The sequence below is a fragment of the Oncorhynchus mykiss genome, chromosome 26, assembly GCF_013265735.2.
Source record: "Oncorhynchus mykiss isolate Arlee chromosome 26, USDA_OmykA_1.1, whole genome shotgun sequence".
Lineage (NCBI taxonomy): Eukaryota > Metazoa > Chordata > Actinopteri > Salmoniformes > Salmonidae > Oncorhynchus > Oncorhynchus mykiss.
The window spans coordinates 17,906,124-18,050,302 of NC_048590.1; the positions used below are offsets into that span (position 1 = coordinate 17,906,124).

At 42.5% G+C, this 144,179-nt stretch overlaps 3 protein-coding genes across 4 annotated transcripts; 1 reads left to right on the top strand and 2 right to left on the bottom strand.

Annotated features, from left to right (window-relative positions):
• Window positions 1-560: 560 nt before the first annotated feature.
• Window positions 561-1,998, bottom strand: LOC110506335 (FAS-associated death domain protein). Its single transcript, XM_021585887.2, has 2 exons — window positions 1,611-1,998; window positions 561-1,267 (listed from the first exon to the last, which is right to left on the bottom strand). The coding sequence occupies exons 1-2, from the start codon at window positions 1,981-1,983 to the stop codon at window positions 978-980; spliced, it is 663 nt and encodes a 220-aa protein (XP_021441562.2). The 5' UTR covers window positions 1,984-1,998; the 3' UTR covers window positions 561-977.
• An 863-nt stretch (window positions 1,999-2,861) lies between these two features.
• On the bottom strand, window positions 2,862-61,629 carry LOC110506336 (anoctamin-1). Of its 2 annotated transcripts, XM_036963702.1 has the most exons (26): window positions 61,267-61,629; window positions 57,494-57,666; window positions 38,185-38,523; window positions 34,162-34,260; window positions 33,495-33,646; window positions 31,012-31,066; window positions 30,549-30,600; window positions 30,324-30,379; window positions 30,189-30,230; window positions 26,577-26,641; window positions 26,260-26,394; window positions 25,289-25,449; window positions 23,342-23,424; window positions 23,199-23,207; window positions 21,674-21,745; window positions 20,698-20,772; window positions 16,742-16,943; window positions 16,353-16,464; window positions 16,103-16,160; window positions 15,604-15,704; window positions 15,280-15,422; window positions 12,450-12,602; window positions 11,866-11,918; window positions 11,540-11,724; window positions 5,756-5,861; window positions 2,862-5,594 (listed from the first exon to the last, which is right to left on the bottom strand). In XM_036963702.1, exons 2-26 carry the CDS (start codon window positions 57,599-57,601, stop codon window positions 5,382-5,384), a joined length of 2,829 nt encoding a protein of 942 aa, XP_036819597.1. In that variant the 5' UTR covers window positions 57,602-57,666; window positions 61,267-61,629; the 3' UTR covers window positions 2,862-5,381. The 2 variants fall into 2 exon arrangements, with proteins under 2 accessions (XP_036819597.1, XP_036819596.1); XM_036963701.1 differs by lacking the exons at window positions 23,199-23,207; window positions 61,267-61,629 and adding an exon at window positions 59,630-59,901.
• A 45,798-nt stretch (window positions 61,630-107,427) lies between these two features.
• LOC110506337 (apoptosis regulator BAX) lies at window positions 107,428-113,080 on the top strand. The gene is made up of 6 exons (XM_021585890.2): window positions 107,428-107,803; window positions 108,521-108,569; window positions 108,662-108,823; window positions 110,581-110,713; window positions 111,267-111,371; window positions 112,449-113,080. Exons 1-6 carry the CDS (start codon window positions 107,737-107,739, stop codon window positions 112,545-112,547), a joined length of 615 nt encoding a protein of 204 aa, XP_021441565.1. The 5' UTR covers window positions 107,428-107,736; the 3' UTR covers window positions 112,548-113,080.
• Window positions 113,081-144,179: the final 31,099 nt, after the last annotated feature.

Consider the following 144,179-nt stretch of genomic DNA (forward strand, 5'->3'; position numbering starts at 1 on the left):
GTGGGTGATTGAAAGGTGAACTGTTTTGCCGGTCGTCGTGGTAATACTATGAACGTTTAGATGCCAATCACCATAAAAGTTCAAAGATGAAAAAGCCTGGAAGGAGGAGAGATGACTAGAAACGATTCGGTTGGCCGTTTTATGTGTGGATTAATTGTCGGAGTAGAGGACCTTGTGCATTTCAGGTAAAATAACAACTCAATGTTTATATCCCAGGACAAATTTGCTAGCAACAGCAAGTTAGCTAAATAGGACAAATTAGCTAGCAAGTGCAAGCTACCTAGCTAAATTGCCATACATGTTTAATGCTTTTCGACCTGTCCCCAAATTAATGTCATTGGTTCAGAGTTTGTTTTGATATTTTAACCTGCGCGTCGTGATCGCGTTTGGTGTAGGGGGACAAAATAAATTTATGCACGATAGCGCACGCATGCAGCCGGTTTGGGTTCCGTGTAAATGCTTGGGACAAGTATTACAGCAACTATGGAACATGTTCACAGTAACCCCAAACATAAACATTTGTGGGTTTTGTTGAATTTGGAATTGCATGACTACAAACATAAACAAATCCATTTGAGTTTACTTCAACATTAAATAATTAGAAAAGTATTTTTACCAGCTTGAGGGAGTTTACTAATCTTTTACCAGTTTACTAATCTCAACAGTGGATACATCAATATCACATTTAAATGCACATTATCTATACAATTTTATAATATCCATAGTCCAATCAAGTTTCTCCCAAATTCCCTTACAATATGTAGTAGGAATGTATGTACCCAGAGTGCACTGGGCTACTTTCCATAAAATTATACTGGTCCATGAGTATACTGGTATACCAATATTGCCAACAAATTGTGGTGAATTTACTGAATCGTATAAAAGCACCAAACTCATTGTGAAAGCAATCAATAAATAATCCATTGAGTAAACAACATAAGAGGCCTAAGAAAAGATGAAGATTGTTTGTCACACTTTCACTGTCCACCATTGGCATTAAGTTTTTCAAGTTCTGTCTGTGTCAGATCAGCAGTGCAGTTCTGATCACAGGAGTGAAGGGCCTTTATCAAAGTGTCTGTTTTGGCCTCAGCTTTCTGCTTTTTCCGCCACTCCTTCAAAAGCTCCATCACTTGCTCTTCCAGGTTGTTTGGGTGCTTCTGCGCGATATGGTCCAGTTTGGCCTCTGGCAGACCAAGTTTACGACCATATGTTCGCCACTTCTTTCCAATGTTGTTAGTGATAATTTCTGTTGCGATGTCAAGTTTTGCTGGGAAAAGAGAAGATGCCATGGAATGTAAATAAGTCCACTACAAAAGTCATATTTCCAACACAATATACAGTACATTATCTAAGGCATACAGTTGCATTTTATATTCGCCCTCAGAGGAAATACAATACACTGGCAAACATTTACTGTATGGGAGAGCATGTCAGAAAGATAGTGACAATGTAACTTAGCCTAATATCTTTCATAGCAGTTGTGACAGGGTTCCCCAGATAACATGTAGCCATGATCTCTGATACATTCTTACATACATTCATGGCCCACGCTATGGTATTTCAACATTTTCCCATTAATATTTGGGAGTGGGGCAAACCACGTAATTTACCTTGCTCCTCATCGTTGGGAAGATAATTCGGTGTTCCAGCATATTGGCTTTCACAGTTGGTAAGTTTGTCCGCAAGATCTAGGCGACCAATGTCTGTCAAAAGCGAAACTAGAAATACTGTGTTGTCAGGTCCAAGTTTATTTCTTTCCATTAGGACCATGAAAAGTTGTAAGCCACTGGTCATCTTCTCGAGACGATTTTTTCCTATTTCTGTAATACACAGGAACTTCATTTTCTCCAATTGATCACCAACAAGTTCACCTGAAATGTTCAGCAAAACGCTGTTAAACGTACTCATCTTGACTGTAGTGAACCAAGTAAATATCTCACGCGACAGGTCTTCTTCTTCTTTGGGATTGGGTTGGCGGGTCATCCAACTTTCAAGGTGCATACACTGCCACCTACTGTACTGTGGTGGGAGGCCAGGCACTGCCGAGCTACATTCAATTATCTTAATTAGTCCTGTTCCTCTAAGAAAGTTAAATAGATCAATAGACACCACTTCCCTCCTCCTCTTGTCTCCCCCCACTACACCACCCAAACCCCAACCCTGTCCTGCCTCTCTAACCCTTTCACACAATCTATTCCTATCTAAGTCATACAATTCGCAACATAATCAACACTAAACACTCATAACACATACCTGTTTCATGTCTCCCTATCAGCCACAACGTGGCATTCAAACCTCTATGCCCAAACCATATTCTACTCCACACAACTTCCTCTCTCCTACATCCCATACTCCCCACCTCTTCCTTTACTGACTGATGCGTGCAATAAAATTGCCTCACCTTACTACTGGCATTCGACTTGCCCGTCTTCACACTAGTCAACACTGAAGCCGAATCAGAGCAGATCACCACCTCGTGGTTTCACCTCCTCTACCCATCTCAAACCTACAATCATGGCCATCATCTCTGCCCCATACACTGACACAATCAGTTAACCGCTTTCATACTCCAACATTAAAATCTGGGATATACACCACAGCCCCCACCCTTCCACTGACTGGATCCTTTGAACCATCTCTATATATCCTTAAAAACAAATAAAGTTGATTATCTCTACATCTCTCCACGCACCTTCTCACATCCTTAACCCATCCTCTCCTAGCCTCAGTCATGTCCACGTACACCCTCTGCTTACCCCCTCCTTGCCCCCCCCCCCAAAAAAAAAACATTGTATTGCATTGCTAACAGTAGACATCAATTCTATAACGAACACATGATACAAATACACATACACTTCTCATAACTTGTATTATTTTATTGTAATTAAAATATCCTAAAACTTTTACTTTAGGCTGACAGACCTCTAGTGGAAATATAAGCCTGAAATCTGAAATAAATATAGTACTATCCTAATCAAATATAGTTGTAATGTTGCTGTACAATTCAGGCAAATATTTAAACACCAAGTTTTTCTCTACTGCTCTAGTATACCAAGATGAATATCAAGGATTGAAATATCTAAGTATCAGTTGGGAATAAGATGCCACTAGCTCAAAAGCAAGGTATTGTGGCTGCCATTCAGCATTGGCCTATAAGTCATACAATGAACATACAATATTAGTAGTTGAAAAAAAACAACAAGAACATGTCCTTGAATCAGAAATTAAAATATGAGGTGATGCAATATTCTGCAATGTCCTAACAAATACATTTGAGACTACGTTAATGGCCATCAGAGTTCTTTCTATAAGCAAAAGGAAAGACATCTCATATAACCAGTATCAAAGTACAAACACCTGGGTATGCATCCAGGAGTAATGTAATATTACAAACATATTATATTGCAAGAGGTCAATGTTGATACATTTCAATACCGTAGACACACAAAATAGAAGTTGAAGACAGTTAAATATCGTACATATCATTGAAAATATAAAATATATAATAATTGTTAATAATGTAATACATTCCAACAGTCTGGGGGCCAGGTTCCATGCCATTCCATTGATGTGAAGTATCTACATTTTTTCCCTGTTTGATCAGAAGAGCCTAAATCAAAGGTCTGTCACATTCCTAAACACAGACATAGAATTACAGATCCTTCTGTATGAGAAACAGTGGTCACAAACAAGCAAAACATGACATTGTACCACAAAGGATAGATTTTTTTTGTTTTTCTTCTCGTTTGTTTTTGTGCTTCATTTGTAAATATGTACTTGGTTTGATCATGAGGTTTTTAAAATGTTTTTAATAATGTTGTTTTTCTTGTGTTAAGACAAGATGGATGAACGTTTCTCCTCTTTTACAAACCCTATACACTGAGCGTACAAAACATTAGGAACACCTTCTCTTTCCACAACATAGACTGACCAGGTGAATCCGGGTGAAAGACATGATCCCTTATCGATGTCACCTGTTAAATCCACTTCAATCCGTGCAGATAAATGGGAGTAGACATGCTACAGAATCATTTTTAAGAATTGAGACAATTGAGACGTGGATAGTTTGTGTGTGCCATTCAGAGGGTGAACTGGCAAAACAATAGATTGAAGTGCCTTTGAACGGGGATGGTAGTAAGTGTCAGGCGCACAGGTTTGAGTGTGTCAAGAACTGCAACGCTGCTGTTTTCTTTAACGCTCAACAGTTTCCCGTGCGTATCAAGAATGGTTCAGCACCCAAAGGACATCCAGCCAATTTGACACAACTGTGGGAAGCATTGGAGTCAACATGAGCCAGTAACCCTGTGGAATGCTTTCGACACCTTGTTGAGTCCATACCCTGATGAATTGAGGCTGTTCTGAGGGCAAAAGGGGGCGCAAGTCAATAATGTTTTGTAGACTGTGTATATTGATAGGATTCAATATTGACAATGTATTGGATATGCATTAAAAAGTATTGTTTACTCACAAATTATATACAAAATGAGCTGACAAAATACCTTCTTCCTCCCCTTGAAATAGTTGTTGACATAATCATCGATGCTTGGCTGCTGTTTGACAAATAAAAGTGATCTCGCTCTTTTGTCCATAATAATATCATTGCGTAGGCTATTTGCGCAGTCTAGTCAACAGCGGGCAGATACGTTGGCTAGAGCGCACTTACCAGAATGGGCACACTCGCTATATAACGTTAAAAAAAATTGGGTGAGAAAACATCAGTCAATTTGAAAATGTGATGGAAACCTTTAACTTGTAGGCTATTTTGTGTTCGGTATGTGGGAATTGAACTGCAAAATATATGTTTATGTGCACTAAGTCATCATGCACATACTTTCATCTGCAACATGTACATTTGATGGAAACATCTCTGGTGGGAAATGTTGTTTTTATGCGGATTGTAGAATATTTGCATGAAAATCTGTCAATGGAAACCTAGCCCACGATAGGTATGAATTAGTATAATAACAAACAGGACATAAAACACATGACATAAGGGAAAATTGGCATGGTAAACAAGCAGAATGGCAAGCTCCTTTACCTGATCTCAGTGTCTTAAAAAGGCAAAAGTTTCAAAATAAAAACATTAGCTAGCAAAATTGCATATTCAAAAAAGATCGACATGTTTTCCTGCATTGTATCATTTTTGTGCAAAAGAGAAAAACAGCCCTCTGAGCCTTCTGCCTGATACCTGGTTCACCAAAGGTTGGGCAATGGCTTGCTATTAAGTCAGAAAGGGTGCACGTGCAGAAGCCTGCCAATAGCCGCCTCCCTCTTTTCTTGAGTAGGCCACTGTGTATGTGGAGTGTCCAAGTCCAGACAGGGGGGCTGAAGGTTTTTGAACAGACCAGATGAACGGGCAGATGGAGCCACCCACCAGGGCACTAGCAGTTAGAAGGTGTATGTGAGGCAGGGCGAGAGCGGGGCTGAAGAGGACTTTGGTTGGCGTGGCTGTCTCGGAGGAGCTTCTTGCCCTCTTCCTCCTTCATGAAGAGCTCCACCATCAGGACCTTCTCCTTGTGGATCTGCAGACTGATGTCCTTGGGGATGTCTGGGATCAGCCAGTCAACAAAGTCACTCATCAGCATTACCACATTCTAGAAGGAGAAAAGACGGTACGGATTGAGGCATTTCTTTCACAATTCCTTCAATAATATAACCAAAAACAGTTATTCAAAAGGATATGACAAAATGCTTTCAGCATAAAAAGATTGAACCCTCAATGACTCATATGTTTGTTTTTGTGTAGGCATCTGACCTGAAAAACGACGACAAAGGCCAGCCGGCAAGCCAGTATAGCCCAGAACTCTTTGGAGAGGTCATAGGGTGTGTTGGACCATGGTGTCTCTCTGTAGTCCTTGTATCTGGAGAGGGGATTGAATTGGCAAAATGATTTACTATAAATGACAACGCATCCAACCAGTATGATAGACTTCACACACATTCTCATGACGTAACACCTATTTGAAACAAGGCACAGTAAACATGTCCTCCCCTACGAATGATGCAGCGCCCCCACTTGGGAAAATTAGTGGCAACAATTCAAACGGGAGAGGTTATCCGGACACGCCTGGTGCCCAAATTGTTGACGAGAGTCGACTGGAGACGAATGGATTCGGTTCAGTCAGTCGTCCTGATGAGCCCTTCCCAGCTAGCTAGTTGATGCTGGCTAGCTGGCAACAACAGCAGCACAGCTCTAGTTAAAACTTGTAAAAGAAAGTGATGTTTTTTTCGATGGGCGAGGGAGAAAAAACTTGCAGTATTGGTTACCATCTGGATGTCATCGTGACATGCCAATAAGCTAACGCAATGACAAATCGGTGTGAATGACAAGAGCAACAGTGTTATATCGAGGTGTTTCCCAATTACCAATGTTGCTTCCCACCGGTCAGCACCGGTCAGCTGTATCACATGTCGCTGGCGGTAGGTACGTTAGCTACTTTTCATGTATTTTTTATGTTTAGCTCAAATAATATAATTTAAGAATATGCATTAAGGTGTTATGTCATAAACATGGCCAAAAAATTTAGACATTAATAAATGCTTATTTTTTACAATGGTTGGGTAGCGTCAAAACAGCGCACTCTGCGCACTCACTTCAAAACAGCGCACTCTGTCAGTCATGTAGTGTATATATGCACTGAACAAAAATGTAAACGCAACATGCAACAATTTCAAAGATTTTACTGAGTTACAGTTCATATAAGGAAATCAGTGAATTGAAATAAATTCATTAGGCCCTAATCTATGGATTCCACAACTGGGAATACAGATATGCATTTGTTGGTCAAAGATACCTTTAAAAAAAAGTATGGGCGTGGATCATAAAACCAGTCAGTATCTGGTGTGCATCATGCAGCGCGACATATCTTCTTCGCATAGAGTTGATCAGTGGCCTTGTGGCCTGTGAAATGTTGTCCCACTCCTCTTCAATGGCTGTGTGAAGTTGCTGGATATTGACGGAACCTGGAACACGCTGTCATAAACGTAGGTCCAGAGCATCCCAAATATGCTCAATGGGTGACATGTCTGGTGAATATGCAGGCCATGAAAGAACTGGGACATTTCCAGCTTCCAGGCATTGTGTACAGATCCTTGTGACATCGTGCTGTATATTATCATGCTGAAACATGAGGTGATGGCAGCGGATGAATGGCACGACAATGGGCCTCAGGATCTTGTCATGGTATCTCTGTGCATTCAAATTGCCATCGATTAAAAGGCAATTGTGTTCCTTGTCCGTAGATTATGCCTGCCCATACCATAACCCCACCGCCACCATGGAGCACTCTGTTCACAATGTTGACATCAGCAAACCGCTCGCCCACACGACGCCATACACGCTGTCTGCCATCTGCCAGGTACTGTTGAAACTGGGATTCATAATTTGTCCACTGAAGTAGGTTACGACGCCAAATTGCAGTCAAGTCAAGACCTTGGCGAGGACTACGAGTACGCAAATGAGCTTCCCTGAGACGGTTTCTGACAGTTTGTGCTGAATTTTTTGGGTTGTGTGAACCCCCAGTTTCATCAGCTGTCCAGGTGGCTGGTCTCAGATAATCCTGCAGGTGAAGAAGCTGGATGTGGAGGTCCTGGGCTGGCATGGTTACACATGGTCTGCGGTTGTGAGGCCGGTGGGGCGTACTGCCAAATTCTCTAAAATGACAGCTTATGGTAGAGAAATGAACATTCAAATCTCTGGCAACAGCTCTGGTAGACATTCCTGCAATCAGCATGCCAATTGCACCCTTCCTCAAAACTTGTGACATCTGTGACATTGTGTTTTGTGACAACACTGCACATTTTAGAGTGACCTTTTATTGTCCCCAGCACAAGGTGCACCTGTTTAAGGATCATGGTGTTTAATCAGATTCTTGATATGCCACACCTGTCAGGTGGATGGATTATCTTGGCAGAGGAGGAATGCTCACTAACATGGATGTAAACACATTTTTGCACAAAATTTGAGAGAAATAAGCATTTTGTGCATATGGAAAATGTCTACGATTTTCTATTTCAGCTCATGAAACATGGGGCCAAAACATTACATGTTGCGTTTATATTTTTGTTCAGAGTATATAAATCATTGTGCACAGTGTTTCCTTCTCTCCCGCTTGCCGACTGCAAAGCACTGCTGAGGGAAGTAGCTCGATAGTGTGGCCAATATCATCACGCCAGTGTGACAGCTAAAACCCATTTATTGGAGTGATTTTCACCCAAAATGTACAACTACAGCATTAACATCTATATTTGGGAAGGGAAAAACAAACAATTACTCTGATTAAAACAGAATGATTCTGGACACTCTCCCAAGTCCCCACAATGCAGACAAGTTTTAAATTAGCACTGAATTTTCTAGCCACAAGCATAAACTAGCTAGCTGGGGAAGGATCATTAGGATGACTGACTGAACTGACTGAACCCAATCTGTTCGTCCCTGCTCAACTCTCACTGCGTGAAATACGTTATCAGCGCCCAATTCAACCTAGATTAACTGAAAGTAACAAAACATGTGGCCGTTATAGTGCCACCGTGTGGTTGATATGAATGTTCTTGAGTCTTGAGAAGGGTTGCAAAGGGACAATATATTACTGGAAACTTGTGAAGTTTACCAGTATACAACTAGAATGTTGATTTCATTCAAGGATTATATGTAATCTATCACAAAACAGACTATTACAGGTGTCTGCAATTATCTTTGGCCCTCTGTGTGGCCTTATCACATGTGAAATATATGAAATAATGATGATTTTTTATTTTTTTTATTTTATAGAACGACAAAGCTGTAAAACATTATCCTAAACCATCAACTTAGTGAATACCATTGGTGTTTAATATGAGTGTTTCAGTATGATCCCTTTTGTTATATACTTGTATATATTTTTCACTGAAGCTGGAGACTCATATCTCCCTCACTAGCTTTAAGTACTAGCTGTCAGAGCAGCTCACAGATCACTGCACCAGTACATAGCCCATCTGTAAACAGCCCATCCAACTACCTCATTTCCATACTGTATTTATTTATTTATCTTGCTCCTTTGCACCCCAGTACTTCTACTTGCACATTAATCTTCTGCACATCTACCATTCCAGTGTTTAATTGCTATATTGTAATTTACTTCGCCACCATGGCCTATTTATCGTACCTCATTTGCACATGCTGTATATAGACTTTTTGTTTTATTTTGTTCTACTGTATTATTGACTGTATGTTTTGTTAATTCCATGCGTAACTCTGTGTTGTTGTATGTGTCGAACTGCTGTGCTTTATCTTGGCCAGGTCGCAGTTGTAAATGAGAACTAGTTCCCAACTAGCCTACCTGGTTAAATAAAGTTGAAATAAATAAATAAAAATTACTATGTCAATATGTACACTATATATAGAAAAGTATGTGGACACGGCTTCAAATTAGTGGATTCTGCTTTTTCAGCCACACCGGTTGCTGACAGGTGTATAAAATCAAGCACACAGCCATCTAATCTTCATAGACAAGCATTGGCAGTAGAATGGCCTTACTGAAGAGCTCAGTGACTTTCAACATGGCACCGTCATAAGATGCCACCTTTCGAAAAAGTCAGTTCGTCAAATGTATGCCCTGCTAGAGCTGCACCGGTCAAATGTCAGTGGCGCTATTGTGAAGTGAAAACGTCTAGGAGCAACAACGCAAAGTGGTAGGCCTCACAAACTCACAGAATAGGACCGCCGAGTGCTGAAAATCATCTGTCCTCAGTTGCAACACTCATTACCGAGTTCCAAACTGCCTCTGGAAGCAATGTCAGCACAAGAACTGTTCATCAGAGCTTCTAGGTTTCCATGGCCGAGCAGCCGCATACAAGCCTAAGATCCCTATGTGCAATGCCAAGCGTCGGCTGAAAGTGTGTAAAGCTCGCTGTCATTGTACTCTGGAGCAGTGGAAACGCGTTCTCTGGAGTGATGAATCACGCTTCACTGTCTGGTAGTCTGACGGACGAATCTGGGTTTGGCAGATGCCAGGAGAACGCTACCTGCCCGAATGCATAGTGCCTGTAAACTGTAAAGTTTGGGGGAGGTGGTATAATGGTCTGGGGCTGTTTTCCATGGTTAGGGATAGGCCCCTTAGTTCCAGGGAAGGGAATCTTAACACACTAGAGCATACAATTAATTTCTATACGATTCTGTGCTTCCAACTTTGTGGCAACAGTTTGGGGAAGGTCCTTTCATGTTTCAGCATGACAATTCCCCCGTACACAAAGTGCGGTCCATACAGAAATGGTTTGTTGAGATCGGTGTGGAAGAACTTGACTGGCCTGCACAGAGCCCTGACCTCAACCCCATCGAACATCTTTGGGAAGAATTGGAACGGCGACTGCGAGTCAGGCCTAATCGCCCAACACCAGTGCCCGACCTCACTAATGTTCTTGTGGCTGAATGGAAGCAAGTCCCCGTAGCAATGTTCCAACATCTATTGGAAAACCTTCCTGGAAGAGCGTAGGCTGTTATAGCAGCACAGGGGGGACCAACTCCATATTAATGCCCATGATCTTGGAATGAGATGTTCAACATCATCAAACTGGTGGCAGTTGTGAAAAAAGTCAGTAGTTGGAAGAGTTGTAGAGTTCTGAAAATAATGCCAGTGTTGATTAGATCCTTTTTTATTAATTAGGCTATTTTTCTCTTGAACCATATGGACTATCTAATATAAACTCATGGACAATATGGACACAGATACACTACCGGTCAACAGTTTTAGAACACCTACTCATTCAAGGGTTTTCCTTTATTTGGACTATTTTCTACATTGTACAATAATAGTGAAGACATCAAAACTATGAAATAACACACGTGGAATCATGTAGCAACCAAAAAAGTGTTAAACAAATCAAAATATATTTTATATTTGAGATTCTTCAAATAGCCACCCTTTGCCTTGATGACATCTTCGCACACTCTTTTGATTTTGATTTGTTTAACCATTTTTTGGTTACTACATGTTATTTCATAGTTTTGATGTCGTCACTATTATTCTTCAAAATTACCGTGGTAAATTACCGTTAGCTTTAGTCAATAGCGGCCATATTGTTTTAATTACTAGTCTGGAACATATTACGTTGAGCCCTTTCGTGCAAGTTTTGTGCAGATCAATCATTCGGTGCTAGAGGAATAGCGTTTTTTGTGTTTTTCACAACATTCAAAATGGTGGAAAATCCATCATGGTGGACCTTATGGATCGCTCAGGCAAATATTTTACTTGCGAGGAGAGGGACCTACAGTATGTGGTGAATTTCATGACATTATGCCAAACAGAGTGAGGAGCGTGACCTTTCAAAGTTGTCATTTTCAATCGCTTGTTATAGCACTACCATCTGGCCAATCACTGTCATTTTGTAAATGTCGGACCTCTATGGCAAGACATCATTCACCCAAGTTTCGTCAAAATCGGTCCAGTGATGTCTGAGATATAGCGTGTGACGTACGCACGTACACACACGTACGGACAGAGACAGATTCATAGTCCCCTTCCTGATTTCATCGAAGGGGACCATAATGTTTTGAATGTCTTACCTGCATATCTGCACTTCATACCCCAGGTGCATTGGCTGCAGAGGGGCAGTGCCAGGCTGGAAGTCACTGACGTTGAAGTAGGACAGAGTGTGGTTGACAAAGCCGTGCATGGAGCCATCAGGGCTGTACATGTACTGGTAGACTAGTCGAGGGATGAAGTCGGACGTGAAGGAAATCACAAACGCCTGGAGAGAGCAGACAGAGGAGAGGGGAGAGGTGTGATGACCAAAAGGATCTTCAAACGTCAACATTGTGTAATCTTGACGACAGACCTGGAAATAATGAGCACTTTAAATGTTTTTATTCATGTGAAGGTATGTACTTACATTGACAATGACTGCTACTTTGCTGAGCCCTCTCAGAAGATTATACCAGATGCCTGAGAGAAGAAATAAGATATGGAGATTTGCCCGAAACACCAATAACTGGGTAGACAAGGGGGCTTTATATGTACCTACTTTACTTAGACATGGTAGATGCAATGGTTAATTAATTGGTTGAAAAAATGTATTATGGTCACATCATAAATGTGCACCACCAGAAAAACATTGGCAAAAATAAATGTGTATCCCATTGATAGTCACTGAATGGATATAATGATAAGGTGTTTTAAGGATCATTAGATTTTACTAGATTATTGTATTATAAAAATGTATCGCATTCAAACCAAATAGCTGACTCAATGATGTAATCACACAAACATGACCAAAACATTTGTGAGGGACCTGTGTTTTCAGATGGGAAATTCCTGCTACCTATTTCAATTTGGTATCTATCATGTAGGGCCAATTCTGGGAATCTCCAATGAAGTCAAATTCAATTTGAAAAGTGGAAGAAATTAGGTTAAAATGTCCCCTTTATTATAACATCAATAGACCAGTGCTGTTAAAGTCTGGAGATGGAAACCTACCAATGTCTTTTGCTCTGGCTGCGATGGGCCTCCTGACCTCTGTCACAAACTTCTTAGCATCAAGACGGATCTCGATGATGTTGTTGAGCAGAGCAAAGAGTGGTGCCAAGGGAAAGGAGGCCACAAACAGGGTCACCATGCCAAACTGGATGACTGCGAGTTAAAAAACAAAACAGATATATTCAACTGGACATTATGACCACAAGGAAATCAACACAAAGCATGCTGGGTAGATTAAATCTCAAATTAGATAACTGGATCACAAGTATAGAGGGAAGTGGAAAGAGGAGCACAAGCCGTTAATAATCTACTTCTAATACCGTACTACGCAATATATGCGTTTCCATTTTTTTTCCAGTTGAAATGCACAGTACACACTACAAGGAGAACACATGAGAGATGAACATGTCTAAGCAAAAAGTAATGAGATGGTGGAATGAGGGCATGCCATGTTTCTGCACTTGCTTTCGGATGGCCACAGTCAGAAACTTTACTGAAATGTACTAGGTAAAACTTCCAGAGATCCAATCAAAAAAACGTTTTATTTTTTTAAATGTGCCCACTTCACACTCTGAATGGGTTCAAACACTCTGGCCTTTTGTGCCTGCATCCATATATTAATCCTAGCTGGTTTTCAGTTGAGTACCCTTGAAAAAGCCACTTAAACAGGCATGCCTAAAAACCTAAAGATGGACTGAATCTTTGAGTCGGTGTACATAGGACTGCTATGCCACAACAATATGACTGTGCTTCTATAGCTGCTACCCAGAGATTTCTAGTTGATAAAGTTGTACAGTATAACTAGTAGAAATAACAACTAGACATGAACGAACGAACGAACCCTGGAATCATCACCATAACCCTTCTTTATGGCTTCTGTGTCACACCCTGACCATAGTTTGCTTTGTATGTTCTATGTTTTGTTTGGTCAGGGTGTGATCTGAGTGGGCATTCTATGTTGGATGTCTTGTGTGTCTGTTTCTGTGTTTGGGCCTGATATGGTTCTCAATCAGAGGCAGGTGTTAGTCATTGTCTCTGATTGGGAACCATATTTAGGTAGCCTGTTTTGTGTTGGGTTTTGTGGGTGATTGTTCCTGTCTTTGTGGTTGTTACACTGCCCCAGGGCAGTGATTGGGGACACTGCCCTGTGTAGGGTGCCGTCTCTCGGATGGGACGTTAAACGGGTGTCCAGACTCTCTGAGGTCATTAAAGATCCCATGGCACTTATCGTAAGAGTAGGGGTGTTAACCCCGGTGTCCTGGCTAAATTCCCAATCTGACCCTCAAACCATCACGGTCACCTAATAATCCCCAGTTTACAATTGGCTCATTCATCCCCCTCCTCTCCCCTGTAACTATTCCCCAGGTCGTTGCTGCAAATGAGAACGTGTTCTCAGTCAACTTACCTGGTAAAATAACGGATAAATACAAAAAAAAAAAAAAAAAAAAAAACACCAGATAGGGCTGTTTTTTACGGTTCTTGTTTTTGTATATTGTTCTATTTTCATCTTTATTAAAGATGTATCAAAATATTCACGCTGCGTTTTGGTCCGCCTCTCCTTCAACAGAAGAAAGCCGTGACATTCTGTGTATCAGGGTATGGTCATGGAACTGCATTATCAACACTTTAGTTCACAATACTGTGAATGAATTCCATACAGTAATTATTCATGGTTTATCCATTGCACGGATCGTGAGAGGGAGCAGTAATATTTTTTATGACGGATATGGTGTGGGGAAAGGGAAAGGGTATACCTAGTCAGTTTTTACAACTGAAACGTCTTCCGCATTGCCTTAATCAACCGGGGAACAGTGGGTTAACTGCCTTGCTCAGGGGCAGAACGACAGATTTTTTTACCTTGTCAGCTCAGAGATTCGATCCAGCAACCTTTTGGTTACTGGCCCAACGCTCCTGGTATACAGTAAGTAATGTAGTAGTATCAGTATGTTATGGCACAGATGTACAGACGTTTGAGGTTTCCCCCCATTCTTCGTCTTACACAGTGTGTCTTTTCAATGTACATGCTGTAGGGATTGTCCAGTTATTCAGTCTGATGCTGCAACGAAAGAAGCCGCTGATAAAGACATCTAAGGACTAAAGTCAAAATCAGGTCAACTAAATCCACTTGTGCTGATTACGTGGGCATTATAGACAGAATGGTTCTCTGCTTCTCCACTGAGGATTATCTCATGCAGAGAATATGCATTTTCAGAGAGGGTTCCACATCGGAGGTTTTACAACTAATCAGGATCTAATACCGTGAGCGGCATGAAGTAAAATGTCTTATTGTTAAATCAAATGTCACGCTTTACGGCGTAAAGAGAAGTGGTTACTGAGGATAACATTTTCTGGCTTGCTAATTCCAGTAATCAGTGACATTTATAAAAGTTGCCAGTTTCATACAAACATGGTTGTATCGACCCTGCCTAACCCCCCCCCCCCCCCCCCCCCCCCCACACACACACAAAGACCTGACCTCAATAGCAAGAGCTTAAAAAGATAAAAAATTATTGATAACTAATGTACACGCTACATTAGTTGACTAATTATGTATGTCGTGCACAGTACATTAGAAGTAATTCATTGGCAGTAATTAGTTGACCGTAAAAGGGAAAAGCCAATCAGACATGCTTATCACAGCCCTAGAATGAAATAGTATATCTATGATCTCTATGATCCTTTGCGCCAAATCTCTACTCACAGCACACTGCAGTAGTTAATTTTCCTCCTGTCTCATGTGATAAGGAGAATTGGAATAGGGTGGCCTGAGGGCGGCTGATCCTCAGTAAGCTGTCAGGAGCTTTACTGGACAGACTGACATATGACTCACTCATCTCCATGTACTCTGGGCTGAGGCCCACGAAGGGACCCAAGAAGTGGTCCTTCTCATGACGCTGTAGGGTCATGTTATAGTCCTCCTGCTGCTGAGAGTCCATGTCAGACTTCCGGCGCCTGATCAGCTTCTTGATTTTACTGTAGCAAGCAGAGAAAAGAAATGGTAGCAATATGAGTCTAGCCCTGAGCATATTTATTTTAGTGCTTGTGTGCTTGCGTGTGTGTGTGAGTGGGTGTGGTGTGTGTGTGTGTGAGTGGGTGTGTGATTATGTCCTAGTTTCATCCAGACAGTATGGTACCTGCTCTGTACTGTACTTACGGGATGCCGATTTCAAACAGGTTGTTCTGGATGAGCTGTTTGCCCAGCATGGTGATACAGAGCTGAATACACAGCTCCATCAAGCAACCTGCGTGGGCACACTGGTGTACAGACGAGACAGCAGTCAGCCCAGTCAGAGACACAGATAACAGAGGTAATCTCCATCTAACAGACTGGAAGGGCTAGCCTGTAATTGTTACACTTCTGCTTTCTCTGATAGGTTGGTTAGCTTTGATGTTATCTACCATGCCAATTGTCTTTAGGATAGGGCTCAAGGGCACCAGGCCTGGAACCTACACAATTGCCCTGGGATACCTATAGAGGATCTTGCCCCTGTTACTTTGTAAATAAGGGAGGGTTATAACCATTACAGCATATGGTAATATTTCCATTGATTATCCAGCATTGAATCATGAAGCATTTGGACTTATTTTGGTCAACATTTAAAGGCATTCTGGTCAATGTTTAAAGATAAACAAAGATGAATCCAGTTGATTACCTCCTCCATCCTGTATGACCCGATAACATACACATAGTCCCCAGGACGCCCAACCATTCTGTGGACGTACAGGTTGAAAAAAGGTAACATTCATTGGCCACTATCCTTAAGAGGTGTAAATCACAATAAAAAAACAAATGATTAAACATAATCAGGTTTTATGGTGAAAGTGTATCAATGGCGGATATCTGCTAAGATGTTTGAGTTGTGAAGAAGCTTATTAGCCAAATAGAATAGAAGAGAGTTCAACCTGCCCCTGAAGAAGGCCAGGTAGACGATGGGGGAGAAGGCATTGGCAAACTTCAGAACAAAGGTCTTGATTATCAGCCTCTCCTCAAAACTCTTGTCAGTCTTTGGCACCTCTGAGAATACAAAACAAAATTAGTTTATATCACCTGATTGATACAAAACTGAAGAGGATTCAGTGATCAAGGGGGTTATAATCCAGAACCGTAGCTTTTGTAGCCGACACTGAAAAGTAGTAGAGAAAGGTAGTTATAAATGTATTAAAACTGGGTAAATACAGTCAATACGGATAGCACTCCCGGATAGACTGCAGGGCCTAATACACAGGGTGAGCTTTGCTAACATGGTACAGTTGTGTGATCACAGCATTTTGGTCATAGTTGAGGGACTAACCAAGAAGAGTGAGCCAGCGAGCTAAGGCACCGTAGACCTCATCCATGATGATGATAATCACCAGGTTGATGACAGCAGCAGTGCCCTTGACAGTTGCCCGGATGTTGGTGCGAGCCGTGGGATTGGAGCTCATGTGTAAGGCCGCCTTGATGGAGATTCTGTACAGGATGACCCCGAACACTACGGCAAAGGTCACACCAACCTGCAGAGGAGACAAGAGAACACAAACTTCGAGTTCATGAGCTGTTTAAGACCAGCACCACACCCTGATAAGGAATATATATTTTATCTTAATCTTGTTACAAATCAACTTTTACCAGTTGAATGTAAACACAAATAAAATACATTTTTGTATTACAATGTTTCTGAAATATTGTGTTAAAATATGCAAATTATATATCTAATTAAATATGCACATATTTGCATACCATTCAAATTCATTTTTCTGGACACTGGATGATGTCAGCCTCAATAATTTTGTTTCATTTTGTCAAGACACTCCAGGACTGGACTTGTCCAGAGCAGATTGTGGATCGTATTTTTTTTCAGCTTTCAATCTGTAAAATACTAAAGGATTATCACTGAATTATCACAGTGAATTATTGTAATGTTTGTTAATTAGTGAATTAATCCCATAAGGCATGGGTTGCCAACTGGAGATTTGACACGAAAATACATTTAATTCATTACAGTGCCTTCAGAAAATATTCAGATCCTTTGACTTTTCTACGTTACAGCCTTATTCTAAAATGGATTAAATAAATAAAAATCCCCAGCAATCTGCACACAATACCTCACAATGACAAAGTGAAAACAGGTTGAGAGATTTTGAAAATGTGTAAAAATAAAAGTATTCAGACCCTTTGCTATGAGACTAGAAATTGAGCTCCGCTGCATCCTGTTTCCATTGATCATCCTTGAGATGTTTCTACAACTTAATTGGATTCCACCTGATGAACATTCTTATTAATTGGACATGATTTGGAAAGGTCCCACAGTTGACAGTGCATGTCTGAGCAAAAACCAAGCCACAAGGTCGAAGGAATTGTCTGTAGAGCTCCGAGACAGGATTGTGTCGAGGCACAGATCTGGGAAAGGGTACCAAAACATTTCTGAAGCATTGAAGGTCCCAAGAACACATTGGCCTCCATCATTCTTAAATGGAAGAAGTTTGGAACCACCAAGACTCTTCCTAGGGCTGGCAGCCCGTACAAGCCGAGTAATCGGGGGAAAAGGGCCTTGGTCAGGGAGGTGACCAAGAACCAGATGGTCACTCTGACAGAGCTCTAGAGTTCCTCTGTGGAGATGGGACAACCTTCCAGAAAGACAACCATTTCTGCAGCACTCCACTAATTAGGCCTATTTGGTAGAGCGGCCAGACCTCATTAAAATGCACGACTGCCCGCTTGGAGTTTGCCAAACGGCACCTAAAGGATCTCAGACCATGAGAAACAAGATTATTTGGTCTGATGAAGCCAAGATTCAACTCATTGGCCTGAATGCCAAGCGTCACGTCTGGAGGAAACCCGACACTATCCCTATGGTGAAGCATGGTGGTGGCAGCATCATGCTGTGGGGATGTTTTTCTGCTGCAGGGACTGGGAAACTAGTCAGGATCAAGGCAAAGATGAACAGAGCAAAGTACAGAGATATCCTTGATGAAAACCTGCTTCAGAGAGTTCAGGACCTCAGACTGAGGCGAATGTTCACCTTCCAACAGGACAACGACCCTAAGCACTCAGCCAAGATTAACGCAGGAGTGGCATTAGGATAAGTCTCTGAATGTCCTTGAGTGGCCCAGCCAGAGCCCGGACTTGAACCCAATCCAACATCTCTGGAAAGACCTAAAAATATCTGTGCAGCAACGCTCCCCATCCAACCTGACAGAGCTTGAGAGGATCTGCAAAGAAAAATGAGAGAAACACCCCAAATACAGGTGTTCCAAGCTTGTAGCTTCATACCCAATGGACTCGAGGCTGTAATCGCTGCCTATGGTGCTTCAACAAAGTACCGAGTAAAGGGTCTGAATACTTATGTAAATGTGATATCAGTTTTTTATTTTTAAAAAATTAACACATATTTCTGCCCCAGAATCTCCCATAAATGTTTAATCGGGTTGAGATCTGGTGACTGAGACGGCCATGGCATACATCGTTTTCATGATCAACAAACCATTGTGACCACTCGTGCCCTATGGATGAGGGAATTGTCATACTATGGGGGCATAGCTATGGTAGCCAAAATAATACATGACCCTAAGCATGATGGGATTGCTGTCACGTCCTAACCTTAGTTCCTTTTTTATGTCTCTATTTTCTTGGGGGGAGCACATGGGGAGATTGGCAAAGTCAGGTAGGAGACCTGAGCCAACTCCCTGTGCTTACCGAGGCGAGAGGCACCGTGTTATGCGGTGAGGCGCACGGTGTCCCCAGTGCGCACGCATAGCTCGGTGCGTCTCCTCGGCCCGGGTCATATGGCACTAGCCATACGCACGGTGTCCCCGGTTCGCCAGCACAGTGCGGTCTGTTCCAACCCGCCGCACTTGCCGGGCTACAGGGGGTATCCAGCCAGGACAGGTTGTGCAGGCTCGTTGCTCGACCTCCAGTGCGCCTCCACGGCCCAGTCCATTCGGTGCCTCCTCCACGCGCCAGGCCTCCTGTAGGTCTACCCAGCCTGGTGGGCCCTGTCGCAGCGCCACGCACCAGGCTGTCTCTCCGTCTTCTCCCTCCAGGTTGTCCCTCCTGTCTGTCAGGAGCTGCCGGAGCCGCCCGTCAGTCAGGAGCAGCCGGAGCCGCCCGTCAGTCAGGAGCTGCCGGAGCCTCACGTCAGTCAGGAGCTGCCGGAGCCGCCCGTCAATAAGTAGCTGCCAGAGCCGCCCGTCAGTCAGGAGCTGCCGGAGCCGTCCGTCAGTCCGGAGCTGCCGGAGCCACCCGTCAGTCAGGAGCTGCCGGAGCCTCCCGTCTGTCAGGAGCTGCCAAAGCCGCCTGTCAGTCAGGAGCTGCCAGAGCCGCCCGTCTGTCCGGACCTGCCAGAACTGCACGTCTGTCCGGACCTGCCAGAACCGCACGTCTGTCCGGAGCTGCCAGAGGCGCCCTTCACTCCCGCTTGTCCGGAGCTGCCAGAACCGCCCGTCTGTCCGGAGCTGCCAGAGCCGCCCGTCTGTCCGGAGCTGCCAGAGCCGCTCGTCTGTCCGGAGCGGCCAGAGCCGCCGTCTGTCCGGAGCTGCCAGAGCCGCCCGTCACTCCGGAGCCGCCAGAGTCTCCCTCCTATTCGGGGCCCGCGGTAAGGGTCCCCAGTCCGAGGTCGGCGGCGAGGGTCGCCACTCCAGAGGTGCCACATAAGTGGGCCAAGACTAAGGTGGAGTGGGGTCTACGTTTTATGTCTCTATTTTTGGTTTGGTCAGGGCGTGAGTTGGGGTGGGCATTCTATAGTTTTGTTCTATGTTTTGTATTTCTGTGTTTCGCCTGGTATGGTTCCCAATCAGAGGCAGCTGTCTATCATTGTCTCTGAGAACCATACTTAGGTAGCCTGTTCCCACCTGTGTTTGTGGGTAGTTATTTTCTGTTTCTTTGTTTTCACCATACAGGACTGTTTCGGTTTTCCTTTATTCTCTTGTTCGTTTGTATTCAGTGTTCAGTTTATTAAAGGTATCATGAACACGTACCACGCTGCGCTTTGGTCTACTCCTTCTTCCACCAACGAAAATCGTTACAACTGCTTAATTAACTCAGAAATCACATCTGTGAGGAAGCATCTGCTTTCAATATATTTTGTATCCCTCATTTACTCAAGTGTCTCCACTATTCTGGCAGTTACACGTAGGCCTATTTTTTTTTGTGTGTGTGTGTGTGTGTCTGCAGAAGATCTGCATTGCTTTCAATTGCTAGACTAGTGACGTCCCTGTATCTAATACCAGAGACTAACAAGCCATGTGGGCCCTGGGCACATCAACTTACCATAATAAGCATAGTGAAAAGTCCTGTCATATATGCTGGTGCACGGTCTGTACATGTCAGTTTCACTTTTTTTTCCTGAAACAGAGTAATTAATACATAATCAAGTGAGAAATAAGAGCAAACATAAAGGAGCAAACAAGCAGTAGTATCTATCTGACTCTCGCCCCGAGCGGACTGACGCCGCTCCAATCAAGCACACATAATGGGAGCTCCCGGACACGAAACTGTGCAGTCAAATCACATCTTAATGTGTATTAAAAAAAAGAGGGTCAGCGACATCAGACCCTGTTTCCAGAGGAGCAAGGGAAAGTAATGACCCCTTCGAGGTCTGATGAGAAAGGAGCTGACATGCCTGAGCTGCAGTTTTGCTGCTAAACAGAGAAAGCCAGACATAAACAACCACCCTGGCATGTGTTGATATCCAACATGTGCTAACTGTTGTTATGCAGCAGTACATAGAGACAGCAAAGGCTGTTCATCTTACGATAGACTGCAGAGCATCCAAGACTAATAAAAGAGTTGATAGCTATATCTGAGGGAGGGGGTATGGGTTGTGGACAACTCCAGGATACACTATATTTTACAGCCTAGGAGAAGTTGAGACGTGCTTGTGGAGTATGTTGATAACTTTACAATGGTGGAGTTCACGCAAGAACAAAAAGTGGAGGCGACAAATGCCATGTGTGTTTGCGAAAGGGAAATGTCGCCCAGAGGATAGAGAGAGGTGGAGAAGCACTCTGTGTGCTTCTACTAAGATGGTTCCAGTCCCCACCTCTGACACTATAAATCAAGCGCACCAGCGCAACAGACACTTGATGCAGCAAAATAATAGACAGAGAAAACACTGAACACATGCATAATCTTCAATTGTTGATTTATTCTATGCACGGACGCATACATAGAATAAATAAATAATTGAATAATATTGATAGTGTGTTGTTTAACAGCCCACCAAGAGGCATAGGAAAAGGCTTACCTTGGGAGACATATCCTGTTTCTTCAGGGTCTTCTGCATGACTTGGATCTCATACTCAGCCCTATGGTGGCCCTAGGGGGGACAGATACCCATGAATCAACATCCAGCGGTATCACCTTAGCGGTATCAACACATTTTTCCTCAAGATGGAGGAACTAACATCATCCAGGTCAAATGGCGTTTTTACCAGTTGTCAAGTGCATAGCAACACCCACACAGAAAACTCTTGTCATCTGCTAAGTGTTTCAGCTCAGTGCGGTGGGGAACACCACCAACATTTCTAGCATACAGGAGGAAATGCGTAACAGAACAATGTTAGGAGTACCGTATCTGTTAGAGGGGATGCAGGTTTTACAAAATGGGTTTGGCATTCATGCATTTGGAAACGTTTACTTTACCCTCATTCTGATAAGGACACCTATTAGAATACATCTACAGGTTATATTAATTATCTTGCCTGTCTACTTAACAACCTTACCCCCATCTACCAGTAAACCTAAACAGTCATTGCAGTCATTTCATATTAAACAGAAGCAAGTCCATATCTGTGTGAGCAGACAGAAACAGAGAAGGTAAAGCAAGTGTCTTTGTGAGCAGACAGAAACAGAGAAGGTAAAGCAAGTGTCTTTTTTTTTTTTAAACCATCACTGACATGCAAAGAGCCAAGGGAGAACCACAGCAGTCAGCCATGAAGCACAGTTTACCAGATACCCTGGTGGTAAGGCAGGGGAAAGGGAAACAATTGCTACCATCAGGAGGTGCTGCCTAGTGCCTAAATGTTAAAAAAAGATGAGGACAGGGGATGTTAAGAAGCACCTTTGTGTGTGTGTGTGTGTGTGTGTGTGTGTGTGTGTGTGTGTGTGTGTGTGTGTGTGTGTGTGTGTGTGTGTGTGTGTGTGTGTGTGTGAGTGAGTGAGTGAGTGAGTGAGTGAGTGAGTGAGTGAGTGAGTGAGTGAGTGAGTGAGTGAGTGAGTGAGTGAGTGAGTGAGTGAGTGAGTGAGTGAGTGAGTGAGAGAGAGAGAGTTAATGAGGTGTGGGGGTAAAAAACATGGTACATTAAATTCTGCCTCAAGACCTAGTCAATGTTGCGGTATTGTCTTGATCTTTTCTCCTATTTCTTGAGTTTTATTCGTTATTTTATCTATGTTATTACTTTCATCACTACACTGTTGGGAAAGAGCTCACAACTAAGCGTTTCACTGTACTGTTTTACACCTGTTGTATCCTGTGCACGTGGCGAGTAAACTTTGAAACTTGGTGGCCAGATCGCCATTAGGCTACTCCCACCCCTCACCCCTCAAAGTGGCAAATAAGGGACTGTTTGATAGGGGGTCATATAAACAATGCCTTATTCTTTTTTTACAGGTAACATACCATGAATTCTTTCTGAAATAGATAAGAGTGTTAGAGTGAAGGAGAGTGATATAAACCTTGTTGGGGGAAGTTGGTTAGTATTGAGTAACAGCATCTGCAGAGAAAGCTGCTAGAAAATGAAGTTCATAAATAAATAAAATCCATTTCAAACCTTGTGCATCTGCTTCAGGAACCACCATAATATAAAACATAAAAAACATGATTAAGAGGAGAAATCATTTTTCAATGTTTATTGTATCAGATGTTCTTGTCCAAATTGGCCAAACAGGTTCCAAAACAAGGGCATAGGCTCACCTCTTCCTCTTCAAAGCCAGTCAAATCCCAGATGTAATTTAGTCTCATTTGCCTTCTCTTCCAGTGCTCCATGAACATGGCAGCTGGGAAACAAAACACAACTCATCCTTAAAATCAGTCCCTCCAGGATTTTGCAATCAAAATTTGTTTAGCAAAATCAACAATAGCCATCTTATTATGCGTAGTCTCGTGAAACCAGACACAAGGCAACAGTGTCCAGGGTCTGGTTTCAGTGATGGACTCTTTTGGCATAGAGGAACTACATCTCTGCGTACATCACTACTCTATCCGGGGTGGGTCCTATTCAGATGGAAAACTCTCCCAACAAATCACGAGGCAGACAAGTCAGAACGTCGCGATTCGAAACAAAAGTTTGAAGGCAAAACCTTTGCAGTGGTTTTTAGTAAAGGTAATTGATGCAAACTAGCCACTTGTGAAATGCAATCACTAAAAATAACCTCTGATCTCCATCTTGCTGGCTACTATTTTGTGTTTTATTAAAGTGTGACGACTGACGTCGGAAAGGTTGATCCCCTCCCAGGCAAACCGGCGGGCCAGGGACCCTCATCATACCTTAGCAAAAAATGTAATAATATGGCAACATATTAAAATGAATAGATTTGGTAGATAGTTTTTTATTATTTTGACCTCCCAACATAATTGGAAGAGAAAGTGTAAACTAGCATAGCCCATTAGCTAGAAAGGTAACTCAAAACTCCTAAGAGCAGCTGTTTAAACAAAGGTTAGCCATGTGTTGGCAAAAATACATATCCACTACCAGGAGCCAGTGGCACTAGCCACACTGTAGCCTATTCGAGGGGGGGGGGGGGGGGGGGGGGGGATTAAAGTCTGTCAAATACACCAGTGAGTGTAATTTGCTCCAATGAGTTTAATTTGCTCACAATTAGCAGTTTAGCAATAAAGTTGAAATCATTAGAAAGAAGAGATTCTCCTTGTTTCTCCTGTACTTATGTAATTCAAAATTCCTTTATTCTGTTGTTGCTAGCGATACACTGGGATTAAAATGCAGACCCCCTGCAGTACCTCCACGGACCCCTGGTTGAATACCCCTGCTACGGTATATGCCAAAATAGTCCAACATTGAAACCAGACCCTAGGTCTAGTCACTGCCTAAGGTTTGGTTTTTCGAGACAATTATGCAAGAGCTTTCAAATTTGACCAATTACTGCAATATTACCACATAAAACAGTCAAATTATTTCAGTTTTATTGCATTAGAACTGACAGATCACTGCATAACAAAGAAGACTCGCAATGTCAACCAATCACGGCACATTTACCACATAATATGGTTCAAACAAGCCGCACGTCAAACTTTTTCCTTCATCAGCCTATTTGTGACAAATTGGACAAAATCATTGCATATTGCAATGAACAATATTATAATTGCCGCAGTATAATCAGGCATTTTTGCCCACAAGTTTTTTTAATTATTTTTTTAATCACCACGAAATCCTGGAGGGACTGCTTAATGACTACAATACGAGAAAGACAGAGCAAAGTGAATGGACCAGGGTTTAAACGTCAAAATATAGTCCAAAAGATCAACATCTCTGAAACTCAAACAGGTTATGATCTCATCTCCTCTTAATATAGGAACCTACAATCCGAACCTTTACCACAATTTTAACTCAAAAGATCGTCTTCTAATGGCAACTGACACTGGTCTCCCGTGGCCCTGCACAGCCTGGTCTCATAGACTAGACGTAACATAGTAAATGTAAATCCAGGACACTCAAAGTAGTATTATATGTTTTGTTTGGTATGGTTACATAAGACAGAGGGTTATTTAAGTAAAAAATAATAGTAGGTTGGCTCTGAGACCAGGTTGCCCTGCAGGACTCTGCCTGGTCCTGTGGTCTGTAGCAGATGGCATTGTTTTATTGGCAGAAGATGAGAGAGAGAGAACATGGGAGGGATGGCTCACCCCAGAGGGCCATGAAGATGGAGAAGAAGACAGTGGCCGGGTTGTCAAAGAGATGGCTGGCCCTGGCCGTGCCGCATGCGGTCTTCAGCTTCCAGTAGCTGCAAGCGCGGTCACACAGTGGGCACATGGTGATGTTGTTTCTCGGATCACAAATCTCCATGCTGCGCGTGGGAGAAGAATATTTGTGGAAAACCTCAGTAAAAGAGATCTAACCATAATGACCAGCATAAACTCAGTTACCAGTTTTAGAGGCTATAGAGTCCAACAGCAACAAGGAATGAACGAATGTAGCAGTGCACAAAAAAGACTAATCCTTGCATACTGCCAGTTCTCGCAAAGGTTGTTATTTATCAAATTTTTAATTTGACGGGAAAGTGTGTGCGTATCTCCACGCAAATCTCAGACCATGCGTATGCACAACTTCTAGTGGTTAATCAACAGTATTGCAAGCAAATATTGTCATTTGGGGAAATGGAGGTGGTTGATGAACAGTAATTATAATAATGGTAGGCTAATAACAACACGGGTCTAATGATAAAATGGATGTATTTGCCGTTGGTAAGAAAATCACATAGCAGCATTTATTTACTGCTACACAACAAATATTAGGCTACCATTCCATCGCTCATTTAATAGACAGGTAGCCTATGACAGTATGGGTAGGCTACAGTATTGCTGTGCAATAGGAGCACGACATAATGGCCTATTTAATCTCAGAGCCTTATAACAAGGCAAGAGAGAAACACAATCATGTATTGATAAACAAAATATTGAAAAACAACCCGTGTTTTGCATAGAAGTGCTGGCTGTAGGCAGCATTTACTTGAAATACCATCAACGCACAGACTAGCGATAAACCCTCACTAGTGCTTCCATGCCATTAGAAATCTAAACATGTTGGTGTAGTTGTACGTGTAAGTGACGTTGTTCGTAGTTGTGGGTTTAATTATGGTTGTGGGAGGTCAGTGTACCTGGGAATGTCATTGTCCACAGTGGCACAGCCGTACAGGAACACTATGGCCCCCACTATGGCAGCAGGGATCAGCATCTGGGTGTAAACCCCCAGCCAGGCAAAGTACAGGCCAATCTTCTCCCCAAAGTACTTCCTGCAGGAGAGAAAGGGAAGCAGCACGGAGTACATACATCAGGAATCAATTCAGATATGGTGATTAACTAACATTAACTCAAGCACATGATATAATGCTTTGTCTGTTTCATTGCTACAATACAGTGCAGTATGTGCTCTCTGCATTGTCATGTCCTAGAATTTAGAGCAGGATTCTCTCACCTGATTAACCCAATTGGTTGGTACTTGTAGAAGACACTGTAGCTTGCCCATTCATCATACAAGATCTGACAAGACAATAACGGGTAAAACAACATCTTTAATTAAACAAAATACTTAGAGGCAAATCCATGATGGAGAACAAAATTTAATTACTATTTAATCTAGCTTCTTATCTTACTTCCGAGACTCATTATAAAACAGAGGACAAGTCGTTTTGGGCTCATAGATGATTGAAATTCATCAAGCAGATTATGCATTTAAAAAATGCTGATAGGAAACGGTCAGTCCCATCACAAAGCCCTTATGAAATATTGCATGGCCGTTACTAGTCACAGCTGCGCAGTGATCTCAATGCTATAATGGCAGCCTGAGTTTTGCCAAAGGCAAAGTACATTGTGTCTGTGTGATTGAGTACATCTGTACACAGAATGTCACGACTCCCGCCGAAGTTGGTGCCGCCACCGATCCCTCTTTCCTTTCGGTTAGTTTTGTCTCATGAGTTACACCTGTTCCTATTTTGTGTGTTCTTGATTCGCTTCCCTATTTAGCGTGTGGAACCCGCAACCTTTGTTGTGCGGGATTATTTTGGTGTTCACGTTTGTGTCGTTGGTGTTGTTTGTGCTCCGGACCGTGTTACCCTGTGTTTTGGGTTGGTCAGTATTTTGTGTCCTGTGTGTTTGGGCATTTACTTTTGGTGCCGGAATAAAGTGCATCTTTCCCCTGGAACTCTCTGCTCTCTGCGCCTGATTCCAATCTACACACCTAATCAGCCGTGACACAGAATCAGTGCCATTAAGGTCCAGGGGCCTTAAAACCCCTTAAGTTTATTTTCCCATGATCTTTTCCCTTAAAGTTTCCTTAACTTTAGTCAGTTGCAGAACACATTTTAAAACCTCTTAAGGATCCGCCCCTTTAAAAAAAAAATGACATACCCAAATCTAGGACCTGAAGCAAGGATATGCATATTCTTGATACCATTTTAAAGTAAACACTTTGAAGTTTGTTGAAATGTTAAATTACTATAGGAGATTATAACACATTTGATCTGGTAGAAGATAATACAAAGAAAAAAACATGACTTTTTTGGTATTTTTTTTGTACCATCATCTTTGAAATGCAAGAGAAAGGTCATAATGTATTATGCCAGTCCAGGGTCCAGATTTTCCCACTAGATGGCAGCAGTGTATGTGCAAAGTTTTTTTTACTGATCCAATGAACCATTGCATTTCAATTCAAAATTGTGTATCAAGACTGCCCCAAATGTGCCTAATTGGTTTATTAATACATTTTCAAGTTCATAACTGTGCATTCTCCTCAAGCAATAGCATGGTATTCTTCTATTGTAATGGCTACTGTAGATTGGACAACACAGTAAGATTAACAAGAATTTAAGATTTCTGCCAATATCAGATATGTCTATGTCCTGGGAAATGTTCTTGTTACTTATAACCTCCTGCTAATCACATTAGCCATAATCAGCTCAACAATCCCACTGGGGACCAACTGATTAACATGTTAAACTCTGACACCCTCTGGTGGCATTTTCTAAATTATGCATAATAATGTATACTATTCTCATTAAGTAAAAATGGAAGAACTGTGGGATTCTGATAAAGGTGTCAGAAATAATGTTACTGGGCCTCCCGAGTGGTACAGCGATATAAGACAGTCCTAGAGGCACTGTAGTGCTAGAGGCGTCACTACAGACCCGGGTTCCATCCCGGGATGTGTCACAACCGACCGTGATTGGAAGTCCCATCAGGCAGCGCACAATTGGCCCAGCATCATCAGGGTTGGGGGAGGGTTTGGCCGGAGGGGCTTTCCTTGGCTCATCACGCTCTAGCGACTCCTTGTGGTGGGCCGGGAGCTTGCAGGCTGACCCTTGTCGCCAGTTGAACTGTGTTTCCTCCAACACATTGGTGCGGGTGTTAAGAAGCATGGTTTGGCGGGAGAACGCATGACTCGACCTTCATCTCCCGAGTCCGTTGGGGAGTTGCAGCAATGAGACAAAATCGAAATTGGGGAGAAAAAGTGGGTAATAAACAAACAAAACAAAAAAATAATAATGTGACTACTACAGAGCCTGAGATACTAGCTAGCTAACAGGACTACTAGCTTGCTTGCTCACAAGACTAGCCAAGTTAGCTACGTTGTTGCTTGCATGCGATTGGCTATGGTCTTTGGGGTGGCACTCAGTCTGGGAGACAGTGCTGCCTGTCAGGCATCATTCTGGGCTTGAATGCCCCACGATTTCAGAAGCCCTTAGCTCAAGGTAAGGAATATTTAGCTTGCTAACATTCTAACTTAAAAACTGATAATGAGCTCCAAACACAAATGAAAGCAAGATGTTAGCCTGAAATGTACCATCCCATAGTGTAGCAATCAATAAAAACGCATGCGCTGATCCACTGTGGACTCTGCCGCCTCAGCCACACTGACAATCTATCATCTTTACGTCCACTCCTATTTATAGAGTTTATCTCGTGATCTTGACAAAACAACTTTTATGTCATGATCATAAGATAAATAAGTTGTGATCTCGATAACGAGAGAATAATTTTTATTCATATGTCCTCTCTGGACTTTTGTACTTAAGGGAACCACTTAAGATGTTTTATGAAACCGGGCCCAGGATCAGCATGTAGGGACAGGGTGCTGTGGTCTGCGTCGTCTGACAGGTCAAGATCATCCTTGAGCATCGAATGTTATTTAGATGACTCTTATATTGCTACTCAGAAGTCGCTAGCCTGCATCTACATGAAATTATATAAGTACATTTCACTGTTGGTCTCATGTTGTACTCCTCTGCCTGTCAGACATGTGGTTTCACTAATAAAGTGCCATCGCTCTCAGGCAGGGAAATGGGCACACATGGGTCATGCCATCAGAGTCTCACCATTTTTTATTTTTACTGAACAGTGAACTGTAGTCCCAATGGCACAGCACCAAACAGAGCTTCAGTAGGTTACCATCCTCCACCCCAATGGCCCTGTCTGTTCCCAAACAGAGCTCCCACTTTGCAAGACAAATTAGTGATGCCTGTGACTCATCATAGACCAGCGTAACACAGGACTGGAAAAACAACAAACCATGGAACAACTCATAACAACATCACCTCTAAAATGTGATCATGCCATCATCTCAAGGACAAAAGTCATTTCTGTGAGAGAGCACTCAATTTGCTCTGTGCACGGACTACAGAAGATGGGTGGGAAAAAACATTCCACTGCCATACGGCAACTTGGAAATTCTTTAGATTTTCTTTTCTCTGGGCTTAAATCGCTTAGATTCGACCAGACTGGTTGTCGTACAATGCTTGAGGATGGTGAAAAGGGATTAAGCCTGTTGCCGTGGTGACACTTTCAATACAGTGTAATTATTCTCTAAGCCAAATGGGTCTTTTCCTATCCATTGTTGCTGAGGGCTTGCGTTTAGACAGTATTTGAATTCTGTGCTTGAACCTTTTCAATATGCTCTGTCGCTATCGACGAGACTTTCCTGTCCTCACAATAAAATGGTTTATGATAATCGCTAACAGTGACACAAAATAATGGATCAGTTGGTGATTTCATTGATTGCATATTGACATGACCGATGATTCGCTCGTCTCACCTTCCTGTCGTTGGCCTCCGGCCCCATGCCGTCAACATCCCCCTGCAAGACACGTAATGACACAATGAGTGTTGTCTGGTCACAGAGCGCTTGGCTTTGCATGGGTATTGATAATATGCGCAGTAATATACCCACATCGTGAAGAGGGTACGCAGCACTGTAAACACCATTGCCAAGGAGACTGGTGATTCCTGTAAACGTCATTTTCAAGAGATTTCAAATGTTACTATCAAACAGAAGGCACACAATAGCAGTAATATTCTACTACAGCATACCAGTGGTGTCTAGAAAGATACGACAGGTGTAATTTACAACCCTAAAGGAAACAAATTCATTGTAATATCCACAAGAGAGGCTTACCCATGGTGTATTTGGCTTTAGTGCATCTTGTACGTTTCAACACTTCATAAACCTAAATGGGTAAATAAACATAAATGTTTAAAAAAAAATAATAATACTTCCGCAATGTATTAAGACGATCTCAGGTAATAATCACATCCAAATAGGGCAGACATCCTGTCCTGTGCAATGAATTTGTTCAGAAATGGACCTCAGCTCCTGGCCATTAATGAACCACTCATAATGCATCGATGGGCAAGTTGTTTTCAAACGTCATGGCTATCTCCAAAGTCATTTTAGCTCAGTATTGATGTTTCTGTTGAGCGGTAAAGTTCTACACCATCTCCACTGGGAGCAACATCCGCTGATTGAGAAAGAATCCAATGGAAAGTAAATCACATGAACAAAACAAAATGCGTTTACTTGTGGTGTGAGGGGCTTTTTATTGACTTGCCCATCATTCAAGCAGATCTATAGTACTTACTATTGAGGCCCTGGTTTTGCTGTCGAAGAAAGACTCTCTGTCTGAGAGATCAAACCTGTTAATACAGAAGACAGAGGAGCTTTCTGTCAGTGGTTGATTTAAAGAGCCATGTACTCAACCAGGAGAAGCTATGTTCGTGTTCCGTGCAGACATGTCATATCAGATTTGTAGGTACGTGGACAGCAATGTTTTTTTTCTTTTCTGGCCAAGATGTCCCACACACGTGCTGTCATTAGTTAGACCAGACATACAATACAAGGTGGTTACAAGGAGAATATGGTTGCAACATGTATTGGTAGCTAGGGTTAGTCAGCAGCCTGGCCTACACAGTGTTCATTGAGAGTCAGGAGCTCAAAATAGCCTGTAACCTCTATGCCCACTCTCTTGAATAAAATCCAGCTTGTTTACTAGCTTCGCTCGAAACACATTCAAACATTGTTCTTTTTACAATACATAATATTCTAACATCCAAACGCGGATGAATTATTCCTTGAACATCAGATAGGTCTCTGTTTAAAAATAATATTGAATCGCAGAGTGGATCTCTTCCAAACAACATCTTTGTTCAGATTTTGTATCCGTTGATTTTGTGCCTGTTGATTTTGTGCCTGTTGATTTTGGGCCTGTTGATTGCACCTCTACATTAAAACCGTCATGGCACAGTGGGGCCATTAACCATGTCAAAAATGACAAAGAGCTCGAGACTGGTGAAGACTGCGGGGGTAGAAGAACCCTTTAAATTACATTTATTTCAGCTCAGCCATATCACATGATGGGGAAACACACCTACTGAGATGAATAATTACAGGTAGCAGCCTGTATCATTCATACATAATCACATATTCTGCACATAAAAGCATCCAGCTCACTAATTACAATCTTTAACACTAAAACTGCTGGGCCTTGTGGGACCCCCCTTCAAGCAAATGAGCAGTCATTTTGACTGCGACATTCTTACAGTGTAATTCATATTTCATATATGCTATTGCAAAAAGTATCCGTTGGTTGTGTTTATGAAGGTCTAAGGTAACAGAATACTCATTATTTCATTTCAAATAGCAATTGCATTTTCATTAGTTTATGTTACTGTAAAACACAAAAATGCAGGTGTTTAGTGGAGTGCCTTTGTTACAGCTATGAAACAGAAAGCATACAGTACGTCCATTGAACACGCTAACAGCTTCCTTTTATAATGACCCCCCCCCCCCCACACACACACACACACACACAAAAAGTAATACCCCAACCACCAAGGTGCGCAGTCAGCAAGACGCACAGTCTAATGATGAAAACATCAGTAGCCTAAACATCATTATAAGTGTGCTTGATAAATACTGAAAATCAGCACATATGCAATAATGGCATTATAAGAAGTGTCGATATGACAGTAGTGAAAAATAGTCAATTATTTATTCGCTGGATACCATGGCGAATTTGTTTGTATCTTTGTCATCAAAATGGAGGTAACGCATGATCTCTCTGAAGCAATCCCGTGACAAGTTTTCTCGAAATAAAAGTATCCCATTCAAGTCTGACCAAAAGCTCTCCATACACACGCTCTTTCCACCGAATACTCTACGGACATACCGGATTAAAATGAACACTTCCAGGTCATCAACAGACAGATCCCAGGAAGTGTCCTTACTCTGTAATGACATTTGGTGTTGATAATCTCCATGGAGCAGTGTCATTGGCAAGTTCTATCCAAATGGTGCCATCCCTTCTGCTCTCCTCTCTCACTGTACCATTTGGTTGTGGCGGGGGAACCTACGCAGTTCCCACCATTCTGGCTTTCTTTTTGCACTTAAGCCTAGAAGGTGTAGGTTATTCAGGCTGAGGCTCAGAATCCGAAGAATAATCATCATGATTCATTTCTTCCCCGCCATCTGAGTCATTTTCATTCGGATCTTGTAGCATCGCTAAGACAACATGTGCATCCATTCATCTTGGTCTTCTTGCCATTGTAAATTACGCACGCGCTCACTATGTACACTATGTACTCCCCCAATGATTTATTTTTTAAATGGCATGTATATATATATGTATATAACTCCAGTTCTGTTTGTCATATTGAGATTCTAACAACGGCAGTGTGTTATATAGACCTATTTAGGAAAAAGTCAAGGACAGAGGCGGGCAAAACGGAAAAAATGGCAGAGTAATAATTGTTTTAAAACTTATGAGCAGTCAAAATGACTGCTTTAGCGGTTCTAGTGTTAATAACGCCACAACCTGTGCTGTAATGATTTAAATAGCTATACTGTGGCATTGTACCCATGTCTTGCATTGAAAATAAATGTCTTTCCGATTGCAATAAACATTTCAAGCCACTTTGAATTTCTCACATGCATAGTACTGGAAGTATACCCATTAACCTTTGAGCTCTGCATCGTTGATCACTTGTCAGAATGTATTTAATGTTCAATGATGAGACTAAACCCCTGAAGCAATGCCACAGGTCTCAGTGCTATTACTATACTCACAGGTGCTGCTTTTCCCTGGAGAAAGGGTGGGAGAGATGCTTCACATTTTGGGCTCTATTCGGCTCCACTTTAGGATGAAGTGGCGCAGTCGCTTTGCGGATGAACAGATTGATCCTCTCCACCACATCACTTCCCTGTTTGACCTCGTACACCTGAAGGGAAAGGGGAAACAGGAAGAAAACATGTTGAGAAATGAGTGCATGAAAGGCTATCAGTTTCATTTTACTTAACAACTTTACTTGAACAACTTAGTCATTTAACAGAACACTCTTATCCAGAGCGACTTACGATTAGTGCCTTCATCTTATGATAGCTAGGTGAGACAACAGCCCATCACAATCGTATCAAGGACATGTTCCCTCAACAACGTGTTTATCAGCAACGTCAGTGTTAGTAGAAAAAGACCAGGGGGGGGGGGGGGAGAGAAGGGTGGGGAGGGTGGCGTCGGGGCGCTGTGAGAGTTATTTAAGGTACTCTTTAAAAAGAGAGAGGGTTTTAGACCTTTCAGAAGCCGTGCAGGGACTTCGCTGTCCTGATTTTAGGGGAAAGCGTGTTCTCACATTGGGGTGCTAAGAGAGGGAAGAACTTTGACTGGCCAGAGCGGGAGCTGCCTTCCCATAGAAACTGACCAGTGATCTACAGTGATCCATCTAAAGGCAGGCCATACCTTTTTGGTGGGCATCTTGAGCTTCATGAATTCTGCCTCCCGACAGAGCACATTCCAGGGAGCATGGATCTTCAGGAAGCCAATTCCTGGGATTTTGTTCTGGAAAACAGAGCATGTGATGTTGAATAAAATAATAATAATAAGGCAAAAGGTTTTCATGGATATTTTAATGTGCGATGAAATAAGTTTCCCCTGTTTTATTTGCATGATATATGTGTCCCTAGAATGAAGCTAATGTCACATCTCTAAGGACTAATCAGTCTCTCCAAGGTAAAGCACAGCAATGCTACTGCAGCATTGCAACTGAAAAAAAGTCGCAATGCTACAATAGCAAGGATTGTTGTTGGTTTGAGTCAGCCAACGGCTGTATCCACTTGAATAGAAAGCAATGTCTCATAGTCTAATATATACAGGATAAAAGTTCTCTCTCCACAATCTCCTCTATCAAAAACAACAGTGGTTATGTAAGTCCCTCTCATATGCTCCTGACCTACATCCTCACACCTCCCAGCCCACTTCAGGGTCCTGGCCCTGTCTGTTGAGAACACTGTGGCAGACTACACTTTTCACAGCAATATCAAGCAGAACAGATCCTGCCAATTCTATTTTGGGGCTTTGGTTCGATTATCCACAAACAACCCTCATTCATGGACAAAGTAAATTAATAAAATAAAACAGGGAGGGTTTTTCTGACTTACTCATCAACAAAGCATACAGATGTTGTCAATAAGTATCAAATCCTTTTGAATTTGCCTTATTAATATCACTCAAAACAAAACTTCAACCCATGTGAGCAACAATCACTAAATGGTAAGAGACCTCTTCATGCATGCAATAGGAACCCAACTCCCACAGAACCACATGCCTCCTACCATTTTTCTGCAAAATGTCACGTAACAGACATTACAAAACACATATCAACGATAAAAGATAGAACAGTAAACACATGTCAAATCTTTACTTAAGTGGTTTCAGTAGTGGTTTGCAAATGGAGTGGTTAGGAACTAGGCCTTACCATTACTCTTTCATACAGGGCAGTTTCCCATAGTTTTTAAATCCCAAATATGTTTTATGATGTATACTGTAGATATTTAAATCTGAATGGGAGACACAATGGCTGCGGTCCAAACACTTAAAAGACACACCCTCGTACACTTACCATCGCCTTGTGCCCTTTGGGGAATCCCCGTCGTCATCTTGGAGGGCCGTCCAAATGATTAGCCAAGCAAGGGAGGTTTGCAACGTAAGCCCCTCAGCCCTCGTTTTTAGTCGGCTTTGCGAGTGTACAATTATGTTCACTCCGGGGCCTGAAACTCCACATATGTCATGCCCTGATTTGTTTCGCTCATCTTCCCCATTATCCCCTTTGTATTTATACCTGTGTTCTCTGTTTGTCTGTTGCCAGTTCGTTTTGTTCATAGAACCTACCAGCGTTTTGTTTTCCCTGCTCCTACCTGTTTTCCTGCTCCTGTTGTCTAGTTTCCCGGTTCTGACCGTTCTGCCAGCCCTGACCCTGAGCCTGCCTGTCGTCCTGTACTTTTGCCCCACTACTCTGGATTAGCGACCTCTGCCTGACCTGACCCTGAGCCCGCCTGCTGTCCTGTACCTTACACCCTCTCTGGATTATTGACTTTTGGAAGATCCAGCTAGGCAGGCTAACGTTAGTTAGCTAATTAATTTACTAGCCATCATACAGTAGGCATATATTAATAATGAATTATTGAATATACAGTTGAAGTCAGAAGTTTATATACACTTAGGTTGGAGTCATTACACTTAGGTTGGAGTCACACTTAGGTTGGAGTCATTGGAGTCAAAACTCATTTTTCAACCACTCCACAAATTTCTTGTTAAATTAACAAACTATAGTTTTGGCAAGTCGGTCATTTTTCCAACAATTGTTTACAGACAGATTATTTCACTTATAATTCACTGTATCACAATTCCAGTGGGTCAGAAGTTTACATACACTAAGTTGACTGTGCCTTTAAACAGCTTGTAAAATTCCCGAAAATTATGTCATGGCTTTAGAAGCTTCTGATAAGCTAATTGACATCATTCGAGTCAATTGGAAGTGTACCTGTGGATGTACTTCAAGGCCTACTTTCAAACTCAGTGCCTCTTTGCTTGACATCATGGAAAAATCAAAAGAAATCAGCCAAGACCTAAACATTTTTTTTGTAGACCACAAGTCTGGTTCATCCTTGGGAGCAATTTCCAAACGCCAAGAAGGTACCACGTTCATCTGTACAAACAATAGTACGCAAGTATAAACACCATGGGACCACGCAGCCGTCATACCGCTCAGGAAGGAGACGCGTTCTGTCTCCTAGAGATGAACGTACTTTGGTGTGAAAAGTGCAAATCAATCCCAGAACAAAAGCAAAGGACCTTGTGAAGATGCTGGAGGAAACAGGTACAAAATAATTTATATCCACAGTAAAACGAGTCCTATATCGACATAACCTGAAAGGCCACTCAGCAAGGAAGAAGCCACTGCTCCAAAACCGACATAAAAAAGACAGACTACAGTTTGCAACTGCACATTGGGACAAAGATCATACTTTTTTGGAGAAATGTCCTCTGGTCTGATGAAACAAAAATAGAACTTTTTGGCCATAATGACCAAACTATGTTTGGAGGAAAAAGATGAAGCTTGCAAGCTGAAGAACACCATCCCAACCGTGAAGCACGGGGGTGGCAGCATCATGTTGTGGGGGTGCTTTGCTGCAGGAGGGACTGGTGCACTTCACAAAATAGATGGCATCATGAGGGAGGAAAATTAGGTGGATGTAACCTTCTGACCCACTGGGAATATGATGAAGGAAATGAAAGCTGAAATAAATCATTATCTCTACTATTATTTCACATTCTTAAAAATAAAGTGGTGATACTAACTGACCTAAAACAGGGAATTTTTACTTGTATTAAATATAGGATTTGTGAAAAACTGAGTTTAAATGTATTTGGCTAAGGTGTATGTGTATGTAAACTTCCGACTTCAATTGTAAGTAGACATGCACTCACAATTGACTGTAGCGCATATAAAGTACCCACAAGCTACCGGTGGCTGAAAACACAATCATCACAGGATGAGCAAGTGATGAATTTCTAGCCAAAGGTGGTCCATTTAAAAATCATTCCTTCCTCTCTCGCCCCTTGCCCTGCAAGTGTATACTCATCAGACGTCATGATACATCATCAGAAGTGTCCACTTAATTTAAGGACTGAGGGGATAGGGTGTGTCTTTTAAGTGTTTGGTCCGCAGCCAATGTATCTTGGGTCTTGATCAATGTAACGATGTATGATGAATGAGTAATGATTAATGGGTCTATAGCCACTCCCTAGTGTATATAATAACCTATGACATTAGGCCTCTTTAAGCTTGTAAGGCTGAAAAGAATTACTCCCATTGTAGGGAAAATCTATTGCACATGCTGTCCTTTCTTATCAGATATATCTTTGATGAAAGCTGTTCATTTGATTAAGATCAATAATGTGACGAATGCAGGTCAATTGTAGATTTGAAAAATCATATCTGATCACAGTAAACCCTCAACGCAAGAGGAAGTTCAATGTGCTTTGTTCCGGTATGAAGAAGATACGTGATACAATCGCTACATGAACAATAGATGGACAAATGTCAACCAGTCAAAATGAGGAGGAATGGAGAATTAAGTTGCGTGCAATGGAACAACATGACATCAAAGACTATATCTGAACACTGATTGCCAAGATGTGAAAGAATGCAGCTACAAGCAAGCATCTAGTCGAAATGCACAACCACACCAGGGATTGAATATTACACCAGAATATTACGTAATATATTATTGACGAATATTATTGAATATTACGCCATTACACCAGGGATTGAGTCTACGACAAAATAGGTTGATCAACATTTTTTGTATCAGTTAGGTTAGGCAGTCTAATTGCTAGGTTATTCCAAAAAGACTTTGAGATGTTCTACTGTTGAGGTTTTCAAACATGTGGGGAAAACACAGTCCAAGGCCACTAACTCACCCCCTCATCCTTCTCTAGCTCCAGGCCCATCTCTCGAAGGTTATCCTCAAACTCAGTCTGGCGGAAGCGCTTGTCATCCTCATGGTAGTCAAGGCGATGCTTGTGGGCAGCAACCTCAGGGTCTTCTTTGGGTGGTGGCGTGTCCCGACCTCTCATCATGCTCAGACTGCGGCGCAGGCTCCTGAGGATGCGGTAATCCCCGAAGTGGGATGTCTTGCGACGAAAACTCTGGGGTTTCTGGATATGATATGTGAGAACATAGTCCACCCGCCGCTGGCCATCCTGGAATGTAGGCCCCTGTTTTGGGCCTGCCTCATCTGACTTGAGGGAGTTCAAGGGCTGAGAAGAGAGAGAAAGGGGATTATAGTTTTAATGGAGACATGTTGGCAGATCATGAGGAGAAGGCATGTGTCATTCTAGCCTGTGAGAGTTTGTTGTGTGTACATCTGTTTATCTTTTAAAATTGCAAAAGCTTAAGCCTTGTGGATAGTCAAATCCCCTCCACCGTGATAAATCAGTGCACTCAACCATATCTCTGCTACTGCCTTCTCCAAGGAGTGGGAATTGAATCATTTTGTACAGATTAAATGCTGCCCCTCAAAAGATGACAAAAGAATCGTTGCACCCTGCAACACATTACGTTAGACTTTCTCATAATACTGTCCTAATCCTCATGAAGACATACTGTACCTGAAGACCAGTGACCAAATCAATTATACGCTACTTGACAGTACGACTCATAGAGGAACATATGGTTACAAAGTGACTCTGGTGTTTGTCTTCACCTGTGACTTAAAAACATTTCTGCTTCATTGTCCTTGAATACATTATTTGTTAGTGTGAAATGTTAGTGTGAAATTAGATTTGGCAGCAAATTGAAGTAAGGTTTTAAATTAAATGGAATGTTTAATATCTATATATATAGTGCCAGTCAAAAGTTTGGACACGGCTACTCATTCAAGGGTTTTTCTTTATTTTTACTCTTTTATATAATAATAGTGAAGACATTAAAACTATGAAATAACATATATGGAATCATGTAGTAACCAAAAAAGTATTAACCAAATCAAAATATATTTTATGTTTTAGATTCTTCAAAGTAGCCACCCTTTGCCTTGATGACAGCTTTGTACACTCTTAGCATTCTCTCAACCAGATTAAACTGAGACGCTTTTCCAACAATCTTGAAGCAGTTCCCACATATGCTGACCACTTGTTGGTTACTTTTCCTTCACTCTGCGGTCCAACTCATCCCAAACCATCTCAATTGGGTTGAGGTCCGGTGATTGTGGAGGCCAGGTCATCTGTTGCAGCACTCCATCACTCTCCTTATTGGTAAAATAGCTCTTACACAGCCTGGAAGTATGTTGGGTCACTGTCCTGTTGAAAAACAAATGATAGCCCCACTAAGCGCAAACCAGATGGGATGGCGTATCACTGCAGAATGCTGTGATAGCCATGCTAGGTAAGTGTGCCTTGAATTCTAAATAAATCACAGACAGTGTCACCAGCAAAGCACCCCCACACTATCACACCTCCTCCTCCATGCTTCATGGTGGGAACCACACATGCAGAGATCATCCGTTCATCTACTCTGCGTCTCACAAAGACACGGCGGTTGGAACCAAAAATCTCAAATTTGGACTCATCAGACCAAAGGACAGATTTCCACCGGTCTAATGTCGATTGCTTGTGTTTCTTGGCCAAAGCAAGTATCTTCTTCTTATTGGTGTCCTTTAGTAGTGGTTTCTTTGCAGCAGTCTGAGCATGAAGGTCTGATTCACGCAGTCTCCTCTGAACAGTGATGCGTCTGTTACTTGAACTCTGGTAACTCTAATCAGCGTATCCTCTGCAGCAGAGGTAACTCTGGGTCTTCCTTTCCTGTGGCAGTCCTCATGAAAGCCAGTTTCATCATAGCGCTTGATGTTTTTTGTGGCTGCACTTGAAGAAACTTTCTGGATTTTCCAGATTGACTGACCTTCATGTCTTAAAGTAATGATGGACTGTCGTTTCTCTTTGCTTATTTGAGCTGTTCTTGCCATAATATGGACTTGGTCTTTTACCAGATAGGGATATCTTCTGTATACCAACCCTACCTTGTCGCAACACAACTGATTGGCTCGCATTAAGAAGGAAAGAAATCCCACATATGAACTTTTAAGAAGGCACACCTATTAATTTAAATGCATTTCAGTTGACTAATTTATGAAGCTGGTTGAGATAATGCCAAGAGTGTGCAAAGCTGTCATCAAGGCAAAGGGTGTGTAATGACTGTACTGTGAGGATCCAGATGGGTCGGATTAACTTTTCAGTGGATGACTTCGGCCAGACCCTCTCTCACCCACAGAGGGGGAGGAGGGAGCTGGTGGGGGGTTGACAGTTCACACCCTATTGTAAAATCAGGGATTAGAACTTTCAGCTATCTCCCTCTCCAAAATCACACAGGAATGTGCCTTTGTTTTCACAGACATTTCCCGCCGAAACTCTAACACGTTCTAAAGCAAATACTGTAACAATATTTCTAACATAGAACGTGGGGAATGATCAGAGGCGATCTAAAGAATACTAATGTAATTTTGGTTGTTATTTTGAGATGTCATTAAAAAAAATGATAAAGGAAATACTGTAACTTGAAAAGTATACACACTACATGTACGAAGTCTCCATCCTCCCCGTTGTGTATGAAATATGAAAAATTATGAAAGTGTTCTTGTTGACCTGTTCATACTGGAGTTCTAAATCTCTAATATCTCTTTTATGCATGTGATGTCAGAATGCGCTCACTGTTCCAAAATGTGTTGGTTACAGGACAGTTAATCCGCGCTGCCCTCAAACCAAGGCACGCTGCCTGTTTTTATTTATAGTTTCAACTTGGCAATTTCAAATGATTTTCGAACACGTCTTTATTTTTTAACAACCGTTTGAATTGAAGTGTGTTCCACCTCCTTATTAATTCACATAAAAGTAGGCCATTTCACCTTTGCGGACAATAACTTTTTGGGCATTACTGACCCGGAAGCACCAATTGTTTCTGCAAATCAAGTCTACAGAAATTTGCTCGTCTCCAGTCAAAACAGCACCTGCACACACGTGTTCACATTTTCCATCTGGTGCCCGCATCACATTCATTGTTGTTTTCATTACTACATGATAATTCATTTGGAAATGTGTGCGTTCATATCAAAGTAAGTGCCTTATTACGTTATAATAGTTTCTGTATATCGTGTTCTGTCCTTTCTACTGTAGCTCACTATATGTATGGAGTGTAATATATTTGTATGTAATCCTTATAACCGCAGGCACGCGAGGTAACGTTGATAATTTCACATAACCTCTATGGTGTTATATTCAATCGTGCTTATGTAGCTAGCTACATTCTTCTATTAGCTCTCTAAAACATTGCTAATTGCGTCAGAGAAGTATTAGCTTGTGTTGTATTTTCAAGCTACCCAGGCCTTATGACCATGGTTTGTTTTCATTCAACCCTATTTAGCATAGCTCTGTTCTGCCCTGCCCTGCCCTTGTGGAGCAGATTCCTACTGTTATAACTCCTATTTGTGATTTTGTCAATGCGCTATATATATATTTTTTTTATAGCAGTGTTATTATGTTGCTTCTTTGTAATATTGTTTTATTGCTATAATCTGATATTGTATTCTAATTAGTAATGATCCCTGTTTACTCTGTACTTTCAGAAACCACACACACAAACAGTATTTGTCACTATCATCACTGGAAGTGGACATCTTTCGAGCGGAAGATTGAGGACAGCTTTGACGTGTGGACCATGTCCTGGACAAATCCTGTCTTCACGTCGCACACGACAAAGAACTTGACCCCAAACCTGTGCCTTTTGGAGGGAATATATTGATGGAACGCCAGCCTACCCTTCCATAACATCAGGGACTCATCAATGCATAGGTCCTTCTATTGCACAAAGACCCAACCAAATGCTGATGTCAGGCTGATAAGAACATTTACTATTTTGTGTAACGGGTCATTTAGGTTGGCATTAGCATTGTTGACAAAATGCAGGCATCGCAGCAGAACTAGGAAGCGGTTGGCAAAGACGGGAGTTACAAACATAGGATCTGTGCTCCAGTATTCTCTTAGGAAGTTCTTCTTTACTATTCCCATGAGAAGGACTGTCACCAGGAAGGTATACATTTCACTAATTGTGGTTGTCAACCATTTAGTGAGTTTTCCCCTCACTCCTGGCTCTCTCTTCTCCTGTAGCTCCAAGGCATAGCGATTGGTCTCCTCTACTATGTCTCCCAACAGCTTCTCTGTCAGAAACAGCTTGAAGCACTGCCTCAGGGGGAATGGAAAAGGGCTTTGCACTCCAGACTGGGACTCATCAAAGCAAACAGCAGGGCCAGGAGGGGTGAAATGGCTGGAGGCCTTCCAGCTACCACAGAACTCCTGTACTTCATCCACTGTCAGTCTGCCTCCATCACCACCAGCATCTTCAAAGGGACCTGGGACTTCGTCAGTGAACAAGGGGTCCTCAGATTCAGGGTTCTCAATGGCTACAAGGTTGGGGGCAGCTCCTCATTGTCACTGTCAGAATCTGATTCCTGACATTCATACCCAGACTCATTGTCAGAATTGATAAAAAAAATCTCTGGAATTTCCCCATTTGTAAGTTGTCTCCTTTTGAAAGACATTACTAATGCTACAGCTTAGCTCACTAGCTACATACATAAACAACAACACTGAATGTCTCAGAGTGGGAGTGAGAGGTTACGTGATTGACTGCCGGCACGCGCCACTTGTATCAATACATCACCATCACAAAATGTTTTTGTGACCTTCAGGCGCAGGCCATGTAAAGGTTCTCTCCAGTATAACCCTGATATATGGCCGCCAGCAGAGATTGACATCGGTCCTGTACAACAGTGCACAGCAGAAGCACAAGCAACATTGTTTTTCTCCAAGAGACCCACCTCCGGTCCAGCGACCATGATAAACTAAAGACAGGATGGGTAGACCATATATTTCACTCCAACTTTGATGCTAAGGCCAGAGGGACAGCCATCCTTATCAGAAAAGGCACCCCGTTTGTCTCCTCCAAAGTCATTTCGGATACTAACGGCAGATATATTATAGTGATGGGGAAATTATTTAGCACACAGGTTATTCTGGCTAACCTCTGTGGTCCTAATTGGGATGACGCTATATTTTTCTCTGACCTCATTGCAACACTTCCTGACCTTACCTCTCATCACTTGATACTGCGCAGAGATTTCAATTGTGTATTGCATCCAAGTCTAGACAGATCCAGACTGAAGCCCAACAATGTAATTTCAAAATCAGGCGCAGTAATCAACTAATTTCTAGAATCTTATAATTTGTCTGATCCATGTAGGAGGAGCAATCCCTAAACATGACTCCTTTTTTTCTCCAGTCCGCCACTCATACTCTAGGATTGACTTTTTCCTGCTGGACAATATAATTTTTCCTTTTGTAACTAATAGTCAATTTCACAGCATCATCATCTCAGACTATAGCTAGATATCCGCTTTCTGGACAGTACTGTGTCACAACGCACGTGGCAACTTGACCCACTGCTACTATCCTGTAGTGTTTTAAAAAAAATACACATCAACTCATATTGATGTGTTTTTACAGATCAACTGCACCCCTGACGTGTCTCCCTCTACTGTGTGGGAGTCATTAAAAGAATATCTAAGGGGCCAAATGATTTCATACAACAAACAGCGCACTAGATTTGGACAACAGATATGCCTCTTCTCTGACTCCTGAACTCTACAAAGAGAGACTGCTACACCAATCAGAATTTGACAATCTCTCCACTAAACAAACATGAGCAGCTTCTGTTTAAGTCGAGGCAGACATTTTATGAACACGGAGAGAAAGCGGACAAGTTGTTATCTCATCAGCTTCGACAATCCGCTACCAGCAGCACCATACCTGAAATGTGTGTCGCAGCTGATTCAACTTCTACCCATCCCAAAGAAATCAACAATCAATTTAAGCAATTCTACTCGGCTCTTTACTCGTACTCTTCCTGACACATTTCGTATGCCTGCATTTCTAGACAATCTGGACATCCCCTGTCTCAATTCAGATGAACAAACCAACATGGATGCCTCCATAAGTGATAATGAAGCTACTCTGGCAATCCTGTCCATGCAGAGCGGTAAAGCTCCTGGGCCTGACGGTTTCCTATTGAGTTTTCTAAAGCATTCTCTTCTAAATTATCCCCTATCCTCAGCTCAATGTACATTGAAATCCTTTCTAGTCTGAAACTGCCACAGACACCTACCCAGGCGAGTATTTCGGTTTTGCTTAAAAAAGACAAGAATCCCCCTAGACTGTGGCTCATACCGCCCTATAAGCCTTTTGTGTTGCAATTTTACAATTCTCACTAAGGCCCTCTCACGCCGTTTAGAGACAGTGATGCCTAATATAATAATTAACTCTGACAGGTAGGCAATCTTTCTATAATATGAGCCGGCTATGTAATGTTCTTTATTCTGCCCACTCAACTCAACAGCCAGAGGTTGTCATCTCTCTTGATGCTGAAAAGGTTTTCGACCGGGTTGAGTGGGAATATCCATTTACGGTACTAGAGAGACTTGGGTTTGGCCCCTTATTCCTTTCCTGGATTAAGATGTTGATCTTGTCCCCAGTGGCTTCCGTTCGCACCAAGGGGGGGGGGGGGGGGTAGGCAGTGTTGTTGTTTATCCCCTTTCCTAATTGATATGGCTATTGAGCCTCTTGCTGTTGCCCTGTGGGTGGAGGAGAGGATTAAGGAAATACTAAATGGGCGACATAACTCTTCGTTTATACATTTCTAGCCCTGTGGAGTCTATATCCTATCTCTTGGACATGCTACAAGGTTTTGGGACATTCTCTGGTTAAAAGTTAAACCTAACAAAAAAGTGTGCTCCTCCCCATTAATCAGTTAGCAGAAGGAACTGGGTATGCCAACTTCCCACTTAAGGTGGAGCATCAGGTCTTTACGTATTTGGGGATAAATGTCATATGCTCATTTAAGGCTCTGGTTAAACATAACTTCAAAACACTCCTGGAGCGCACCAAGCAGGATTTCATGAGGTGGTCCCATTTCATCAGCAGGTCGCATTAATTCTGCTAAGATGACTATACTACCTAGATGTTTGATCCCCATTTTTCTCCCAAAGTCGATGTTCAAACAACTGGACAGCTACATTTCCAACTTAATTTGGAATAAGTCAAATACACGAATGAGAAAGGTATATCTAGAGAGACCTAAGGCCGCAGGCCTTCCACATTTTTTACACTAATACTAGTCATGCAAATATATATAAATGTGTTTATTGGGTTTCTACATTTTATAACAAGAATGGTTCAACTTGGGCCCTCATGGAGCTACAGTCAAGTCTTCCAACTTATCCTGTCTCGCTCCTGTGCTCCCCACTGTCCATGAACCTTGGCACCCATGTTTTGAATCCCATTGTCAAGAACACCCTTAAAATCTGGTCCCAATTCCGAAATCACTTTAGCCTTAAATAAGCAAGCAACTACTTGCAACTCCATTAACATCTAATCATATCTTCCCAGTTTCACAGACTGACACGGCATTCCAGTTCTGGCGTAGGAACGGTCTGGTGTTTTTTGTGGCTCTGAGGTTTGGCCATAATGTTCCCAATACCCACTTTTTTAGATATCTGCATACTCGCAGCTTTGCTAAAAAAAAACATTTCCCTTCATTTCCACTCGAGCCCACTAAGTGTCCAGTCGAGATGCGCTTAGATCTTAACCCGTATCTGAAGGGCACAGAACATTAATCCGCCTTCCTTGGCAAATACAAAATCTGCATGGGAGCAAGACATGGGTGCCGAGCTCCTGATGATATAAGGCAACAACGTATTGAGCATATCCACACCTCATCATTTTGCATAAGGCATGGGCTCATTCAGTTTAAAGTTTTGCACCGTCTCCATTACTCAAATGACAGATTGGCAAAAATATATCCAAATGTGGACGCCAAATGTTTAAGACGCCACCAGAGTCCAGCAACTGTGGGACACATGTTTTGGTCATGCCAATCTTTGAGTGGCTTCTGGGGCCCCATTTTGAGGCATTCTCACATACAGTGGGGCAAAAAAAGTATTTAGTCATACACCAATTGTGCAAGTTCTCCCACTTAAAAAGATGAGAGAGGCCTGTAATTTTCATCATAGGTACACTTCAACTATGACAGACAAAATGAGAAGAAAAAAAATCCAGAACATCACATTGTAGGATTTTTTATGAATTTATTTGCAAATTATGGTGGAAAATAAGTATTTGGTCAATAACAAAAGTTTATCTCAATACTTTGTTATATACCCTTTGTTGGCAATGACAGAGGTCAAACATTTTCTGTAAGTCTTCACAAGGTTTTCACACACTGTTGCTGGTATTTTGGCCCAATTCTCCATGCAGATCTCCTCTAGAGCAGTGATGTTTTGGGGCTGTTGCTGGGCAACACAGACTTTCAACTCCCTCCAAAGATTTTCTATTTGGTTGAGATCTGGAGACTGGCTAGGCCACTCCAGGACCTTGAAATGCTTCTTACGAAGCCACTCCTTTGTTGCCCGGGCGGTGTGTTTGGGATCATTGTCATGCTGAAAGAGCCAGCCACGTTTCATCTTCAATGCCCTTGCTGATGGAAGGAGGTTTTCACTCAAAATCTCAAGATACATGGCCCCATTCATTATTCCCTTTACATGGATCAGTCGTCTTGGTCCCTTTGCAGAAAAAGACCCCCAAAGCATGATGTTTCCACCCCCATGCTTCACAGTAGGTATGGTGTTCTTTGGATGCAACTCAGCATTCTTTGTCATCCAAACACGACGAGTTGAGTTTACCAAAAACGTATATTTTGGTTTCATCTGACCATATGACATTCTCCCAATCTTCTTCTGGATCATCCAAATGCTCTCTAGCAAACTTCAGACGGGCCTGGACATGTACTGGCTTAAGCAGGGGGACACGTCTGGCACTGCAGGATTTGAGTCCCTTGCGGCGTAGTGTGTTACTGATGGTAGGCTTTGTTACTTTGGTCCCAGCTCTCTGCAGGTCATTCACTAGGTCCCCCCGTGTGGTTCTGGGATTTTTGCTCACCGTTCTTGTGATCATTTTGACACCACGGGGTGAGATCTTGCATGGAGCCCCAGATCGAGGGAGATTATCAGTGGTCTTGTATGTCTTCCATTTCCTAATAATTGCTCCCACAGTTGATTTCTTCAAACCAAGCTGCTTACTTATTGCAGATTCAGTCTTCCCAGCCTGGTGCAGGTCTACAATTTTGTTTCTGGTGTCAGCTCGGTGGTCTTGGCCATAGTGGATTTTGGAGTGTGACTGTTTGAGGTTGTGGACAGGTGTCTTTTATACTGATAACAAGTTCAAACAGGTGCCATTAATACAGGTAACGAGTGGAGGACAGAGGAGCCTCCTAAAGAAGAAGTTACAGGTCTGTGAGAGCCAGAAATATTGCTTGTTTGTAGGTGACCAAATACTTATTTTCCACCATATATTTGCAAATAAATTCATTAAAAATCTTACAATGTGATTTTCTGGATTTATTTTTCTCATTTTGTCTTTCATAGTTGAAGTGTACCTATGATGAAAATTACAGGCCTCTCTCATCTTTTTAAGTGGGAGAACTTGCACAATTGGTGGCTGACTAAATACTTTTTTGCCCCACTGTATGTGTAATACAACTGTTAGCCCCAAGCCATTCACTGACATTTTTGCGGTACTTCCCCTAGACCAGAATGCTACCATGCATCAGGAAATGCGATAGCATTTGCCTCGCTGCTAGCTCACCGCCTTGTTCCCTTTCACTGGAGGTCTGCAAAGCAGTGGGTTAAAGAGGTGATGTCATATCCTCCTCTGGAGAAGGTTAGGTACACTGTGCTTGGGTCCCGACAAAAGTTTGACTTAACCTGGTCCTCATTAATACAATACGTGGAGAGCCTGTCTTTTACTTAGTGTAACTTGCATATTTTGGTAAGCAGCCATGCCTGTTCTAGTGGCCGTTTGTGCTGATAATTTTTATTCCACTTTTTCCATTGTTTTTGTTTCTATTACTGTTTTTCTGTGTGTTTCTGTCATATTTCATTTACTTTAATAGTATATCCTATTGATGCCTTGGTTGGTGGGTGGGTGGATTGGCGGGAGGGTGGATTGGAGGGAGGGTGGAAGGGTGGATTTGAGGGATGGATGGATGGTTGGGAGAAGGAGGGGTTGGGATTGTACTGTTTTTGTTCTCATATTTGAAAATCTATAAATAAAGTTTTAAAAAATAACAATAATGTTGCGACGCAGAAGTTCAACCACATCGCAATAGCCAATTCCACTCAAACTCAGATAAGTCAATCTGTTTTAACCATGAAGACAAATGACACATCATGTCATTGCGAACAGTCACTCCACTTTGTGGAGAATATGACCACAAAACGCAACTCTGAAAGTCACTACGTGGGAACAGTCCTAGAGGACTGCTTAACATGTGATGCGTTAATTGATTCGAGCTCAACAATATCGCTCATCTCTCAAATGTTGTTTAATGATCTCAAAAGGGCTGTGAACCTAGCTAAACGTTGGTTAAAAAACGGAACGATGTGACACTGAACTTCAAGGTTTTACTCAGACTACCTCGCCTCTCACAATATGACTCATGCTGAAACTAAACTTCCAAGACGTATCGCTTTTTCACCCTGTGTATGTTACCAGCCTCGAAACTGAACCCCTGGTACTCGGAGCAGACTTGATGGATCGTTTGATCCCACTAATGGATTGGAAAACCAACCAGGTATGGTCACAGATAACCGTGCCATCTCCACTGACCACACTGTCTTCTCCTAACGCTGGCTGCAACACAGTCATCCACAAGGAGTATCTGTCTACAGGACCCCTTGGGAAAAATACATTGACACCTCTTGATGTAGAATCTGACTCAAGCCGATATTACGATATCTTGTCACATTCAGCCAGCAAACCTGATAGACTATTATTTTCATGATTTCGAGGCAGCAGTCTCTGTGAGTGAGCAACTTCCCTCCTCCTTTTGAGTCATGCGATACTGTAGCTAAGATTAACTTCTCTTGTCCTTCAGGAAACAAAGCATCAACGTTCAGAGTGGACTCTGCTTCCGATGATGCCTTTTCCGCTTTGAGAGGGACTGAAACCCCTTTCTATAAAACTAACGGCGTCAGTCCCGCCACTGACACGGTGATTGAAACTGGTGATATCGCCAAAAGATATCCTTGTCTAAGTTCGAGGGTACTGGAACAGTTGCCACACGCGGACACTGTGGTGAAAGGCAGGCCACGACATCCACTGAGCATTTTGAACAACAATCTACTAACAACGCGGCTGCTGACAACTTGTACAAAGGGCCCAACCCTTTTTTTTGTGCCTCGATGTCACGTCTACTCCTGCTTCTCCTCTCCGGCATGCGACGTCCCTGGAATACTAACCACCTGTCCTGGGTTTCATCATTACGCACACCTGGCATCCTTCATTACGCGCACCGCGCATCATCATGACTTACACCTGGACTCCATTACCTTCCTCATTACCTCCCCTTTGTATGTCCCTCCCTTATGTTCATTCCTCAGTGGGCCTCGTAGGTTGGTGTGGAGCCGACAAGGCCTTTCATCTCCTCAAGAGACGTTTCACCTCCGCCCCATTGCTCAAACACCCAGATCCCACGTTTTCCTTTGTGGTTGAGGTGGACGCATCAGAGGTGGGCGTGGCGGCAGTTTTGTCTCAACGACAGGGTAACCCATTCAAATTGTATCTGTGTGCATTCTTTTCTAAGAAACTGTCCCCCGCAGAGAGAAATCACAACGTCGGCGATTGTGAGCTTCTGGTGGTGAAGATGACATTAGAGGAGTGGAGACACTGGCTGGAGGGTACCAAGGAACCTTTCGTCATACTCACCGACCAACGGAACTTGGAGTACATACGGACAGCGAGGAGACTGAATCCACGACAAGCCATGTGGGAACTTTTCTTCACCAAGCTGACCTATCGCCGAGGTTCCAAGAACATCAAGGCTGATGCCCTGTCCTGTATCTACGATTCGGGAGAGGGTCCTGTCCAGAGTGCACCTATAATCTCATCCTCCCGAGTCGTAGGTCCAGATGCCTGGGACGTAGATGTGGAAATCTGCCAGGCTTCAGAGAGGGAGCCCGCACCACTGAACTGTCCTCCTGAGGGGGGGGGGGGGGGGGGGGGGGGGTACTGTCACATCTACTCCTGCTCCTCCCCTCTGGTGCGCAACGTCGCCGGAATACTAACCACTGGTCCTGGGATTCATCAATAAGCACACCTGGCATCCTTCATTACGCGCACCTGCAGATCATCATGAATCACACCTGGAATCCATTACCTTCCTCATTACCTCCACTTTATATGTCCCTCCCTTATGTTCATTCCTCAGTCGGTATTGTTTCCTGTTTTCATGCTATCTCGCCACTAATACGCTGTCTTGTTTCATGTTTGTTGTTTTATTAAACGTTTCCTCTGCACCTGCTTCTCGACTCACAGTGTCATCGTTACACTCGGACACCAACAGCAAACGCTGGTGGGGGGGTCCCGAGATACAAAGGGGAGGAATACTGGCCCAGACCCATGATAAGCCTCGTCGAGGCCAGTGGGGGAGTTGATGCTACGTACAACACTGTACAAGGCAGCCTGATCAGAAAACAAATCAAGTTGTAAACTTCCCCACGAGAACAGAGAGGAGTAGAACAAACCCCTCAACGGGGATAACCTTGGAATACATCTGAAATATCACTGAGGTGTCCATACGGGTCGTAAAAGAAGTCCAGTGGTCTTTCCACCTCCAAAAACAAATGGTAACAATAATAATTCCTTGCCATGTGTAGTCTCAACTACAATGCAACTAGGATTTGCTCTAATCATGTGTTTCGGTAGGATAACATTTCTGGATAAATTGGTAGGGTAGCTGATCCCCCAGCAACAGTCATTCCAGCCACTACAATGGTGTAAGATACATTGACTTGTAGTCAAACCATTACAGGCCCCTTAGCATATGGCTTGAGGTCGGCACCGATTCTTACTGAACAGGTTGCAGCCTAACAGGATACTTGGTTCTTTCCCTTGGCATGTGCGCTTGTGCAAGCATAAATGCATATGCACAACGGAACATTTAATGAGGATTTATACTAGGATCAATTAAGGGTCTGAGTAAAATACTAGTCTTGGTAAAGTTGAAAATAGACCCTAAAGCCCCTTTGATTCTACAGCTACAATAATCACCAGTTTCTCCCCAGAGGTCCATAGGTCATCCCTGTAGACCACATATGTCAGAGTCAAGGCCCGCGGGCCACATCCGGCCCGCAAGAAGGTTTTTTACGGCCCCTGGGATGATCTTGATTTATTATTAGAACCGGCCCGCAGCAAGCCGGCAGCCCGCAGATCTTTTACACGCACCAATACTACATTTCCCACAATGCAAAGGTGACGCACCGAGCAGTAGGCTGCTTCATTTCAATATTTATTGGCACAGCAGTCGTCAGCATCACAGTAAAATTAACTTTCAGATACCCATCAAAAATGGCAAAACGGAAGGTGGATACTGAGAACCGGGGGTTTCAAACAAGGTGGGAGTCGGAGTATATGTTCACGAAGGTAGCTGGAAAACCTGTGTGTCTTCTGTGTGGAGAAAGTGTGGCGGTACTGAAAGAGTATAATCTGAGACGACATTATGAAACGAAACACGCGGACAAAAACAAGAATATGGACATGGAACAAAGGCTACAAAAGGCAGAGGAATTAAAACGAGGCCTCAAATCTCGACAGGCTCTGTTCAAAAAAGCCAAATCACAAGGCCAGGCTGCTGTCAAGGCCAGTTTTATTTTGGCAGAAGAGATCGCTAAATCAGCCCGGCCATTTACGGAGGGGGATTTCATCAAAAACTGCATGATTAAAGTTTGTGACGAAGTTTGCCCAGAAAAAAGGCAACTCTTTTTAAATGTGAGTCTGAGCAGAAACACCATTGCCGAGAGAGTAGACCAGTTGTCCATCAATCTAAAAGAGCAGCTTGTGAAAAAGGGAAAAGATTTTATTGCATATTCCTTGGCTGTGGATGAGAGCACCGACATTTCTGACATTGCCCAGTTGTCAATTTTCATCCGCGGAGTGGACTCCAACCTAAGCGTGACAGAGGAGTTTTTGGCTTTACGTCCTATGCATGGCACAGCTACGGGGCATGATTTGTATGAAGAGGTGTCAAGATGTGTAAATGAGATGGAGCTGCCTTGGGAAAAACTCGTGGGTTTGACAACCGACGGAGCACCTGCGATGTGTGGACACAGGAGCGGACTGGTGGCGAAGATACGGGAAAAGATGCAAGAGGAAAACGCGACAGGTGAGCTGACAGCTTATCATTGTATCATACACCAGGAAGCGTTGTGCGGTAAAGCCTTGAAAATGGAGCATGTAATGAGCATCATCACGCGCACAGTTAACTTTATCAGAGCCAAAGGTTTGAATCACCGCCAGTTCAAGGCATTTCTGACGGAGTTAGAAACGGAGCATGGTGATTTGCCTTATCACACAGAGGTGCGATGGCTAAGCCAGTGAAAGGTGCTTCAAAGATGTTTCGAGCTTCGTGAGGAGATTTGTCTGTTCTTGGACAGCAAAGGGAAAGACACAACACAACTCCGAGACGAAATGTTTCTGTGTGAAATGGCTTTTCTGTGTGACATTACGAGTCATCTGAATGCAATAAACTTGCAGCTGCAGGGTCGGGATCGTGTCATCTCTGATATGTACAGTACAGTGAAGGCATTTAAAACCAAACTGACTCTGTGGGAGACGCAGATGCGGAAAGAAAATTTGAGCCACTTTCCCAGCTGCCAGACCATGAAAGAGAAGCTCTCTACCAGTGCGTTCCCGAGCACACAGTTGGCTGATAAAATAGGTATGCTTGCCGCTGACTTTCGACGCCGATTTGCTGACTTTGAAGCACAAAAAAGCAGGTTGGAACTGCTCGGTAACCCATTTGCTGTTGACGTGGAAAGCTCACCACCAAACCTCCAAATGGAGTTGATTGACCTCCAATGCAATGATGCACTGAGGGCAAAATATGCGGCAGTGGGTGCTGCGGAGTTCGCCCGTTTCCTCCCCGGCACAATGCCCCAGCTGCGCATCCAGGCTGCTCAAACGTTGTCTATGTTTGGCAGCACATACCTGTGTGAACAACTGTTTTCTTTGATGAACCTGAACAAAACATCACACAGAAGTCGACTTACTGCTGAACACCTCCACTCAATTCTGAGGATTTCTTCAGCTCAGAGCCTTACCCCGAACATTGATGAACTTGTGGAAAAGATGGGACACCACCAAGTATCACCCTCAACCTCAAACAAGTGAACATTACTGTGCAATCACATATTTAGAGTTTTTACTCAGTTCAAGTTTAAAAGTTAAAATTTAATATTTGTTTTCACTGCATGTTACTTCTCCTTAAACAAAGTGTTGTTTTTGATTAATAGATTTTTGCACTTTATTTTTTTGTATTTCAATCCAATTATATTTTAAAAATATTTCAGTTGAGTGGATGATAGAAAATTGCTATTATTGTTTTTTCTTTGAAGTAAATTTAGCCCACTTTTGCTAAAATAGAAAATATAGTCTACTGATGGTGCCTTGAATACCGGTTTCTTTCATTTAATGTTCATGTTATGGGGATATTTATATAAAGGAAATTTGTCTTTTGTGTCTGTTGAAAATTAAAGATTACTGACAGAGCCATAAGAAAATATTGCTTTATTTATCTGATCATATTGTAATATATTTGTTAGGTTTTCAGTAGGTTCAATTAGGTTCACTAGACTATATGCGTCATTTAAAAATTTTTCAATGAACATTCGAACAGTCCGGCCCTCGTCTTGTAGCTGATTTTTTTATTTGGCCCTCCGTCCATTTGACTTTGACACCCCTGCTGTAGACTGTCCGAAGCTAGTGCCTTACAGCTGTAGACTTATCATGTAGTTATCAACTTAGGATAGTGCCCTAAGCAACACACCACTAAGTAGGTTCGCCCTAGATATGACATTAGACAAAATGCCATGATAGAGTAATTTAGCCTAGACCGTGGACGTACATAGAATCGAGTCCAATTAGACGATTAAGGCGTGGTAACTAGATTTTGTATAGCTTTTGTTTGTGTTTTTATTCATTTTTATTTCATTTAAAAATTGATTAAAATGTATATTACACTTATTTTGTTACTACATGATTCCATATGTATTATTTCATAGTTTTGATGTCTTCACTATTATTCTACAATGTAGAAAATAGTAAAAATAAAGAAAAACTCTTGAATGAGTAGGTGTGTCCAAACTTTTGACTGGTACTGTACAACATAAACAAAAAGGAACATCAAAACAAAACTATATCTAAAAATGCAAACAAACCAAACAAACAGGGCAGATTCGAGTTCCCCTAGGTCACCCCTGTCAAAACGTGCCCTCGACCCCTCCCACCTTGAGCCACTGGCCCGGCGAGGCCCCCGTCCCTGGACCAAGGGATAATAAATTCTAAATGTTGAAGGTAATATTGTCCCCCTTTACAAAATCAAAAAGATGTACGTTTTACAGATGAGGATTGTGTAAATGACGCATGTATTGTATTTCATCTTTCAAAAATGGACTGCACTTGTCCACTTTGAACTCATGACCTTGTCAAATAAAATTTACTGCATCTGATAACAGCTGAAATCTGAAAAGCTAAATGTGTGCCATATAGCGTGTTATAAACAAACACCACAACTTTCACTCTGAAATACTCTGCGGGGAAGGGTTCATGAATACAATGCTATACAGTCATGTTTACACATTTATATATTAAGTTAAAATATTTCCCCCTTGTGCTATATAGATGTGTTACTGCAAAATAGCTGTCAGGTATAGTGACACACATTGATATATAATAGGGATATAGGTATTTTTAACTTAAAATAACTCATTCAAAATGGATTGCATGCATTAACACAAGCTAAACGCGTGTAGATATTGTTTTATGGTCTCTAGTTTTAATGGCCTCACCTGTATGTTCTCTCTACTGGTACGGCACACCCAAACACAATATTTGCTCTGCAATTATTTGCTTGAAATTCATTGCTTTTGTTGAGAACAAACAGTAGCTTTCTTATGGAAAACAAACCTATTTGATAATCAAGAGACAAAAGAGCTCTAGTTGTTGGAAAACATCTCAATACAAGCATCCCACTGGACGACAAGCCTCAGCCCCCTCAGAACAGGAAGTCACAGCAAAGGTCACTCCTCACAGGGGAAAATAAGGTTGTGGTTACGGCATGTTGCAGATACAGGAATGGAGAGAACCAGAACCCTTCCTTCAACCACCCACCTCCTAACTCCTGTGCTGTGAGAAAAACCAGCATGCATATCAATAGTGTTATTACTCAGCCACAGGCCCTCTAATCTAGGGAGGCATGCATATCTTCTTACACATTTGCATATAAACCTTTACAGCTGTATAGCTACTAGATCTAAGCCATCTGACTGTCATGCCGATTCACTAACAGCAGAGTCCTGTGGGAGAGGTTTGGACATAACATCCGTAGGGTCACTATAGGATAGCTGAATAACAATACTGCATCATTTTTATATCCTAATGAATACATAAACTAATTCTGGAAATAGGTCCTCACAACAACAAAACATCCATCAGTGTCTGTTTTAGCAGTCACTTGATACATAGCAATACATCCGCATTCTGCACTGATTTAATTGACTCTGTGTTTCAAACAATGTACTTGACCTTTCTTGCCTGCTTTAGGTGCGTATATCAGCTTGCTTAATAATTCCAGTGTGTCTGTGATTAGATAGAACAAGACCGCAATTACTGTCCAAATGACCCTCTGACCCAGTAGAAGGTACACAAGTTTGACCCAATACAGTTTCCATAGTGATGGGGCAGTAGTCCTCATCAAGAGAGGAACACCAACTCTGACTTTTTAACCTTCTACACTGCTAACACAGGGCAGTACATGAGGGCGACATCCTATGATAATTTGTTATTTGCACCATTTATTTTTTTTCTAAATGGGAAGGCAGGTAGCGTGTTGGACTTGTAACCGAAAGGTTGCAAGATCGAATCCCCGAGCTGACAAGGTAAAAATCTGTTGTTCTGCCCCTGAACAAGGCAGTTAACCCACTGTTCCTAGGCCGGTCATTGAAAATAAGAATTTGTTCTTAACTGACTTGCCCAGTTAAATAAATCAATTATGAAAGCCAATTGAACAGTGCTGAAGAGATTTAAACCACAGTATCTCTACTTGCACATTCATCTTCTGCACATCTACCATTACAGTGTTTAATTGCTATATTGTAATAACTTTGCCTTAACTCCTGAACAACCCTTATCTTACCTCATTTGCACTCACTGTATATAGACTTTTTGTTCAATTTTTTTTCTACTGTATTATTGACTGTATGTTTTGTTTATTCCTGTGTTGTTGTATGTGTCGAATTGCTATCTTGGCCAGGTCGCAGTTGTTCTCAACTAGGCTACCTGGTTAAATAAAGGTGAAATAAATAAAAATAAAAATGTATTTTTTTTTAAAATTATTTTGAACAGTTTTAGGTTATTAACATACAGTAATTATACACAGAAGTGAATCTTAGTGTGGTAAATATGATGATTGAAGATCAAAACAAAGATTCCACCCATGATTAGATGGGTGGAATCTTTGTTTTGATCTTCATATTTACCACACTAAGATTAACTTCTGTGTATGCCCATCAGCTATTTACACACTTTGAACTACTTTATTAAATGCTTTGATCTTGAGAGAAAAAAAGTCAAATGATTTTGTGTTATACCCCACAAGACATGCTATCAGAGGTCTCTTCACAATTCCCAAGTCAAGAACAGACTATGAGAGGTGCACATCAGGTAGCTGATGCAAACAGTAGAATCAGATTAAAAAAAACATCAAAATACACCTTATTGAACAGCGGAGACTGTGAAGAGACACACACACACAGGTACAGACACACGCATACGCACACACACTAGCACACGCATTCTATACACATAAAACAAACGATAAAACAAGACATCATATAACATTATTACACCACTACATATCTACAATACAAACTGTATAATACCACCATACAACAATATTACAATTCAAGTGCCTTCATGTGTTTGGACCCCAGGAAGAGCGGCTGCTGCCTTGGCAAAAGCTAATGGGGATCCCTAATAAATACAAATACAAATTCTCAATGTAGAGAAGACCACTTACGATGGAGTCATACTTGTTATATTTGCTATCGCCACCATCCTTAGTGTTCCCAAAGTCAGCGGCCTTCTCCTCGCAGGATACAGGGATATAATAGTCATTCCTCCTCATGGCGCCTTGCTCTTCCAACTCAGGGAGAAGACTACCAGAGAGGTCGTGTACGAGGAAAGTTTGACCTGTGAGGGAGGAAAAAGATATCATTAGTATGGAACAATATACTGTAAGAATTTGTTACTCTGATATGTGCTTCCAGGTCAAATGGTGCTAAGAGTGTACTGTCCAGCTCAATGGCATGAGAAGCATAATAAGCATCCTACCATTGTACGGTATATTGTCTGATGAGGTTCTTGACAGCCACATAAAATAACCAACATGCTTTGGGTGTTCATTGCTAGGGTAAACTAACAACGTGGATGAGGAACTACCCATATAGTTGCCTATAATCACTGAGAATCTGACCATAGTTTATTTGCACTCAACATCTACGTGCATGTTGTGTGAATGTTGAGCAAAAACGTTTTCTTTTTCTTCCAAAGAGCTAATGTAAAGGCATTGGTTGTGTAAGCACGTCCATGAATCTCTCATGGCCTAAAGGCTAATGTTGCCTCGGTTTACCGATTGGTATTTTGTTCATTTGTCACCCCACATGCCTGTATGACAATATTTCTATAAATATTTGAATATCTGAGCGTACCTAGACAACGTACACATCTGGTCTTTGATCACGAAACATTACAAATCCTTTTACGTTGAGAAAACCTTTTAGAGGGAATACAAAGGAGCTCCACCAAGTATCTGCCTTTTCTTGGGCAATGACTCACAAGGATTTCCCTACCCGTGGCAATGCCAGGGACAGCTTCTGACAGTCAAAGACACATATATGCTGTAAGTCAAGTCCTTGTAATAACCTTCACAGATAAGGGCACTTGAGTGCTCTTCAGGAGAAAAAAGGAGTGTGTGCTGAAATTAGCAGGAGCCTGATATGGACCATAATAGGTTGAAGGATTACATTATATAATTACACTGACAGCTCCATTCAATCAAAACTAGTGACCTGATGTTGTCTTGCACTGCAAAATTGTATGTTGGAATTTACAATTCATTGATATTCAGTATTCAGTATTCAATTCAGCATAAAGATGCTGTATTGATCAAAATGGCCAAATAGTAAAGTCCTTTTTTCTGATTTAGATGCTTGATTTGTTATATCAACATGAAACAAACCTATGTGAACTTATTGAGAGCTGAAGGAATATGATGTGACGGAGTAGCTAAAGCAAAATTAAATTACACCAATTCGATTTCCCAACTATGATCCAGTCTTCATACTTATCAGAAAGAACTTCTTTCTTTGCTAATTCCATTCCTCATCCCATTCAACATGTAGAATAATTCAACAGTAGTCGTAGATAGATGCTGTATATAACAAGAGCTATCAAAAACATATTTATTAACATATTTGTTTTTATGAATTCAAGTTAGAATGGTTTGGATGACAGTATAAGGCATGCTTAAATGGAGTCGTGCTTCCAGAAATAAATCTGTCTGTGCGCCTTTCCCTATCAGCTACTGTAGCCGAGGGTGTGAACACAGTGAACACTTGCCTCGGGAATACTGCTCAGCACTGACAGCCAGGTAAACAAACCTCTCAAAGCTACATTACAGTAGGCTATAACCTTACAGTGAATGGTCATTATGACAAATGTGTAATAAATCGTTACCTACCCCCTAAAAAAAAATGCCTAAAATCTAAACATGCAAAAGTGATGTGTTAAAAAATACATCGAGTGGGCTTTCATTTAATTAAATATTAGGCTACAGCCTGCCTTCCTACATTTGACATTTACTTTAGTAATTTAGCAGAGACTTATCAAGAGCGACTTACAGGATCAATTAGGTTTAAATGTCTTGCTCAAAGGCACATGGACAGATTCTTCACCTAGTCGGCTTGGGGATTCTAACCAGCGACCTTACTGGGCAACGCTCCTAACCGCTAACCTGCCGCATATCCATCCATCAAATGTTGCTCTATACCTTATGCAACCATATCCTACCTGTGGTGCGCTTCTTCTTGTATTGGAGCTTGTACATTTAGAAAATAATTTCAAATGAACCATTCATCAAACAGCATTAACTTACCAGTTACTTTATCATGACTGTTTATGGCTTGCATCGGATCATCATCATCATCACCATGTCTCTCCATTTGAACAGACTATTTACACCAGTGATCTCAACAGATTTTCCTCTCTCTACCTCCACGCTCTGAAAACCATATAGTCGATGCCTTCACTGCGCCCGTGGGCTCAATGCTGTGGTGAGGCATGGAAACGATGGGTTTCCCACAGAACGTGCCCCTGCCTCCCCACGAAGGCTAGCCTACTACAGTCTCTCTCTCTCTCTCTCTCTCTCTATCTCTCTCTCTCTCTCCCTCTCTCTCTCTCTATCTGAACAAGAATTCGAATCCATACGCGTTATGAACTACATCATGTCCATTATGTGCCCTCCCACAACACGTCGTGCAAAATAGCTGTAATATATTTCAGTGCAGTGCATCAATAGGATGGTCAATATGGTTGTGAGAGCACCCGCAAGAGACAGCTGGTGCCGCCCACGCCACGATCTGATGTCTCCTCCAACATGGGTAGGTGTGAGGCTATCCGTCAAACACAGGGGATGTTTCATGCTTGAAATACATGAATTACGATACACTAATTTGACTGAGCAAAGCGGCAACATCTTACAGCGCATATGGTTATATGATTTCTAATAATGTAATGATTTGACCTGCACCTTATTTGGCCTGTACTGTCATGCACTCAGGTTTTCATACTCGTATAAAAAACTTGATTGCTGATTTTGTGAACCCCCAAATTCAGAAAATAGACTTAATCAATGGTTATATTTTCAATGAAATAACCCATTATAGAGGAATTCAAATGAGGGCATTTCATTTACCTCGAGCCTGGCGACCACGTCAATACCTGGACACAACAGTCCGTGCGCAACGCAATGCTTGTGTGTCCAATGAATTTAGGCTACTCTGTCTTCAAATAGGAAACCAGAGCGACAGTCACAGATGAAGCGTTCACGAAAAATGTCAGAAGTAGCCTAGAACGTGTACAGCATGTCAAATGTAGATGCCCAATCGCCCACTATATCTAACTTTTATGCGGGACATTCTCGATACCCGCGGAATTTGAATTTTACGCAGCCTGAGTTGAAACGACTTCGGTCTTCTGTATGATGCTTAAATGTGTCAGGCGCATCATCATGGTACAAATGTAAATCTCCATAACAAAATATTTTAAACGTGTTTTAATATGTAGCAATAGTTCGTCGTGATCAAAAACACACTTAATAGCCTATATCCGTGTACGATGTTAGGCCTATATTTACATGTGGATAATCAGCAATAGTTCGTCGTGATCAAAAACACACTTGATAGCCTATATCCGTGTACGATGTTAGGCCTATATTTACATGTGGATAATCAGTTTTAAAAACATTCTGGAAAGTATACTATTTACAATTATGCTACCAGGATGCCACAGGGAAAAACTGGTATTTTATCGGGAAACCCCCACCCCGACAAGAAGGCGTATCTGGGCTTTGAACCAACTTGGTCAAACCAAACAACATTTACTGAAATTATTGAAAGACAGCAATTAGGCCTACCTTAGTTAAGTACAATAAAGCAATGATGTCAAGACACACAAGTACACAAAACTGCACTTCCCCAAATTATTCCAGTATCACATTTGTCGGCGACTCACCTGTGTCAAAGATGATCTGTTAAAATGACAAGATACCCGTCTGACCGCTCTAATAATGGAAATACATGTCCTCAATTATTAGGGGCAAGCGCGATCAGGTGGGACCATTCTAGGCAACGAGAGGGCAGATAGTTGTGCCTGTTGTTCACACGCGTAGTCTAAGTAGTTTTTCTCAAAGTTGCCAGAATGCCACTTGCATTCACTTATGTCAATACATTTGTAAAAGCCTAAACATTACGAAACTTCTATTTGATGAAATATGACTGACCTAATTCGACACTCTCTTATAGACCTCCATGCAAAAAAAGGCTCATCTCACGCGGACAGATTTTGAGCGGAGTAAATACTCTCCCTTCGCCTCTTCCTCTCTGCCTGTGTCTACCTTTTCGCAACCTCCCTGCGACTCCCTCCTCGAGAATCAGGAAATGTAAAATTGTCGTCGTCACCTTAGTGCCACAACAAATAATAACCTACAGAGTTTGGCATTGAATCAGAATAATGATACGTCAATATCAGGTAGGCCTAGGATGACAATAGGAAACGCAATACAACACATTAGGAATGTTTTCAAATGTAATCTCTGCACACACATACCAGCCTGTGCGTGTAGGGACTCTTATGAAGCAGGGAATGAGAACCAAAAGGATGGCATTCCCAGCTGTTCTCAGATCAGAGCCAGAGTACCTGAGACTTCTAACTAAAGTGAATGCACATGCATAAAAAAGTATTATATTGTGCATAATTCACATCTAGATTCAACCACCTGTTCTCTAAAAAGTAGCCTGTGTCTGCATACAGTCTTGTTTAAGATGTTGAAGATACTGATGGGAAATGGAATGGCAATACGGATGGAATTCGTTTTAAAAAAAGTCCTATTCAGCAGATGGCCTTATTTTATGCAAATAATCTATGGACAATGAGGCCATCTGCATAGATTTTCCTACCAAATGCTTCTGCAACAGTGACTTTACATATGTAAAATGTTTCCTGTAGTGATCTGGAGAAATGCTGGTGCATGAACTACAGGCCTATCTCAATTGATAACCACTAGCATTAAACACAGTAATTACTATATACAAGTGGAATATAGAATACCAGGCATATCATTCTGGGCGGTAACAAAAATGATTTCCCCTTAAAATGTATCCAAGCATTGGTATCCTTGTATTGTTCATTTGATGAGTTGTCTGTAGTCTTTTCATGATGTCAGTCCTTTGGTAGAGGCTGTGGTCTTCTCAAACCACAATCCCAATGAATGTATCCATTCATTAACTTTATGTAGTAATCAACTGAGTAACAATCAATGTGTGTTTTGCCTTCAGCTCACAGTTTGGTATGCTGGAAATGGACTGGGAGACTAGTCAGGATCGAGGGAAAGATGACCGGAGCAAAGAACAGAGAGATCCTTTATGAAAACCTGCTCCAGAATGCTCAGGACCTAAGACTGGGGCAAAGGTTTACCTTCCAAAAGGACAATGACCTTAAGCACACTGCCAAGACAACGTAGGATGGGCTTCGGGACAAGTCTCTGAATGTCCTTGAGTGGTCCAACAAGAGCCCGGACTTGAACCAGATCAAATATTTCTGAAGAGACCTGAAAATACCTGTGCAGCAACGCTCCCCATCCAACATGACCGAGCTTGAGAGGATCTTCAGAGAAGAAAGGGACAAACTCCCCAAATACAGTGGCTTGTTAAAGTATTCAGTCCCTTTGGCATTTTTCCTATTTTGTTACCTTACAAGAGGGAATTCAAATAGATTTTTGGGGGGGGTTGTATCATTTGATTTACACAACATGCCTACCACTTTGAAGATGCATGATATTTTTTTATTGTGAAACAAACAAGAAATAACACAAAAAAACGAAAACTTGAGTGTGCATAACTATTCACCCTCCCAAAGTGAATTTTTTTGTAGATCCACCTTTTGCAGCCATTATAGTTGCAAGTCTCTTGGGGTATGTCTCTATAAACTTGGAAGATCTAGCCACTGGGATTTTTGCCCATTCTTCAAGGTAAAACTGCTCCAGCTCCTTCAAGTTGGATGGGTTCTGCTGGTGTACAGCAATCTTTAAGTCATACCATAGATTCTCAATTGGATTGAGGTCTGGGCTTTGACTAGGCCATTCCAAGACATTTAAATGTTTCCCCTTAAACCACTCAATGGTTGCTTTAACAGTATGCTTAGGGTCATTGTCCTGCTGGAAGGTGAACCTCTGTCCCAGTCTCAAATCTCTGGAAGACTGACACAAGTTTCCCTCAAGAATTTCCCTTTATTTAGCGCCATCCACCATTCCTTCAAATCTGACCAGTTTCCCAGTCCCTGCCGATGGAAAAACATCCCCACAGCATGATGCTGCCAACACCATGCTTCACTGTGGGGATGGTGTTTTTTGGGGTGATGAGAGGTGTTGGGTGTGCGCCAGATATTGAGTTTTCCTTGATGGCCAAAAGGCTATATTTTAGTCTCATCTGATCAGAGTACCTTCTTTCATATGTTTAGGGAGTCTCCCACATGCCTTTTGGTGAACACCAAACGTGTTTGCTTATTTTTTTCTTTAAGCAATGTTTTTTTTCTGGACACTCTTCCGTAAAGCCCAGCTCTGTGGAGTGTACGGCTTAAAGTGGTCCTATGGACAGATACTCCAATCTCTGCTGTGGAGCTTTGCAGCTCCTTCAGGGCTATATTTTGTCTCTTTGTTGCCTCTCTGATTAATGCCCTCCTTGCCTGGTCCGTGAGTTTTTGTAGGCGGCCCTCTCTTGGCAGGTTTGTTGTGGTGCTATATTCTTTCATTTTTTAAATAATGGATTTAATGGTGCTCCGCAGGATGTTCAAAGTTTCTGATATTTCTTTATAACCCAACCATGATCTGTACTTCTCCACAACTTTGTCCCTGAACTGTTTGGAGAGTTCCTTGGTCTTCATGGTACCGCTTTCTTGGTGGTGCCCCTTGCTTAGTGGTGGTGCCGACTCTGGGACTCTTTCCAAACAGGTGTATGTATATTGAGATCATGTGAGTCTTAGATTGCACACAGGTGGACCTTATTTAACTAATTATGTGACGTCTGAAGGTATTTGATTGCACCAGATCGTATTTAGGGGCTTCATAGAAAAGGTGATAAATACATTGGTGTCACGTTTGTTGAAATGAGTGGACCAAGGCGCAGCGTGCGTAGAGTTCCACATTATCTTTAATAGTGAAACTTACAACAAAACAACAAAGAATAACAAACGTGCAGTCACGGAGCGCAACAAAGCACCAACCAAAACAATATCCCACAACGCAGATGGGAACAATGGAGAACTTAAATATGATCCCCCAAAAAGAGATAACGATAATCAGCTGCCTCTAATTGGGAACCATACCAAGCAGACCAACATAGAAATATAAAAAACTAGGACACCTCCCTAGTCACGCCCTGACCTACAATACCATAGAGAACCAAGGGCTCTCTATGATCAGGGCGTGACAGTACCCCCCCCACCCCCCACCCCCCCAAAGGTGCGGACTCCGGCCGCAAAACCTGAAACCAAATGGGGAGGGCAGGGGGGGTGACTAGTGTTGGTGGCATCTCTGGTGCAGGTCGTAGCCACCGCCCAGACCCCGGATCCAGCCATGGTGCCGGGCTGAACACCGTGCCTGGACTGGGCATCGGCACAGAGGGCCCTGGCCATGGAGCTGGGTTGGATGCCGTACCTGGACTGGGAACCGGTGCAGTATAAGGCTCCTGCCCTGGGGCGGGACTGGACACCATGCCTGGACTGGGCATCGGCACAGAGAAAGGCCCCGGCCCCGGAGTTGGACCGGCCACCACGCCTGGACTGGGCACCGGCGCAGAGGAAGGCTCCCGCCCTGGAGCTGGACTGGACACCGTACCAGGACTGGGCATCGGCGCAGAGGAAGGCTCCGGCCTTGGAGCTGGACTGGACACCGTGCCTGGACTGGGCACCAGCGCAGAGGAATGCTCCGGCCTAGGAGCGGAACTGGGGAGGCGCACTGGAGGCCGGGTGCGGGGAGCTGGCACTGGACGTACCGGGTTGGGGAGACGCGCTGAAGGCCTGGTGCGTGGAGCCGGCACAGGTGGCACCGGACTGGTGACACGCACTTCCGGGAGAGTGCGGGGAGCTGGCACAGGACGTACCAGACTGGGGAGGCTCACTGGAGGCCTGATGCGTGGAGCCGGCACAGGTGGCACCGGACTGGTGACACGCACTTCAGGGAGAGTGCGGGGAGCTGGCACAGGACGTACCGGACTGGGGAGGCGCACTGGAGGCCTGATGCGTGGAGCCGGCACAGGTGGCACCGGACTGGTGACACGCACTTCAGGGAGAGTGCGGGGAGCTGGCACAGGACGTTCCGTGCTGGGGAGGCGCACTGGAGGCGTGATGCGTGGGGCCGGCACAGGTGGCACCGGACTGGTGACACGCACTTCAGGGAGAGTACAGGAAGCTGGCACAGGAGGCACCGGACTGGTGACACGCACTTCAGGGAGAGTGCGGGGAGCTGGCACAGGACGTACCGGACTGGGGAGGCGCACTGGAGGCCTGATGCGTGGAGCCGGCACAGGTGGCACCGGACTGGTGACACGCACTTCAGGGAGAGTGCGGGGAGCTGGCACAGGACGTTCCGTGCTGGGGAGGCGCACTGGAGGCGTGATGCGTGGAGCCGGCACAGGTGGCACCGGACTGGTGACACGCACTTCAGGGAGAGTACAGGGAGCTGGCACAGGAGGCACCGGACTGGTGACACGCACTTCAGGGAGAGTGCGGGGAGCTGGCACAGGACTCACCAGACTGCTGACAGGATCTTCAGGTCGGATGCCGTGCAGAACACACCTACATAACAATTTCTCTCATTTCTTTCTCTCCTAACTTATCAATTTCCTCCTAGACGGTCTCTGGCTCTTCAGGGTGAGTAAGGGGAGCTGGCACAGATGGCACCGGACTGATGAACCGCTCTTCCGCTGCTCCGCCGACCACCCCTTGTTTCCCCCCCTAAATAAATATTGGGATTTCTGTGGCCGCGGTCCCTGGGGTAGTCGCTGTCCTTCCACCCTCCTTGGTGTCTCCTTCCAAGGAACGGTCTCACAACCTCCCATGATCTCCTCCGAGGTCTAAAACTCCTTTATCTCCGTCACACGCTGCTTGGTCCAGTGTTGGTGGGATATTCTGTCACGTTGTTGAAATGAGTGGACCAAGGCGCAGCGTACGTAGAGTTCCACATTTTCCTCTCGGGTGGCGCAGTGGTTAAGGGCGCTGTACTGCAGCGCCAGCTGTGCCATCAGAGTCCCTGGGTTCGCGTCCAGGCTCTGTCGTAACCGGCCGCGACCGGGAGGTCCGTGGGGCGACGCACAATTGGCCTAGCGTCGTCCGGGTTAGGGAGGGATTGGTCGGTAGGGATCTCCTTGTCTCATCGCACACCAGCGACTCCTGTGGCGGGCCGGGCGCAGTGCGCGCTAGCCAAGGTTGCCAGGTGCACGGTGTAGCCTCCGACACATTAGTGCGGCTGACTTCCGGGTTGGATGCACGCTGTGTTAAGAAGCAGTAAGGCTGGTTGGGTTGTGTATCCGAGGACGCATGACATTCAGCATTCGTCTCTCCCGAGCCCGTACGGGAGTTGTAGCAATGAGACAAGATAGTAGCTACTACAACAATTGGATACCACGAAATTGGGGAGAAAAAGGGGTAAAATTCAAAAAATATATATAATAATAAATAAAAAATATATATATAAAAAAAAAAGAAAAAAAAAAAGAGTTCCACATTATCTTTAATAGTGAAACCTACAACAAAGAATAACAAACGTGCAGTCACGGAGCGCAACAAAGCACCAACCAAAACATTATCCCACAACCCAGGTGGGAACAATGGAGAACTTAAATATGATCCCCAATTAGAGACACCAACATAGAAATAGAAAAAGTAGAACACCCCCCTAGTCACGTCCTGACCTACAATACCATAGAGAACCAAGGGCTCTCTATGATCAGGGCGTGACAATTGGCACGCACCACTTTTCCGTTTGTTATTTTTTAGCATTTTTTGAAACAAGTAATTTTTTCATTTCACTTCACAATTTGGAATATTTTGTGTATGTCCATGACATGAAATCCAAATAAAAATCTATTTAAATGACAAGTTGTAACGCAACAAAATAGGAAAAACGCCAAGGGGGATTAATACTTTTACAAGGCACTGTACAGGTGTGCCAAGCTTGTAGCGTCACACCCAAGAACTTCCAAGTCTGACATCGCATGAGAAAGGTGAGTCAACAAATCAAATCACACGTTATTGGTCACACATGGTTAGCAGATGTTTATGCGAGTGTAGCAAAATGCTTATGCTTCTAGTTCTGACATTGCAGCAATATCTAACAAGTAATCTAACAATTCTGCCTCAACTCCATAATACACACAAATCTAAGTAAAGGGATGGAATAAGACTATGTACACTACAGCTTAAAAGTTTTAGAACACCTATTCATTCAAGGGGTTTTGTTTATTTTTACTATTTTCTACATTATAGAATAATAGTGAAGACATCAAAATGATGAAATAACACACATGGAATCATGTAGTAACCCATTTTTTTAACAAATGAAAATACACTGCTCAAAACAATAAAGGAAACACTAAAATAACACATCCTAGATCTGAATGAATGAAATATTCTTATTAAATACTTTTTTCTTTACATAGTTGAATGTGCTGACAACAAAATCACACAAAAATGATCAATCAAATGTATCAACCCATGGAGGTCTGGATTTGGAGTCACACTCAAAATTAAAGTGGAAAACCACACTACAGGCTGATCCAACGTTGATGTAATGTCCTTAAAACAAGTCAAAATGAGGCTCAGTAGTGTGTGTGGCCTCCACGTGCCTGTATGACCCCCCTACAACGCCTGGGCATGCTCCTGATGAGGTGGCGGATGGTCTCCTGAGGGATCTCCTCCCAGACCTGGACTAAAGCAACTGCCATAGCATTCCATAGCATAAATACCTTCCTCTTGCAGGAACTGCTGACACACTCCAGCCACATAAGGTCTAGCTTTGTCTTGCATTAGGAGGAACCCAGGGCCATCCGCACCAGCATATGGTCTCACAAGGGGTCTGAGGATCTCATCTCGGTACCTAATGGCAGTCAGGCTACCTCTGGCGAGCACATGGAGGGCTGTGCGGCCCCCCAAAGAAATGCCACCCCACACCATGACTGACCCACCGCCAAACTGGTCATGCTGGAGGATGTTGCAGGCAGCAGAACGTTCTCCACGGCGTCTCCAGACTCTGTTGCGTCTGTCACGTGCTCAGTGTGAACCTGCTTTCATCTGTGAAGAGCACAGGGCGCCAGTGGCGAATTTGCCAATCTTGCTGTTCTCTGGCAAATGCCAAACGTCCTGCACGGTGTTGGGCTGTAAGCACAACCTCCACCTGTGGACGTCGGGCCCTCATACCACCCTCATGAAGACTGTTTCTGACCGTTTGAGCAGACACATGCACATTTGTGGCCTGCTGGAGGTCTGGCAGTGCTCCTCCTTGCACAAAGGCGGAGGTAGCGGTCCTGCTGCTGGGTTGTTTCCCTCCTACGGCCTCCTCCACGTCTCCTGATGTACTGGCCTGTCTCCTGATAGCTCCTCCATGCTCTGGACACTACGCTGACAGACACAGCAAACCTTCTTGCCACAGCTCGCATTGATGTGCCATCATGGATGAGCTGCACTACCTGAGTCACTTGTGTGGGTTGTAGACTCCGTCTCATGCTACCACTAGAGTGAAAGCACCGCCGGCATTCAAAAGTGACCAAAACATCAGCCAGGAAGCATAGGAACTGAGAAGTGGTCTGTGGTCACCACTTGCAGAACCACTCATTTATTGGGGGTGTCTTGCTAATTGCCTATAATTTCCACCTGTTGTCTATTCCATTTGCACAACAGCATGTGAAATTTATTGTCAATCAGTGTTGCTTCCTAAGTGAACAGTTTGATTTCACAGAAGTGTGATTGACTTGAAGTTGTGTTGTTTAAGTGTTCCCTTTATTTTTTTGAGCAGTGTATATTTTATATTTGAGATTCTTCAAATAGCCACCCTTAGCATTGATGACAGCTTTGCACACTCTTGGCATTCTCTCAACCGGCTTCATGAGGTATTTTCCTGGAATACATTTAAATTAACAGGTGTGCCTTGTTAAAAATGTATTTGTGGAATGTATTTCTTTCTTAATGTCACACCCTGATGAGTTTCACCTGTCCTCATTATTGTCTCCACCCCCTCCAGATGTTGCTTGTTTTCCCCAGTCTATTTATCCCTGCTTTTCCTGTCTCTTTGTGCTAGTTCGTCTTGTATGTTTCCAAGTCAACCAGCGGTTTTTCCCGTTCTCCTGCTTTTTGCATTCTCATTTTTCTAGTCCTGCCGGCTTTGACCCTTGCCTGTTTCTGGACTTTGTACCCGCCGGCCTGACCATTCTGCCTGCCTTGACCTCAAGCCTGTCTGCCTCTCTGTACCTCCTGGACTCTTATCTAGTTTTGACCTTTTTGCCTGTCCATGACCATTCTCTTGCCTACCCCTTTGGATTAATAAACATTGTAAGACTCCAACCATCTGCCTCCTGTGTCTGCATTTGGGTCTCACCTTGTGCTTTGATATGCAAACATCTCTTTCAAATACTAATTGTAGTCTCTCACCCTTTTAGGCAGAGTCACGGGAAGCTCCAGTCACACAGTCTGTCAGAACCCCACTCCTTATAAGGCGCCACGCTTCCATCCTCTACTTTTATGATTTGTTTTCTTCCTTACTGCAAAGGTAAGATCTCTATCTCTCTTCAGCATGACTTGAACCACTTCTGTCCTGCTTAACTATTCACAGGTGACCTGTTTAGCCACGGAGCCAGGACTAGCTCCACAGCTAAGGTCGGCCAGCAAACGATTAAAGCTCAATCTTTTTGCTAGTTATTTCTACCTACACTTGGTAGCATTACTTCTCTCCTCGATTAGCTTACCAGCGCCCGCACTGGCTAGACTAACTGGTTTTGCCTCTCCGTACTACAGTTGTGGGAGATTTTCAGCTTATAGAGTTTCCCCTTAAACCACTCAAGGGTTGCTTTAACAGTATGCTTAGGGTCATTGTCCTGCTGGAAGGTGAACCTCTGTCCCAGTCTCAAATCTCTGGAAGACTGACACAGGTCTCCCTCAAGAATTTCCCTTTATTTAGCGCCATCCATCATTCCTTCAAATCTGACCAGTTTCCCAGTCCCTGCCGATGAAAAACATCCCCACAGCATGATGCTGACACCACCATGCTTCACTGTGGGGATGGTGTTTTTTGGGGTGATGAGAGGTGTTGGGTTAGCGCCAGACATTGTGTTTTCCTTGATGGCCAAATTGCTATATTTTAGTCTCATCTGATCAGAGTACCTTCTTTCATATGTTTAGGGAGTCTCCCACATGCCTTTTGGTGAACACCAAATGTGTTTTCTTATTTTTTTCTTTAAGCAATGTTTTTTTCTGGACACTCTTCCGTAAAGCCCAGCTCTGTGGAGTGTATGGCTTAAAGTGGTCCTATGGACAGATACTCCAATCTCCGCTGTGGAGCTTTGCAGCTCCTTCAGGGCTATATTTTGTCTTTTTGTTGCCTCTCTGATTAATGCCCTCCTTGTCTGGTCCGTGAGTTTTTGTAGGCGGCCCTCTCTTGGCAGGTTTGTTGTGGTGCTATATTCTTTCATTTTTTAAATAATGGATTTAATGGTGCCCTGCAGGATGTTCAAAATTTCTGATATTTCTTTATAATCCAACCCTGATCTGTACTTCTCCACAACTTTGTCCCTGAACTGTTTGGAGAGTTCCTTGGTCTTCATGGTACCGCTTTCTTGGTGGTGCCCCTTGCTTAGTGGTGGTGCCGACTCTGGGACTCTTTCCAAACAGGTGTATGTATATTGAGATCATGTGAGTCTTAGATTGCACACAGGTGGACCTTATTTAACTAATAATGTGACGTCTGAAGGTATTTGATTGCACCAGATCTTATTTAGGGGCTTCATAGCAAAGGTGATAAATACAGTGCCTTGCGAAAGTATTCGGCCCCCTTGAACTTTGCAACCTTTTGCCACATTTCAGGCTTCAAACAAAGATATAAAACTGTATTTTTTTGTGAAGAATCAACAACAAGTGGGACACAATCATGAAGTGGAACGACATTTATTGGATATTTCAAACTTTTTTAACAAATCAAAAACTGAAATTGGGCGTGCAAAATTATTCAGCCCCTTTACTTTCAGTGCAGCAAACTCTCTCCAGAAGTTCAGTGAGGATCTCTGAATGATCCAATGTTGACCTAAATGACTAATGATGATAAATACAATCCACCTGTGTGTAATCAAGTCTCCGTATAAATGCACCTGCACTGTGATAGTCTCAGAGGTCCGTTAAAAGCGCAGAGAGCATAATGAAGAACAAGGAACACACCAGGCAGGTCCGAGATACTGTTGTGAAGAAGTTTAAAGCCGGATTTGGATACAAAAAGATTTCCCAAGCTTTAAACATCCCAAGGAGCACTGTGCAAACGATAATATTGAAATGGAAGGAGTGTCAGACCACTGCAAATCTACCAAGACCTGGCCGTCCCTCTAAACTTTCAGCTCATACAAGGATAAGACTGATCAGAGATGCAGCCAAGAGGCCCATGATCACTCTGGATGAACTGCAGAGATCTACAGCTGAGGTGGGAGACTCTGTCCATAGGACAACAATCAGTCGTATATTGCACAAATCTGGCCTTTATGGAAGAGTGGCAAGAAGAAAGCCATTTCTTAAAGATGTCCATAAAAAGTGTTGTTTAAAGTTTGCCACAAGCCACCTGGGAGACACACCAAACATGTGGAAGAAGGTGCTCTGGTCAGATGAAACCAAAATTGAACTTTTTGGCAACAATGCAAAACGTTATGTTTGGCGTAAAAGCAACACAGCTGAACACACCATCCCCACTGTCAAACATGGTGGTGGCAGCATCATGGTTTGGGCCTGCTTTTCTTCAGCAGGGACAGGGAAGATGGTTAAAATTGATGGGAAGATGGATGGAGCAAAATACAGGACCATTCTGGAAGAAAACCTGATGGAGTCTGCAAAAGACCTGAGACTGGGACGGAGATTTATCTTCCAACAAGACAATGATCCAAAACATAAAGCAAAATCTACAATGGAATGGTTCAAAAATAAACATATCCAGGTGTTAGAATGGCCAAGTCAAAGTCCAGACCTGAATCCAATCGAGAATCTGTGGAAAGAACTGAAAACTGCTGTTCACAAATGCTCTCCATCCAACCTCACTGAGCTCGAGCTGTTTTGCAAGGAGGAATGGGAAAAAATGTCAGTCTCTCGATGTGCAAAACTGATAGAGACATACCCCAAGCGACTTACAGCTGTAATCGCAGCAAAAGGTGGCGCTACAAAGTATTAACTTAAGGGGGCTGAATAATTTTGCACGCCCAATTTTTCAGTTTTTGATTTGTTAAAAAAGTTTGAAATATCCAATAAATGTCGTTCCACTTCATGATTGTGTCCCACTTGTTGTTGATTCTTCACAAAAAAATACAGTTTTATATCTTTATGTTTGAAGCCTGAAATGTGGCAAAAGGTCGCAAAGTTCAAGGGGGCCGAATAATTTCGCAAGGCACTGTACATTGGTGTCACGTTTGTTGAAATGAGTGGACCAAGGCGCAGCGTGCGTAGAGTTCCACATTATCTTTAATAGTGAAACTTACGGGGCCTCCCGGGTGGCGCAGTGGTTAAGGGCGCTGTACTGCAGCGCCAGCTCTGCCATCAGAGTCCCTGGGTTCACGCTCAGGCTCTGTCGTAACCTGCGACCGGGAGGTCCGTGGGGCGACGCACAATTGGCCTAGCGTCGTCCGGTTAGGGAGGGCTTGGTCGGTAGGGGTGTCCTTGTCTCATCGCGCACCAGCGACTCCTGTGGCGGGCCGGGCGCAGTGCGCGCTAACCAAGGTGGCCAGGTACACGGTGTTTCCTCCGACGCATTGGTGCGGCTGGCTTCCGGGTTGGATGCGCGCTGTGTTAAGAAGCAGTGCGGCTTGGTTGGGTTGTGTATCAGAGGACGCATGACTTTCAACCTTCGTCTCTCCCGAGCCCGTACGGGAGTTGTAGCGATGAGACAAGATAGCAGCTACTACAACAATTGGATACCACGAAATTGGGGAGAAAAAGGGGGTAAAATTTAAAAAATAAAAAATAGTGAAACTTACAACAAAACAACAAAGAATAACAAACGTGCAGTCACGGAGCGCAACAAAGCACCAACCAAAACAATATCCCACAACGCAGGTGGAAACAATGGAGAACTTGGACTGGGCATCGGCACAGAGGGCCCCGGCCATGGAGCTGGGTTGGACGCCGTGCCTGGACTGGGCACCTTTGCAGAGGAAGGCTCCTGCCCTGGGGCGGGACTGGACACCATGCCTGGACTGGGCATCGGCACAGAGGAAGGCTCCAGCCACGGATATGGGTTGGACGCCGTGCCCGGGCTGGGCGCCGAAGAAGGCTCCGGCCATGGAGCTGGGTTGGACGCCATGCCTGGACTGGGCACCGGCGCAGAGGATGGCTCCGGCCATGGAGCTGGGCCGGCCGCAGTGCCTGGACTGGGGACCGGCGCAGAGGAAGGCTCCTGCCATGGAGCGGGACTGGACGCCGTGCCTGGACTGGGCACCGGTGCAGAGGAAGGCCCCGGCCCTGGAGTTGGACCGGCCACCACGCCTGGACTGGGCACCGGCGCAGAGGAAGGCTCCTGCCCTGGAGCGGAACTGGGGAGGCGCTCTGGAGGCCGGGTGCGGGTAGCTGGCACCGGATGTACCGGGTTGCGGAGACGCACTGAAGGCCTGGTGCGGGGAGCCGGCACAGGTGTCACCGGACGGGTGACACGCACTTCAGGGAGAGTGCGGGGAGCTGGCACAGGACGTACCGGACGGAGGAGGCACACTGGAGGCCTGATGCTTGGAGCTGGCACAGGTGGCAACGGACTGGTGACACGCACTTCAGGGAGAGTGCGGGGAGCTGGCACAGGACTCACCAGACTGCTGACAGGATCTTCAGGTCGGATGTCGTGCAGAACACACCTACATAACATTTCTCTCATTTCTCTCTCTCCTAACTTATCCATCGCCTCCCAGACGGTCTCTGGCTCTTCAGGGTGAGTAAGGGGAGCTGGCACAGATGGCACCGGACTGATGAACCGCTCTTCCGCTGCTCCGCCTACCACCCCTCGTTTCCCCCCCCATAAAAAAAGATTGGGATTTCTGTGGCCGCGGTCCCTGGCGTCGTCGCTGTCCTTCCACCCTCCTTGGTGTCTCCTTCCAAGGAACGGTCTCACAACCTCCCATGATCTCGTCCGAGGTCCAAAACTCCTTTATCTCCGTCACACGCTGCTTGGTCCAGTGTTGGTGGGATATTCTGTCACGTTTGTTGAAATGAGTGGACCAAGGCGCAGCGTGCGTAGAGTTCCACATTATCTTTAATAGTGAAACCTACAACAAAGAATAACAAACGTGCAGTCACGGAGCGCAACAAAGCACCAACCAAAACATTATCCCACAACCCAGGTGGGAACATTGGAGAACTTAAATATGATCCCCAATTAGAGACACCAACATAGAAATAGAAAAACTAGAACACCCCCCTAGTCACGTCCTGACCTACAATACCATAGAGAACCAAGGGCTCTCTATGATCAGGGCGTGACAATTGGCACGCACCAATTTTCCGTTTGTTATTTTTTAGCATTTTTTGAAACAAGTTATTTTTTCATTTCACTTCACCAATTTGGAATATTTTGTGTATGTCCATTACATGAAATCCAAATAAAAATGTATTTAAATGACAAGTTGTAACGCAACAAAATAGGAAAAACGCCAAGGGGGATTAATACTTTTACAAGGCACTGTACAGGTGTGCCAAGCTTGTAGCGTCACACCCAAGAACATCCAAGTCTGACAATGAATGACAAAGGTGAGTCAACAAATCAAATCACACGTTATTGGTCACACATGGTTAGCAGATGTTTATGCGAGTGTAGCAAAATGCTTATGCTTCTAGTTCTGACATTGCAGCAATATATAACAAGTAATCTAACAATTCCGCCTCAACTCCATAATACACACAAATCTAAGTAAAGGGATGGAATAAGACTATGTACACTACAGCTTAAAAGTTTTAGAACACCTATTCATTCAAGGGGTTTTGTTTATTTTTACTATTTTCTACATTATAGAATAATAGTGAAGACATCAAAATTCTGAAATAACACACATGTAATCATGTAGTAACCCATTTTATTAACAAATTAAAATACACTGCTCAAAACAATAAAGGGAACACTAAAATAACACATCCTAGATCTGAATGAATGAAATATTCTTATTAAATACTTTTTTCTTTACATAGTTGAATGTGCTGACAACAAAATCACACACAAATTATCAATCAAATGTATCAACCCAACCCAAGTTCTCCCACTTAAAAAGATGAGAGAGGCCTGTAATTTTCGTCATAGGTACACTTCAACTATGACAGACAAAATGAGAAATAAAAAGAGAAAATCACATTGTAGGATTTTTTATGAATTTATTTGCAAATTATGGTGGAAAATAAGTATTTGGTCAATAACAAAAGTATATCTCAATACTTTGTTATATACCCTTTGTTGGCAATGACAGAGGTCAAACGTTTTCTGTAAGTCTTCACAAGGTTTTCACACACGAGTGCCATTTTAAGAAAATAAAAATCAATGTATTTACATTCACATATCAAACTGTTTACAGTAAACAGACCTAAAACAACTATCTAGGTTTGTTGCATGAAGAAATGAATAAATATTGGTTGATCATGAAGCATGTAACTGCTGAGGTAGAATATTGAAAGTGTGTTTATCTTCAGATATTTGTTTTTAACTTTACATCTCACAGGATATAGATGCCTTGATCTGAAGAGGCACTCTCTCCTGTAAAACGAATTAATCACAGTGGGTTCCTTCCTCCTGTAAAACTATTTGGCCTCAGGGAATTGTACGTTACTATAATAAAGAATTGAAGACAAAAACATTTCATGAACTGATTAAACTTTATTAAAACTTGTAATGTAATTGTATTAATAAGTACAGTGTACCAACTGAGGGAATAAACTCTACGGCACCCGAGGGCTGGTGGTGCCCATCCCTACTCTAAACAAACCACATTTTCTCTGCCACTCCTTGTGTCCCAACACCTCCTTGTGCGACATTTTTTTGGACACACCCTTTATTGAACAATGAAAAAAAAAGTGAGGACTGGAAGAGTTGTTTCTGTTTCCATTGAGTGCAGAACATCTTTCCTGGGGCTGTGTGTGGTTGGGGGGGGGGGGGGGGGGGGGGTAGCTATCAGACTGTAATGGGCTAATACAATGCTTAAATTAGCCATTACAAGATAGGTACTGTTTGGGGTAGCACAGAGAATTTTCAACCAACCTTAACTTGTCGATACTTTCTTTGTTTTTGTAATTAAAGATACAATGTTCTGTGCACTCTCACTAGATAGAAGTGTGTGGTTCAGTGCCAGATTTTCTACATAAAATACACAAGGATAGTATCAGCAACTCTCAATCAGATGAGACACACCTGGTCTCATTCAATTATAGATGTTACTTATATTGAGAATGATTTCCATATCTTTCATTGCTCGTGGTGTAACGATGTGCTGTTTTTTTTTTATTTTTTAAACACACCGCAAAGAAAAAGCTGCCACCATTGTGGGCGCCGTGTAGACAATGGTGGTAAACATCGCATTCAAATGTAATTTCATTCATAAATGCGGCCACTTAAGTTGTGCGGATATCTTTCAAGTTCATATTTAGATTTAGAGGAACTGACGTGAATTGGAGCATGACCAGGCTTCGTCTGCACTCAGGTGGAACAGCGGATATGTCATGCATTTGTCAACAACCGTTGTGCCAATTAATGCGTATCACAACGGTCGAGAGGTGCGTACACACTGTTACCTACATCCGTTGTTAAACTTGAGTGGTGACTAAGCCCAAGAGGTTTTGTAACTTCACATGATTAAGCCTATGTCAATACAGATCGGAATGTTTGATATCCTTTTTTACTGTACACTGTTGATGGTAGTTGATGCCAAAGCTAATCATTGAATGTCCTACTACAAGGACTCGATCAGCTTGACAAACTTCTGTGTCATATGAACACTGCTGCACACACACACACACACACACATACCAGGGATTGCCAGGGCGGGTACAGTGACTGAATGCAACAAAAAAGAAAACAGCACAGCGACATGATCTCACAGCACACCCTCCGCCTCTCAATCACACACTCGCTCACTCACTCACTTAATCACATAGTTTAGCTTTATAATTATCCTCATTTAAGATAAATCGGGCCTCTATTTCAGGAGAGGAAAGACATGTATGACCTTCTGGCTCTCCTCTCTGCTCGGGCCCCAGCATAGCAGGCCCAGCTCTAACAGTGGCCTTCTCTACAGGCTCTCCTGCTCCGCTCCCCTTTGGCACCAGCTCCTGCCCCAACAAAAGAGGATTCCTCTGAGAGTTCCTGTTGATATCACATAATCGCACACTTGATTTAGGTTAGTGTATGATAAAGACTTTGTCATTAAAGCAAAATTGATAAGATCTTCCAAGCACACCTCTGCCAGCCACACCACCACTGCCCTTGACAGCCTTTCCGCTGGATCCATCAAGAGATGAGGTTGCCTCTTCATCTTTGACCACGGCTGATGGACAGAGCCCATTAGAGCTGCCAGTGATGTCCTACTGGCCAGGCACCACAGAGAGGAAGAGATCCTGAAGTGGGTAGATCTGCTTTGCTCTTATCACCAGCCCAGAGAAGCTCCAAGAGACACACAGCTGTGACATTATGTTACTGTAGAGAGTAAAATGGTCAGTGTCCCAGTCACGTTCCCTTCCACCTGCACTTACACAGCGGAAAGCCTCACCAATTCAAGGATGCCATTTTAGGATTTTGCTGCCACTGCCTTCTTTCAATGGAAGCTGGAGGCCTTGAAGCAGAGGGAGGTAGTGAGGAAGGAGCGAACTGAGGAAAGAGAAAATCCTTAGAGCAACAGGTTCTGCCACCAGTCGCTGAATCAAGGCCCCAACAGCCATCACACACACACACCGGCTTTCCTTGAGTGGCAGGAAAATATCTACTGCCTAGCCAAAGTGTTTTCCCTTTACCTGGCACAGGGCATTGGCGGGAACGCCAACAGACTGCCTTTGAGACTGAAAAGTAGAGATGGATGGTGGGTAATGGGGAGTGACTCTACACACACACACACTTGAAATAAATTGGAGCTTAAGATATATTTCCATTGATGGAAGTGGTTTGGACTCTTGTTTGATTTGTATTTATTTCACAGGTACTGTTCATTCTTTTACATTACTGTACATACATTGCTGTATATGAAGGTAAAAAAAAATAAAAAAAAATAAAAATATCACTATAAATTATCAGTGCTGTAAAGTACTTAAGTAAAAATACTTTAAAATACTACTTAAGTCGACTTTACTATTCATATTTTTGACACATTTTACTTTACTATATTCCTAAAGAAAATATTGTACTTTTACTGAAGTAGTATTTTACTGGGTGACCTTCACTTCTACTCAAATAATTTTCTATTAAAGTAACTTTACTTTTATTCAAGTATGATTTCATTAAATTAAACATCTGTAACGGCTCTCTTCTGTGGACGAAGGAGAGGACCAAAACACAGCATGGTTAGTGTTCATCATGTTTAATAAAGACGATAAATGTGAACGCTACAAAATACAAAACAACAAATGTGAAAAAAACAAAACAGTTCTGTCTGGTGCAGACACACGAAGACAGAAGACAACCACCCACAAAACCCAACACAAAACAGGCTACCTAAATATGGTTCCCAATCAGAGACAATGACTAACACCTGCCACTGATTGAGAACCATATCAGGCCAAACATAGAAACGGGAAAACTGGACACACAACATAGAATGCCCACTCAGCTCACGTCCTGACCAACACTAAAACAAAGAAAACACAAAAGAACTATGGTCAGAACGTGTAACGGTTTTCTTGGTGAGAAGGAGAGTCGGACCAAAATGCAGCGTGTAGATTGCGATCCATGTTTTAATAAACAAACGTAAAACACGAATCAATACAAACACTACAAAATAAAGAACGTAACGAAAACCTAAACAGCCCTATCTGGTGAAAACACATAGACAGGAACAATCACCCACAAACACACAGTGAAACCCAGGCTACCTAAATATGGTTCCCAATCAGAGACAATGACGAACACCTGCCTCTGATTGAGAACCATATCAGGCCGAACATAGAACTGGACAAACTAGACATGTAACATAGAATGCCCACTCAGATCACACCCTGACCAACCAAAACATAGAAATATACAAAGTAAACTATGGTCAGGATGTGACAGAACGTGACAACATCAACATAAAGCAATCTTCTCGTTTTTTGAATATTGTCTTTATATGCATTACAATGGTAGATGTAACGTCCTCCAAATGCAAGACGTCCTCCAGCGATGTCTAAACTTTTACCTTTGAGCGATATCCCAACTATAAATACAGTAAAGTACACAGGTTACAAAATACATGTTTAACAAAGTAGTGTTTTTTGGACACGTTTTAGTCATTCAGGGTGTTGGTCTGATGGGAGTCTGTGATGTCATCTTGCTTGAGGAACAATAAAGGAAACCTAGAAAACAAAGGAAAGCCCCCACTTTTGCTGTGTCATAACTTACCTGGACCAGCTATTGAGATGTGCCTCTAAGTAAATCAGGTATTACATGAGGTGAAAAGCTGACGAGTGCCACTTTAAGAAAATAAAAATCAATGTATTTACATTCACATATCAAACTGTTTACAGTAAACAAACCTAAAACAACTATCTAGGTTTGTTGCATGAAGAAATGAATAAATATTGGTTAATCATGAAGCATGTAACTGCTGAGGTAGAATATTGAAAGTGTGTTTATCTTCAGATATTTGTTTTTAACTTTACATCTCACAGGATATAGATGCCTTGATCTGAAGAGGCACTCTCTCCTGTAAAACTAGTTAATCACAGTCAGTCCCAACCTCTCCTGTAAAACTAGTTATTCACAGTGGGTTCCCTCCTCCTGTAAAACTATTTGGCCTCAGGGAATTGTACGTTACTATAATAAAGAATTGAACTGATTAAACTTTATTAAAACTTGTAATGTAATTGTATTAATAAGTACAGTACCAACTTCTGAGGTACTTTTATTATTTTAATAAACAGAGTAAACTTTTATCATATGATTCATGTTTTGAGGACAGTGTAACAACTATTGTAAATAACCATGTGTCCCTGGGTGGGATCGAACCATATCTCAAAACAAGGCAGAAAAGGTAAAGTAAGGCAACCAAACTCGTGCTATGGCTATGCACTAATACCCGGCACCCGAGGGCTGGTGGTGCCCATCCCTACTCTAAACAAACCACATTTTCTCTGCCACTCCTTGTGTCCCAACACCTCCTTGTGTGACATTTTTATTGAACAATGAAAAAAAAAAATGTGGGGACTGGAAGAGTTGTTTCTGTTTCCATTGAGTGCAGAACATCTTTCCTGGGGCAATGTGTGGTTGGGGGGGGAGGGTAGCTATCAGAATGTAATGGGCTAATACAATGCTCAATTAGCCATTACAGGATAGGTACTGTTTGGGGTAGCACATTGTCCGTGTCCAGTTGCAGTTGTTTTGTTATTAAAATAAATACATGTTTTGCTGCATGAAGTAATACAACGTCTTGTCCATTTCAACTCTTCTCTCATTGATCGACTCAGCCCACTGGGCACAGACATCAGTTCAACGTCTAGAGAACAAATGAGTTAATTCCACACTTTTGCTACAGTGCCTTGCAAAGGTATTCACCTCCTTTGACGTTTTCATATTTTGAATGCATTACAACCTGTAATTTACATGTATTTCTATTTGGATGTCATGTAATGGACATACAAAATAGTCAAAATTTGTGAAGTGAATTTTGAGTGTTTGAGTGTTTCAAAACATTTAAAAACTGAAAAGTGGTGCATGCACATGTATTCACCCCCTTTGCTATGAAGCCCCTAAATAATACCTGGTGCAATCAATTAACCTTCAGAAGTCACATAATTAGCTAAATAAAGTCCACCTTGTGTGCAATCTAAGTGTCACATGGTCTCAGTGTATACACACACACACCTGTTCTGAAAGATTCCCAGAGTCTGCAACACCACTAAGCAAGGGGCACCACCAAGCAAGGGGCACATGAAGACCAAGGAGCTCTCCAAACAGGTCAGGGACAAAGTTGTGGAAAAGTACAGATCAGGGTTGGGTTATAATAAAATATACAAAACTTTGAACATCCCATGGAGCACCATTAAATCCATTATTTTAAAAATTGAAAGAATATGGCACCACAACAAACCTGCGAAGAGAGGGCCGCCCACCAAAATTCACAGACCAGGCAAGAAGGGCATCAATCAGAGAGTGTCGAAGACACCGAAGATAACCCTGAAGGAGCTGCAAAGCTCCACAGCGGAGATTGGAGTATCTGTCCATAGGACCACTTTAAGCTGTACACTCCGCAGAGCTGGGCTTTATGGAAGAGTGTCCAGAAAAAAGCCATTGCTTAAAGAATAAGCAAAAAACAAGCAAACACGTTTGGTGTTTGCCAAATGGCATGTGGGAGACTCCCCAAACAAATGGAAGGTACTCTGGTCAGATGAGACTAAAATGTAGCTTTTTGGCCATCAAGTAATCGTTATGTCTGGAGACTTGGACGGAGATTCACCTTCCAGCAGGACAATGACTCTAAACATACTGCTAAAGCAACACTCGAGTCGATAAAGGGGAAACATTTAAATATCTTGGAATGGCTTAGTCAAAACGGGAGGGGGGGTGAATAGTTATGCACGCTCAAGTTCTGTTTTTGTGTTATTTCCTGTTTGTTTCTCCAAATATATTTTGCATCCTCAAAGTGTTAGGCATGTTGTGTAAATAAAACGACACAAACCCCCAAAAAATCTATTTTAAATTCCAGGTGGCAAGGCAACAAAATATGTAAAAATGCCAAGGGGGTGAAAACTTTCGCAAGTATGTCATGACTTACCTGGACCACCTGTTGTGATGTGCCTCTAAGTACATCATGTATTACATGAGGTGAAAAGCAGACGAGTGGCATTAAGAAAATAAAAAGTATTTAAGAAAATATTTACATTCACATCAAACTGTTAACACTAAACAGACCTAAAACAACTCTAGGTTTGTTGCATGAAGAAATTAAATAGGTGTTGATCATGAAGCATTTAACTTCCGAGGTAGAATATTGAAAGTGTGTTCATCTTCAGATTTTTTTTTTTTACTTTCAGATGTTTATTTTTTACTTTACAACTCACAGGATATAGATGCCTTGCTCTGAGGAGGCTATCAGTAAGACCCAGATGCAGAGCGTGTCGAAGTAACAACGTTTATTACAACAGAGGCAAAGGTACAGGACGGCAGCCAGCAGAGTGGTCAGGCAGGCGAGTTCAGGGTAAGGGTCAAGGGTCAAAAACCAGGAGGGCGAGAAAAACAGTCTGGGAAAAAACAGGAGCTGACAGTACAAACGCTGGTAAGGTTGACGAACAGAACACAGGTATAAGTACACTCACTCATCAGTTGGTCCCCGCTTCTCCTGTAAAACTAGTTATTCAGTAGGTTCCCTTCTCTAAAACGATTTGGTCTCAGAGACGTTTACGTTCTTATAATAAAGAAGAGAAGACAAAAACCTTTCATAAACTGATTTAAAGTTTAAACCTGTAATAAGTGTTTTAAAACAGTAAACATTTATCATATGATTAATTTTGAGTACTGTGTAACAAGTACTATGTGCTGTGTAACAAGTATTGGCCGGCCCCCAAGGGCTGGTGTTGCCTATTCCTACTCTGAACAAACCAACATTTCTCTGCCACTCATATTGTCTTTGTCATATTTCCCTACACTTGTGAAAAGTTTTGGGACACAATGTGAGGACTGGAAGATGTGTTTCTGTTTCCATTGAGTGCAGAATATCTTACTTGGGCTGTGTGTGTAGTTGTGGGGGAGGGTAGCTAGCAGACTAACAGGCTAATGCAATGCTCAATTAGCCTTTGCAGGATAGAGACTGTTGTACACTGAGAGTCAGGAAGCAAGTTCAGGGAGTGAATACATTTAATAAATACGCGAACATGAACAGCGCACCGATATTAAACAGAAACAATGAAGCCTGGGGAAGGATCCAAAGGGAGTGACATAAATAGGGCAGGTAATCGAGGTGATGGAGTCCAGGTGAGCGTCAATAAGCGCTAGTGCGCATGACGAAGGTGGCAGGTGTGCGTAATAATTAGCAGTCTGATGACCTAGAGGCCAGAGAGGGAGTATACGTGATGTGCGGCTTCAGCTGCAGGACCCCGACAACAGGGAAGATCCCAGAGATCAGGAGCGGACCCGCCACCTCTTCCAGAGCGTGGGAACCTGTCGAGCTGGCTGGGGTGCGGGAGCCGGCGACCTAGAGCGCAGAACAGGGGGCCGACCAAAGGGACGTCTGGCGAGACAACTGTGGCATGGGAGTCTGCCAAGCCCACGAGTCTTGAACATGGGTCCTCCTAATTCTCCATGGGAAGCAATTTGGAGTGTCCTCCTCACACCAAACACTCTCGTCTAAACTAACCATTTCCCATGCACTGTCATTTTCCTGTTGCCCCCCACACATCCTGTCATGACAAGGCTGAAATTAAAACAAGTTGGCAGATCCAACCCCTTAGAGCAGACAATGAGAGAGACCATTTTCTCACAGATAGAGAGTGTCAATCGAGATTGATAGAGCACCGGTGGATGTGGGGGAGATTTTTTTCAACTTGAACGGAATACTGTGTTTTTTAATGTTATTTTTAAATCCTCTCCCTGTCTAAGAATTCAGTGTGTATTCATGAACATAGCTCCAAATATATTTTTTTAATCATTTATTTCCCTGAGCCTCCTTTTGCCATTGAAATGCTCAGTCTGATCATGTGGGCATGTTCACACAAAATGAAAATATATTTACATACCGTACACAGCCCTGATTGGCGGACAGGTTCATCTACTCTAGAGCAGGCCTGGGCAATTATTTTCCATGGAGGGCCACATTAGAATACATTTTTGCCGTCGCAGGCCAGAATCTTATTACAGGATTATACATCATGTGTATGATTGTAAATCACGTCCAGATTTGCTACTTGTTTAACTTTTTAACATGCACAGAAATAAACCACACCCATGTTCTCCTTTTGGTAGGTATTTTCATTATTAAACATGCAATGAACTCCCTGGGGGGAAAGTACACTGTGCATTCAGCACCACGTACAGAACTCTTGTTAACGGGTAAGAGAGAGAGAGCACAACATTACATTTAAATTACTCAATCGGTGTGAGGAGTGAAGTCTCTGATGGGCATTTACTAGAGCAGTGAAGTCAGATATAGTTTCTGACGTCGCTATACGCAGGATTGCTGAGAGGTGAGAGTCAGTAACAGATGATTTGTGCCTTGACTTGTTATGTTTCATCTGTTCACATACATAGCTTGACCCGAACATTACAAACATCTTCTGAGCATGACTCCTAATCTTTGGAAAGTAATGTTCATCGAGAAATGCATAGAACCTCATCAGTGACATTATTTTGAATAGTTCTCCAATCACTGCATCGGACTGAAGATCGATAAGCTCAAGTTGCAGGTCAGTGGGAGCGTTATCCACATTGAAGGTGAAAGGAGAGGAATACAATAGCATGTCATTATCCAACACTTTGACATGCTCAAAACGACAAGAAAACTCACCATTCAAAGCGCGCATCAGTGATGTATACTTCTCTAGCTGATCATCTGAAAGGGAACAGACTAGTAGTGTCGGAAGGTGGGTGAGATTGTTGGTTTCTACTTGGCGGGTCAGGAGTAATTTTCCCTTGAAGGATTTGACAAGGCTGTACATCTGATGTGCAAAAAGGCCCTTCCCTTGTAGTTTGGAATTCAGTTCATTCATGAGGGCCATGATGTAAACGGTGAAGGTAAGCCCTGATACCGCAACAAATAAATATTTCGATGTCCACTCTTGCTCGAACTGTCTACTTTCATTTTCTTTGAAAAACACATTTTTGCGCAATTTGTAGCTAGCTACTATTTGTAACTGTTACGTGTGTGTCAGTCTGTCAGTCACTTGTTATTTATACGGGCCTTCAAAATAAATGTCGCACAAACGGTGGGAGTTAAATCGTTACACAAAGACGAGTATTCATTGGGCTTTTCAATTGAATAACAAATCCGTTTTCCAAAACTTTACTATCGCAAATTCTTTGTGATCTGAGCATGATTCCACGGGCGGTATTAAAATCAGGTCGCGGGCCGCATACAACCCCTGGGCCGGCCTTTGCCCAGGCCAGCTTACCCCTTCAAAGTAGGAGGATACATATGCAAATAAAAGATGACTGGTCATTGGTCAGAATAATCCGATCAGATTGTGATGTCATGCTGTGGGCCATAAACTCCATCCCACCTGAACAGGCTGAAATTTTATTTTAAGCTCTTACACTAAAAGGGCATTATCATAATTTTCACAATTTCAGAGTTTTTGACCACATTGTGCGAAAATGTCATAAAAAACAGCACTGCCCCTTTAAAGGAATTGCTGTCCCAAAAATAGAAACATACACTACTCTCCTCTAGTACAGGGGCAGTGTAGTGGATTCTGGCTACTTCCATTTTGTGATGCTTTGGCTCTCCCCTTTCTGGAGACTTGGAGGCAAATATCACAGGCTAACTCTCAGACACACAAGTTAATCACTTTGGTTAGTGTGATGCCCTAAGGGCAAGTGGAGTGTTATTTTATGGGGGATCACTATGTCTACTCTAAACAGTAGTCATAAATGCCTTTCCACAAGTTGCCTGATAGGGTGTTTTATGTTTGCACAATGTGATGTTAGAAAAAGCCGTGCCCTAACATGTGGGAGGCACTCTTTTCAGGTTATCCGACCACAGTATACTACCTCTCTAAAGTCCACTTGCAGCCATAAAGGCAGAGGAAAAACAAATACTCTAAAAGGCAACAACTGTGGGTGAAATCAGTAATACATTTTAAAAAGCTTCCCTATTGGAAGATAGTCTGTAAGAGACATCAAAGTGCCTGGGCATTATGTATTAAGGTAACATTTTGACATCAAGCTATTTTTTTTTGCCATGATTGACCCCAGTATGTAAGAGGTCATTATTAAATCATGTTATCTACTGTTGTTAAGGCTTATTTATGAATGCATATTTGAATACGACACAGTTACAGTATGTCTGTTTTCAGCTGCTATACAAACCTCTGTCCATTTCAACATAACGAAACAAGCTAATGTTTAGTTCACTTATCACCTCTATTGGGGCGGTTAAGCTGAAAAATCATTCACTTTTTAATTAAAGCACCAAATTTGGCAGCACCAAATTTAATGTACCCTTAAAATAATTAGATATGGAGCCACCCCAGATTTGGCCCCTGGGGTCGAGGCAGCCATATTTCCAAATGACCCGTACTGGTGTACCACTATTTTACAAACCTTTAATTAATTACCTATAATTCTTGGCCGGTATCGGTCAGATGGAAATACAGCAGTCGTGTAGGCCAAATTGTAGAAAAACAATATTTCTGGGATTGCATATGCAGCGAAGATGATATTGAACACCGTGCCCTGAACCTTAGTCACTGTTACTAGCCGGATTCCACACGGTACTCTACCCTTCACCTTAGAGACTGCTGCCCTATGTACAGTATATAATCATGGAACACTGGTCACTTTAATAATGTTTACATAGTGTTTTACCCACTTCATACAGTGCCTTGCGAAAGTATTCGGCCCCCTTGAGCTTTGCGACCTTTTGCCACATTTCAGGCTTCAAATATAAAGATATAAAACTGTATTTTTTTGTGAAGAACCAACAACAAGTGGGACACAATCATGAAGTGGAACGACATTTATTGGATATTTCAAACTTTTTTAACAAATCAAAAACTGAAAAATTGGGCGTGCAAAATTATTCAGCCCCTTTAAGTTAATACTTTGTAGCGCCACCTTTTGCTGCGATTACAGCTGTAAGTCGCTTGGGGTATGTCTCTATCAGTTTTGCACATCGAGAGACTGACATTTTTTCCCATTCCTCCTTGCAAAACAGCTCGAGCTCAGTGAGGTTGGATGGAGAGCATTTGTGAACAGCAGTTTTCAGTTCTTTCCACAGATTCTCGATTGGATTCAGGTCTGGACTTTGACTTGGCCATTCTAACACCTGGATATGTTTATTTTTGAACCATTCCATTGTAGATTTTGCTTTATTTTTTGGATCATTGTCTTGTTGGAAGACAAATCTCCGTCCCAGTCTCAGGTCTTTTGCAGACTCCATCAGGTTTTCTTCCAGAATGGTCCTGTATTTGGCTCCATTCATCTTCCCAACAATTTTAACCATCTTCCCTGTCCCTGCTGAAGAAAAGCAGGCCCAAACCATGATGCTGCCACCACCATGTTTGACAGTGGGGATGGTGTGTTCAGCTGTGTTGCTTTTATAACATAACGTTTTGCATTGTTGCCAAAAAGTTCAATTTTGGTTTCATCTGACCAGAGCACCTTCTTCCACATGTTTGGTGTGTCTCCCAGGTGGCTTGTGGCAAACTTTAAACAACACTTTTTATGGATATCTTTAAGAAATGGCTTTCTTGCCACTCTTCCATAAAGGCCAGATTTGTGCAATATACGACTGATTGTTGTCCTATGGACAGAGTCTCCCACCTCAGCTGTAGATCTCTGCAGTTCATCCAGAGTGATCATGGGCCTCTTGGCTGCATCTCTGATCAGTCTTCTCCTTGTATGAGCTGAAAGTTTAGAGGGACGGCCAGGTCTTGGTAGATTTGCAGTGGTCTGACACTCCTTCCATTTCAATATTATCGCTTGCACAGTGCTCCTTGGGATGTTTAAAGCTTGGGAAATCTTTTTGTATCCAAATCCGGCTTTAAACTTCTTCACAACAGTATCTCGGACCTGCCTGGTGTGTTCCTTGTTCTTCATGATGCTCTCTGCGCTTTTAACGGACCTCTGAGACTATCACAGTGCAGGTGCATTTATACGGAGACTTGATTACACACAGGTGGATTGTATTTATCATCATTAGTCATTTAGGTCAACATTGGATCATTCAGAGATCCTCACTGAACTTCTGGAGAGAGTTTGCTGCACTGAAAGTAAAGGGGCTGAATAATTTTGCACGCCCAATTTTTCAGTTTTTGATTTGTTAAAAAAGTTTGAAATATCCAATAAATGTCGTTCCACTTCATGATTGTGTCCCACTTGTTGTTGATTCTTCACAAAAAAATACAGTTTTATATCTTTATGTTTGAAGCCTGAAATGTGGCAAAAGGTCGCAAAGCTCAAGGGGGCCGAATACTTTCGCAAGGCACTGTATGTGCTTTGTGCTTTGTTGAGCAGGGGGACCTTTCGGGCGCTGCAGAATTTCAGTCCTTCACGCCGTAGTGTGTTACCAATTGTTTTATTGGTGACTATGGTCCCAGCTGCCTTGAGACCATTGACAAGATCCTCCTGTGTAGTTCTGTGCTGATTCCTCACCGTTCTCATGATCATTGCAACTCCACGAGGTGAGATCTTGCATGGAGCCCCAGGCCGAGGGAAATTGGCAGTTCTCTTGTGTTTCTTCCATTTGCGAATAATCGCACCAACTGTTGTCACCTTCTCACCAAGCAGCTTGGCAATGGTCTTGTAGACCATGCCAGCCTTGTGTAGATCTACAATCTTGTCCCTGACATCCTTGGAGAGCTCTTTGGTCTTGGCCATGGTGGAGAGTTTGGAATCTGATTGATTGCTTATGTGGACAGGTGTCTTTTATAGGTAATTAGGGCTTTTGTAAGGCAGGTCCTCACCAGACATCACCGGCAACAACGTCGCCTATGGGCACAAACCCATTGTTGCTGGACCAGACAGGACTGGCAAAAAGTGCTCTTCACTGACAAGTCGCGGTTTTGTCTCACCAGGGGTGATGGTCTGATTAGCGTTTGTCGTCGAAGGAATGTGTATTACACTGAGGCCTGTACTCTGGAGCGGGATCGATTTGGAGTTGGAGGGTCCGTCATGGTCAGGGGTCGTGTGTCACAGCATCATTGGACTGAGCTGGTTGTCATTGCAGCAAATCTCAATACTGTGTGTTACAGGGAAGACATCCTCCTCCCTCATGTGGTACCCTTCCTGCAGGCTCATCCTGACATGACCCTCCATCATGACAATGCCACCAGCAAAACTGCTCGTTCTGGGCATGATTTCCTGCAAGACAGGAGTGTCAGTGTCCTGCCATGGCCAGTGAAGAGCCCGGATCTCAATCCCATTCAGCACGTCTGGGAACTGTTGGATTGGAGGGTGAGGGCTAGGGCCATTCCCCCCAGAAATGTCTGGGAACTTGCAGGTGCCTTGGTGGAAGAGTGGGGTAACATCTCACAGCAAGAACTGGCAAATCTGGTGCAGTCCTTGAGGAGGAGATGCACTGCAGTACTTACTGCAGCTGGTGGCCACAGCAGAAACTGACTGACTTGATTTTGAACCCCCCCTTTTTCAGGGACACATTATTCAACTTCTGTTAGTCACATGTCTGTCGAACTTGTTCTGTTTATGTCTCAGTTGTTAAATCTTATGTTCATAAAAATAGTTACACATGTTAAGTTTGCTGAAAGTAAACGCAGTTGACAGTGAGAGGACGTTTCTGTGAGTTTAGACACTAATGTACTTGTCCTCTCGCTCAGCTGTACACCGGGGCTTCCCACTCCAGTTTGCAGTTCACAGTCTGTTCTGTGAATGGAGTATTACACAGCTTTGTACGAGATCTTCAGTTTCTTGGCAATTTCTCACATGGAATAGCCTTAATTTCTCAGAACAATAATAGACTGACGAGTTTCAGAAGAAAGTTATTTGTTTCTGGCCATTTTGTGCTGATGCTGATGCTCCAGATACTCAACTAGTCTAAAGAAGGCCAGTTTTATTCCTTTTTAATCAGCACAACAGTTTTCAACTGTGCTAACATTATTGCAAAAGGGTTTTCTATGATCAATTAGCCTTTTAAAATGATAAACTTGGATTAGCTAACACAACGTGCCATTGGAACACAGGAGTGATGGTTGCTGATAATGGGCCTCTGTACGCCTTTATAGAAATTCCACAAAAAAAATCTGTTGTTTCCAGCTACAATAGTCATTTACAGCATTAACAATGTCTACACTGTATTTCTGATCATTTGATGTTATTTTAATGGACAAAAAAAAAGTATTTTCTTTCAAAAACTAGGACATTTCTAAGTGACCCTGTCACATCTGCTCCTCCAACGCACTTTACTGTTCATTCTGTGTCTCCTTGACCTGCCACCACTCCCCCAGTACTCTCTCCCTCTCTGTGTGTGTGTGTGTGTGTGATTGTGTGGGTTGGAGACAAATGTACTGGAGTCAGAGCAGATCCCCACCAGCTGCAACCTGTTCCATAATCAAGACCTCTACAAATACTCAGCCCTGCCACTTCCACGCTGCCAGATTGTAATCTCTGATCAGTCAATATATGTTTTTAGCCGTTTGTTACTATTCAGAGCCTGTTATCTGTTTGTTCCTGGTTTCCCTTGCCTGATGCTGTTTTCCTCTTCGCTACAGTTCTGCCTGCTCTGACTCTGGTCCCTGTCTCCAGTCCCACGTCTCGTCATCCTGCTACTCTGTCCTGAATTCCCCACTCTACTACTCCCTTGGATTCCCCTCCGGACCTGCTTACCCCGTCTCAACCCCTCTCGTTCCAGCTTCAGCCTCCACACATGGTTTCCAGCAACCTGCCCGAGCTTCCCCTGACTTGCACTCCATCTCCCCCTGTGTTTTAATAAATACCTTGGTTACTTCATTCAATCTACTTATTGAATGCGGGCATTGTTCTAATATTCCGTACTCTGACATTGCTTGTTTACATTGTTCAGAATCTTTTTATTTTTTGGAGTTGTGTGTATTGTTAGGTATTACTGTACGAGCTAGAAACATAAGCATTTCACTGTACCTGCGATAACATCTGCAACATGTGTATACGACCAATAATATGATTTTATTTTATGTTGAGGTAGCCCTGCCTGGGATTTAATAATATTATTTTGGTCTACTGGATAAGACGTTGGGTTCCCGAGCGAGAGAACGGGGTTCACCTCCTACATGAGCATTTAAATGAATGACTAATAAAGCTGTGTAATGTAAGGAGCCATTGAGTTACAATTGTTTACCATTTTTGTGGAACACTTCCAAAGCTGTGCTTCAATCTTTTACTTTCAAAGCTGGCACACATCTTTTAATTTCAACCCGTTTCATGAACAAAAGTACTATATGATACGTTTCATGAACAAAAGTACTATATGATACACTAGTTTTTCTACTTGCAGTGGAACATAATGTCCTGCTATTTCAACAAAGTAAAGGCTATGCCACAGTTTCCTATACTATGGACATTTGGTGGTGAATGTTGGTTTGAGGCAACATCAGGTCAAGGTGTACTTACTGCTCCCTAAGAGTCCTCCAAAATCTTAATTTAAGATAGCCTAATTATTATGTTGAAGAACAATCTGGCCTCCATGGCCATGTACTCTTATAAATCTCCACCCGGCACAGCCAGAAGAGGACTGGCCACCCCTCAGAGCCTGGTTCTTCTCTAGGTTTCTTCCTCGGCTCCTGTCTTTCTAAAGAGTTTTTCCTAGCCACTGTGCTTCTACATCTGCATTGCTTGCTGTTTGGGGTTTTAGGCTGGGTTTATGTAAAAGCACTTTGTAACATCTGCTGATGTAAAAAGGGCTTTATAAATACATTTGATTTGATTGATTTGGTCAGTGGAGCAATACACAGCAACAGACAGAATATCAAAAGAGATGAGCACAGCATCAAAAGCCCTAACCTGATACCCTGTATTTAAGTGTATGCTGTACAACCAATTCTGTATATCAACCAATAGCAGGCATGTTACAAAAACGTTGGGAGATGTACACAAGGGTCTCTAAACTATAATTAAGCAACAAGGCCCAAGGGGGTGTGGTATAATGGCCATTATAAACTGGGTGGTTCGAGCCCTGAATGCTGATTGGCTGACAGCCTTGGTATATCAGACCATATATCACGGTATGACAAAACATTTATTTTTGCTGCACTAATTACGTTGATAACCAGTTTATAATAGCAATAACGCACCTCTGGGGTTTGTGGTATATGGACAATATGACGTTAAAACGGCTATTTACTCTGTTCCATCTCACTGCGCAATCCATTGTCTCGTCAGCCCTGCAATTTATTTTATTTTACTGTTGTTTTACCAGGTAAATTGACTGAGAACACATTCTCATTTACAGCAACAACCTGGGGAATAGTTACGGGGGAGATGAGGGAGATTATAAACTTGATCTCCTCTATAAAAAGCATCTAGACATGTGTCCAAGTAGCACTTTCACTCACTGATCATTTCTCTTGATCCACAGCCACATAGAGTCTCTATTGGCTGCCTCTCTGCCGGTCTTGATGGAATTCCGCCTGTTGGTCCCTGCGATGACCACACTGACACACACACATACAAAACAAAACACTACACTTGATTATGGATTGGCATTCATAGCACCTTTAGTGGAGAGAGATTTTCTAAATAAAAGTTTAATTGTACAACTGAAACTTGTATTTTTGATGTCCCATTATCCAACCCCTGACACACCAAACACAACAGGCTGTGTATCATGATGAGTAACCTTGCTTGAGACCTTGTGGTGCACAGGAGTCCAGGGTTAGATTCCAGTCTGTGCCAGGGTGGGTCTCTGCTAGGAAGGGGAAGTCAAATGGGGGTGAAGTGTAACAGGGGTAGTTTAGTAGTTTGGTTTTGTGTAACCCAGTGTGATAATTTGAAGACTTGCGTTAGTTCCTCCAAGATAAAGGAGATTACACCTTGGAACCGTTTTGTGGTTGAGCCTTGCTCAAGGGAACAACATTTTACATTTTAGCATATACTCTTATCCAGAGCAACTTACAGTAGTGAGTGCATACATTTTCATATTTTTTTTTATATTAGTGCCCAGTGGGAATTGAATCCACAACCCTGGCGTTAAAGACACCATGCTCTGCCAACTGCGCTTCAACGTCAAGAAATAGCATCTAAGTTTAGGTACCAGCAACCTTCCAGTTGCAGGGTCACATCCACCAGATGTTTCCCATCAGACCCAGAGTGTAAACCAGCATAGTTCAGCAAGGTAACAAAAGGCACAGGTTTAAACTCTGTTGATAACACCAGCAACTGCAACAACCCCCAGATTGTGTATGTCAGCGTTGGGATTCAAACTGGCAACCTTCCAGTTACTGGCCTAACACTAACCTCTTTAGGTATCAAGACAGGTTACTCAACACCAAAGCATGGTTTACAGAGCCACCTTCGTTACGCTCCACCACCCATTTCACCTTCTCCTCACAAATCTGGGTCACGGCACTAATGGGACAGACTGGTTTCTAACCTAGGTCTTCTTCAGGCCACAAGACTGTGTTACGCTGATAAGTTTAAGCATAGACATAATCTCAGTATTCAGCTCTAAGCTCTCAGACAAGTTTACTCCACACCTACATCACTTTCAGGTGCCATTCCACTACTGCCATGAGTAAGGCACTTTGCCCCTAAAATTCAAAGACTGTTCTGTGTTTGGTGTGTCATAGGGTTGGGTACTGTGACCATTATACAATAGTCTTTTTTTTTAGGTATTTGTTTTGCCTTAGTATGTCTGTGTGATTTTGTCACATGCCTATGTGTGCCTGTGACAGGGGTGTTTATTCATGGATAGCCCGGGACAACAAAAACTAAAAGTGTGTACTGTATGACAGAGTCATAGACCGTTTCGTCAACATGAAAGACAGGAGGATGGCATTGACGCTTCTCTACAAATAGGGTGAGTCAACATGTTTTTTTCTACTCGCACGAATGCACACATGCATGCATGTGCACACACACAGAAATCAAATCCATGGACAGCAACATCGTATTTAGATTATGTTGACGAGACTAAATGGTTTTTGGTATCTTTTAGTTGTCACTGTAATAAAATAAGCATAGGTGATTTGATTATGTTAAAAAAAATGTTGAAATGGTCCTGGATTAGTTGAGTCAGCTCCTGTTTTCTTAACTCTCCATGGTTAATCAATAGTTGTTTAGTCATCCAAAAATGTTGGTAACATTAACTTGCTTGACCATGCTGTTTGTTACATGCAATATGCTTTGTGGACGTCACCGGACAGCGGTTGCTCTCCGGTTTTGTGATGAAACAAAGGTGTGGTTGAATTTATTGTGCCACTGTGTCTTGTTATTGTCTCAGCCTTAGGCCCATATATCACGATGGCAAGGCATATGAACTAACAGGTTATAGAGCAAACAACACAATTATCACAACACATAAGTTGTAATAGGGCTTTTTTTTCTGGCTTGGCTTCCCCAGTCATTTTACCCATGCACCGCTACTGGCCTGTGAGTGTTTGTAATACATGTTGAGTCTGTATGTGTTGGTACCAGTATGTGTGTTATGGTAAACATTTTAAGGGGGTATACAGAATGCATACATAACACCTTTATGAAAACATTAACTCCTTTGTGGATGTTGCAGTATCATTCATAATAACCTCCATAACACATTTATACAACAGTTCATATGTAACAATCAAAAAGGTCTGTACCAAATGTGGTGCTTTTATCATAAAGTGAACAATTGAGTCAAATTGTGCAGCTGAACCACTCCACTACTCTGGCGTATGTACTTATGTGTATGTACTTACATAATTGACCAAAACACACACCACATAATTACATTACATTAGTACAGGCCTAAAGTGATATACCGAACCAGTCTGATACTCGGGGGTGTCCAGTAAACCAATAGGTTCTCCCCTAGCCACAACAGGCTACCTGCTTACACTGGTAGTGGAAATCTATCAACATCACACCCTACACTCTAAAAATTAGGTGTTCAACAAGGGTTCTTCTAAGATTCTCGAAGTCATTTTCAAGAACCTTAGGGCTCTTGGTACTGAAAATTACCCCCAAAAGGTTCTTTCATCAACCCTATAAGAGGTGGGGTTCTTTGAGGAACAGCCTAAGTTGGTGGGGGTTTTGCAGGAACCTAACTGCCCAACAGAAACTTTTGGATTTGAAAGGACAGCAGGTTCAGACACTTAACTGAACAATATAAAGATCTCAATTTAAGGTAAGGTTCGTCCCTTGTATGATCTAAATTTATATTGTTTTCTGATGATACCATCTCTCTTTTCATATTTGTGCAAATCTTTCTAAAACAGAAAATGGACACAATTCAATAGATATCAATCGACAAAGAGGTAAGACTATGTAGGCTATAAGAACATGTTGAAGGCTCGCTGTGTTGGGTGCAGATGACTGAACTGCTCACTTTTGTGTCTATGTCTGCAGGTATACAGACGAGGAGGCATACAAAGGTATGTCAATTGGGATTGGTATGTTATTGTCACGAATCTCGCCGAAGATGGTGCTTCTTTCTGTTCGGGCGGTGCTCGGCGGTCGTCGTAGCCGGCCTATTAGCTGCCATCGATTCCCTTTCCGTTTGTTTCTGTTTATTGGGTACACCTGTTTTGAGTTAGTGTTTGTAGGCTATTTAAGGGCACTAGGCCGGCTGGGTAATTGTGCAGGCTTGTTTTCTGTTATCTAGTGTATGAGTGTTATCAGTATTTTTCCGGACAGTTTTAGTCAGTTGTATTTTGGGACGGGTTGTTTCATGCGCCCTGGTGTTTTGCATGTCGTGGCTCCACAATCTATGGAATAAAATATCCACGTACTGAATTACCTGCTCTCTGCGCTTGACTCCTCCACTCACCATTGTTAGAAGTTGTAACAGTTATGCAGATCACATTTAGTATCCTCCTCCCTTACCTCTTGTAAGGACCGATACTGGAGATGAGAAGCAGGTATGGGGAGTCAACATTTTACAAAGCACAGACATTAAACAGGACGGGAACAGCGTCAGCACTGGGTAAACATAATGACATACAAACATTAATCCTGAAGCAGGGAACAGAGCTTGGGAACAGACAGATATAGGGGAGGTAATGACACAGGTGATTGAGTCCAGGTAATTCCAATAATTGCTGATGTGCGTGATGAGAGAAAGCAGGTGTGCGTAATGATGGTGGCCGGAGTGTGTAATGCTGGGGAGCCTGGCGCCTTTGAGGGCTAGAGAGAGACGGCGGGAGCAGGCGTGACGCCTCTTCAATGAATATCCCATAGGCCTATACATTATGGATAATAATAACAAGTTCAAAAATGTACCCCAAAAGGCTCTTCAAAAGGTTATTCAAAGAATTTATAGAGGTTCCCCCATAGTTTCAATTTGAAGAACCCCTAAAGGATACTCCAGGAACCTTTTCTTTTTAGAGTATATAGGTAATGTGGGAGCTGATGGTAGAGCCGAATACCCCATGTGTCTTCCATGCAGGCATTGTGAGACAGTCCATTGGGCTTTTGTTATATGGTAGAAAAAACAGACAAGCAAGTTGGCTGGAGGGAAGCAGGTGGAGTGTGGAAGAGGTGGGTTGTGATACTAAAATCGCATGTCTGCTCATCAAAACAGAAATGACACAGCACCACCTATAGGGCTAGGCTATTAGTGACCATGTAACAAGTAACAATGCTGTGTTTATTTTGGTGCTGCTCTGGGTCGGTGTCATCTTACAGATAGGCTATCTCTAGTGGAGGAAAATTCCATAAGGCAACAGTGACATCCCCTGACAAGTTTATAGTTTGAGTTTTAAGATTTGTGAAAAGGTAAATCCCATGAATGTAATGTATGATTTAATTCAAACTAAGAAAGCATTGCAGTGTCTGCATTAATGCAAATTCACTACTTTGTTTTAACTAAAATGTTCATTTAAATCATGTGTGTGAATGTTCTGTTTGTTATTGTGTAATTTAGGCTATTTAAAAACGTAATTAAGTCAATTTAAGGATGTGGGTGTCAGTCAGTGTAATGCCTGCGCGTGTAGCTTTTAAATCCTGCAAGACAATAATTTAGCCTAGGCTACTCAAGGCTACATCAATGGATTTCAAACCTTTCATCCACGGGGACCCCGTCTAGGCAAACCGGCGACCCCTTGAACTAAAATGAATTGGTTTGGTAGACAGTTTCATTATTTAACCTCCCCACATAATAACTGGAAGAGGAAGTGTCAATTCTAACATAGCCTATTAGCTAGAAAGGTATCATTGCAATGGAAAGACATATTGCTGTTGCTAATGATCTGCAATTCTACACATTTTTCCATTGAGCTGAGAGAACATTTTGCAGATTTGAAGCTAATTTCCAGCAATCCAGCAGTTTCGCCTGGAGCTGAAAGACAATTTTGTGGTTTTAAAGCTAATTTCCTGCAATTCTATGCATTTTGCCATAGCTAAGGCTGTGTTCCTCTACTCAAACAACAAAATCACTGAGCATGTGTCATGTATACCCGCTTTTCATTTTCGATTCTCCCAGACTGTCTAGTCTTTATTTGATTGCTAGTTCTCAAAGATGGTATTATTAAAAAATATACTGTTTATAGTTCAATATCTTTTCTGCATGCTTTCTAATCACAGTTTGAAAACCCCTGGGCTACACTGTACTACAATATAGGATCAGGGAATGGAGCATGGCAGTACCAGCGGCTAGATACTGAGTTTCCTGAAGTCCCACAAGAAAATGGAATTCGTGTTGGAGGCCCAGGCAAGGAAGAGGGTGGATGGTGAGAAGAAGCAGAAAGAAGGGTGCGAGGTGCAAACACAAACTGTGAAATACAGTGGGGCAAAAAAGTATTTAGTCAGCCACCAATTGTGCAAGTTCTCCCACTTAAAAATATGAGAGAGGCCTGTAATTTTCATCATAGGTACACTTCAACTATGACAGACAAAATGAGAAAAGAAATCCAGAAAATCACATTGTAGGATTTTTAATGAATTTATTTGCAAATTATGGTGGAAAATAAGTATTTGGTCAAAACAAAAGTTTATCTCAATACTTTGTTATATACCCTTTGTTGGCAATGACAGAGGTCAAACGTTTTCTGTAAGTCTTCACAAGGTTTTCACACACTGTTGCTGGTATTTTGGCCCATTCCTAAATGCATATCTCCTCTAGAGCAGGGATGTTTTGGGGCTGTTGCTGGGCAACATGGACTTTCAACTCCCTCCAAAGATTTTCTATGGGGTTGAGATCTGGAGACTGGCTAGGCCACTCCAGGACCTTGAAATGCTTCTTAGGAAGCCACTCCTTCGTTGCCCTAGCGGTGTGTTTGGGATCATTGTCATGCTGAAAGAGCCAGCCACGTTTCATCTTCAATGCCCTTGCTGATGGAAGGAGGTTTTCACTCAAAATCTCACAATACATGGCCCCATTCAATCTTTCCTTTACAAGGATCAGTCATCCTGGTCCCTTTGCAGAAAAACAGCCCCAAAAGATGATGTTTCCACCCCCATGTTTCACAGTAGGTATGGTGTTCTTTGGATGCAACTCAGCATTCTTTGTCCTTCAAACACGACGAGTTGAGTTTTTACCAAAAAGTTATATTTTGGTTTCATCTGACCATATGACATTCTCCCAATCTTCTTCTGGATCATCCAAATGCTCTCTAGCAAACTTCAGACGGGCCTGGACATGTACTGGCTTAAGCAGGGTGAAACGTCTGGCACTGCATGATTTTAGTCCCTGGCGGCGTAGTGTGTTACTGATGGTAGGCTTTGTTACTTTGGTCCCAGCTCTCTGCAGGTCATTCACTAGGTCCCCCCGTGTGGTTCTGGGATTTTTGCTCACCGTTCTTGTGATAATTTTGACCCCACGGGGTGAGATCTTGCGTGGAGCCCCAGATCGAGGGAGATTATCAGTGGTCTTGTATGTCTTCCATTTCCTAATAATTGCTCCCACAGTTGATTTCTTCAAACCAAGCTGCTTACCTATTGCAGATTCAGTCTTCCCAGCCTGGTGCAGGTCTACAATTTTGTTTCTGGTGTCCTTTGACAGCTCTTTGGTCTTGGCCATAGTGGAGTTTGGAGTGTGACTGTTTGAGGTTGTGGACAGGTGTCTTTTATACTGATAACAAGTTCAAACACGTGCCATTAGTACAGGTAACGAGTGGAGGACAGAGGAGCCTCTAAAAGAAGAAGTTACAGGTCTGTGAGAGCCAGAAATCTTGCTTGTTTGTAGGTGACCAAATACAGTGCCTTGCGAAAGTATTCGGCCCCCTTGAACTTTGCGACCTTTTGCCACATTTCAGGCTTCAAACAAAGATATAAAACTGTATTTTTTTAAAGTTAATACTTTGTAGCGCCACCTTCTGCTGCGATTACAGCTGTAAGTCGCTTGGGGTATGTCTCTATCAGTTTTGCACATCGAGAGACTGAAATTTTTTCCCATTCCTCCTTGCAAAACAGCTCGAGCTCAGTGAGGTTGGATGGAGAGCATTTGTGAACAGCAGTTTTCAGTTCTTTCCACAGATTCTCGATTGGATTCAGGTCTGGACTTTGACTTGGCCATTCTAACACCTGGATATGTTTATTTTTGAACCATTCCATTGTAGATTTTGCTTTATGTTTTGGATCATTGTCTTGTTGGAAGACAAATCTCCATCCCAGTCTCAGGTCTTGCAGACTCCATCAGGTTTTCTTCCAGAATGGTCCTGTATTTGGCTCCATCCATCTTCCCAACAATTTTAACCATCTTCCCTGTCCCTGCTGAAGAAAAGCAGGCCCAAACCATGATGCTGCCACCACCATGTTTGACAGTGGGGATGGTGTGTTCAGCTGTGTTGCTTTTACGCCAAACATAACGTTTTGCATTGTTGCCAAAAAGTTCAATTTTGGTTTCATCTGACCAGAGCACCTTCTTCCACATGTTTGGTGTGTCTCCCAGGTGGCTTGTGGCAAACTTTAAACAACACTTTTTATGGATATCTTTAAGAAATGGCTTTCTTCTTGCCACTCTTCCATAAAGGCCAGATTTGTGCAATATACGACTGATTGTTGTCCTATGGACAGAGTCTCCCACCTCAGCTGTAGATCTCTGCAGTTCATCCAGAGTGATCATGGGCCTCTTGGCTGCATCTCTGATCAGTCTTCTCTTTGTATGAGCTGAAAGTTTAGAGGGACGGCCAGGTCTTGGTAGATTTGCAGTGGTCTGATACTCCTTCCATTTCAATATTATCGCTTGCACAGTGCTCCTTGGGATGTTTAAAGCTTGGGAAATCTTTTTGTATCCAAATCCGGCTTTAAACTTCTTCACAACAGTATCTCGGACCTGCCTGGTGTGTTCCTTGTTCTTCATGATGCTCTCTGCGCTTTTAACGGACCTCTGAGACTATCACAGTGCAGGTGCATTTATACGGAGACTTGATTACACACAGGTGGATTGTATTTATCATCATTAGTCATTTAGGTCAACATTGGATCATTCAGAGATCCTCACTGAACTTCTGGAGAGAGTTTGCTGCACTGAAAGTAAAGGGGCTGAATAATTTTGCACGCCCAATTTTTCAGTTTTTGATTTGTTAAAAAAGTTTGAAATATCCAATAAATGTCGTTCCACTTCATGATTGTGTCCCACTTGCAGTTTAATATCTTTATGTTTGAAGCCTGAAATGTGGCAAAGGTCGCAAAGTTCAAGGGGGCCGAATACTTTCGCAAGGCACTGTACTTATTTTCCACCATAATTTGCAAATAAATTCATTAAAAATCCTACAATGTGATTTTCTGGATTTTTTTTCCTCATTTTGTCTGTCATAGTTGAAGTGTACCTATGATGAAAATTACAGACTTCTCTCATCTTTTTAAGTGGGAGAACTTGCACAATTGGTGGCTGACTAAATACTTTTTTGCCCCACTGTACAAGCAGAGTACTTTCTCCTTTGGGTCAAGTTCACGACAGAAAATTGCATGTTGCACGTCTGAAAACTTGAAATTGAACCTGACAAAAGTGAGGAGGAAGAACCTGCGTCGTCAGGTGAGGTGAAGGCTTCTGAATCTCATCCCAATGATCAGGAAAATTCCTGGGATGACTCTGGCCCAGTGGGAGTACGATTCGTGGAGAAAGTGGATCCATGCCTTTTGCATGATCTGTTTATGGAAAGAGTTGAGTTGTGTCAATTCAGTCAAAGCATCCTGAGGGGAATTTTTCTGTGTGTCAACTGCCCATAGGCAGGGGGCGTTTCGAGACTCGGGATGAAAGCAGTATCTTGCCACCGGTCCTGCTTTGGAGCAGAGCACCGCTGAAAGGAGTGATAACTGGGGTGCGGTTAAGTGTTAAGTTGGATCGACCGAAGTTTGGGATCCCTGTTGTCTGTGATGCGCGCCATTTGGTACAACACAGACGTTTGGTGCGGCATAGTTTTGGTGGAATTTTTGGGGGACTTTCAATTGTGGGGGTGGCGATGTTGCTGGGGATCAGAAATGTCCACAAGTGAGACAGATTGAAGTTCCCAGGGTGAGAGCAGTGCAGAATGTGTCATATGGCGTCGTTTCATGGGCTCTTAACCAACCGTGCCATTTTGTTTGTTTTTTCAAAAAAATGTTGTACATAATGTTGCTGCAACTGTCTCTTATGACCGAAAAGAGCTTCTGGAAATCAGAATAGCGATTACTCACCTTGAACTGGACAAATAATTTCTCTTTAATGAGTCGGATGAGGGAGATTTACTCCAGACACCCGAACAGACCCTCATTCCCGTCATTCGCAGGAGAAAGAGACGGAAAAGATATGGCAGAAAGAGATTGGGGTGCCTTGTGAGGATCCGCCAAAGAGCGGCTAATCTGCCCTTGCCATCCGTACTAGTGGCCAACGTACAATCCCTGGGGGGAAAAAATGGACGAGCTAAAAGCAAGTATATCCTACCAACTGGACATTGAAAACTGTAATATCTTATGTTTCACTGAGTCGTGGCTGAACGACGACATGAATAACATACAGCTGGCGGGTTATACACTGCAACAGCAGCTTCTGGTAAGACAATGGGTGGTGGTCTATGTATATTTGTAAACAACAGATGGTGCACAATATCCATAGGAAGTCTCGAGGTTTTGCTCGCCTGAGGTATCTCATGATAAGCTGTAGACCACACTATCTAACTAGAGAGTTTACAGCTGTATTTTTTGTAGCTGTCTACATACCACCACTGACGGATGATGGCACTAAGACCTCACTCAATGAGCTATATTATCACCATAAGCAAATAAGAAAACGCTCATCCAGAGGTGGCACTCCTAGTGGCCTAGGGACTTTTATGCAAGGAAACAATCCGTTTTACCTCATTTCTATCAGCATGTTAAATGTGCAACCAGAGGGGAAAAAACCTCTAGACCACCTGTACTCCACACACAGAGACGCGTACAAAGCTCTCCCTCGCTCTTCATTTGGCAAATCTGACCATAATTCTATCCTCCTGATTCCTGTTTACAAGCAAGAATTAAAGCAGGAAGCGGTCAGATGAAGCTGATGCTAAGCTACAGCACTGTTTTGCTAGTACAGACTGGAATATGTTCCAGGATTCTTCTGATGGCATTGAGGAGTAAACCACATCAGTCACTGGCTTCATCAATAAGTGCATCGATGACGTCGTCCCCACAGTGACTGTACGTACATACCCCAACCAGAAGCCATGGATTACAGGCAACATCCACCATGAGCTAAAGGGTAGAGCTCCCGCTTACAAGGAGCAGGACTCTAACCCGGAAGCTAATAAGAAATCCCTCTATGCCCTCAGACAACCCATCAAATAGGCAAGGCGTCAGTACAGGACTAAGGTCGAATTGTACTACACCGGATACGACACTTATCGGATGTGTCAGGGCTTGCAAACTATCACAGACAACAAAGTGAAGCACAGCCGAGAGCTGCCCAGTGACACAAGCCTACCAGACGAGCTAAACTACTTCTATGCTAGCGTCAAGGCAAGACACACTGAAACATGCATGAGAGCACCAGCTGTTCTGGACAACTGTGTGATCACGCTCTCCGCAACCAACATTCACAAGGCTGCAGGGCCAGACAGATTACCAGGACGTGTACTCCGAGCATGCGCTGACCAACTGGCAAGTGTCTTCACTGACATTTTCTACCTCTCCCTGTCTGAGTCTGTAATACCAACATGATTCAAGAAGACTAAAATAGTCTCTGTGCCCAAGAAAATTAAGGTAACCTGCCTAAATGACTACCAACCCGTACCACTCATGTCTGTAGCCATGAAGTGCTTTGAAAGGCTGGTCATGGCTCACATGAACACCATTATCCCAGAAACCCTAGACCGACTCCAATTTGCATACCGCCCTAACAGATCCACAGATGATGCTATCTCTATTGCACTGCCCTTTCACACATGGACAAAAGGAACACCTTTGTGAGAATGCTATTCATTGACTACAGCTCAGCGTTCAACACCATTGTGCCCTCAAAGCTCATCATTAAGCTAAGGACCCTGGGACTAAACACCTCCCACTGCAACTGGATCCTGGACCTCTTGACGGGCCCCCAGGTGGTAAGGGTAGGTAACAACACATCCGCCCCGCTGAATGTCAACACGGGGGCCCCTAAAGGGTGCATGCTCAGTCCCCTCCTGTACTCCCTGTTCACTCATGACTGCACTGCCAGCCACAACTCCAACACCATGTTTACTTTTGCTAATGACACAACAGTGGTAGGCCTGATCACCAACAACGACGATACAGCATATAGGGAGGAGGTCAGAGACTTGGCCGTGTGGTGGCAGGACAACAACCTCTCTCTCAACATGATCAAGACTAAGGAGATGGACTTCAGGAAAAGGAGGACTGAGCACATCCCCATTCTCATCGACAGGGCTGTAGTGGAGCAGGTTGAGAGCTTCAAGTTCTTTGGTGTCCACATCACCAATAAACTAACATGGTCCAAGCACACCAAGACAGTTGTGAAGAGGGGATGACAAAACCTATTCCCCTTCAGGAGACTTAAAAGATTTGGCATGGGTCCTGAGATCCTCAAAAGGTTCTACAGTTGCAGCGTCGAGAGCATCCTGACTGGTTGCATCACTGCCTGGTATGGCAACTGCTCGGTCTCCGACCCAGAGGATAGTGCGAACGGCCCAGTACATCACTGGGGCCAAGCTTCCTGCCATCCAGGAACTCTGTACCGGGCAGTGTCAGAGGAAGGCCCTACAAATTGTCAAGGACTCCAGCCACCCTAGTCATAGACAGTTCTCTCTGCTACCGCACGGCAAGCAGTAAGTCTAGGTTCAAGAGACTTCTAAACAGATTCTACCCCCAAGCCATAAGACTACTGAACATCTAATCAAATGGCTACGCAGACTACTTGCATTTCCCCCCTTTTACACAGCTGCTACTCTCTGTTATTATCTATGCATAAGTCACTTTAATAACTCTACCCACATGTACAGTATATATTACCTCAATTACCTTGAACCTTGAATGGCACATTGACTCTGTACCGGTACCCCCCTGTATATAGCCTCGCTTTTGTTATTTTACTGATGCTCTTTAATTATTTGTTACTTTATTTCTTTTTTTGTTGTATTTTTCTTAAAACTGCATTGTTGGTTAAGGGCTTGTAAGTAAGCATTTCACTGTATTCGTGTTTGCCAGGGATGGGGAAAACATGTGACACTTCTCCGGTCCCTGAGGACCTGATCTAACAGTGGACAAAACATTAAGAACACCTTCCTAATATTGAGTTGATTTATCGAGTGACATCAATAAGGGATCATAGCTTTTTCCTGGATTCACTTGGTCAGTCTATACAGTTGATGTGGGAAGTTTACATACACTTAGGTTGGAGTCATAAAAGCTTGTTTTTCAACCACTCCACAAATTTCTTGTTAACAAACTATCGTTTTGGCAAGTCAGTTAGGACATCTACTTTGTGCATGACACAAGTCATTTTTCCAACAACTGTTTACAGACAGATTACTTCACTTATAATTCACTGTTTCACAATTCCAGTTGGGTGAGAAATGTACATACACTAAGTTGACTGTGCCTTTAAACAGCTTGGAACATTCCAGAAAATGGTGTCATGGCTTTAGAAGCTTCTGATAGGCTAATTGACATTATTTGAGTCAATTGGAGGTGTACCTGTGGATGTATTTCAAGACCTACCTTCAAACTCAATGCCTCTTTGCTTGATATCATGGGAAAATTGAAAGATATCAGCCAAGACCTCGTTAAAAAATTGTAGACCTCCACAAGTCTGGTTCATCCTTGGGAGCAATTTCCAAATGCCTGAAGGTACCACGTTCATCTGTACAAACAATAGTAAGCAAGTATAAACACCATGGGACCACGCAGCCGTCATACCGCTCAGGAAGGAGGCGTGTTCTGTCTCCTAGAGATGAACGTACTTTGGTGCGAAAAGGGCAAATCAATCCCAGAACAACAGCAAAGGACCTTGTGAAGATGCTGGAGGAAACGGGTACAAAAGTATCTTTATTCATAGTGAAACGTGTCCTATCTCGACATAACCTGAAAGGCCATTCAGCAAGGAAGAAGCCACTGCTCCAAAACTGCCATAAAAAAAGCCAGACAACGGTTTGAAACTGCACATGGGGACAAAGATTATACTTTTTGGAGAATCCTCTGGTCTGATGAAACAAAAATAAAACTGTTTGGCCATAATGACTATCGTTATGTTTGAAGGAAAGAGGGGGAGGCTTGCAACCTGAAGAACACCATCTCTACCTTGAAGCACAGGGGTGGCAGTATCATGTTGTGGGGGTGCTTTGCTGCAGGAGGGACTGGTGCACTTCACAAAATAGATGGCATCAAGAGGTAGGAAAATGATGTGGATATATTAAAGTAACATCTCAAGACATAAGTCAGGAAGTTAAAGCTTGGTCTCAAATGGGTCTTCCAAATGGACAATGACCCCAAGCATACTTCCAAAGTTGTGGCAAAATGGCTTAAGGACAACAAAGTCAAGGTACTGGAGTGGCCATCACAAAGCCCTGACCTCAAGCCTATACAAAATTTGTGGGCAGAACTGAAAAAGTGTGTGCGAGCAAGGAGGCCTACAAACCTGTCTCAGTTACACCAGCTCTGTCAGGAGGAATGGGCCAACGTTTACCCAACTTTTTGTGGGAAGCTTGTGGAAGGCTACCCAGAACATTTGACCCAAGTTAAACAATTTTAAAGACAATGTTACCAAATACGAATTGAGTGTATGTAAAATTCTAACCCACTGGGAATGTGATAAAATAAATAAAAGCTGAAAAAAATAATTCTCTCTACTATTATTCTGACTTTTCACATTCTTAAAATAAAGTGGTGATCCTAACTGACCGAAGACAGGGAATTTTTACTAGGTTTAAATGTCAGGATTTGTGACAAACTAAGTTTAAATGTAGTTGGCTACGGTGTATTTAAATGTCTAACTTCAACTGTATGTCCTGGAAAGAGCAGGTGTCTGTAATGTTTTGTACACTCAGTGTATGTACCACTATCCCCAACACACCTCGCCACTCCTTCCCACTACTTTGACCCAAATAGATCCTACACCAGGCCGTTGGCCTAAAGAGGCTGGACACCCTTCTCTCAAAACCCCCTGTAGTTCTTTTGCACCTAAATATGAGGACATATAGACTGACCAGGTGAATCCAGGAAAAAGCTATGATCCATTATCGATGTCAATATTTAAATCAACTCAATATTAGGAAGATGTTCTTAATGTTTTGTACACTCAGATCAGGTCCTCAGGGGCCGAAGTGGTGTCACACATTTTCCCCATTCCTGGCAAACACAGCTGATTAAACAGATTGCATTCTAAACTGAAGATCATGACTAGTTGAGTATTGGAGTCTGGTGTGTTAGCTGGGTCTGGGGCAAAAGTGTGACACCAATCAGGTCCCCGAGGACTAGAGTTGCCCATCCCTGGGTTAGATGGTGGTGCAACACATTTTCTTTGTGAACGAATGTGCAATGCACTTTCCAAACTGTGAAAGGCAGCAATACGCAACATATTGTCTAGTCTGCGAGAAAGACACACGAAGAAGAGGCGTAGTTTAGACACACAACAAGCAGCCCAGGGCACTTACACAACCCACTGTGTATTTCCGTGTTACTTCCTTGTTCTGTCTTATCTTTGGTATTTTTCTGGAGAGAAATGTGTAGACAGCGGTAATTTTTGGGGGATTCGGCTACTTATCAATGCGAGCGACAGATACGCATAATAATAGTTTTCTTTAGATCCCCGCCTTGCGGTTACTGATTCGTCAAGACCCGCTGAGGTGATCAGGAGCTGTAGGACTTCTTCACCCCAGTACTTCTGGTCGATGGCAGACTCCCGAGAAAGACGGAAAACCGGGGAAGATGAGCCTCAGGGTGCAGTCGGGGGTGAAGGTAAATATTAATATGCGCTTGAGACTTTGAAAGATCGTCACCTGAATTTTTTAAATCTAAAATATTGTCTAACACAAAGTACAGGGTCCCGTCAGAATCATTGGTTGCGATCGAAGCGATACTTTGTTTTTCCCTGATCTTTCAGCATGTAGGCCTAGTTAGACTAATTAGCGAAATGGTGAAAACAGTCTTAGGTCGTCTATTTCAATATGTAAAAATCTAGCACTAAAAATCTATAACTATTTTGGGCTACACACTTTGAGCTTGGAAGGCCATAGAAATGTCCTTTGACGTCACTTCACTGTAACAAATGTGAAACAAAAAGTGTAATAACAGGTCAAATCAAAATCATAAGTTCGGAAAGTCGAACTCTAGAAAGAGGCCCGAGTCCCCGACTTGGAATTCCGAGTTGGATGACTGTTCAAATCGTTTTTTTCCGAGTTCACAGTTTTTTTGAACGCACTGAAGTTGAAGTTAGAGATTTCCGAGTTCCCGAGCTTCCAGTTGTTTTGAACGCGGCATAACTCTAACCCCCAAGTAAAGTGGCATACAAAGTCTACATCATAAAGGAAACATGTAGGTTCTGGGAGTGAGCAAAAGTCTCTGCCAATTGAATTGGAGCACAATGCGTGATTAACACATCTATCTGATCACCACAATAAACTGTCGTGTCATTAAACATTGATAATAAAATCACTAACAACATCTTTGTAACAGATGTCATCGACGACAGAATTATGGAACAAGGAGCTGTTGTTTTAAGAGGGTAAATACACTTAGCACTAGTACCATTAGTATCCATCCTGATTATCACATGATCCATTTTCACAAAATATTTGTACATTTTTATCCATGAAGGTATGTCATAGAGAGGGTCAGTGCAGAAAACCCAGAGAGACGTTTGACTCCAGAGGACCTTGGTGGCAGACCCAACGAACTAGAGGACCACCAAGTTAAAGACGTGGTACAACAGCTGCTGCTGATCGCTGATGACCTGAACAGAAATGCTGAGCTACAACAGTATGACATTATTTTCTTCTGAATTAGCATATTAGTTACAGTGCCTTCAGAAAGTATTCATACCCCTTGACTTATTCCAAATGTTGTGTTTCAGTCTGAATTCAAAATGGGTTAAATGATTGTTTTTTTTCACCCATCTACACACAATATCCCACTTGACAAAAGTTTTTATTTTTATTTTTTATGTTTGCAAATTGATTGAAAATGAAATACAGAAATATACCATTTACATAACTATTCACACCCCTGAGTCAATACTTTGTACAATCACCTTTGGCAGCGATTACAGCTGTGAGTCTCTCTTGGTAAGTCACAAAGCGCTTTCCACATCTGGACATTTCCCCTTAGTTATTTTCAAAATTCTTCAAGCTCTGTCAAATTGGTTGTTGATCATTGCTAGACAACCATTTTCAGGCCTTCCCGTAGATTTAAGTCAAAATTGTACCTCGGCCACTCAGGAACATTCACTGTCTTCTTGATGAGCAGCTCTAGGTGTTTTGGGTTATTGTCCTGCTGAAAGGTGTATTCATCTCACAGTGTCTGGTGGAAAGCAGACTGAACCAGGTTTTCCTCTAGGATTTTGCCTGTGCTTAGCTCTATTCCATTTCTGTTTTATCCTGACAAACTCCCCAGTCCTTAACGATTACAAGCATACCCATAACATGATGCAGCCACAACTATGCTTGAAAATATGGAGAGTGGTACTCGGTAATATGGTGTATTGGATTGGCCTTCAAAATAACACCTTGTATTCAGGACAAAAAGTTAATTGTTTCGCCACATTTGTTTCAGTATTACTTTAGTGCCTTGATGCATATTTTGGAATATTTTTATTCTGTACAGGCTTCCTCTTCCAAAGTCACCATTGGCCTCATGGTGAAATCCCTGAGTGGTTTCCTTCCTCTCCGGTAACTGAGTTAGGAAGGATGCCTGTATATTTGTAGTGACTGTGTGTATTGATACACCATCCAAAGTGTAATTAATGACTTCACCATGCTCAAAGGTATATTCAATGTCTTCAATGTCTTGTTTAGTTTTTTACCCATCTACCCTTCTTTGCGAAGCATTGGAAAACCTCCCTGGTCTTTGTGGTTGAATCTGTGTTTGAAATTCACTGCTCCACTGCGGGACCTTACAATTATCTGTGCGTGTGGGGTGCAGAGATGAGGTAGTTATTCAAAAATCATGTTAAACACTATTATTACACACAGAGTGAGTTCATGCAACTTATATAACTTGTTAAGCACATTTTTACTCCTGAACTTATCGTATTTAGGCTTCCTATAACAAAGGGGTGAATATTTACGGACTCATGACATCAGCTTTTCATTTTTAATTAATTTGGAAACATTAAAAATAAACATAATTCTAACTTTGACATTATGGGATATTGTGTGTAGGTCGGTGACAACAAAACAATTCTAAATTTAATCAATTTTAAATTCACACTGTAATGCAACAAAGTGTGGAATTAGTCAAGAGGTGTGAATATTTTCTGAAAGCACTGTATTTGGCTGGTCTATGTGATGGTGGTGGTTTTATGTACTATTTTACTCAAGCAACAAATAATATATGCCTGGATGTGAACACAAATGAGTATATTCCCATATCCTATTGTAGTGGTTTGGCAAATTGTCATCAAATGAAGAACTTTATTATTTTATCATTGTTTCATTTCCTTGACAACAAGAAACGTGGAAAGAGAAACAATTACTTTTCCTCATTTTCTAATTATTTGTCTCTCCTTCCTCTGACAGCCTAATAAGCACAGTCCAGGTAAACTGTGTCCAGGATGTGTTCTTCTCAGTGGCCAGGGAAATCTTTGCAGATGGTATCAACTGGGGCAGAGTGGTCTCCCTGTTTCACTTGGCCTACAAGCTTATTTACAAGGTAACACTTGGAATGTGCCTGTTACTGAATATGAAATCATTGAAACTTACAATTGTACATTTTTTAAATGCCAGCAGCATACCACCCTGCATCCCACGGCTGGCTTGCTTCTAAAGCTAAGCAGGGTTGGTCCCTGGATGGGAGACCAGATGCTGCTGGAAGTGGTGTTGGAGGGCCAGTAGGAGGCCCCCTTTACTCTGGTCTAAAAAAAAAAAATCCCAAATGCAGTGATTGGGGACATTGCCCTGTGTAGGGTGCCGTCTTTCGGATGGGACGTTAAACGGGTGTCCTGACTCTCTCTGGTAACTAAAGATCCCATGGCACTTAACCCCGGTGTCCTGGCTAAATTCCCAACCTGGCCTTCATACCATCACGGTCACCTAATCATCACCTATTTACAATTGGCTCATTCATCCCCCTTCCTCTCCCCTTTAACTATTCCCCAGGTCGTTGCTGTAAATGAGAACGTGTTCTCAGTCTACTTACCTGGTTAAATAAAGCAGAATGAATCTCCCCTCACACTATATGTATATTTGTTATCCCCCTTTCCAAGGCACTGACACAGAACCACTTAGAAATCATCAAGAAGGTTATTAGCTGGGTATTACAGTTCATCAGGGAAAATGTCTCCGCTTGGATCCGACAGCAAGGAGGATGGGTGAGTACCCTGCTGGAGTATGCCAACATGCCCGTCCAGATGTACAATGGGACTATATTTTATTTAAAAAAATACCACAAGAGCAGAGACGCTATCACAATCAACACACACATGCAGTAAAGAGATCAATTGAAAACAGACTGTGGGGGATAGAGGACTGACGAGGTCATTGGTGCCCATTTAATAAATTACATTTTTTAAAAGCTGATCTAACAAAGTGGATATTTTGTCAAATCTGTCATGATGTATGTGTTCGAAAAGGCCCACAATGTGCTTACTAAAATCTGATTTGGTGCATAATATTTAATGTCCTTTTTGGGTTTAGAAAACATGTCTGCTAAATGTCAACCACCGTTCGGATAAGCTGATAGGGTAGCTAGCCATATAGCAATTAGTGGTGGTATTTTTAAGTTGTTTTTAAGTGTAATGCAATTGATTGGTAAAGATGACGTGAACATGTATTGCGGGAGACATACATACAAGCGTTGTACAGTTTTTTTTTCCTTCTTTACACCGATGGTGTCAAATACACAAATAAACAATAGCCTAAATGTAGGCTAACTTCGATGGCCGGTAATGAGGAGATTCTGGATCTATCCCCCACACCGTTTCCATGGCTTGTCAGTTATTTTGGACAAACTCTTATTAACTGATCTATTCAAGAATGCACATCTGACAAGTATAGCCATAAGTCACACGCCCATCGGACAACCCAAAATGTAAACGATGCTAGTTGGTAAGTTCTACGTATGGTGACTCACACGTGCATGCATATCAAGAGGAGGAAGCGCTCACTCCTACTCAAATACGACCATGCACATATGTGTCCTCAACGGCCGATGCAGGCAGGCAGTTCCGATGTGGGCAACACCGAGTTCAGCTACCTGTGCCACTTCACAGTACTGTCAGTTCACGAAGCGAAGCTTGTTTGATGATGAGTAACCTTGCCTCACGCCTATAGATCCCAGAACGAGCACTAAGGCTTTAGCTCAGCCTAGTCCAGCCTATGACTCCGGTTAGTACGGACAATCGTAATGGTTCCACTGTTGTGTGATTGACTTTTCGTTTTGCTTGCAGGAGGCGGTTGTTAGCACCGTGTCACATTGGCGTACTGTGTCGCTTGTGGCTGCAGTGGCTTTCGTGATGGCCGTGGTTTACTGGAGGAAAACACGCTGACATCATCTCAGGAAGTGCCCTTGGTGAAATCAAAGTGCCCTTAAAATGTGGACAGTTCTCTAGGAAGACAGGTTAATGTGTTATGTCCTGTGCAGTTGATTTGACTTTGGGGCAAAGGTGACCTAGTAATCTTTATTTTTATATGTGTATATATATATATATATATATATAAATGATGAATTGATCTGAAAAGGGAGATTCAGGGGCTTTTTGGTACAGTACTCCAAACTGAGCAAGTATTTATTAGTACCAATGTGAAACAGAATTTTTCTATTGCTCAAAATAACCTTCTAAGGTGTTTTATTGAACAATGTTTTATTGGACATTAGCTGTTTTATTGAATCACAAATCTTCTATTGATTTGGAATTAAAAGTAAACCACTACTATTTTTTCACAGCTCTAAATAGGTATTATATACAGTGGGGCAAAAAAGTATTTAGTCAGCCACCAATTGTGCAAGTTCTCCCACTTAAAAAGATGAGAGAGGCCTGTAATTTTCATCATAGGTACACTTCAACTATGAAAGACAAAAATCCAGCAAATCACATTGTAGGATTTTTAATGAATTTATTTGCAAATTATGGTGGAAAATAAACTTTTGTTATTGACCAAATACTTATCTCAATACTTTGTTATATACCCTTTGTTGGCAATGACAGAGGCCAAAGTCTTCACAAGGTTTTCACACACTGTTTCTGGTATTTTGGCCCAGTCCTCCATGCAGATCTCCTCTAGAGCAGTGACGTTTTGGGGCTGTTGCTGGGACATGTACTGGCTTAAGCAGGGGGACACATCTGGCACTGCAGGATTTGAGTCCCTGGCGGCGTAGTGTGTTACTGATGGTAGGCTTTGTTACTTTGGTCCCAGCTCTCTGCAGGTCATTCTTGTGATCATTTTGACCCCACGGGGTGAGATCTTGCGTGGAGCCCCAGATAATAGCCATTAATACAGGTAACGAGTGGAGGACAGAGGAGCCTCACAGGTCTGTGAGATCCAGAAATCTTGCTTGTTTGTAGGTGACCAAATACTTGTTTTCCACCATAATTTGCAAATCAATTCATTAAAAATCCTACAATGTGATTTTCTGGATTTTTTTTCTTCTCATTTTGTCTGTCATAGTTGAAGTGTACCTATGATGAAAATTACAGGCCTCTCAACTTTTTAAGTGGGAGAACTTGCACAATGTGTGGCTGACTAAATACTTTTTTGCCCCACTGTATATGTATCTGAATGGACCAAATGTCTTTTAAATCGTGGCAATCATGCACACATGTTTAATAAAAATACCTTTGCCAAAGCAAAGTAATATTGAATTTGTAATTTACTTTTAAGTGTTTTCTCATTAACTCCACTTCCTGAGGAAACTTTGGTTTGGGACCATACTAACTCTTTCATGGTTTGACCAGATCCCTCTTTAACTAATATGTTTTATGGTTCTTTCTCCTTAAACCTGAAAGAATTGCCCAATCCCAAGGGTGGGCAATCTTACCCACCAAAGGCTGATGTGGGTGTAAGCTTTTGTTCCAGCCTAGAGGAAACACCTGATTCCACTAATCAATCTTGTATGATAGAAGGACATGCAGTACTATGCTTAAACCTCAAGATGTCGTAGTACTCTTATGAGAAGTATGTTGGCGTATTATAAACAAAATTGGAATTGTACATAGTTTAGACTATTTCACAAACTAAATCTAGTCTGCGATAGAAATGATAGATGCCTTTCACCCAATCCTTTCTTACCTTTCTCACAGTTAGTGATTCTGTTAGTCCTTTACCTTTCTGACAAAATGAACATGCTGGGTTATATAGACATGATCAATGATATTACATAACAAATGCCTCTCAATTAACCTCATTAGACTGCTCTAATTGCAAAAATGATGAACATGTATTATTAATCATGTATTATTTGTCTCAGTGTAATTAACTCTATTCTCAACCAAGGGCCGGATTCAATCAAGACCGCAGGAAACGGACACTAATGAAACATTCTGTTGTTCCCTGCACAAGGGAAGGTTTTGGTTTCATTGTGTAAACACTCACCAATAAGTGTGTAAAAATCTTATTTTATGCCACTGGTGCGATGTGATTTTTATTCAATGCAGGTTCCCGCAGTGTGAGTCTGATTGAATTCTTCGATGCCAGTATTTAACATTACGTCACATTAAAAGTGTCCCTTGCACGTGACGATTTGCCAATGTCTTCACCTGAGTACTGCTTTGCCTGGCCCATCTCCAACAGACACAGCTGTGCAAATTGCACCGGTCTTAGCACCCCCCTTATTTGCAAGGATGCAGCATCCAATCATTTTGAAGAATATTGTGTGTGCACGTTTTTTTTCTACCTCATGATTCCTATTTTTACAATTAGTCATTGAATGTCCGACGGAAACGGGTTGCCGATTTCTGGGCCTGAGGAAAGATTTAACTTTAATTTCCCGCTCCCTATTGGTAGCATACATTCTGAATCAAACCATAAAACGCCTGCTAGATCACATGCTCAACAGGCATCTGGCATCTCACTCTAGTCAGCTGACATCTTTAGCCAATCTGCTGAACATGGCTGTCACTGGAAATGTCAGCCGCGAGGTAAACACAGGGCTAATAACCAGTGATCCACGCGACCTCTAAAAAGTGAAGGCAACCAAATGTCACTCAGTGGTGCAGTCGATACAGAGGAGAAACCCCGAGTGACATCAGCCCAGTCATCACTGCGTCATCAGAGAGGGTAACACACTGACAGTGGACTGGTCTCTGCACTTCACTAGATCTCACAAAACATCCTGCTGTACATGTATTGCCATTTGTAAATGGATGGTTGTTTACAATTTAGGTCATTTCTGTCAAATATCCTTTAATACTACGTGTGAACTTTAAACCACAGTTACCCCCTCATGTGACATCAGCCCTCACCTATGACAGAGGGTTAATAGATATCATGTGGTGATCACTAAAGCAAATTTAAAACTTCTAAAGACCCGCAATAGGCGACGATTGCTCCATGACACTGAACAAAAGCCGGTGTGATCCCACGTGGTCCTCAGTAGCTCAGTTGGTAGTGTGGCTCTTGCAATGCCAGGATAGCGTTGGGGACCGCCTAAACGTCAAAAATGTATGACTAAGTCGCTTTGGATAAAGGTGTCTGCTAAACGGCACATATTATCATGGTAGCTAATGGCATCCTAATGTAGGTAAAGAAACAACAACCATTTCGTGAAGTGCCGTACTTCAAGCTTCAAGGTGCCCAACTCAAGGGTTAATGGCATTGCTGTGATAGTCAAAGCAAACAGAAATGGGCCAATTTGATTTGCCTGTTTCTCTGACTTTTAAAGCAGATACAAATCTTAAGGGGTTATTCAGGACTACTTAGTCATCTCGGTGAGAGTCGACCACCTATGGGTTCCCTTCTGCACCGGTTTAAACCCCAGGGTCCTCTGACCACAGTGGATGCCAGGGGGGAAGAATGCAACACAAACCCACTGGCACGTAGTGAGGGCAATGTCCTGGGAGAAAACAAACACAGAAAAGGAGAAAAAAGCTGAGCACACGTTTATAATTGTATTATCAGAAAAGTTGTTTTACTACGAACAAACTTGCCAACTGCCTAAATTCCAACTGGACAATGGAATTAGCACAATTCACACTGCAATAGTCTTCATGTGGACATATTACATTAAAGCAGTATCCTTGATCATCTGAATGTATAGCTAAACAACATTGAAACAGGCTTGGTGATGGAAGTGTTCATTGGGAATAGCTAACCTCTCCATTAGGAAAAACTCAAATAGAATGAGACTATGCAATTTAGTAACAGATAGTATTAGACCATCGCGTCTACATCAAAGGATGTCGTAAGACTGTTGATAAGGTGATATTTTGTGCAAAGAGAGAAGACTTTTGATCTGAAGCGCAGTATGTGCCCTGTGTTTGTGTCACAGCACTTGGCCATTCATTTACCCGTTTTCAATGGATCAAATACTTTTTTGTGTTCAACATTTAAAAAAAAATGATATTTCTCCAAACTTACACAAAGAGCAAAGTAAATTAGGTCCCACTTTAAACAAACAACAGCACCAGGCTTAATGAAGTGTTCATAAACTGTTTTTTAAGGCCTATGCATCATATAATTTATACACCTATGTCATACTATATAGAGGGTGTGGATTATTAAGGGTGAGACTATGAAGGGTGGCAAAAGGGCTTATGTCACATTTGGAAAACACCAAATGTAAGCACCTTTCATCCCCTATTATGCTCAATGACTTATACATTATTTGCGAGGCAAATATATATATATATATATATATATATATATATATATATATATATATATATATATAGTGCTTATGAACACTTATGAATCTACTGTAATGGACATTAGAGTTCTTGGCAGTAGAAGGGCAATAGTTTGAGAATAAAAATAGTTGCCCTCTGATGTTTCTATGTAGTTAGATTCTATCCCACCAGATGTCAGTATTCTTTGTTTGTAGCTAACTGTTCAGTGTCTTCCTATGTTTCAGTAGAGACTATTAATGTACTGTGCAAGATAGCCTTGTTGCAATTATAAACACTCTATTGTCACATTTAAGAATACACATTTTTTCATCACTGGAGAACACAGCTTGGAAAGAATCTCAGCGCCAATACTTGGCAGTGTCTTAGTTCTCTTCTTGAGTTTGAAACTTTGCAATTTTTCAACACCCATCATTTTCATATTTTTTGATTACCACGGACATTGCATGTATACCTGATAAATATTTAATCAGTGACAGTATCATGGTAGATAGATATATTATATGAAATCTTATTGTGCACACCAGGAACATATTATTATATCATTGCAAGGAGAACATGCCCACCTGGTCAGAGAAAAAAAGAGACAACGCCATTGTAACAAATTTCCATGTGTGGCTTTCTGAAACATTTAGAAACACAGAAATGGCGCGCTAGATATGACAATGTATAAATACCCCTCTTATCTTTATTAATCGGGAACCAGTGAATGGTTGTGTCACTGTTCCATGGTCACTTCAAATTCCATTCTGACAGTAAGGGCACTTAAAGCACTCTCAAGTGTTCATTCATGATCAACCTACAGCAATGCGAGGTTCAGCCAAAGGTTTTTTTGTAAGTTTTTTTTTTATTTTTTGAAGTTGAGCGGTTCACGGCAGTTATTCTAGACAAATTATCAACACTGAGGGATCCTTCAACTCCGATGTCGTCTAAGGAGGAACCTTTAACCCATTGTGTGCCTCTAATCCTCAACTCCCACCCCCGTGACCCCCGTTCACATCTCTGCTGCAGGGGAGGCCAACGACAGCGCGGCCAGACTCTACACTCATTAGATAAATCCCCATCACTCATTGTGATTATGTTTTACGATGTAGACATGTGTGTACTGAGCAAGACAACACCAAGAAAAACATTGTCCAAACATCATGCCCTAAAGAAAGAAAGGCATCAGACCACTGCATGGCCCAGGCTGCTGTGCAGGTGCTGTTCAGCATCACCTAGTGTTTCCGTGGCTGGTTGGGTTAAAGCTTAGAGGGAGTTAATGCTCCTCCTGTGTGACCTATAATCCGCTGCTCCCTCTCTCTGGCTCTCCTGTTCAACTGAATGGAGAACTTGGGAGGTGGGTGAAAGGGAACAATTGTTATAGCTGGGGTGAACCTGCCTTTCAGACACTGTCTGTCTGCCCCTTGCCAGCTGTGCAGTTAGTGTTAGGGGATTTGTGATCATTTTCCCCACAGGGCCCTGTCCTCAACTCTGGTGAGGGAGTACTAACGGCTAGACTATGGGGAAAATGACCCCCTGCCTCTTGCAATAGGCCTCCGTGGGGCTTGATGGGAGGCAGCACTCTGCTCAGTGGTCTTACCCAACTTTTTAAATGAGTGTATTTACAATTTTATTTTACCTTTATTTAACTAGGCAAGTCAGTTAAGAACAAATTGTTATTTACAATGAAGATTTTTACCTTGTTCAGCTCGGGGATTCAATCCAGCAACCTTTCAGTTACTGGCCCAACGTTCTAACCACTAGGCTACCTGCCGCCCCAAATACAAACCATAATTGAATGACCTTTTCCAAAATTGTAAAACTATTGACTGCCATATTAGAACCCATCTGTTAAATAAAGATTTTGTCTAAAATGAACTAACCTGGGACTGTAAAAGGGAAATCATTACATTATCCCAGTTTGAACATATAAATAGATGTGATGTCAGATGTCTTGTCTAGGAAAGTTGACCAATCTACCCTCTGTGACAATATATCGTTTTTGCTGTGATCCTCTGTTGCAGCCGGTTTGTCTGGGAAAGGTTGACTTGCATCAACCACCTCAAATAGGATACATGTGGGTGTGGTAGGGTTCTTAACAGGTTGTTTCTAGTTCCCATCTATATGATCCTAGGCTCTACATCCACCTGTCTCACATCTGGTCAGTTTCATCTCCAGTGACTGACCAGGTCAAGGACTGACCTCTTGTCCCACACCGACATACTAAGATAACTTTGTTTTCCCTGGTGGTATAATTAGTATTTATAGAAATGCCAGCTTCACACGTTAAAACACTATAGGCCTTCTGACAGGACCGGACAGGGCCTGTAAAAAGCATCTGTCTGATTTATTTTAACACTGCTGGCCGGCCTTCCTGCATGCTGTCAGTCTGTCCTGCAGCAGGCAGCACACAGGACAGTTTTCAGGATTACAGAGGGAATTTAAGGTGTCCCACAGATATTTTCCCAGCTAAGGGATCACTGGAGCTGGCGTTCGGACTGAGTGTAAGTATGTCACGACTGTGGTCGACATTCTAGGAGGCTCAAAGAATGAGAAAGATTGATTATCGCCCCCGGGCTGTGGAGTGAGAATTCGGATTTCCATGAAGAGGTGCACTAATGTTTTATTCCTCCTTATTGAACTGTTGGTCATAAAAGCCGTCACGTATTTCATCACGGGATATTCATTGCTGGGATATTTATGGTGTTTAAATTTAGAGAGGGCTGTGAAAAAAAATGCCTCCCTCTGAGCACTGGCAGACAGTAAATCACTGAACCCCAGCGATGGTGGCCCTCAGATCTCTGTAACAAACTGACGCTGATCCTCCCATGAACATTTATAACATGTCAAGTCAGCAACCTAACATAAAACAACTAGAACGTCTTCAGAGAACAAGGCACAGACAGTGGTACAAACATGGTAAGCGGAAGTTCTTGTGGGATCATTGGCAGCATCCCTCCTCCTCCCCTGAGCCACCACGACCAACCAACAGCTTACTTACGTAGCTGTGAGTGACAACGCTGCGTGGTTCACTGATATAATAATGTAAGCCGTGGGGATGGATTGGATTCTGTTCACCGGATATGTTTACCTTGTTGCTTTCAAAGCATCTGCCTGACCCGCTGACATGGATGAAGGTGGTACCGCGTGCACCGGCTACCACCAAATACTAGCAGGTCACGACCTTGACAAGGACCAACGAGAGACTGAGAGTTCAGATCCCAACCCTTACTCACCAAGGTACTAACCCCCCCCGACAAAGACTCGCCTCTCAACAAAGACGACACAATTGGAAAACAGGAATGCAGGGGCTAAAAAGAGAGGGGGGGGGTAAGAAACAAATCCCATTTGATGCAAAGTTGGCCAATGGCTATTTAACTCATAGCATGCTTTGAGGAGTATATGGACTGTGACTTTCAGGCCCTGTTTGCACAGAAGTGATGCACCTTTGAAAAGGCTCTGAATTGACAGCTTTTTCTCGCTCTGTGTGGTTCAGGCCAGCCCTGAGACACTCATATCACTCGGGTGTGACGGCAGAGAGAGGAGTTACACTTTGAAAACACACACAGGGTCCTCGGCCCTGGCTTTTGTTCCCGGATGCGGTCCACTGTTCCTGCTCGTCGCAAAAAGACAATAAGAGGGCAGCCATTGGATTGGCTGCCTCCGAATCAAATAGCGAACAGCCGTCGATGCAGAACTAATCTGTGAAGAGGTCTTTCCTGTGTGATAACCACCCCCTACCCTTCAACCCTCCCTCCCTCCTCAAACCAGAAACCTAATCTTTGATGGGAAATGACAACAACAAAAAAAGCAACCAGCTTTAAGCATAGCTACATTTTTTTTCATTAGTGTCGAAGGCTCCCATTTGGGATGTTCCTACTTATTTGATGTGGCAGCAATTAGTGAGAGACTTTTGTGCTCCGTGAAGATGGAGCGGCCCACTTCAATGATCACATTTATGCTCTGAATGGAAAACAAAAAACCCAAAGAGGACAGATAACATGTTCACATCAAACGGCAAACGGCTTACGCCGTTACTGTTCTGGCTCGCTTGTCCTTTATGGTGACAAGAAGAAGTGTTCCTTTTCCCATGAGAAAGCTTGTCGGTTAGCAGAGTGACATCATTGGGTCCCCATGGTCTGGGCCCACCTCCAGACAGTAGGGTGCTCCCATTTCTGTGTGCACCTAAGTCCACCACTGCCTGCTACTTTGATTTCTCCTCGCTTTAATGGACCCATTGAGCAATAACAGCCATTAGGAGCCCTGTCGGAGGCCATGCTTTCACTGGCTCAAACTGGGAGGTGATCTTTCATATAGCCAAAGGCACAAGGTTGCACCTCTGCCCTCAATCTACTGGACACAAATGCATAAAATAGGCCAACTAACTGTGATACTTGTAGCCTACATGTGAAAATGTATCTCAAACTCCCGCATCTATTGACTGATACTGGATGACCAGAAATGTCATATTTAAGTATCCATATTATGTCAAAGCTTCCTAACTCCTATTTAGCTGGTCTAGGTTTCTAAAAATGTGACAGTAGTTGCTTTCCGTGAGTTATGTTAAAAACATCCCAGTTTGTTCAATCACTCTGTATCCAATTACAGCCACAGAGGCACATGCTGACAGATGAATTTGTCTCCTGAGAATTCAAAACACACAGAACATGTTCCCTTGTCTTTGTTTTAGCTGTCAGACGTGTGTATTCTCTTACCACTGGGTGTTCTGCTCATTGTATAACTGATTTGTTAATGGACACACAATGTAATAGCTGGTGATTATGAGAGTGAAAGACGTTGGTGTAATAAGAAAGTATTCACGCCCCTTGACTTTTTTCACATTTTGTTGTGTTGCAGCCTGAATTTAAAATGTATTAAATAAAACATTTTGGGTCACTGGTCTACACAGAATACCCTATAATGTCAAAGCAGAATTGTTTTTCAAAATTGTTACAAATGAATTAACAATGAAAAGCTGAAAGTCTTGGGTCAATAGGTATTCAACCCCTCTGTTATGGCAAGCCTAAATAAGTTCAGGAGTAAAAATGTGCGGAACAAGTCCCATAATAAGTTTAACTTGATTTTGGAAGGACTACCTCATCTCTGTAGCCTATACATGCAATTATCTGTATGGTCCATCAGTCGAGCAGTGAATTTCAAACACAGATTCAATCACAAAGACCAGGGAGGTTTTCCAATGCCTCGTAAAAGGGCACCTATTGATAGACAGGGGGAAAAGCAGAAATTGAATATCTCTTTGAGCATGGTGAAGTTTTTATTTACACTTTGGATGGTGTACGAATACACCCAGTCAATACAAAGATACAGGCGTCCTTCCTAACTCAGTTTCCTGAGAGGAAGGAAGCCGCTCAGGGATTTCACCAAGACGCCAATGGTGACTTTAAAACAGTTACAGAGTTTAATGGCTGTGAAAGGAGAAAACTGAGGATGTATCAATAACATGGGAGTTATTTCACAATACAAACCTAATTGACAGAGTGAAAGGAAGGAAGCCTGTACAGAATAAAAAATATTCTTAAACGTGTAACCTGCTTGCAATAAGGCACTAAAGTAATACAGCAAAAAATGTGGTAAAGCAATTCACTTTTTGTCCTGAATACAAAGTGTTATGTTTGGGGCAAATCCAAAACAACACATTACTGAGTACCACTCTAGATATTTTCAAGCATGATGGCTGCATCATGTTAGGGGTGTGCTTGCAATCATTAAGGACTGGGGAGTTTTTCAGGATAAGAAATACATGGAATGGAGCTAAACACAAGCAAACTCTTAGAGAAAAACCTGGTTCTGTGTGCTTTCCACCAGACACTGGGAGACGAATTCACCTTTCAGCAAGACAATAACCTAAAACACAAGGCCAAATCTACACTGGAGTTGCTTACCAAGAAGACAGTGAATGTTCCTGAGTGGCCAAATGACAGTTTTGACATAAATCTACTTGAAAATTGATGGCAAGACTGGAAAATTGTTGTCAGTCAATGATCAACACCCAATTTGAAAGCTAGAAGAATTTTGAAAAGAATAATGGGCAAATGTTGCACAATCCAGGTGTGGAAAGCTCTTAGAGAATTACACAGAAAGACTGACACCTGTAATCGCTGCCAAAGGTGCTTCTACAAACTCAGGGGTGTGAATACCTATGAAAATTTGATATTTCTGTACTTAATTTTCAATACATGTTTTCACTTTGTCATTATGGGGTATTGTGTGTAGATGGGTGAGAGAGAAAAATAGTTTCCATTTTGAATTCAGGCTGTAACACAAGTCAAGTGGTATGAATACTTTCTGGAGGCACTTGTAGGCACTCTAACAACACTATTTCTAATGTTCTTGTTGACAGAAACATTATCACTGCTTCAGTACCAGTATAATTTACAATAAGTAGGCAATCCTTTATTTGGAATTCATTAGCATCTACTGTGCATAATACCTTGAAGTCTGATGAATGTCCTTGCATAGTTTTCATGAAACTGCCTGGTGATTTGTACAAACTAAGTGGATTTTTGACAAGGAGGGAGAAGGATTTGAACCATTTCATATGGATGTTTAGAGTATAACAGCAAACACCTCAAAGACCCATTGCAGACAGTTTTATATCAATATCAAATATTTTCTCGGTAACAATTATTTACCTTACTGTTTTCCATTAAATGGAAAATTAAGTACCTTACTGTTTTCCATTTGTTTTCCATTAAAATTGACAAAAATATACAGTATCAGTCAAAAGTTTGGACACACCTGCTCATTCAAGTGGTTTTCTTTATTTTCTTATTACTATTTTCTACATTGTAGAATAATAGTGAAGACATCAAAACTATGAAATAACACATATGGAAACATGTAGTAACCAAAAAAGTGCTAAACAAATCTAAATATATTTGAGATTTGAGATTCTTCAAAGTAGCCACCCTTTGCCTTGGTGACAGTTTTGCACACTCTTGGCATTCTCTCAGCCAGCTTAATGAGGTAGTCACCTGGAATGCATTTCAATTAACAGGTGTGCCTTGTTAAAAGTTCATTTGTGGAATTTCTTTCCTTCTTAATGTGTTTGAGTCAATCAGTTGTGTTGTGACAAGGTGGGTGGTATACAGAAGATAGCCCTATTTGGTAAAAAACCAAGTACATATTATGGCAAGAACAGCTCAAATATCATTTGAATAGGCAAGTTAGTTAAGAACAAATTCTTATTTACAATGACAGCCTACTGCGGCCAAACTCAGACAACACAATTGTGTGCCGCCCATGGATAGATGTGATGAATTTGAACCGGGAACTGCAGTGACACCTCACAGCACTGAGATGCAATGCCTTAGAGCACTGTGCCACTTGGGAGCAACGACAGTCCATCATTACTTTCAGACATGAAGGTCAGTCAATCCGAAAAATTTGCAGTCGCAAAAAAACGTCAAGCGCTACGATGAAACTGGCTCCCAAGAAGACTGCCACTGGAAAGGAAGACCCAGAGTTCATCAGAGTTACCAGCCTCAGAAATTTCAGCCAAAATAGAGTTCAAATAACAGATACATCTCAACATCAACTGTTCAGAAGAGACTGCATGAATCAGACATTCATGGTTGAATTGCTGCAAAGAAACCACCACTAAAAGGACACCAATAAGAAGAAGAGACTTGCTTGGGCCAAGATTTACGAGCAATCGACATTAGACCAGTGGTCTGATGAGTCCAAATTTGAGATATTTGGTTCCAACCACTGTGTCTTTGTGAGACGCAGAGTAGGTGAACAGATGATCGCCACGTGTGGTTTCCACCGTGAAGCATGGAGGAGGATGTGTGATGGTGTGGTGGTGCTTTCCTGGTGACACTATCTGTGATTTATTTAGAATTTGAGGCACACTTACCCAGCATGGCTACCACAGCATTCTGCAGTGATTATTCCATCTCATCTGGTTTGCACTTAGTGGGACTATTGTTTGTTTTTCAACATGAAAATGACCCAACACACCTCCAGGCTGTGTAAGGGGTATTTGACCAAGAAGGAGAGTGATGGAGTGCTGCATCAGATGACCTGGCGTCCACAATCACCCGACCTCAACCCAATTGAGATAGTTTGAATTGTACTTATCTATTTTCACCTTTTTACAGCGTTAGTTTCATCGGCTGTTGTACAATATGATACAAAACACAGGAAAACGTCATTTTTACGGCACTGGGCCTTTAAAGAACCTGTTGATAGATGCTTTCATTGAATCCACCTCCTTCCTATGGAGAGGAATTCAGAAATGTTGACTGACTGCAAGTGAGGAAAACACAGACACGGTCAGTTATTAGCCCAATAAAGAGGAGAAACACAAGTCTTCAAAACGCTTCAGGGAAATGGCAGGTCAGTGGAAACTTGTCCTAGCTGATCAATGAAGTGGGCTGCACCCTTGTTGTTTTACAGTTAGCAGGGGGTTAGGGAGGGGGGGCAGGGCCTTTAACACCTTCATTGACAAGGAGATATCTGCAGGGAGCCTCTCCAGTGTGATTTAGGACAGCAATTTGCCACCTCATTACCAGCTGGATTCACATAGACAGTGTGTGACTGACTCTATACTGCTCTATGTCTGTCACTTTGGGCCTGGCTGTCCAGCGGTCTCTCTCTGGCTCCCATGATGGATGACTGGAAAGGAGGGATAATACAATGCTTAACAATGGGCCCTGAGGCTTATCCTGCTGTTTCTCCTGAAAATAGATGGAAACATCTCAACTTCTCAATGAGAAAGTTTAACGCGAACATATTTATGATAGCCTATAATTACAGGGTTGAGTATCATAATGATGTAAGACCTCACCTACAGTACTTTGTATTCATAACACAATACATACGTTGAACATTCAACACATAGCATACGTACAACTTTTTTAGCAGTAATAATGCTCACTAGGGTTTTGAGCCAAACAATTTGCCTCTACAGAGTACATTGTTGATTCATTTTCCTTTTTGCTGTACAGGAAACTTACAAAAACACTTCTCAGCAGCCACCCCCTTGCAAAATGCAAAAATGCAATAGGAATTCTGTGCAAAATATGTACATTATAGTTCAGTGAATTCAATAGAATTTTGCAACAATGTCAGCCACGGAGCATGTGGAGGGTCTGGACACAAACAATAGAACTGCTAGCAGCGGCCATCAGAAAGTGTTATTATTTGTTAACAAACTGTATTGTATTTTCCCACTCACTAATCATAATGTGAGATCTGCATGTGTATCTAAGACTTTTGGGGTAAACAATGCCTTGATTTCAATGGTAGTGTTGCGTCTGTAATAATCCATGGTCCCAAGAATAGTGGACCACGTGCAGCCACAATACAGCCGTCGTCTCAATGCACTAGCATTAGCCAGCAGACGCCAAAGTCTGTCCGTCATCAGTACGAATTAAGCATGGCGGTCTCTACATTTTCAACATAGAGTCAGCACTCCACTAAAAGTGGCTGGCATTCTTCTATGGCAGGATACAAGAGCAAATGAAGGACTGGAAGAATAAGAACATGATTGAGCCTATCAGAGCATCTGTAATGAGGGCCATATGATCCCAAGTTTACCCCTAAGTGTTTTCTCAATAGCTACAACAGCAGAGGCTCTATGGGCATGGCAAATCACAAGTGGATCAGAAAATGTGCACAGCACACTGGGAAATTACATGAAACAGATTTTGCAATGAGCTTTAACTTAAATCAAATCAGTAATAATTTGGCCTTTGGCTTGTTATGGATACAGTGTAAATATTAAACATGATAAAGTTAGACGATGGTTATAATTATATTATTGCTACTGAAATGTCGAAAAAAAGGGATCCTCATTGGGAGTCCCTGGGAGTTTCACATGAAATGACGCACACATAAATCAAGACCGAGCTCTCGTGGGTGCACTACGGATGTCCTTAGCTGTAACAGGATATTGACATGCTGGGGTTGACAGGATAACATACTGAAGTCCCTAATTATAGTCCTCTATACCAACCAACGCACTGCCATCCGTATGACAGCTTCCTCAAATGATGAGATGGACGAGTACATAGACTGAGGGGGCCTGGTGGCTACTCACATCAAAAGAGTGCTGAGCACACACACACACACACACACACACATGAGATATCTGGATCTTGGCTGTTTTGTTTGGGCCCCATGATGCATGTTTGGTTCTGAGGTTTAAGTTGCTTTACATCTGAGGTCAGTTAAGGACAGCTGGAAACGCGTTATAGAGGCATTGACTACATCAAGTTAGTCAGTCTTACTGCTCCTCCCCCTTTACTCAACAATAGAAGCTGCTGATTATAGGGCAGAGGGAAAACTGTGGGAGTATCTCCCATGTTTCTATATTTTCATTGTCTTCAGTTCATATTTTGCGATAGTCACTGAATTATCGGCTGTAGGATACTATCTGTGTGTTCATGCCATGTCAATAAGCCAACATTTAACAGAGGCGCCACATGTCAAATGAGGACTTTGCCGGGGTAATAGTCAAAGCAGACAAATGCATCTCCACAAGTCCTTTCTGTGCTTCATTTCTGTACATTTCATTATTCCAAAAAATGTGGCCTCTGTCTCCAATAAAGAAGTGTGAGGTCATTCAGTGTGTTCTAGTGCTGCTTGAATAATCCCACCAGGTCTTTCTACAGCAGACAATGGACGTTTTTTTGGGAAAAAATGGCATCGAGTTACAGGTGGTCGTATCTGAACTGCTTTGATGAACAGTAAGTATAGGGCTACCTTTGAACGCAGATAAAAAAGGAGAAGAGATATCTGGCTGGGTGCCAAAAAGGGACACACTCATTTCTCCATTGGCAGTAGTGCATGAAAATGGGAAGCTATGTCAGGAATCTCCTACTTTGTTGTCCCCTCTTTCTTTCTTCCATTGATGTGGAGAGAGGACCCTTTCGTGGGCTGCAACGGTCACTCTCCCATGCTAGCTGGGTGTGAGGCATCTTGTAGGACAAGACTGATGACACGGCGAGGGGCGCCAGGGTGGGTGGGGGAGAGGATATGGGGTGCACCATGACCATTCCATTCAGCCCATTTCAATGCAATCTGCTGATCGATTAGTGAAACAAGAGGCACACCAACTCAACTGTCTATAGGACCCTTCGTCCCACCACACACACACACAATCTCATCCTTCTCACACATACAAACCAATCCCACATGAAGTAAACATCCTTAAATCATAAAAAACAGATGTAAATCTGCACTCAATGACCATTGCAGCTTAACATTTCTCTTCAAAGGACTACCATCAGTACTACTAAAGGAGTTTTGGGGAGTATCTGTACTTTACTATATATATTTTTGACTACTTTTACTTCACTACATTCTTTAAGAAAATATTGTACTTTTTACTCCATTTACCTTGACACCCAAAAGTACTCGTTACATTTTGAATGCTTAGCAGGACAGGAAAGCGGTCCAATTTACGCTCTTATCAACAAAACATCCCTGGTCAGCCCTACTGCCTCTGATCTGGCGGTCTCACTAAACACACAGGCTTCGTTTGTAAATAATGTCAAATCAAATCAAATCAAATCACATGTGTTTAGCAGATGTTATTGCGGGTGTAGCGAAATGCTTGTGTTTCTAGCTCCAACAGGGCAGTAAAATCTAACAAGTAATATCTAACAATTTCACAACAATACGCACAATACACACAAATCTAAAGTAAAGGAATGGAATTAAGAATATATCATATTTGGATTAGCAATGTTGGAGCGGCATAGACTAAGATACAGTAGAATAAAATAGAATACACAATATATGAGATGAGTAATGCGAAATATGTAAACATCATTAAAGTGACTAGTGTTCCATTATTAAAGTAGCCAGTGATTTCAAGTCTATGTACGTAGGGCAGCAGCCTCTAAGGTGCTAGTGATGGCTATTTAACAGTCTGATGGCCTTGAGATAGAAGCTGTTTTGTCTGAATGTGGAGTGTGCCCCTGGCTATCCGTAATTGTTTTTTTTTAAACAAGAAAATGTTGCCATCTGGTTTGCTTAATGTAAGAAATTTGAAATTATTTGTACTTTTACTTTTGATACAAAAGTATATTTTAGCAATTACACTCTAAGTATATTTTAAACCAAATACTTTTAGACTTACTCAATTTCACTGTGTGACTTTCACTTTTACTCGAGCCGTTTTCTATTAAGGTACCTTTACTTTTAACCAAGCATGGAAATTGGGTACTTTTTCCGCCACAGACTACCATAATGAAAAGGTGTGAGGGCTTTGTAATGGAATGATATGATGGGAAAAATAAAATAAAAGCTACTCCTCTGTGGTATCAGCACTATACTCCACTCTAACAAATCATTATACTTAAACAGATACAATAGTCAACATCCAATACTCATCATAATGATGAATTATTAAAAACAACTTTTTTTTTTCAAGTACTACTAATGTCCTTAAAATCAAATATTAGCAAGCCCTGTGGATTAATAAGCATTGATTAGTCATTACTATGCAGTGCAGAGGAGCAAAGGTATGTTTTAAATGTTTTTTTTTTCTAAGCTTGTGTACAGAATGCCACCCCCTTTTAACCTTCCCTGAGGTGTTTTTTTGCAAGCTGTGGTACTCGGGCTGCAAAGCAGATCAAGTTTGCGTTCCCAGGCTCGGCTGGTTAGCATTGCTTAGCGCTCGCTCATCGCTAAAACTGTAACACGGGCGACATCAAACACATGCCGCAGAATTGCAACGCGATACCAAACTGCCTCCCTGCAAATGACCTCTCTCCACAGAAGTTAGGAGCACACAGCAGAATGTGCTCCTCTGTGCTCCACTGGGAGAGGGAGAGGGGAAAATAGAAAGAGTGGGACCCTAGGAGATACTGTTGGCTAGGGTACTGTGTGTGTGAACATGTTTTATAAATCTGTGGTGCTTACTTCCAGGCCTTTGGTCTTGGAGATGTCAACTGTTTTGACTGCATCCATGGCTTGGTTGCATGCAGCATTTCCAACATTAGGGGTGATAACTGTGGGTACGATAATCATGGGTTAAAAGGAATATAACCAATTACCACTTATAGTGCATTGACATTTGCGCACACAAGCTGGGCATGGGATCTTCCTGCCAATCCCACCCCCTCTTCGTTGGCTTCCCTTGCTGACTGCGTTCAAGCAGAATACTGCATCGTTTTCATCGAGGCTGGATGTCACAAGGGAGGCCAACGCAGGTTAGCGTTTTTCGTCATGAATCTTGTTCTGGAGGCAGCTCTGCTGAGTGGTTACTAGCTGGCACAGCCACAAAGTCATACAATTGGATTTTAAATCTAACCTTAACCCTAACCTTAACCACACTGCTAACCCTAATGCCTAACCCTAACCTTAAATTAAGAACAAAAAGCAAATTTTACAATATAGCCAATTTTGACTTTGCAGCTTGCCTGTCTAAGGGCAATCACACAATTCTGCCTACAGAACAAGACTCATGACAATAAACGTCAACCTGCAAGGCCAACAGGAGAGAAAAAATGCCTTGTTCTCTGCCTTGGTCTTTAACTGTGTGCTTGTGAAGGAGGTCGTGTTATGTGGTCTTTACATTTAAAAGCTAAACAGACGGATACCACCCCATTGTTGCATGGTGATGTGTGGGGCGCTTAGCGCCTGGTCACAGGCGTGGGACACATGGGCTCCCGAGTGGCGAAGCTGTCTAAGGCACTGCATCTCAGTGCAAGAGGTGTCACCACAGTCCCTGGTTTGAATCCAGGCTGTATCACATCCGGCCGTCATTGGGAGTCCCATAGGGCAGCGCATAATTGGCCCAGTGTCGTCGGATTTTGGCAGGGGTAGGCCGTCATTGTAAATAACAATTTGTTCTTAACTGACTTGCCTGGTTAAATAAAAAATAAATGACCTCAGTACGCTGCCAGGGAGAGGAAGAAAACAAAACCCTGCTTGTTGGAGAAGCCTGTCTGTCACAGCGGGGAGATAATGATCCTCTTAAACGATGTGCTCTGGTCACCAGATGAGACAAAGATGTGCAGAGCAGACACCAACAGGGGACGGAAATGAATCTCCCTACAGCATCTCGCATCTTGTGACACTCGCAGAAATCAGTCAACTCTGTCTTAACTATTCACGACCTTTGAAAGTGATTTTTTTTTAATGTCAGAGTACAATTGAATGAAAAGCTAAATGATCTATAGCTGACACAATCCATCAGTAAACAGACCCAATCAGTTGTCTTTCCATGAACAATTCTCTGTCCTTCCCTCACCTCGAAACAGAGCAAGAGCTGTGCGACAGAGCAGTTAAGGGCATGTCACTGAAGGGTGTCCCACACTGTGTCTTTCTCGTCTTTCTCTCCGTAAGATAACACAGTGTCCCAGTGATGGAGTACTCTCCACGTCGGCGGCCTTTGTTCCTTTGTGTATTTGTTCACTTCTCTGTAGATGTTTATACAAAGATCTCGGATCCCTCACTTTCAAAGAGCCGTGTCAGTTTTTTTTTTTTGCCCACGGTAAATAGGTAACCGAAACACAGGGAGGAAGAGGGATTTTCAGTCAAGCAACACGTTTGTGGACACATGACCCCAAAGTCTGAGTGGATGAATAAATTCCTGGATACATTCCTAGATGGCTTTCTGTTAGAGGTCAGGCTTTCTGGATGGATTTTCTGGGTGGTCATAGAAAAAAAAATGATGGAGATTTTTGGGGTCACGAAGGATATCAAGGATCTGGATTCTGTACGGAGGGAATGGTCTAATGGCCCAACTCATAAAGCGTTTTAGAAAAAGGCTCAGTGACGGAATCCTCCCAAAGAGAGGTGTTGAAACGCATTGAAAACTGTTTTTTTTCTCTCTGAGCAATAATATAATTTCCAAACTATTTTATTGCATACAATATAGATCAGAATTTTAATTATTTATTTCATACAGTCATTTTTGCTTATCTTTATCAGGGTTGTCAATAATTTCGCACCCCACTGTATATTATGCAAAGCTTAGAATACTCAATGAAACTTCTATGAGCAAATTATAGAATTATGAAACTTCTATGAGCAAATTATAGACTCACCTGACCGTGAACCACACATCCAAAGCAAACTGATATGGCAGAAGCAGCATACTATTTGTCAACAAGAAAGAGGCACCTTTTAATATGAATAATAAGGAACACCAAATACTCCCTGTTCAACCACCCACAGAGAGAAAGAGAGTGAGGGGGAAGGGAGCAAGAGGCAGAGAGAGAGAGAGAGAGAGAGAGAGAGACAGAGACAGAGACAGAGACAGAGACAGAGACAGAGTAATGTTTACTGTTCATTTTGTATTGTTTATTTCACTTTCATTTATTATCTATTTCACTTGCTAAAAATCTATTTGTTTACTGTCTATGGTGGCCATCAAGGTCAGCAGTGCAGTAGTGATGTATGACACCTTGCCCCCCCCCCGCTGACAAACACAGTCTCGGCAGAAATGATTGGCAGCGGAAGGAGCAGGTAGGGAGGGTCCAACTCTGGATCAGGGCCTTGTGATTTAAGCGGCGGGCTGGCGGGCGGCTGCCAGAGAGACTTCTGCCCTCAGTAGGTTGGCCAGCGTCCAGGGACGAGTCAGAAGTTGTTTTATATCACATTACACAGCGCATAAACACAGCAGGCAGGCAGACAGCCCGCTGCTCATCCTGCCAGGGATGTTGCTTTGAGGAGTGCTGCCTAAGAGCCCCCCTCAATGTCTAACAGGATAACTTATTTTGTCTGGGGATGTAGCAGGATTAGCATTATCAAACGTGTTGGGTATTAGAAGTAACGGAGACCAAAGAGGGATGTGTTAAGGGCAGATCAGAAAGATTGTGTGGTGATTAAAAAAAAGTTGTGTCACCCTGCTTCACTTGAAAAACCCACACGGTAGACTTCAACCATTCTGCATGTGGGTTGGCAAAATTATTTTAACAACAGCCCCTACCGCCTCTTTTTTCTTCTAAGATTGCCTTCCTTACGTGGGACTTCAAATGTCATGTACCGCTCTTCAGTGACGCGGGGATTTCCTGTGAGCTGATGACGACTGAGTGCATTTCTAACTCAGACCATAAAGAGCGCTCCCAAGCCAAAATGACTTTTACAATCAGCCAAGTGTGGCCACTCTTTACAGTAAAGAGCATGTTGGAACATCTACAATGGCCAAATAAAACAGATGAGGAAACAATAGGGATGAAAGGGCTTTTGGAGACGATTTCTATGAGTGAGTGAGTGAGTGAGTGTGTGTGTGTGTGTGTGTGTGTGTGTGTGTGTGTGTGTGTGTGTGTGTGTGTGTGTGTGTGTGTGTGTGTGTGTGTGTGTGTGTGTGTGTGTCAGATTGGCACCAGCCCAAGCAATTCCCAACATTCTTGTTGAGATTTTAAAAATACACCCTTATGCCTCCAGTGTGAGCCATTTGTGGAATCTATGGCTCTGAGAAAGAAAACACTACACACTTGAACCACAGAGCCAGCGACCTAGGCAAACTGTTGTGAAGAGTGGTTTTCCTTTCAAAAGCACACGTTTGGCATAAATAGAATCAGTAAATGTCCCGACGGAGAGTGGCCGAGTGAGGCGTTTCTTCTCCCAACTGTTTGAGCAAGGAAACGCAGGGGAGACTCGTTGATTGAGCTACTGAGCAAAGTCTGGCTGCAAAAAAACAAGAACATGTAACTTCTCTGTAACTGTAGCCACCCTGTAGGTGGCATAGTGGGTTTACAGTGAGGCTCCCCCTCTTACACTAAAACTCTCCCATAAAGTCTCCACACAACCTACCAATATAGAATATATATATACTATATAAGAATACTGAAAAGTATTGTTATACCAGCAATGTGCCAACCCTTGCTGGCATACTATTAAATGAATAATTTCATAATGTACAAGACGTTATAAAATACATTATAAAATACATTATACAAAGTATATACATTATAATGTATTTTATTGCTGTTATAACAATACTTTTCAGATCATTCTATGTCCCGTTAAAGCAGAATCCAGAATCATAAACATCTCCCATCGTAAATATTTGCAATTTGTAGAATGAGGTGGAATTTTATTCAATTGAAGATAATGGGACCAGGTTGATCCACTAACAATATGCCAACTAACCGTCAACCAACAGCATCTGTCCTGGGAAATGTGAATGACTGGCATGGGAATGTTTATGTCTGAAAAAAAAGTTGATTACTTTGGAGGAGAAGCATGACTCAGTACATACAGTAACAGTGACTGCTCTCCTGATTTAGGGAAACTCCATCCCCTGTGTCTTATTTACTGCAGTCTGGACCCAACCAGGTCTGATGATGTCTAGACCATGCAGTCTGTCACTGCTACTACTATGACTTGTAACAATAATGATATAAACAGTGTTTGTGGTAAGAATAACTAAAGCTTAACCAGAGTCTAAGCCCACTCACAGTGTGGACTAGATATTTATTTATAGTTGTTATAGCGCCACCATTTAGCTTAATGTAGCCTGCGGTGAACTACTGCCTAACCCCTGTGCATGCCTACCAAAGTTCACAAAGTTATAGTGCCACTATCAGGTCAAACTATTTAAAATTGAATTAGTTATTGCTATAACCCCTGGGAGAAGAATTGTGGGACCACAATTTGTGTTTCTGGGTCAAATAGGGCAGTTTGCTATTTCAGAAACTTGGTATAGAGCCACCATCGGGCCAAATGAATAAATATTCTCTGACCCTATATGTTCATGCAGCTTCAACCTCTTAAAGTAAAGATTCGCCCATTTTTTTATGTTTTATTGTTTTTTTGCATCTCTGAGGAATGTTATATTGATTCCCTGGGTCAATTCATGTTTTCATGTGTATCTGAGATATTGCCGTCCAAGCAAGAAGAAATTTGGCCAGTAGGACGTAGCATTGTGATAAAGTCTCTCTCACTACACTGAAAGTTAATAGGAATGCGACTTTTAGATCGCGAAAACATCGATCACACATATCAGATTTCAATACTGGCCGATGGCAACGTGGTAGGTTGTCTTCTCTCGAATGAGCCATTGATCTTATTTTTGCGATATTGCTACCCCATGAAATGTGTAATTTATCAGAGGGTTTAACAAATTTCCTCTATTTGCCTGCCTCTTCAGTCCAAGATGCATTGCATGATGCCATTGCGAATGTCAGAATCCACTCTTTGAGGCACATCGATCTGCAGGTTGAACATGATGAGACTGTAGACTCCTAAATTGACAGCGCAGTTTGTTCAGGCGATTTTACAACTAACTCGCTACTTCATATGCTGATACTGACTTTGGTAATATTGTGTGTAGCCACGTTTGCTAACGAGCTAAAACACTACACACTTTTACAAAGCATAGCTAGCCAGCCAGCCAGCCCATAGAGAGAGCATTGCATTGTGGATTTTGAGTTACAACCAACCTTATTATAGTGACGAAGTTAAACATTTGTTCTCAAAAAATATTGTTCTCACACATTGGTGTTATGAAACACTGTAAATTATATGAATGAGTGGTTTTGGGAGGATTTATTCCTTTACGTGTGTAACCACAACAGCCACTGACGGAAATATCAAAAATAACAGATGCTGTTGTAGCTCTATAGGAACTGTTATAGCCCGAGCATGAATACCCAAAAGTCATACCAGACCAAACCTGTGTGGTGTAGCAATATGGGATGACTGCTAGTGGCAGACCAAACTTAAAAACAGTAACACCTGCTACAAACCACAAAGCTCAGGCCCAAGGACAACACACAAACAAAAGGTAGAGAGAGAGGGAGAGGCTGTCTCCTGGAGATGAAAGACGCCACCGAGAAGGCTTTTCTTCTTTTGATGGAAACAAGAATCAGACGATTGAGAGCAAAGAGAACCTGCCTTATCGTGGCTACGTTCAAAAGCCACACCTGCTGTTTGCAGTGGTTGTCTCTTCACTCCTGGTGCACAGACGAAACAGCACACACAAAAAGTTCACTTCAAACAGTCCACTGTGTCCTGCACCCAGTGCCACACCCACAAGAAGAGAGACCATATCGTTTTACAAAGCACAGAAATCAATCGTTTTCTATTTCCATGTCACGTATAGTAAGGGTTGAAACAAGTATTTAACAAGTTAGATTTTTCATGGCATCTGTAGTGTCATAAACATTTGAACATCAACGACAACAATGGCAACCACGGGAGATCTATGAGTTGGAATAACTTTGAACCAACGGGACAGCACAAGGGTGATGGCAGGGTGTAGACCATAGGTTATCTACAACTGGAGGGTCACTAAAAGTAGGGGTGAGGGGCCAAACACCTTGCTAAGTGAGGTTCATATGATTATATTTAGCTGACCACGTCCTGTCCCCTTTGAGGTATCACAGCACACAATCAGGCCAATTAGCATGCACACACCAACTCCACAGTGAGGCCACAAAGCCATGTACACCTGAAAAACCTACTTGACGCGCTTATTATGTTTGTCTACAGTCTTTAGTTGACAGCACTCACCTTGTAAGATTCATCCCATCAAGTCACTTTACACGAGAGAACAAATGAGACCGTATTCTTCGACTGGGGGGGAAAAAAACTCTCATTTCAACAGGAAGTCATTGGGGAGGAAAACACAAACAGACACCACACGTACACACCCAAACACACATAAAAGAGTAAGGTCACGTTGCAGACATCAGAACACACATTCTTACAGCGCTGCGGTGACCACATCAAGAGGCCAACAGACAGCCAGCTCCAAACAAAGTGCTGCCGCAAAGGGAGTGGAGACGTCAGTGATTAACGCTCCACAAGGTGCCCCGGTAAAACAGCAGGTTCACAACCACCGTGTCTATATACAGGACAGTATGCCTCTATCTACAGTATCTGCAGACGGCTGGAGTCCACACAAATACAGAAGATCGTTTCTAATCATGTTCACCTAGAACACCTTAGAACACAGGTCACCTACAAGGCCAAGACTCAAATCAGAACAGATTTTGTAGGTCATATATTTTCCCAAAAGTAATGTTTCCTATAAAATGTATTACATCCAAACAAACACCTATACTATTTTGTTTCTGAATGACGAAGGGTAAGATTCTCTGAAATACTAATTCTCTGTTACTTCTCCAGTGCATAGGCGTGCTGTCTAACACAAGCAACAGGTAAGCTTGGGACAGTCTCCCGACATGTTCCTCACCATCCTCTCATTATGTATGTGCCCATGTCAAGCCTATAGTGGTAGCACACAGATCCCTCCCCCTCCAGCCCTGATGTAATTGTTTGTGTGTGTAGCCAGCAGGAGAGGGGACCAATTTGGGAGGGATGTCGTGCTCTTTCTTTTGAGTTGTGGTGTCTGAAGGGGTTCCGCTTGCCTTCGGGGAGGGAAATTAATTTGTCGACTGCACACACTCCTGCACACTTTGAAACTAGAGTGGGCCTGACACTGTGAATGGCCTGAGGCCTTCACCAGTCTCCCCCAGCCCACTGCAGCTCTGCTCAGCCCCGGTCTGGTCAGTCTAAACGGAAATGGCTGGCCAATCCAGTCCACATAGCTGATCTCCCAATGGTTACCAGAGCAGGAAGTAGAAACTGGTTGTATTCTGGGTATGCCGTGATTCAACAATCTCTCTGGCTCTATTCCCTCTGTTTGGGCGCTTCTGATTTTTTTTTTCTACTACAAAGCTTTCCTTTTTGTTCTGCCTAAACCATGTCAGCCATTGATGTCCCACCCAAAGTTATTTTTTTCTTCTTTTGATTCCTCTTTTTATCCAGGGATACCTGCATAGAGCTCTGTGAAGAGTGGGAGCGAGAGAGGGAGGGAGGGGACTCTGCGTTGACACATAAAACCTGAGTTTCTCCGTTTTCAAATGTTTCATTGAGCCTCTCGCTTCTTTGATATTCTAAGTAGGTATCACAACAAAGGAGTAACAAATGGCTGGAAAGGTAATTCAGAATATTAAGGCTTCTAATGGCCCAGGCCCTCTGGAGCAGATCTGCCCAGAAAGGAGAGCCCTGTCCCATGGGTCCTATTTGGTTTCCAAGGGGAGGGCCATTCCTCCTCCTGGTTATACTGGGCTACCCTCTGCATGACAAATATTCAGGCATTTTTCCGGTGTTGTGAGGGGCTGCTGATCAACATAGCAACCAACCAAACCTCACATACTTAGCTAATTTGACAGGTTATGTTCTGCAAATGTTATTCCTTTAATAATCAGTTCAAGATTATTCTACGTGTATCTTTCCTATCTCCCGTGAAAAACCCTTGCACTTGAAAGTTGCCCTCTAATACAATGTCTTAGCAAAATATTATTGTACAACCGAGACATTGTTCAGGGACGGGTGTCATTTCTTCTTTGTTTATTAAATCTATGATAAGATTGATCATCTCTGACTCGTGTAGACCTGTATATCAAGCCTTAACCATTACCAAGGGCCACTTCTGAATATCTAAAATGTATTTCTAAAATATATACAATTTGAAGGTGGGGCACATCCTCTCTCAAAAAGGCATTTGATCAGAAAATGTATGCACAAGCCTCTGAGGTTCAGCTCATCAAAACAAACCACAAAACATATCCCAAAAACACAGCCGAGGAGCAGAGGACTACCGTCATCCTGGGACTTAGTACCTCTCTTCAACAAATCAGTCTTATCTAGACGGACCTGGAAGCCTGCCAATTTGCCACCTCAACTCACACCAGGGATTAGAAGAGGAATCTGTAGAGCAAGTCGACGGGAGCCCGCGCTTTAGATTCCCCTCCCAACTAACCAAGGCTGCCAACTGGATCATGTTTAAAAGGTGAACTTCTGGTGTCATTTCCCAATAGGGGATCACCCTAATTAGTCCATGTATAAATCTGATAACAATTTTGAGACGGTGTGTTACATTTTTGTTGTTGTAAAATGTCTGTTTGGGAGTAACTAGAGATTAACACAACATTTTTTTCAGATACCACAAAAGTGATCCATTTCCAGAAGGTCTGGGTGCCATTTTGGCCTCATGAATGTTATGTCTGGGTACCTTCTAGGCGTGCTTATAGCACACTCACAACAACAATGGGTGAATATCCATATATGGTGAATAACACTGAATATTGTGCATCGATGATTACCTCTGCCTGGGCTGTCTTCATGCAGGTGGAAACACACTATGGAACTGGGAAGAGAGTCTTCCAACAGGATGCCTTTGGCTTTATTGGGTTATGCTAAGCATTGTAGCATCACACTTCCTAACTGAAGCACACTGAGCGGAGCTCTGCTTTTCATTAAGCAGCCGACCACCCTCCTCTGCTGCACCTATTCAGTTCTGTCTGAGACTAGGCACTCCTGTATGATTAGTGTGTTTGAGTGTGTGTTTGGGTGAGAAGTGTTCTAAAGCTAGCCTGTGAGTCCGTCTGACATTTTAATTTCACACCACTCAGTCTGGAAGCCACTCGATTGAGTCGGGATTTATCAAAGTATACGAGAGGGAAATGTGTAGCCAAGATACAATGAGCGGGGTTAGCAATTACTGAGATTGGGCATTCCGTGCTAAGTTTCAGGACAGAACTGTAAAGTCAGTCAATAACATGATGATACATCTGCTCTCTAATTCATGCATAAGGAACAGCAAAATAGCATTCATACAGTACCAGTCAAAAGTTTGGACACACCTACTCATTCATGGGATTTTCTTTATTTTTTACTATTTTCTACATTGTAGAATAATTGTGAAGACATCAAAACTATGAAATAACAGATGAAATCATGTAGTAACCAAAAAGTAACCAAAAAAACGTTTAAGTGTTAAAAGTGTAGCCACGCTTTGCCTTGATGACAGCTGTGTACACGCTTGGCATTCTCTCAACCAGCTTCACCTGGAATGCTTTTCCAACAGCCTTGAAGGAGTTCCCACATATGCTGAGCACTTGTTGGCTGCTTTTCCTTCACTTTGCGGTCCAACTCATCCCAGGTCATCTGATGCAGCACTCCATCACTCTCCTTCGTGGTCAAATAGCCCTTACACAGCCTGGAGGTGTGTTGGGTCATTGTCCTGCTGAAAAACAAATGATAGTCCCACTAAGCGCAAACCAGATGGGATGGCGTATCGCTGCGGAATGTTGTGGTAGCCATGCTGGTTAAGTGTGCCTTGAATTCTAAATAAATCACCAACAGGGTCACCAGCAAAGCACCCCCACACCATCACATCTCCTCCTCCATGCTTCACGGTGGGAACCTCACATGCGGAGATCATCCGTTCATCTGCTCTGCGTCTCACAAAGACATGGCGTTTGGAACCAAATATCTCAAATTTGGACTCCAGACCAAAGGACAGATTTCCACCGGTCTAATTTCCATTGCTCGTGTTTCTTGGCCCAAACAAGTCTCTTCTAATTATTGGTGTCCTTTAGTAGTGTTTTTTTTGCAGCAATTCGACCATGAAGGCCTGATTCACGAAGTCTCCTCTGGACAGTTGATGTTGAGGTGTGTCTGTTACTTTAACTCTGTAAGCATTTATTTGGGCTGCAATTTCTGAGGCTGGTAACTCTAATGAACTTATCCTCTGCAGCAGAGGTAACTCTGGGTCTTCCTTTCCTGTGGTGGTCATCATGAGAGACAGTTTCATCGTAGTGCTTGATGGTTTTTGTGACTGCACTTGAAGAAACTTTCAAAATTCTTGAAGTTCTCTAAATTGACTGACCTTCATGTCTTAAAGTAATGAGGGACTGTCATTTCTCTTTGCTTATTTGAACTGTTCTTGACATAATATGGACTTGGTCTTTTACCAAATAGGGCTATCGTCTGTATACCACCCCTACCTTGTCACAACACAACTAATATGTAGGTGTGTCCAAACTTTTGAATGGTACTGTATATAATTTGCTATCACTGACGGCCTTTGTCAGTGGACCATTTGTGATCATTTCTACAAGCAACAAGCAAGCTTTGGATGTCAACATCTACATTCTCAAGGAAACTGTGTTCAAGGAAACGTCTCTCATCTCAGTATCTATTTATGGGAGAAACAACCATACTTAACCCAGCGGTTCCAAAACTAGGGGTCGCAACCCCGTGTGGGGTCACCTGATATGAAAATGGGGTCGCTGGAGAATTTCCAAAATCCCACCAAACCTTAAAAAGCAACCAATGACAATTATTGAAATCTAAAAGATAAAATCCGATCAGAGAATGCCCATAGATCAGGGGTTCCCTAACCTTTTTCGTCCACGACCCCATTTAGATATCTGAAAATTCTTGAGAACCCAACCATGTGAAAGAAATGATGTAATTAATAGCCCATGTTAACTTTTTTATTTTGGGCTATGGCAGTCAATTGCAAAACATTCTAGCAGTATTTCTGATTGTCTTCTTAAATATCAAGCACATACTTTTAATGTGGGGCTATGACAGTCAATTTCAAATTAGTCTGACAATTTCTCTAATGCCAACTGAGAACTTGGAAATTGCCGACTACAACCCCTTCACCAGTGCAAATTACTATTTTGATAGATTGGTTACCGTTAGCACCGACAATTCCACAATGTCACCTCATGTCATTACAAAGCACATTATTCTCTGCCTGTAAAAAAATATATCTAGAATCAATGATGATGTAGTCTGGGCAGTGGGAGATTGATAAATCATGGAGTGTTTTCAGTGACAAATATCTAGAAGAACAACCTGGTCTCAGAGCATTTCTTATTGTTCTGTATGTAAATCTGTGACACTCCATTTAGTATATGTTACGTTTGGTATGGTTACATAAAACAGATAATTACTGGCCGGGGTGGATTACGTGAATGTCTAGCAACCAAAAGGTTGCGAGTTCGAATCTCATCCCGGACAGCTAATTAGCAACTTTTCAACTACTTACTACATTTTGCTACTTTGCAAATACTTAGCATGTTAGATAACCTTTCCCCTAACCCTAGCCTTAACCCTTTTAGCTAACACTTTCCCCTAACCCTAGCCTTAACCCTTTTAGCTAACACTTTGCCTAACCCTAACCTTAACCTTTTTAGCTAACCATTTCCCTAACCTTAACCCTTTAACCAAACTCCTTAACTTAACCCTAACCTTAACCCTTTCCTTAACCCTTTCCAACCCCTAGCATAACGCTAGCCACCTAGCTGCCTAGCTAGAATTCGTAACATATCATACGTTTTGCAAATTCGTAATATTTTGTACATTTTGAAAATCCATAAAATATTGTACATTTTGCAAATGTATAACATATAATATGAATAACATATCATACTAAATGGGTGATGGACATCCACAAATGAATACTTACCATACGAAACATAACATATCATACTAAATGGAGCATCTCGGATTTACATACAGAATAATATGAAATGCTCTGAAACCAGGTTGAGGAGAAGGCTGTACATGGAAAATGTTAGCATTGCCGTGGTTTCCAGCTGTACTGTCTAATATCATCTGCATGCTTCCTGCAACCAGCTACAGCTTTTTAACTCTTTGTTTGATGTGTGCATCCTCAGTAAATATAAGCACTCTTAACTATCATTATAGCAAAACTATACACATCTGTGACATTTCCATTAAACATTGGTAGAATGTTGAAATAGAAACCAAAAACTATTTTTTGCTCCTAATACAAATTGTTGTTATTCCCTAAGGGGGTGGATACAAGCTGGGTAGCTTCTCTGACCACGAAGGAAGAATGTGTGTGCGCACATACGTATTCTAGAGTTACCACCCAGTATGTCAGAAGTAGTGACAGTCTCCGCATTCAGACAGGCAATACACTCTCAGTGGCCATAGGCTGTGCCGGGGCCACATAATAGGAACCCCCCCTCTTCTGTCCCCTGAAATCAGAGAGCAAGACCAATGGCCTCTAGCTTTACAGTCTGCAGCTCCGTAACACCTGTTCTCAGTCTGACTGACAAACAATTGTGTCTTTATTCATCACTAAAGAAGCCAGGCCAACCGGCTAGGCCGACCGGCCGCACCCCCCTCGACCAGTCTTGCCCCTAACCCCAAACTAGCATAGAATTTACATGATCCGTTCTACAACGATCCCTGCAAAATCGGGTGCCAGGAATGCTTTTAGGACACTGTAAATTGACGTAGCACGCTCCAGGTTGTAATTTGTCCTTTTTGTCCAGAGGTCTAAACAGGTTGTAAGGTGCCTCATCACTAAAACTTTGTTGTTTTGTGTTGTTTGTTTGATGCATACCATTCTATATTTTATGGAGAATCATAGTCCTTTTCTTCTCACACTGAACAAAAGATCCAAGGCCAAACCCTGCAATAAGCGTTTCATGTATGACCATCACAATACTGCATAAACTATAATATACTACTACACAAGCTATAATATACTATTGTTGTCAGTGCATTATTGCAGAAACGCTAATTCCATTGCTTTTGACAAGCGTTTACGCTCCCTCTTCGAGCTCTAGCTTAAATCTTTGTTGTATGGGGAATTCAATGATAATCCTAATCCCCTCTTCGCAAACAAGAGTTAAGAGGGGGAGAGAGAGAGAGAGAGAGAGAGAGAGAGCAAAAGCCAGGCCCTTACCGCATGCTTCAGTGTTATCACTAATTGCAATGTTGTATGATGTCCTTTATAATGGCCTCGGCATTTACATCAATTGCAGCGCATACAATTGGAAGTATGCAAGGCATATGTGACACTTCCCCTCGTTTGGCAGTCTTTTCCACAACCACTTCTAATAGAGGATCAACTTCAGTCCCTGAGTTGGTATGCTTCTACATTTTATTCAAGAATTTTGACTCATTAAAATCAAATGATTGGTTGCATACACATACACAGCAGATGTATACTATTTTCTGATGTATACTATGACTGTGAGTACAGAGAAGAGTAATCATACACTTGTGCCCATGTATGCTGTAACTATTGTCTGATTCCCAGGAACAGCACCACATACCCTCTCCCCTTCTCAAAGGTACTATATCCAGCAGGGTGGTGAATTATGTGGATCCACTTCACACACGAGGTGCTATTTTGGGAGAGTCACTCAGAACCCATCAGAAAGAATGGTATTAACATAGCTCAGGCTTGTCGGCTGAAAGACATCAGCAAACAGTGTAGTGGTGCTAAGTACCTGCAGGACAGAGATCTGTCAGTGGGCCAATTTGCTCAAATAGTGACAGACAGAGCTGTCTGAGGAGAGAGAATGTGGCCAGGGAGAGACACTCCAGGAAGATGGCCCAGTTCTAGGGCAGAAGCCTACTGTACATATGGGTATACTCATTGAAAAAAGGGTTCTTCAGCTGTCCCCATAGGATAACTATTTTGGGTTCCATAGAGAAACATCTTTGGAATTTAAATGGATTGCGTGAATACAAAAATCACAACCATCATCCTTCCTTGAGTCATGTCAACCAGGTCATCCTGGTCTCTTCCTTGGATCATCCAGGTGTTGATGGATACCAGTCCACCCAGAAACCGTG

Coding starts and splice junctions, on each gene's coding strand:
- LOC110506336 (XM_036963701.1), bottom strand. CDS start 59,696: ATGGAGAGACATGGTGATGATGATGATGATCCGATGCAAGCCATAAAC. Junction 16,465..16,741: donor TCGCTGGCTCACTCTTCTTG/GTTAGTCCCTCA, acceptor TTGTATTCTCAG/AGGTGCCAAAGACTGACAAG. Junction 5,595..5,755: donor CCTTTGTCGTCGTTTTTCAG/GTCAGATGCCTA, acceptor TTCTCCTTCTAG/AATGTGGTAATGCTGATGAG.
- LOC110506335 (XM_021585887.2), bottom strand. CDS start 1,983: ATGACCCGCCAACCCAATCCCAAAGAAGAAGAAGACCTGTCGCGTGAG. Junction 1,268..1,610: donor TCCCAACGATGAGGAGCAAG/GTAAATTACGTG, acceptor CTCTTTTCCCAG/CAAAACTTGACATCGCAACA.
- LOC110506337 (XM_021585890.2), top strand. CDS start 107,737: ATGGCAGACTCCCGAGAAAGACGGAAAACCGGGGAAGATGAGCCTCAG. Junction 107,804..108,520: donor GGGTGCAGTCGGGGGTGAAG/GTAAATATTAAT, acceptor TCTTTGTAACAG/ATGTCATCGACGACAGAATT. Junction 111,372..112,448: donor TCCGACAGCAAGGAGGATGG/GTGAGTACCCTG, acceptor TTTTGCTTGCAG/GAGGCGGTTGTTAGCACCGT.